At 43.1% G+C, this 144,179-nt stretch overlaps 2 protein-coding genes and 1 pseudogene across 2 annotated transcripts in view; 2 read left to right on the top strand and 1 right to left on the bottom strand.

The window, feature by feature from the left end:
- Window positions 1–10,192, top strand: part of C23H5orf47 (chromosome 23 C5orf47 homolog) — a 12,413-nt gene extending 2,221 nt beyond the window's left edge. The window contains exons 2-4 of the mRNA XM_008015327.3: window positions 7,127–7,212; window positions 8,678–8,777; window positions 10,173–10,192. Of these exons, the coding sequence (XP_008013518.1) occupies window positions 7,127–7,212; window positions 8,678–8,777; window positions 10,173–10,192 (206 nt within the window). The remainder of the gene's footprint in view (window positions 1–7,126; window positions 7,213–8,677; window positions 8,778–10,172) is intronic.
- A 24,156-nt stretch (window positions 10,193–34,348) lies between these two features.
- Window positions 34,349–35,150, bottom strand: LOC103244999 (mitochondrial transcription rescue factor 1 pseudogene; annotated as a pseudogene).
- Window positions 35,151–50,785: 15,635 nt separating this feature from the next.
- Window positions 50,786–113,523, top strand: NSG2 (neuronal vesicle trafficking associated 2). The gene is made up of 5 exons (XM_008015330.3): window positions 50,786–50,969; window positions 51,837–51,987; window positions 68,555–68,638; window positions 108,582–108,692; window positions 111,662–113,523. The coding sequence occupies exons 2-5, from the start codon at window positions 51,859–51,861 to the stop codon at window positions 111,851–111,853; spliced, it is 516 nt and encodes a 171-aa protein (XP_008013521.1). The 5' UTR covers window positions 50,786–50,969; window positions 51,837–51,858; the 3' UTR covers window positions 111,854–113,523.
- Window positions 113,524–144,179: the final 30,656 nt, after the last annotated feature.

Below are 144,179 nucleotides of genomic sequence, written 5' to 3'. Positions count from 1 at the left end.
TACCTCAAGGGCAATGTTGAATACTATTGGAGATAGCGGGCACCTTAGCCTTGTTCCTGACCATAGGGGAAATGCCTATAGTGTTTCCCCATTAAATAAGGTACTGGCTATCTGAGTCAAATATTACAAAGTATCCCTCAATACTTATTTTTTCAGGTTTTTTTTTTTATCATTAATGGGTGTTGATTTTTGTCAGAGGATTTCTCAGGTCTATGGAGATACTCTTTTTCTTCAGATTTATTTATTAATATGGAATGTAATATAAATGGATTTCTGATTATTGTACCAACCTTGCATTCCCGAAGTAAATTCTACTTGGTTTTGGTGTGTTATTTTCCTGATACAGTGTTGGACTCTGCTGATAATTTGTTTATAATTTTTGCATCAGTATTCAGGAGGGATAGTGATCTTTAGTTTTTCTTTGTACTCCTTTATCAGGTTTAGGTATCAGAGCTGTGTTTACTTCATAAAAGGAATCAGGAGTTTTTCCTTTTCTATGCTCTTGGATAATTTATAGAATGTTGGGATTATCTTGTCTTTGAAGCTTAGGTAGAATTCTTCTGTAACTATTAGGACCTAGTGCTTTTTGTGGGATAATTCCTTAATAACCTTCTCTATATTTTCTATGGAGATTGACTTTTGTAGGCTTCCTAAGTCTAATAGGTCAATTTTAGTAACCTGTATTTCCTTAAGGAATTATCTGTTTCATCTGGGTTTCCAAATTCATTTGCATAGATGTCTGCAAAGTAGTGTCTTATGATGTTTAAACATTTTCTTGCATTTTAATGGTTATTTCCCTCTTGTCATTTCTTTTCCTGAATATACATGCACTCTCCCTTTTTCATGATCAAATTAGCCAACATTTTGTCTGTTTTGTTAATTTTTTTTTTTAAACTAAGATTTTGGCCAGGTACAGTGCCTCACACCTCTAAGTTTACCACTTTGGGAGGCTGAGACGGGAGGATTGCTTAAGGCCAGCAGTTCAAGGCTTTAGTGAGCTATGATATGGCCTTCAGCCTGGAGAGACAGAGTGAGAACCTGTCTCTAAAAAGAAAAATCAAGGTTCTGATTTATTAATTAGATATTTTGTTCCTCTAGTCTCTTCCTCATTAATTTCTGCTTTTAATATTATTATTTCTTGTTCTTTCTTTGGGTTTACTTTGTTCTTCTTATACTTTTTTTGTGAGCAGGACATTTAATTCATTTATTTTTATTCTTGTTATTAAGTGTTTAGTGCAATGAATTTTCTTCTAACCACTACTTTAAATACATCCCATAGTTTCCAATATGTAGTGTTTTCATTGTCACTATTTTTAAAAGAAATTCTGTAATTTTTAACTCTTTTCCATAGAGTTACTTAATAGATTTAATTTTTTTAAGTTTTCAGAGAGTCTCAGAGTTTTATTTTTAATTTTTGCTAGTAAACGGTAGGTTTATTGTGATCAAGAGTATTGTTTGTGATGCCTTCATTTTATGGATGTTACTGGTGTTTTCTCTGTGACCTAACTTATCATCCTTTTTGTTCTTTTCACCTCAGAAACCATGCCATTGGAAGACTGCTCCTTTAAATCTTGCTTGCCCCTTTAAACTGAGTCTGTCTATTATATTGCATGCTTGGCATTCTGTGTTGTGTCTGTCTCTTTAAATTTCTTCCCTGTACTCTGTACTCTGATTTGCCTCGTTATTTTTTTTAGTATTTTCAGATTTAGAATGCATGTAATCTTAATATTGGTCACTTCAGCTCTTTTGAGGCATTTTTGTAGTGTTTCTAGTTTCTCTTCCCTGCTGGTCAGAGCCCCTTTAGGTCTAGGGCATATGGGATCATAGAGCAGCAATTTAATGTTTTTCTCTCATTTTACTTACAGTTATTTTGCAGCTTCAGCATCCTTTGTCTTAAAGTAATGCTGAGGGTGTGGTTTTTTGCTTACTGTTGTCTTCAGCTACCCAGAAGCCCTGCATTAAAAGATTGTGAATAAGAAAAGTGATAGGAGCCAGGCACAGTGGCTCACGCCTGTAATCCCAACACTTTGGGAGGCCAAGGCAGGCAGATCACGAGGTCAGGAGTTTGAGACCAGCCTGGCCAACATGGTGAAACCCCATCTCTATTAAAAATCAAAAATTAGCCAGGTGTGGTGGTACGCGCGTGTAATCCCAGCTACTGAGGAGGCTGAGGCAGGAGAATGGCTTGAACTCAGGAGGTGGAGGTTGCAGTGAGCCGAGATCGTGCCACTACACTCTAGCCTGAGTGACAAGCAAGACTTTGTCTCAAAAAAAAAAAAAAAAAAAAGAAAAGTGATAGGGTCAGAATTATTAGTCTGTGCTGTACAGGGGGGAGATTGACTTAGAGGCAGGTTAGACTGAAAAAAAATCTCAAGTTGAAAAAGATGTAAATATTTTGTTTGCTATTCTTTTTTTTTTTTTTTTTTGAGACGGAGTCTTGCTCTGTAGCCCGGGCTGGAGTGCAGTGGCCGGATCTCAGCTCACTGCAAGCTCCGCCTCCCGGGTTCACGCCATTCTCCTGCCTCAGCCTCCGGAGTAGCTGGGACTACAGGTGCCCGCCACCTCGCCCGGCTAGTTTTTCTTTTTGTATTTTTTTAGTAGAGACAGGGTTTCACCGTGTTAGCCAGGATGGTCTCGATCTCCTGACCTCGTGATCCGCCCGTCTCGGCCTCCCTAAGTGCTGGGATTACAGGCTTGAGCCACCGCGCCCGGCCTGCTATTCTTTCAGAACTAAATTTACCTTGATAGTTTATTAGGTTGGTGCAAAAGTAATTGTGGTTTTGGACCTTGACTTTTAAGTCATTGTATCTAGGTTCAAACACATCTTTATTAATCAAAATAGGAACCATTACAATCAACACATTTTTGCCAACAAGAAATAAGTGTTTATTCTTGTAGTATAAAAGTCCACACTTTGGGATTTGATGAACACTGGGGAAGCATTTTCTGTGTTCTGCTGGTTGTGGAAGCGTTTTCCCTGCAAAAAGTTGTCCAGATGCCTGAAGCAGTGGTAGTTGGTTGGCAAGAGATCAGGTGAATATGGTGAATGAGGCAAAACTTTGTGGCCCAATTTGTGCAACTTTTGAAGCGGTGGTTGTGCAGTGTATGGTCTGTTGTCGTTGTGGAGAATTGGGCCCTTACTGTTGACTAGTGCTGCCTCCAGGCATTGCAGTTTTTGGTGCATCTCGTCGATTTGCTGAGCGTGCTTCTCAGATGTAATGGTTTTGCCGGGATTCAGAAAGCTATAGTGGATCTGACTGGCAGCAGACCCCCAAACAGTAACCATGATCTTTTTTTGGTGCAAGTTTGGCTTTGGGAAGTATTTTGGAGCTGCTTCTCGGTCCAGCCACTCCCGCCTCCTAGTTCTCCTTCCTCTGGATCTGATCATATTACCCCTGCCACAAAGGAATTTGGGGGTGGGAGAGACTGGAGGCCAGAGAATGGTTACGAGGCAGTTACGGTAGCCCAGTGGAAAGAGTGAAGGCCTGAACTAAGGCATTGGCAGTGGAGGCAGAATGGACAGGATCGCATAGCTTACTGAAAGAGAGAAGGAAGAATTGTGGTCGAGTCTGAAGTCTCTGTGCTGGGCAACTGGATGGATAATGGAGCTACTAACGTCAGTGACCACCCTGCTGTGCTTGCAAAGCCAAGGATATAGTCAAGGGAAGGGGGTCCTGGGGTAGACTTATATCTAAACCAAGCCAGAAAGTGCTTAAGTGCTTAGATTTTACTCAGTCTTGGGTGTACTTAATGTTTGTTTTTGTTTTGAGACAGTGTCTCGCATTGTCTCCCAGGATGGAGTGCAGTGGTGTGATCTCAGCTCACTGCAACCTCTGCCTCCCAGGTTCAAGTGATTCTCCTGACTCAGCCTCCCAAGTAGCTGGGACCACAGACATGTGCCACCATGCCCGGCTAATTTTGTATTTTTAGTAGAGATGGGATTTCACCATGTTGGCCAGGCTGGTCTTGAACTCTTGACCTCAGGTGATCCACCAACTTTGGCCTCCCAAAGTGCTGGGATTGCAGGTGTGAACTACCACACCCAGCCCTTAATGTTAGTATTAAATAGACATTAATTAAATGTGTCACCCTCTATGGGGGAAAAATGAATTATTTTTTCAGTAACATTTACTTAAAACTTATCATGTTGTGGGCCCTAGGTCAGGTGTTAGTGACACAGATGTGTCAGACAAGTAGTCTGCTCTCAAGGGACTTATTAATGAATAATGGGAATATAAACTAGTAGATATGAGTGTTGTAAGAGTGAGCTGAGAATAGCTTTGATAGTCAAGTTCAAGGAAAGAAGAGGCATAGATGCAGAAAATCGGGGGACATGAATAGAGAAATCACTAGTGAGACAGTAGAGGTTATCAAGAGCATTGGCTTTGAAGTCAGAAAGACATAATCCTTGGTTCTGTCATTTATCAGCAGGATAATATTGGCCAAGTTAGTTAACCACTATTATTCTCAGTGTCCTTATCTATAAAATGGGGGTAATCGTTCTTACCTTAAAGGGTTGCTGTGAAGGTTAAATGAAGTAATACCTGCAGAGTGCCTAGCACAGTGTTTGGCACAGAATAAGTGCCCAGTAAATGCTGGCACATTGAACAGAGATGGCTTGAAGGGAAGATGGTGATTAGCATGTCTAGCACACAGTGGACATGTACTGTTTATTGAATGAATGAAAAGTAAGTTTTGGACCACATTATGGAATACCTTGAAGACTGTCATTTTATAGTCACTGAAGATTTTTGAATGGTGGGGTGGAATAAAGTTATCAGAGACAGCTACACTTCTGGAAGATAAACTGTAAGCTGTTTGGAAAATGTACTGAAGTTTAGAGATTCAGGAGTAGGCAAATCAACTCTTCTAACATTTCAAATAAGACTAATAAATCAGGCCAGTTCCCTGTCCTTACAGAACTTGAAAGCTACATTTATAATTTATACATAATGGGAGATGATGAATGCTATTGTGGAAGTACAAATGAATGCTTTGGAAGTGGTGAATAATTTGGGGAATGAGAGTATCAGGGAGGGCTTCATGGTGGTGGAAGCTCCATGAGATTTACACATGGGGCTGAGATAGGAGAATTAGGTGGGGAAAACATGTGAACAAAGCACTGAGTATGGATCAGTGATGGGCAGCAATTAGGAAGAATGACTGGGTCGGAGTGGGTGGAAAGAGGACTAGAGAAAGATTTGAAACATAAGTCAGGACGAAATCCATGAAATACACTGGAGCTAGTCTCAGTACAATACACAAAATGAGTGAAGAAATACGTCTTTTTTCTTTTTCATATCTTCTGTACTTGTTGTATTTTAGATCCCCAAGTAATTACTTGGGGGTAGACTCGATGACTCCTGTGCTTTCTCAAGGAGTATAGGTTTATGTTGGGTAAGACTTACAAACAAGAAGCATTTGGGAATGATGCAAATATAGTATTCCAAAGGTTGTAGGCATTTAGAGGGAATGATAGATATGGGTATGTGGAGAGCAGAGTTTCCCAAACTTATTTTCCTATGCCATACCTACATATCATCTGTACTATTATTTACTTAATGTATTTATTTAAATAGGTACATTTTCCCTTTTAATTAAATTTCTTTTTAGAACACTTTAAATCATTACTTCAGTGGAAAACCTGTACCATTTGCTATAAATAGAAATTAATTAGAAACAAATATAATAAAGGCAAAACAGTATTATTAAATTCTAGCTAAGTAGGTTGTCTGCTGAGAGTGTCTGTGGTCACAAAGGGAGACGAACAAGTCTTAGAGAAGTCTTAATGACATGCTGGCACCAAACTTAGACTTTCTCCCAAAGGTAATCAGAAGATTGAAAAAAACTGGAAAGGGAATGAGTTTCTCACCACATGAGTTAATATTCCTTAGTGCTATGTCTGTATGTCTGTGACCTGCTCCAAATCAGTGGCATGCTTCTCACAAATTGAGAAATGCCATTTTAGAGCATATTCTAGTTTATTCAGTAAATGGAATACTTATTGTATAGCCAATATCTATAGAATTGGATACTGGATCTCCAGTGAAGAATAACACACACTCCTCAAGTAAACGGAGTCATAAATCCTGTGATACCTGAGCAGAGGGTGCTTTGTCAGATCAGAGAAGGCTCCCTGGAAAGCTAAGTATTGAATGAGTAGAAGCAAGTGAGATATAGAGCAGTGGTAGGGCAGGAACAAGGTGGGGAAGGGTTGAGGTGAGGGAATATTCTAGACAAAATGAGAGCCAGTATAAAGGCTTTCGGGGAACACATGCTCATTATTTTATAATTTTGTCTTTGGAAAAACAAACCCTTGGGTTTTCTTCTAACAGTTAACATTTGGGAAGGCAGCATGGTTTAGTGAGTATTCAGGTAGCCCGTTCACTCTGGATAACCCTTATTATTCTACTGTGTGTGTGGTAGTATGAGTGGAAAGATGAGTAAGACACACATGACCACTGCCCTCCAGGAGGTCAGAGCCTAGTGGAGGAAACGCGTGATAAAAAGGTGGGCTGAGTGCTGTGAAGGTGTTCTGGGAGCCAGTGCTGGGTGTTGAACTGTGTGTGCTTGAGGGAAGGCTGTAGAGAAGAGGTACGTGTGAGCTGAGTCTTGAAGAACAGGTAGAAATTTGCCTGGGAGGTGTGTGGGTGTGTGTATGTGTGTGTATGTGTGTGTGTGTGTGCGCGCGCGCTGAAAGTCTTAGGAATTAGATACATTTGAGGAACCACAAGGTGTTGTGTAGTATTGTGTAGTTGGAAGTGTAGTGTCTGTCTGGAGTTGCACTGAGAAGAATGGAGACTGTAGAGATACACTGGGGCAAGATGTGTTATCTGGTATTTGTTCATTCTGTTGTTGGTCTTTTTGGGACTAGCCTTACAAACCAGAAAAGGAAGACTGAACTAGCTGGATGATTTTCTAGTTACTTGCCAGATTATGTCTAGTTTTCTTGGTTGTTTTCAACATGTTGTTAGTGAACTGGTAAACCAGTATTACCTGGTGATCAGAAATATACCAACAAGTATAAAAATCCTCAAAGAGACCCAGGGCACATTTATATGGTCTCTATTTTCAAATAGTAAATCCTTACATATGTTGACCTTTTCACTTTCTTCTTAACTATTAGGTTTAATCCAGAAGGATGCAGCTAAAAAGTTTGATTTTCCCATACCATTGAATGAAGCTTCCAAAATAATGAAGAAAAAGAAAAAGGTATATTGCTATGAAGGAGAATGAGCAATATTTGAATTTTAGATCATCCTCTCTAAATACAAATGTGTAAAGATATTCAAGACAGTGACAATAGTTCCGTCTTTTGAATAATTTAATTTTCTGAAATGAGAAACAGAAGAAATTCAGCAGAAATGGAACTGGGTTTGGAAATATTTATTAACCATAAAGAATTGTCCTTCCAGTGTTATACCAGTGAAGGTATAAAACACATTTTTAATCAAAATGTAACCCCATTGGAGGATTTTTCAAAGCATGATATATGTTCCATAGAAGATAATAAACTGTGACAGATAATGTAGTATAAGAAGAAAATCACAGATTTCATAGAAAAGAATAATGTATCTATAGTGGTCTTTTTAAAGACAAGGAATATGTAAGAGGTTTCTAGCAGGCAATCTGAGAAGGATGATCCACTGCTGCTGAACTGTTCTCACTGCTAGTTGTCCAAATGTCATGGTAACTTGAGTGTTTTGAACATATTCAAGATCAGATGCTCTGCAAATCTTTGATTGCCACTGTATGTTTATACTTCATAGCATCATTTATATTCAGTTTAAAGAAATTATTGGTTGATAGTGACACATAACATTGTGTTGTTTCTGAGCTTTGAGTTGTTTGATATCTGTGTATGGTATAAAATAGCATTAGAGGTTATTAACTCTTGTACCAAATATATTTTGAGTGAGCATCTAATTTTCCTACTGTACTAAGAGATGTTTCTTCTGAGAACCAGTTCCTTTTAGGTGAGGAGAAAAGAGCAATAACCAATACTTCCTTTTAATTAGTGTGTGCCAGATACTGGGGTAAGTGCTTTACATATGTATTAAATATTTTTTCCTTAATTCTTATAATCCAGTGTATGAAGTTATTCCTAGATGAGATTAAAATACTCTCCCATTGTCAGGCAACTGGAAAATGGCAAAGCCAGAATTTGAGCCTAGATGTATTTGTTTAATTCTATAATCCTTGTTCTTTCTCTGCCAGTATATTTACGTTCTCTAGTCCTATTGCTTTGGTGTGTCCTAGGAGAAATATTTAGTTCTTAACTGGAATAAAATACATTTAAAAATAAAATCATTGCCCAATGGTTTAATCATGGGAATATAAATTCACAATTTTTAAAAGTTGCCTTTCAGAATGGAATGTGTTAGAATCAATTAGGTTGGACTTTATAGTCATTGCCTTTGAAAGGCAACTTCATCCAGGACTGTTAATTTAAATACTACAGGGGGGAAATTCTAGGAATTTCAAAGAAGAGAACAGATATTTCAGTGATTGTGGGTAAACAATTACACTTAGGTTTTAGTTCTCTAAATGTTGATATAGCCTTATAATGATGATATCAATTGACATACAACACAATTGAGTCATTCCCGGTTGCCTCCATGAAAATATATTCCTACTTTTCTGCTCAGCATTCTTTTACTGTGCTTATCTTTTTAAGGTTTTAGTATGGAATAGAGTATACAAAGTCATTTCAAGAATGCTTGAAGAAAATGAAAAATATAGACACAGGCTGAAATGCCAAAGGTTATCTAGTGAAAGTAAGTTAACATAATTTTTATTGTGTTAAAAAGAGTGGCCTCTGTAACAGTTTAGTTATCCTGGGATCGCATGAGATCAGCAGTTTTCTTAATTGTCACATTCAATACACAGAACTATAGAAATGAAACTAGCATATTATCACTGTTCATCATAATTACAAGTACAGAGTACCTAGAAGCAGTGAGTGCAGAGAGCACAGGTATAGGAGTGAGTGGAGGAATGTAGAAGGAATGACTGGAATTTACTTAGCAAAGGGAACATACTTTTCTGTTAAATGTGAATCTTAATGGCAATTAAAAAATAGAAATTACAAAGCTCATCAGTATTGATGGAGAAAAACATTTTAACTGCAATATAAAATTATACATTGTGTCACTTGGTGAAGTCATTTCCTATCCATGGAAGCTACACTCCTGCTTAATGTATTTTACAAAATCTGCCCTTGAGTTATGGCCTTGATGTCATTATTTCATTCCTGGAAAACAACTCATGAATTAAACCGTGCTCTAAAGCTGCATCACTATTGAGTTGATATCGTGGTCAGAGCAAAATTAGATGTAGTCTGGTGTGTTTATTAAAATAATTTGTAGTTCTGGATTTTCAAAAAATTAAGTTGGATAAAATTTATGTAACTAATAATGCCATGTGAATTGATAAATCACAAGTTATTTTCTTTCCTTGACATACATTTCTTTCCTTTCTTTCCTGCACATGCTATCATGAATGTTTCTGTGAGTTCTTAGTACAGTCATTCTATGGCAACTTCTGTTTCATAGTCAGTAAAACTGCAATATTTAATTTCACGAAGAATATTTTCATAAGATAATCATGAAAACAGAATGCCATTTTGCAAGCAGTGGAAACTTACGGTTCATATAATATTGCATCAGTGGTAGCATGAATTGTTTGCAATAATGGCAGATTAGTGAAAATGTGTTTCACTTTTCTTATCCAGAAAGGAGGAGAATGAGGTGGGGGGTGGATAGGAAAAAGAAAAGTAGTCAGAAGTGTCTTAAACAAAAAGGATGTTTGAATCGGCAGAGCAGTGTGCACAAAACCTGGACATGCTTCTGAGTGCTAGTTCAGATCACTGCATAACTTTGAACTTGTTGGATTCTTTTCTGCCTCAGCAAGAGGCCTTCTCTTAAATGTAATCTTGTAAGGATTATTTAACAACTTAAAATGATATGCTGTGTTTTCCATAAATAGCCTCTTCTAAGCAAGTTCATTATTTTACATTACAGTGTTAAACTAGATTACAGAACTTCTTTATAAAACTCATAATTATGTTTAAAAATGTATTATAACTTGTATTCCATAATATGTATTTATTAATGGGAAAACCAGTGCTAGAGGCCATCTTAAATTTTCCTTATTTTTTATGTTGTTTGCAGGCTCAAATTATACAAGATGAATCTTCTTATCTTCTGGTGAGACTCTATTTAGGTAATAATTATAGAGTATAGATTTTTTTTCCCTTCCCTTCTATATTCTTCCTTCTCCAGACATTAGTGTATAACCAACTATTGCTAATTCCAGCCAATTTCCTTTCTTAAATCCAATGTTTGGCACATAGTAGGCGCTCGTTAAAATACTTACTGACCTTTAAAACTTCATTTGGGCCCCATGTCTGTCATGCTATTATGCTCCATGTTTTTCCTTCTTTCTTTTTTTCTGTTGTACCCTCTGAGGGCAGAATCTTCTTCTTTTTGTTTATACCTCTACTTAGTTCTCTTTTCCTTTGAATATATTGTCGTATTTCATGCTATCTTACTACTGCTCCTTTTTATTTCTTAGTGTCCTGCAGTGCAGGCTGTGTTATGGCCCTTGTCCTGCCTCACTTACAATATTTACCTTTGCTACCATCTAATAACAAATGCTGTCCTGGGAGTAATTGTTGTCCCCATTCTCTCTTTACATATTCACTCTGAGATAACTCACAGATTTTTATAGCTTCAACTACTCTTCCTGGGTATATTACCCTTAAATCTCCATCCTACCCTTGACCTCTGGTCATGTACCTCTGATTTTCTTTAGGCTGTCTACTACTACTTTCTTTTTTGTCACCTCTACTGATCTACTGAAATCTACATACAGTTATCCTTTTTTTAAAATTTTTTTATTTTAAAGAGACAGGGTTTCACTCTGTACCCAGCCTGGAATATAGTCACTCGATCATAGCTCACTACTGCCTCTAACTCCTGGGCTCAAGTGATCCTCCCACTTCAGCATTCCCTCCCGAGTAGATAGGACTACAAGTATGCACCACCATGCCTGGCTAGTTAAATTTTTATTTTGTATAGTTGGGGATCTAGCTATGTTGCCCAGGTTGGTCTAGAACTCCTAGCCTCAAGTAATCCTGCTGCCTCAGCTTTCCAAAGTGTTGGAATTGCAGACATGAGCCACTGTGTCCAGCTGAGAGTATATTTTAGACATGAACATGAGCAAATTCATGGAGTCAAGAAAACCTTTAGGGAATGTACGTGTAGGGAATGTACACTTTGATTAAAGATTGTTTGACACAGTAACCTAAGAAAGTTATAAAAGTATACTGAGATAGTATTTCTAAGAGTCTAACTTGAATTTTGGGCAGAGGATTTGTACTTCATTCAGTAGGGAATGAAGAAATGGACCATTTTCTTAATCTTTTATTCTAAATGATTTCAAATCTACAGAAAGATTATTAGGCTAATACAAAGCACTCCAATATACTCTTTACTAAGATATGCTGCTTTTTAACATCTTGCCACATTTGCTTGCTCATTCTTCTTCTGTCTCTGTGTATAAATACTTCAGTGTGTGTAACCTAAGAGCAGGGGTATCTTTTTGTGTAACCACACTACAGTTATCAAATTCAGGAAATTGAACATCAATATGAAACATAATTTATAACCTACATTTCACTTTTTTCCTATTGCCCCTATTAGTGTCTTTAGTAGGAATTTTTTTTTAAATTTTGCTGCTAGATATACAGTTCAGGATCATGTATTGTGTTTAGTTGTCGTGTCTCTTTGGTCTTCTGTAATCTGTAGCAGTTTTTCAGGCTTTCTTTGTCTTTTTTGATACTGATATTTTTGAAGAATACAGGCCAGTCATTTTTTCAGGCTATTTCTCAAGACTTGCTGATGCCTACTTATGATTTGATTCATGTTATGCATTTTTTGGCCGGAACGTTGTATATGTAATATAACTTTCCAAAGGATCGCATCTTGAGTTATGTGATCTTCACTGATCCCTTATTGATGATGTTAACTTTGAGCTCTTGGTTGTTATCCATTTATAGTTACTATTTTTCCTTTTGTAATTAATAAGTATTTTATAGGAAGATAATAAGGGTATGCAAATATCTTGTTTCTTTATGAATATAAAGAACATTTTAAAGCAGTGGAGCTATCAGATTTGCATTTTAGAAAGAATATGATGTCATTTGTGGAAATATTTGGAATGGAGGTGAAATAGGAGGTGAAAAAGAAAATCTGGGGATTGTAAAGCATCCAAGTGAAAAGTAAAATGCACTTAAATGAGGGTTGCAGAGGGTGCAGAGAGAAGACAAATGATCAGCTATGGGGATAAGATGATACTGAGTTTTGAGAGTGAATAAGAAATAAGGAAGTCAGGAGAAAGGACTCATTTCGTGAAGGTACTGAGTTTTACTTTTGGCATGTTGAATTTTAGGTAATAGTGAGGTACCCAGGCAAAAATGCTAAGCAAGTTATTGGAAGTGTTGTAAGGGAGGTAGTGTGATATCTGCAGTGCATAAAGGTCATATGTAGTTCTAACAGTAGATGTAGATGAAAACTTTAATGTGAAGATGAAGAGAGAGGAGGGGACTGAGTACAGAGTATCAGGCAATGCTGAGGATAAAGAGGAATTTCGGTTTTGGAGTCAGGGATTATAGGGATTACGGGGATTATTTGGAGTCAGGAGTAATGAGAAATTATTGTGGGGCTGAGGAGGGAGACAAATGAAACTTGCAGAAGATCACGGGATTGGGAGTTTGAAGGAGGGCAGAGACCTTCCTTAGTGAGAGTATAGGGGTCTAAAAAGTAGGAGCATACAAATATGTTATCTAGGAACATTTGAAAAGTTTCAGCACCTAGAGGTAAAGCACAGGTTCCAGTGATGACTGTCCAGGCAATGGCCTCGGTTGTGAGTAGGTGGCCTGGAGGCGGAGGCCTGTGATACAATGTTTCTGTGGCACGTTTCTTGTAAATGGGACTGTTGAAGTCACCAAAGGTATTGGCAGGAGTTGGAGTTGAAAAGAAAAATATGAGTTACACACTGAGTGTGTTGGAAACTTTTTATGTTCAACTAGAGAAAGTAAAAGTCATTAAAACAATTAAGTACAGGAAGTTTCTAACTGTTGCTTTATAGCCTTAGAAATGCTAAAAAATTTCAGTGACTACTGATGATGATATTTTATATTAACAAGAATTCAATTTTGTCATTTTTTAATTTAGATTAACCTATCTTTGGATGTTTCCCAAAGAAGATTATGAAGAACCTAAAGATGAAACATTAAATGAATCATAATTATTTAATTTATGCTGCATAAAGTTTTGTAGTGAATGTGAATGAGGATTTTAGGTTTGCTTCAATGTATGTTAATTTTTATGTTTTATTAGAATTGGGACTTTAGTAGTTGAATAGAAAAACTACCTTCTTTATAAATTAATAGTATTTCTTTGCTATTTAATAATACCTTTAGTTAAATATTGTTACCATATGCATGCAAGTGTTATTGTCAGAATTAATACTTATTCTACATACTTTTAAGTTAACTTTATACATAAAATTTAGATTAGCATATCAATGCAATTACATGAATTTTCTAATTACCAGCTTTTCCATTTTATTAATGAGTCTACAACTGCTGCTTTATACATCTCTTCTTTTAGATGTAACTTTTAAATTAAACTTGGATTCATTTAAATTATTTTTGGCTTCCTCTAAACTTCTTTATTATTTTATGGGAAAAAACCTTAGAATTTACATAGCAACCATTATTTTGGGTGTTAAAACTAAGCGAATGATTATTTAAGCCATCTTTTCATCCTAAGGAAAGTTAGTAAATATATGCATTTATAATATGGATATATTATAATGAACTATATTATAATATGGAGTATTTTAGGAAAATTTTTGGGCAAAGATCAGAGGAGATGCCCTTTACCTTGCCAGACCCCTAAGTAATAGATACATTATTTTTAAGTCAGTGAATGAGAGGATTAGAATTCTGAAAATTATTTAGAAGTATTGCTTAATAAGTCCTTATTTTCTGCTCAACGTTAAGTAGTGATCAAGTTTCACCTCCGCCAGTTTTTCTGCTTTTTTGCTGGTATGGTCTCTCTTTCTGAATTGAAACAAAGGCTTAGGTGGAACTGGAAACTTAGGAGGGAAAGACAAAATGAGGCTTGTTCATGATCAAATTCTGTGTACTCTAGTTGCTTCTTCCCCCTGGAGTGGCAGGTGCTTTTTTATCCAGGATGATTACAGTGATGACATCCATTCTTGTTGGGGGGCATGGAGAGGGTGGGCTTCCGAATTATTTACAAAGGTATTACGAAGTGTTAATATACAAAATTCTCAAGAAATAGTACAAGTTGTAAGGACTGTAAAGTAATTCATAGTTTTGTTTCTTCCTCTAATAGTTATAACTTAATTACTTCAGGAGGCTACAACAGTGTAGAATTTGTGGTAACATGATCTTCTAGTGACTATTTATCAAATCCCCCTGTTTCCAGATGGAAGGACACATTGCTTGGGGCAGTGGCCTAGGTGTTTTTGCCATGTGGGCGCTCAAGTTTCCCTGCATGGAGGGTAACACAACTTCTTTATATTATGCTGGGTAAATTTCAGGCTGCTAAATCCTTGGGTGAAGCTTCAAGTTTTAGCTTATGCAACTGAAGTCCATTGCAAAATGAGACATATTTACACTGTTTATACTGTAGTTTATGCTGCATAAAGTTTTGTAGTGAATGTGAATGAGGATTTTAGGTTTGCTTCAATGTATGTTTACATTTATGTAACTTATACAACTTGGCATAGTGGTCTGTTTTAATTTATTAGTTATATCACTATTTATTAGATTTAAAATAAGAGTCTAGCACTGGATACAAACTCAGTTTATTTTGCTATTCTAGAACCATGGAGGAATGAAGACTGTCACTGAAATGAATGTTCTAAATATTTGTTCTAAATCTTTTAATTTTTGTTTAAGAATTTCTAGTGAATATGTGTTCAATCTGTTATGTTAAATAGATAATAAACATAAGACTTTACTGATACATCACTGAACATTAGCTGCAATACTGTAACTTATTTCTGTTCTATAATTTCGGTAGGGGCTAATGACCCACCCCTACTACATTAAAGACTTCAGACTGCATTGTGGTCCTGCCTTCTCTTCATCTCCAGCCCATAGTGTCATTTGTCTAGTTTTCATGAGTTGAAACATTCACTCACCAAATCTATATCTGACTCCTTCCTCTGTGTAGATGAAAGGCATTTTATTTTAGCCCAGTAGTCTAATATTTGCAACTTATGTTTTGGGTTCTGCAGTGATTGTTTCATGCTTAGTTGTGCAGGGAGGGGAGGGAAGAGATCTTCTCGTGTTTTAAATGAAAAATTTTGGTGAGTGCAGAATAGAGAAGAAACGTCAATACTTCAAAATATCATTCAGCCATTTATTCCAGGTCACCTGAAAGATTTCAGGTGAACTTTCATGAGAAAACAGAACAAAACAAAACAAAAAACAGTGGAATCTTTAAGCATAGGAACTAATTAAATTCAGGGTATTTTTACATCTAGTATAAGCTGAGGAAATGTTAAAATTTGGGAAAAGTCTTGGGTAATCTAGGAATCTTATGGGAGTAAATTTATAAAATAGTGAAATAATGGTCTTGAGATGAGGAGTGGGTCTGTGCGAGTAGGGTGGCTGGACAGCCTGGGAGTAGAGGGGGAACAGCACTACTAGTGCAGCGTTTTATTTTAGGGAGAATGCCAGGTTAGGTGGTGGTATGCTGCTGCAGTCGTATTCCAGTTCCTGACTCATGGACTGTACCTATGGCAACCATGAAAATGTGCTTCTCAGATTTCCCACCACAGGGGCATAGTTGACTGATAGCCCAGCTGTGCTGTATTGTGAATTCTGCTACATTTGTATGAAGCCATTCTTCCCAACAAGTTGCTCCTAAGCCAGTGATTAAGCATGGTAAGGATTTTAAGGCAGGTATGTTTCTTCAAGACAGGCCTCAAAGGTTCTCCATTTGTCTTCCTGAAAATTTCTTAGAACTGCACCAGAGATAGCCTGAGACTTTTCTTACCCAACTCTCTTTCCTTCTCTTCCCTACTAAGCGTCTAGTTCTTCATCATGGTGTGATGACTCTCCCAGGCTCCCATGACTCCCTCTCAGTTTTCCTCACAGACATTTTCCCTGTAAATATGTTGTGCATCTAATTCTTTCTTGGTTTTGGCTTCTGGAGGACCCAAACTAATACAGGCAGTGTCAGGAATGGTCTGAGATAATGGGCAGTGAGATGGGACACTGACTTGGCATATTCACCATCCAGCTGTCAGAGACGCCTTCCTGTGTGGTATGGATAGTACCTGGCACATAGCGGTAGTCCTATTTTTAAAGGTTTCATCTGACATGATTTGGAAAAACTTCCCAGTTGAGGGCAGTGCTTTTGCAGGTGTGATTATGCAGGCATTTGAAAAATACAGGCGAATAATGCCTTCAAAGATAGTTCACTGCACTAGCTACTGCTAAGTTGTATTAACACGCTGCTGAGAGGATAGTAAAAAATATATATCCATTAGCAAGCAGTTACAGTGTAAGTGGGAGAACCACTCTGCTAGTGAAGCTGCAGTGGGAGATCAGACCTAAGGAGTGGCAAATAGAACATCTTACAGAGCTGCAGAGCTCCAGAGATGTATAAAAGGTCAGTCAAGGCACATCTGCTATGCCAAAATCAGGGCCCAGGTTAGGGAAATCTGAGACTGGAATGTGTAGTAAGTAACTTCTGCATGGATTCCCATGAGCTCTTCAAGTTCACAGAGTTGGCCCACTCTTCTCCTGTGTTGGAAGGTACTGCGGAAGCCCTCCCACCTTCAAGGCAACCGTTTCTCTCCTCAGTAGCTTTCCTCACCCCCTTTCCTGGCCAATAGGCATTCAACTAAGATTAAATCCCAGTGTAACCCAACTGGAAAAGTGCCTGGGTCAGATTAGGAAGGAGAGAGAGAATACACAGAAAGAGCTCTAAGAATTAGCATATATTGGCATAAGCAAGGGGGTTGGCCAGTCTGATCAGATATTGGATTTTGAGGTGAGGTACTTGATCAAAGGGGATACAATATAAGACTGTAGAGCATCAATGAATTCTAGACTTGGGGGCACTTTTCTGGGAAACTTGTGAAAATAGAACACTCAGGATTATTGGACATAGATTCTAAGTTCACATTGATACCTAGAGCACCAAAATATCTAATGGCACCCCTATTAGAGTGGAAGCTTCTAGGGACCAGGTAATAGATGGAATCCTGGTTAGAGTCTGGCTCACAATGGGCCCACCAGGTTTAGAAACCTACCCAATAGCCATCTCCCCAGGCCCTGGGTATATAATTGGAATCGATATACCTGGCAGTTGGAGTAACTCCTACACTGGATGCTTATCTGGTGGAGTAAGAGTTATCACAGTGAGGAAGGACAAGTAGAAATGCCTAAAACTGCCTCCTTTCTCCCAGCCAAGATGATAATAATAATAATAATAATAATAATAATAATAATAATAAAAACAAGACCATATTCTGTGGAATGGGAGGAGGGTGACAGATTATTGCTACCATTAAAGACCCAAAGGACTGTAGACTACTGCAGAGTTAATTGAATAGTAGCCCTGAACACAGCTGCTTTGCTAGACAGATGCCATTGTTAGAGCAGTAGCATGGTATATAGCAATTGATACTGCAAATGCATGCTTTTCCATTTCAATCAGAAAAGGTCAAACAGTTGTGTTCACATGGGGCAGACAATATTTACTTAAGGTTTTGCCTCAGGGCTATGTTAACTCTCCTACCTTTTTTTTTTTTTTTTTTTTTTTTTTGTTTGAGATGGAGTCTCGCTCTGTTGCTGAGGCTGGAGTGCAGTGATGTGATCTTGGCTCACTGGAACCTCTGCTCCCTGGGTTCAAGCAATTCTGCTGCCTCAGCCTCCTGAGTAGCTGGTACTACAGACATGTGCCACCATACTCGGCTAATTTTTTTGTATTTTTAGTAGAGACAGGGTTTCACTGTGTTAGCCAGGCTGGTCTCGAACTCTTGACCTCAGGTGATCCTCCTGTCTCAGCCTCCCCTAGTGCTGGGATTACAGGCGTGAGCCACCGCACCCAGCCCTCTTCTACCTTTCATAAGAATGTAGTCCAAAGAGAGCTGTACTGTTTTTTCATCCCACAGAATTTCATACTGATCATTACATTAGTAACTTTATGCTGATAGCAGAACAAGCAACAGGCGGCTCATATACTGGAGGCCTTGGTAAGAGACGTGTGTGCTCCCAAGGGTGGAAGATAAATGCTACAAAGATTCAGGGACCTGCCCGGATTTTCGGTGCAGATTTTAGGAGTCCAATGTAGACAGCTTGAGTGATATTTTTAGGGGTCCAATGGCCATGGGTATGCTAGGATATACCCTCCAGAGTAAAAATCATTGCTCACATCTTGAATCCCTCACCACCAAAACTGAAGCACATGCATGGTAGGCCTCTTTGTATTTCTAGATGTAATATATTGCTCATCTAGGAATATTGATCTGGCGCATATATTACACCTAATATATGACACAGAAGGTTGTTAACTTTGCGTGAGTGCGACACAGTGCAGGAAAGGGCTCTGCAGTAGGTTCAGGCTGTGTTGTAAGCAGTCCTGCTGCTGGAGTCATATGATCTGGAAGACCTTATGATGTTAGAGATGTCAGTAGTGATAAAAGATGTAGTATGTTGCTTATGGAAAGCCTAACACGGGCCCTGTAATGGGATTATGGATCAGGGTCATGCAGTCCATGGCATAGAATTAAATGCCTTTTGAAAAACAGCTTCTGGGCCAGGTGCGGTGGCTCAAGCCTGTAATCCCAGCACTTTGCGAGGCCAAGGTGGGCGGATCACGACGTCAGGAGATGGAGACCATCCTGGCTAACACAGTGAAACCCCATCTCTACTAAAAATACAAAAAATTAGCCGGGCGTAAGTCCCAGCTACTCAGGAGGCTGAGGCAGGAGAATGACGTGAACCTGGAGGTGGAGCTGGCAGTGAGCCGAGATCGTGCCACTGCACTCCAGCCTGGGTGACTCCATCTCAAAAAAAAAAAAGAAAACAAGAAAAAGAAAAACAGCTTCTGACATGATTCTGGGTTCTGGTAGAGACAGATTACTTGGTCTTGAGGCACCAAATGACTATGGATCTGAGACTTCACTTTATAAATAGGATTCTATCAGACTTATCAAGTAAAAAAATTGAAGTACTAGCAGTAGACTATCATAAAATGGAAATAGTGCATCTGGGATTGAAGACTGAGCAGGACCAGAGAGCACAAGCAAGTTACTTGAGCAGGTAGTCTAATCCCCATATCATCCACTTCGGTTGCACTAGCTAGAAATGCCCGGTAGAAAGCCTCCAGCGTCCTGGAGGTTGCAGTGAACCGAGATTGCACCACTGTACTCCAGCCTGAGTGGCAGAGCAAGACTCGAATGTCTTTAAAAAAAAAAAAAAAGAAATCCTCCAGTGTCCTGGAGAGACACTGGACAATTAAGAAGACAGAATGATGGCCAGATGATTTTGCCATCCTTCATTTACCCAGGAACTCTCGTTTTTCTGTTTTCAGTTTCTTTGATTTCTACTTACTATTTCCCTTCTTGTGTTTGCTTTGGTTTTATTTTGCTCTTCTTTTTTATATTCTTGAAAAGAAATGCCTAGATTATTTGAGACTTTTCATCTTTTCTACTATATGCATTTGGTGTTACAAGTTTTTCTATCAGCACTGCTTTAAGCTGTATCCCACAGATTTTGATACATTGTGTTTTCTTTTTTTTCTTCCTGATGGAATAGCTCAGATTCTAAGTGTTTCCATTTTGGTTTACTTAAATGTCTTTTTGGATTTTCCTTGAAATTTCCTCTTTGACTTGTAGATTATCTAGAAATACATTGTTTACTTTCTAATTGTTGAGATTTTCCTGTTATTCTTTATTGATATCTAGCATGATTCCATTGTGCTCATAGAACACACACTGTATGAATTCGGTTCCTTTACATTTGTTGAGGTTTGTTTGATGGCCAATGATATGGCCTATCTTGGTATAGGTTTCATGGGCATTTGAAAAGAATATATATTCTACTGTTGGTAAGTGTTCAACATGTTCAGCAAATGTCTATTAGATTCTCGTGGTTGATGCTGAGTTCTTCTGTATCCTTGGTGATTACCTGTCTAGTTATTCTAACAGTTGTTAAAAGAGGTGTGTTGATGTCTCCAGTTATATGTTTTTCTATTCTTTAGGTTCTCACAGTTTTTACATCACATATTTTGCAGCTTTATTATTTGGTGCATACATATTTAGGACTGCTAAATCTTCTTGGTAATTGATCCTTTATATAATGCCCTTTTTTGTCTGGTAATTTTCTTTGTTCTTAAGTCTGTTTTATCTGATAATAACATAAATATTCCTGCTTTCATTTTATTATATCTTTTTCCATTCTTTTACTTTCAACCTGCCTATATCATTATATTTGAAATGAGTTTTTTATAGATAACGTATAGCTGGGTCATGTTTGAATCTACTCTGCCAATGTCAGTCTTTTATTGGTATGCATATATTTAGATCATTTACATTTAATGTAGTTAATGTTAGTACTTAAGTTTTCCATTTTATTTTAGTTTTTTTTCTGTTTGTTATTTTTTGTCTGTGTTTTTCTGTTTTCTTTTTCCTGCCTTCTGGTTTCTCATGTGGTGTCTACTGACACTGGGTCAGTGGGGAGAGTAGGAGAATGAAGAGGAAAAAGAAGACTCATTACTGGTTAGTGGGGTAAACTTCTGGGCCCTCTAATTTGCCTTTTCTGGCTTCACCCCACTGTGGGTGTTGGGGCACATCGGCACAGCTTCATGAGTGCGAAAGCCTGGACTTCCTACTAAGCCCTTACTGCTGTTAAGGTGGTTGGGGCCCCAGTTTTTTCTGTGGCATTTGGCTAGTTGAGTGGTTATCATCGTAAAGTTTTCTGTCTTGCTCAGCTGTTCCTTTCCTGGTCCTTCACATAGAGAGAGCTGGTTTTTGTTGGGCCTTTTTAAATTGTCTATGCCTTTTGGCATTTCCAGGTTCCTGGCTTCTTAAGCTTCAAGTCTGGAATATATGAATGAAAAAGAAAGCCTAAGAACTCACTCCTGTGTTGTTCCCTGGGCTTTGAGGTTCTTAACTGGTCTGTTCTCTATAGCTTTCAGAGTGTTCTTATGTTTGTTTTATATGTAATGTTCTAAGTTTTAGTTTCTAATAGTTGGAGACAGGAATAGGGAAAAGTATGTCTACTCAATTTCCCTGGAAGCATAAGTCTCAGCTGATATTTTATAAAGGAAATGTGCAAATGCAATTCAGTAAAGAAAGGGTAGTCTTTTCAATACATGGTGTTGGAACAATTGGATATCCATGTGTGAAAAAGTAAACGTTTCCTAAACCTCACTTTTTTTTTTTTTTTTTTTTTTTTTTTTTTTTTTGAGACAGGGTCTCACTCTGGCCTAGCCTGGAGTGCAGTGGTGTGATCATGGCTCACCGCAGCCTTGACCTCCCAGGCTCAAGCGATCCTCTACTTCAGCCTGCCGAGTAACTGGGACTGCAGGCATGTGCCACAATGACCAGCCAATTTTTGTATTTTTTTTTTTTTTGTAGAGAGAAGGTTGCACCATACTGCCCAGGCTGGTCTTGAACTCCTGGGTTCAAGCAATTGCCTGGCTTGGCCTCCTAAAGGGCTGGAATTCAGGTGTTAGCCACTATGCCCAGCTTTCATATCTTATATAAAAGAAATATTCAAAATGGATCATAGATCTAAGGAGGAACAAATGCAAATTCCCTAATTTGCGTAGTTAGGGGAATGCAAATTAAAACCATGATGAAATAACACTACACACATATTAGAATGGATGAAATAAAAAAATACTGACTATCACAAAAGTTGGTGAGGATACAGAGCAGCTGGAGCTGTCATACATTGCTGGTGGGAACGTAAAATGCTGCAACCACTTTGAGAAATAGTTTGGCAATTTTTGAAAAAATGCAACATTTAACTACTGTACAACCCGATAATTGGGCATTTATTCCAGAGAAATGAATTTATGTTCACACAGAAATCTGTACACAAATATTTATAGTGGTGTTGTTTGTAGTAGACAAAAATGGAAAACAACTCAGATGTCCTTTAATGGATGAATGATGAAACAAACTCTGGTATCTCCATAGCATGGAATACCACTCATCAATACAAAGAAACAAACCATTGATACATCCAACACACTTTAATCTCCACAGAATTATGCAGAGTGAGAAGGCCAATCCAAAAAGGTTATATACTATATGATTCCATTTATGTAACATTCTTGAAATGGCAAAATTATAGAAATGTAAAACAGATGAGTGGTTGCCAGGGGTTAAGGAGAGGGTTGGGGATGGAGAGAAGTGCATGTGGCTATGTAAGTGCAACATGAGTGATCCCTGGTCTGTGTCTTGCACATATCAATCACAATATCCTGGATGTGATTTTTCACTGTAGTTTTGTAAGTGACATCTTGCAAAATCACATCTGGGATATTCACTGGGAGAAACTGAGTAAAGAGTACACATGATCTCTCTATTATTCCTTACAATTGCTTGTGAATCTACAGTTATCTCCAAAAAATTAACTGTATCCTAATTCTTAGGCTAAGTTATTACTTATTATAATAATATATAATAAAGATTCCTTTAAAATATCAATTGATCATATGTCTGTGGGTTTATTTCTGGATGCTCTAATACTGTTCCTTTGACCTAGGTATCTGTTCTTTCTCCAATACCACACTGTCTTGAGGCAATAGTAATTTTGGGGTAGTTTGGCCTATCACTGGCTCTAGTAATTTTAGAAGTTAAGTATCATGTCTTACAGCATAAGGTGTTTCCCCAAAATTGTTTTGGCTATTCTAGTTTTTTTTTTGCCTTTCTATATAAATTTCAGAATTAGCTTGTTGATTTCTGCAAGAAACACTCGGGATTTTTATTTAATTGCATTAAATCTATAGATCAGTTTGGGAAAAATTGTCATTGTAACAATGTTGAATCTTTTGATTCCTGAACATGGGATATATCTTCATTTATTTAGGTCTTTTTACATTTTTTTAGGTTTTGAATGTGTTGTGGTCTCACTCTACAGATCTTGCACATAGTTTGTAAGATGTATACCAAATATTTTGTGATTTTTGGTTCTATTCTGAATGGCACTTTTAACTTGAATTTTCCATTGTTAATTGCTGGTATACAGAATTTTTTGGGATTTCTACAATCATTTCATCTATAAATGAGACTTTTATTTCTTCCTTCCAACCTGTAAATACCTTTTACTTATTTTCTTTGCTTTACTACACTGGCTAAGATTTCCAGAATGTCAGGTGTCATGTTGGTCTTCCTCTGACTTTAATGTGTTCTTACTGGACCCCATTATTCTTGGAATCTGATGAAGTTCAGTGAATTTTTTTTTTAACAACTGGGAATAGCCTAGTTTGATTATGGGTGACTTCATTAGTCTCAGTATTTACTATATGCCATATTCTGAACATTTTCTCCCTCTCTCCCTCCTTCCCTCCATCTCTCTTTCCTCTCCTGTCCTCTTTCTTTCATTTCTCTCTTTCTCTTTTTTCTTTTTTCATTTTTCTTTCTTTTCTCTCGTTTTTTTTAATTTTCTCATCTTTCTTTTCTTTCTTTCTTTCAAGACAGGGTCTTGCTGTGTTGCCTAGGCTGGATGTGAATGAGATATTTCCTTTCTGAACCACTTGTCTCCATCCCCAACCTTCTCCTTAACCCCTGGCAACCACTCATCTGTTCTACATTTCTATAATTTTGCTATTTCAAGAATGCTATGTCAATGGAATCAAGCACTATATAACCTTTTTGGATTGGCTTTCTCACTCTGCATAATTCTCTGGAGATTAAAGTGTGTTGGATGTATCAATGGTTTGTTTCTTTGTATTGATGGGTAGTATTCCATGCTATGGAGATACCACAGTTTGTTTCATCAGTCATCCATTAAAGGACATCTGGGTTGTTTTCCATTGTTTTCTACTACAAATAACACTGCTATAAATATTCATGTACAGATTTTTGTGTGAACATTTTTCTTTTCTTTTAAAAAATTTCTATGAAATTGAATCTTCCAGAGATCAAGAGGCAGAGACCAATTTAAAACTGAAATTACCTCAACTCAACAAAAGGCAATGCCAAGTAGTTACAAACATGTACTACCCACTCCTGCCTGAAGGTGAGAGTCTTCGGTTCTGGTCTAGGGGCACAGCTTGTAGAGGAGGGGTGACCTCCATGCACAAGGCTCCTACTTATGTGAGGCAGGTTCAAGTGAGACACTTATCCATTCATTCCTTCATTCCTTCATTCGTGTAATATTTATCGAGTCTATATCCTGTACCAAATTCTTTTCTAGGTACCGGGGGAGCAAAAGTGAGCAAAACATACAAAAATCAATTTTTAAGGAAAGACAAGTGATAAACAAAATAACTAAAGTATACAGTATGTTTAAAAAAATAAGTACTATGGAGAACTAAAGCAATACATGAGAGAAGGAGATGAGGGTGTCAGGGGAGTCAATGTTAAGTAGAATGGCAAAGGGTAGAATGGCAAAGGAAGCCCTCACATAGAAAGTGATATTTACATAAAAACCAGAAGTAAGCAAACCAGACATGCAGATAGCTGGGGTCAAGGGCAGAGTCCTGAGGCTGAAGAACAGGAAAAAGAAGAAGGAGAAGGAAGGAAGAAGGAAGGAGGAAGGAAGGATGAAGGAAGAAGAAGGAAGGAGGAGGAGGTGGAAGAAGAAGAAGAAAAAGAAAGAAAAAGAAAGAAAAGAAAAGAAAGAAAAGCAACAGCAGCAGCAGTAGTCCAGTAGAAGGAGAGGGAAGACGTGAGCGTGAGTGACAGAAATTGGGTTATGTTGGGCTACTTAGAGAACTTTCCCTTTCTTCAGAGTTAGATGTAAAAACTATTGGAGAGTTTTAAGCAGTGAATTTACATGAACCAACTAACATGTAACTATTTTGGCGACTGTTTTGAGAATGGAGTGAAAGGAGGCAAGGGCCATCTTACCTTGTATGAGTCAGTGAGGGATTATTGTTTTCCCCTTATTCTTTAATATAAATATAAAAAATCAAGCATACCTTCTCTACAAAGAGAAACTTTTCATGAGGAATTTGCAAATACTACATGTTGTCTTTCTTTGGTGGAGATGTATGGTCCATCTTCTGGGAGGGGACACTCATGTTCCTGTTGCACCTGGTTTCAGAGCAATAGATATTTGCATTCTGCAAGTCCTCTCTGGTTTATCAGAGACTTTCAGGCCCATAAAAGGAATTTTCCGTGGGCTCTTTCATTACACCCAATAAACTTATACTCAAATATTTGGTTTTATCATGTTGGCTTCCTAGTATGCGATAAACGCACTGTTTTTTTTTAAAAATTATATTTTCTAGACCTCAGTGGATTTTTTTCTGGCAGAAAATTATTCATGGTTTTCCCATGTTTAAAAATAAGTAGTAGCTGGCATGGTGGCTCATGCCTGTAATCCCAGCGCTTTGGGAGGCCGAAGCGGGTGGATCACTTGAGGTCAGGAGCTTGAGACCAGCCTGGGCAACATGGTGAAACCCCGTGTCTACTAAAAATACCAAAATTAGGCGGGTGTGGCGGCACACACCTGTAGTCCCAGCTACTTGGGAGGTTGACGTGGAAGAATTGCTTGAACCCTGGAGGCAGAGGTTGCAGTGAGCCAAGGTCACACCACTGTACTCCAGCCTGGGTGACAGAGTGAGACTCTGTCTCAAAAAAAAAAAAAAGCATGTATTTGGGGACATGAACAAAAAGTATTTAAAAAATAATGGAAATCACCTATAACATCATTCAGAAAAAAAAATCCGATAAATGGTTTTTGTATTTTTTTAATTTTTATTTTCTCTGAAGGTTGAGATTATATAATGTTTATACAACTTTGATTCCTCTTTTTACTCAAAATTATGTCATAAACATTTCCCATGTTATTCCATATACTATGTCATCATTTTTAATGACTGCATAATATTTCATTGTATGCAATGAACCAAGGTTTACCCATCCACCCCTGCTTGCTGATATTTAGATTGCAAAAACTCAGTCCTCATTCTCATTAAGTCACAATTACACAACTAATTATATAGTTTTATGTATTATGGTATTTCAACAATGAACAGGGTGCTAAGGAATTGGATTGAGTCCAGGGCCTCAGGGGGCCTCTCTGAGGAAGTAATATTTAAATGGCTCTCAAGAATCACAAGGAATTAATTACAGGAGTGGGAAAAGTGCTCCCTGAAGAGGAAACATGAAAGGAAGCATCAGGGGAGAGTCTCTGGGGTGGGAGGGAGTGGGTGTTTGGGAGGCCAGGGAAGCTCATGGGGAAGAGAGGAGCAGGAAGAGAACAAGTCATAAAGCACCTTGCGGACTGAGTTTAGGTTTGAGACTGTGATCTTATAGACTGTGTGGGCTGTGGGATTGGTGGGGAGGAAAGCACGGCTGTTCGATCAGGCGACAGAGCAGAGCAGGGTGGAGTTGTGGAGACAGAGGGTGGACTCACTTAAATGACATCTGGGAGGGAGAGTTGCCAGGACTTGGTGATTGCATGTAGGAGGAAGAAGGAGTTGGCAGGAATTCTTCTCAGGTTTCTGGCCGGAACAGTGAATGGGTGGATGATGGGACAGATTCCTGAAGGAGGCATGGCAGGAGGAGCAGCAGGTTGGAGGGCAGAGGCTGCCTCAGTCTGTTCCAGTCACTTCCACAAAGCATCATAGATTGGGTGGCTGATAAACAGCATGAATGTATTTTTCACAGCTCTAGAGGTTAGAAGTCAGAGACCAGGGTGCCAGCATGGTCAGGTTCTGGTGCATTCCCTGTTGCAGGTTTTCCAGATGGCTGATTTCTCCTTGTCACTTGGGGGAAAAAAGAGGTAGACAGCTCTCTGGGTCCCTTTTATAAGGATACTAGTCCCATTCATGAGGGCCCCACCTCCTAATACCATCACTTTGGGGGTTAGATTTCAACATACTAATTTCAGGGAGACCCAAACATTTAGTTTGTAACAGAGACCATGAATTCAGTTTTGGACATGCTGAGATTCAGGTGTCTTTCAGTTTTGGACATGCTGAGATTCAGGTGTCTTGAAACATCAAGTGAAGATATCAAGGAAATAGTTGCATATATGGGTCTGGAGTCCTAAAGAAATCTCTGTGCTGAAGGTATACATTTAGGAGCCATCTGTATAGTGATGGTATTTGCAGTCGGGGGTGCGAGTGCTGAGTGAGATGGTGTGGCATGAGGACAGCCCGGACAGAGCCTGAGGTGGATGCTGAGCAGCCGGGACAGATCTCCCTTTGGGACTGAAAGACTTTTGTCCCTCGGCTGCTAGCTGACAACCCTTAGCTATTAGCCCTCTCTGGGAATCGGCCTTCGCTGAAGACAACCATATTGCCCAGGGTTATGCCTTCTTGGGGAAGAGGATCCACCTGCATCTCAACATGAGGCGGCTGTAAGAAGGGCCATCCCAGCTTCATAGCTACTTGTGGGGTCAGCTGAGGAGTTCACTGAGGCTGTATCACACCCCACCATCTTCCTCTGACCAGCCCTGCTTCCTTGTCTTCCCTTCCTCTTCCTGGAACTACACCCTAATAAACATCCTGTATTCAGAGCTTCCCAGAGCTCGCTTTTTGGGGAACCTGTCCTGTAACTGAAAACCTTCCATTCAACTGTGGTTTGTTTTACAGCACAAACTAGGAAGTGTTTTGTTGGAAGAGACAGATGAATGGATCATTTAACAGGAAAATAGTCTCTAAGAATGCTCTTTAAAGACATAACTTTCTAGGCAAAATTCAAAAACTTTTTCAAAAAGCCCTTATTTCTTTCTAAATGGATTCCTAGACCTCAGTTGGAAGGGTTATTTGTAAGTCATCCTGCCTGCATTAAGTTGATGTCAAAGTATCACCCCTAGGGCTTGTCTCCTTTATTTGGAGAATCTCCATCTTCATCTATTTCTAGCCAGCTGGAGGAGAAATTCTGACTGTCCTTTCTGCCGCTTCCTTTCTGCCTCTCTATTGTCCTTTTTCCCTTGAAATCAAAAGTAGGCAATGTCTCCTTTTCATAAGAAGAAAGAGAATCTCATGCTTTTCATAGCTTTCTGACTGCAGTTATTTGAAATTTAAATATAGAGCTCCTAGTAATAGTCTTGGTATAACTGTATTTTGTGCTTGGGTCTGCGAGATTCTTAGAACAGATTTCTAAAAACCTTATATTCTTATCAGACCATTATATTTTGAATAACATTCTTAAACTGACAACACGATTTATAAGGAGACATTTAAAGTGCTTTTATCACGTCTTTCATTGGCGGTATGCTTATACACGGAAAAAAACCACTAAACATAGGATGTAATGAAAACCTATCACATAACATCACAAATCCTTTGAATCCTATGTATGCAAAATAATTATTTTCAGATAAAGCATTGTTTGAGGCCTTCTGGAAAGAGAAACTCACATTATATCAACTTTTCTCCTACTTCCAGTTCTGACGAAAGTGTCTCGGGAAATGGAAATAAAACAGGGAAAAGTATCAGTGAAAATAAAGACTTGAGTTAATCTAAGGTTTGACTGATAAAGGTGGGAGAAAGGAGAAGCAGGAAAAGGAGAAGGCGAAGGAACATGTGTGCTGACGATCTTGTTTTACATGGAGGAAGAACTAACGTTCTACTCCCAAGGCTAAGAGATAAGTGTTGTTTCAAATGTTTTGGACTTATTAAGAAATAACTACAGATGCAATTTTAACAAATTATGTGCACCTTCCAAATTACTGGGAAAAAAGTTTGTGTAGAAAACAATGAAGGAAATGAAGAAAATAGCAAAGAAACAAAAAATTGCGACAAGTACATTACAATACATGTTGTCATAAGAATTACTTTTTTTACATGTATTTTTACAGTTGTGGTCTTGCTATTTTGCCCAGGCTGGATTGGAACTCCTGGGCTCAATCTGTCCTGCCTCAGCCTCCTAAGTAGCTGGGACTATAGCTAGTGCCACCATGCCTGGCTAAGAGTTAATTTTAAGGGGTTAAATCCTTATACTGAAAAGCTTACCTATAATGTACAATGACCTAGTGAAGAAACAAGTCCAACTACGAAAAGCTGGGAAGAGCAAATAGAAACCATAGAAAGAAGGGCTTGCAATTGTATTTTAGATAAAGAAGAATTCAAATAATGAAATGTTAAATAGGACTAATAGCTCATTTTACACTTATAAAAGTAAAATTCACAAGAAGATGTGACATCATGAAACAGTGTGCCAAATATCACAGCTTTAATGCAAGGAGAAATTTCTTAACAGTAATGTAAGATAGAAACACCCCTCTCTCATATCTTGACAAATCAGGCACGTAAAAAATAAATGAGGGCAGAGAAGATTTAAATGGCATAACTAATGGACATGATGTAACAGTTATGTATACACATCTGTATTTATAAATAACATGGCTTCTTTCTTTAAGTCCAGATAATTTGAACAGAAGTAGTTCATATGTTAGGCCATTGTGAAAATGTAGTACATTCCCCAAAGCAGAAAAGACCACGGTTTTGGACTACACATAATAAAACCAGAAACTATTCTCAAAAGATACACATTATAGCAACAACGAAAACCAAGCATTTGGAAATTAAAACAAACCAAAACCATCTTACTGAACAAGTCGTGAGTCAAAAAGAGAAGTAAATCTTCAGTGATACATGAAAAATTATAATGAAAAAACAACAATCATCAGAGATAAAGTAATGGCATTAACTTCTTTCATGATTAAATAGGAAGAAGGCAATTCAATAAATTAGATATTTGTCCCAGGAAGTTCAAAAGACAAGCTTAAGGAAATCAGACAGTATAAAATAATTTTTAAAAAGTATAAATTAATATATTAGAAAATGAAACCAATACCACCAATTAATGTAAGACTGGTTCTTTGAAAAGTTTATATAATAATAGAACAATAGCAGTAAGTATTTGTTTTGGACACACATTTATTGTTTTAAGCACTTTATATGTATGAACTCATCTCATCCTTATAATGACCCAGTATGGTAAGTATTAGTAGTATCTTTACTTTTCAGTGGGAAAATTGAGGCCCAGAGAAGTTAAATAACTGACTGAAGATCATAAATCTAGCAAGTGGCAGAGCTGGAATTTGACACCAACAGTCTGGTTCCAAAGACTGTGTCCTTAATTCCCAACTACACTCACAATTATTAAGGAAGATGCTTACAAACTCATGGAAACAATGTCAATTTAAAAATCGTAAGTGAAAACAATGTGTATGATACTATAGTAAAAACATGGATGATCTAAAATATTCTTCATAAGTTATTTATAGTGAAAGCCATCTGGCAATATCAGATAATGTTCAGATGAATAATTATTTCTGTGTTTCATCCATGTCAGTGCCAATGCATTGCCTTAAGGATGTATTATTAGGCTAAGGGTAAAGTGATAAAATTTTCACTTCTCGGCATGGTGCTATGACAGATACCTGTTGATTGTAGTTCTCAACACTCCTTTCTGCTTTTTAGAAATGCTTCCTTCCTTCCAATAAATGCTTTTGCCCAATTCAACCACGTAGTTTGCATTGAGGTTGTCATCGTATAAGTCTCATTTCCCTTATCAGATGTGAGTACTGGACTCTACTTGGGCCAATCAGAGCCTTTCCTTGGAAGTTTTGAACTTTGAATTGGAGAGAGCAAATCTCATGTTCTTCTTTGGTGTGGTGCAGAGGCTTATCTTAGTCATACTTCTGCTGAAAACAACTAAAATTATGGTCAAAACAAAAAACAGGTGTTTGAAACAATAAGCTACCACTATACACATATTAGAACGGCTAAAACCTAAAACACTGATTCTAATGTGGGGCAATAGAAACTCTCATTCATTGCTGGTGGGAATACAAAATGGTACGAACACTTTGGAAGACAGTTTGGCAGTCTCTTACAAAACTAAACATACTCTTACCATATAATCCGGCAGTTGTCCTCTCTGGTACTTACCCAAATGAGTTGAAAAATTATTTTCACCTACAAACCTGCACACAAAATATTTAAAGTAGCTTTATTCATAATTCCCCAAATTTGGAGGCAACCAAGATGTCTTCAAGAGGTGAACGGATAAACAAAATATGGGTATCCAGACAATGGAACAGTATTCAGTGATGAAAGTAAATGAGTTACCAAGTCATGAAAAGACCTGGAGAGACCGCAAAGGCGTACTACTAAATGAAATAACTGATCCGAAAAGGCAACATACTGTATGATTCCAATTAGCTGACATTCTTGAAAAAGAGACAGACAGGCAGATTAGTACAGTGGAAAATAAATTAAATAGAAAATACCTAGATTAAAGCATGGAGAGGGAAAACAATGGACAATGCAGAAAATGCCGTAAGACACACTGGGACAAGGCCTGATGTATATGTAATTGGCACCCCAGAAAAAGAGGCAAAAGAAAATGAGGCCAATAAACACCTGAGGAAAGAAAGTCAGCTAATTTGTCAAACCTGACAAAAGACATCAAACCACTGATCCAAGAAGTTCTATGAACCCGAATCAAGATGAATTCAGGTAAAACCACACTTTGGTACATAACAAAACTGCTGAAAATGAAAGCCAGAGAAAATAATAAAGGAGCCCAGAATAAAAACAAATAAACATTATCTTCAAAGGAGTAACAATAAGATGGACAGTTATTTTTTAAGAGAAATAAAAACTGAAATGGCATCTTTAAAGTGTTGAAAAAGAAGATAAACCATCAACCTAGGATTTTGTACCTAACAAAAATATCATTTAAAAATGAAGGACAATGCCAGAAAAAAGCGAGAATTTGTTGTGAATGAAGCCACAATAAAATAAATACTAAGAGCTATTCTTTTTCGTTTGTTTGTTTTTTGAGACAGTCTTGCTCTTTCACCCAGGTTGGAGTGCAGTGGTGCGATCTTGGCTCACTGCAACCTCCACCTCTCGGGTTCAAGCGATTCTCCTGCCTCAGCCTCCCGAGTAGCTGGGATTACAGGTGCGCATCACCATACTTGGCTAATTTTTGTACTTTTTGTAGAGATAGGGTTTCACCATGTTGGCCAGGCTGGTCTCGAACTCCCGGTCTCAAGTGATCTGCCTATCACGGCCTCCCAAAGTGCTGGGATTATAGGAGTGAGTCACTGTGCCTGGCTAAGAGCTATTCTTTAGGCAGAATAACATAATCCTAGATTGAAGCCTGGTAATGTACAGAGCAATACAGACTAATGCAAAGGATAAACATTTAGGTAAATGTACATTAATATTATTAAAACTTTATTATAATAAGATGTGGTGGGTTTTATTATATATATGTATAATTAAAATTTATGACAATAAGAGCACATAGGAGAGTGTGAATGTAGCTAAATTGTTCTAAGGCCTTGCCTTGTCTAAGAAGTAAAAATTAATTTACATTAGAATATAATAAACCAAAGATGTGCATTATAACCTCTAGAGTAATGGTTGAAGTAATAAAAAAGAAGTAAAAGCAAATGCGGTAAAAATGTAACAAAATATTTAAATAATCCAAAAGAAGGGAAAAAGGAAGAAAGAAAAAATACAGATGAAACAAGTAGAAAATAAGATGGTATATTAAACCCAAATATATTAATAATTATATAATGTAAATAGACCACATAATTCAATCAAACAATAAAGATTTTCAGGCTGGATAAAGTCCAATTTTATGCTGCTTGCAAGGAGAAGATCTCACACATAGAGATGCAGAGAGATAAAAGATGAAGTTAAAAGATGAAAAACTGTTTACCATACAAACATTAACCAAAAGAAAGCTAACACAGCTATACTAATACCACATAAAACAGACTTTAAGACAAAAAGCAGTTGTAGAGATAGAGGGACAGTTCATCATGTTAAAAAGGGTTTACCTACCAGAAATAATTCTACATTAGTACCTGCTTAATTATGTAGCTTCAAGTATGCAAAGCGAAAGTTAACATAAATAAAAGGATAAATTAGTTCACAGTTATAGTGGGAGATTTTAACACATTTACTGCAGTTACTGACAGAATAAATGGACAAAAAAATCCATGAGTGAGCAGAACATTTGAGCGGTATGATAAACAAATCTGATCACATTTGCCTTTATTCACCTCTGCATCCCCAGATAAAAGAATGTATATTCTTTTGAAGTCCACATGAAACATTTAGCAAAATTGGTCATATGCTGAACCATAAAGTCAGTCTTAAAAAATTTCAAAGGAATTATACCTTAAGTATAAACATATTCTCTGAACACAGTTCAATAAGTTATTGATTAACAAAAGAGGCATAGCTAGAAGAATCCCAAAATGTTTGGAAATTAAACATTATACTCCAGAGAAAAGAATCTCTGTGGCTACTATGAAAGGCAATCCTGAAGGCGATAATATTAGTGTTAATTTCTGTCTTGTGGAGGAAGGTGGTCTGAGAAAATAAAGCCCACACAGAAAAAACTAGGATAGAGAGGGAGACGAATCTAACTTCATGGTTCCCATAGTCGGGCTACTTGAACCAGTACGTTTCTGATTCTCTCTAGGGTAGCTCCACAGACTTGTTTCTTGAAACCACAAGAGTTCTGATGAATACAACACACAGCAAAACTTTTCCTAACCTGACCTCTGGTCTCCTGTCTTGATTTTTCCTCTTATACTCCAATCAGACCAAACTACTCAGAATTCTTGGGACCTGTCCAGGTCTTTGCACATGCCTTTACCTTCTTTGCCTTCTGACTCCTATTTGTTCTCAGGTCTCAGCTAAGACTTCCTTATAGGAAATGTTTTCTTGTCGCTAGGCTAGGACTAGGTAAAGCACTCTTCCTCTGCACTCCCACTGCAGCCTGTGCTTCACTTGATCATAGTGGTCATGGCAGTGTCAACATTCAGGAAAGTTTGATTTCCAATGTTGTGGCTTCCTAATTGTTTAACATTGGGAAGTCACTTCTCCAAGGCTTGATTTTCTCATCTGTGAGACAAGGATACTAGCAGTACCTATCTCACAAGGTAATCATGATAATTAAATGGCATTAGACATGACACATAGTTAGACTAGTGCTTGGCACATAGCAAGTACTCAGTAAATGCTGAGTATTATTATCATCACTTCAGAGGTTTGTTATGAAGATTATGGCACAATGTTTATGTGGTATCTTTATTTCTCACTATAAAGCAATTCATCTATTTAGACATACTCTTCTTAGGCAACTTTTAAGTTTTTTCACCATCGTGTAACACTGCTCTATATTTTTCACTTTCAGTCTTGTCTTCAAACATCTTTTTTTTTTTAAGGAGAATCTGTATCACTGTCTCTGTTCCTGCTTCTTTATGCTCTCCAGTGAGAAGATCCAATGTGTCTCCCACCTTGACCATTTTGCTTTGCTTCTGCAGATTTCCCCCATTCAGCCTGAGTTCATCTTTGTAGAATCCATCTTCCACATTGTTTCTCCCAACATCGAGGCCTCTGCTCAGGAAAACATTGTACTGAAAAGACTGCACTACTTTTTCCAGGTCTTTATAATCTTTGACCATAGTAGGCTCATCCTCAAGCTCCTCTTCCTGCTCACTCATCTCCTTAACAATCACCTTCTTCATCAGCGTCCTCTTCATCTTCCACTTTTTACAGAAACTTTTCAGTGAATTTGTTTTAGAGCTTATATTACTTTTGAGTCCTACAGAAAATGGAAAAATATGTTCTGGAGATATTACAAGTCCTGGGAGTCTCAGAAAATATTATGGAAAAGGGTTTTATAATTTGATGCATTTAACTTAGTACTAGAAAAAATATAAGTATTGAGTCCAGGAGTACAGAGTTTGTGTGAAAGTGTCCCTTGGAGCACACCCAAGAGTCCAAGCCAGGCATCTGACTTTCTTAAGACACTGGCAAGCAGTCTGACACTAGACATAGCCATGGCACAACCTGTAGATTAGGGCCTCTCGTCCCCTGTGGTTGTGCTGACTGCAGGCCACCCTCTACCTATTTACAAACTATCACAATGCCTGGCGCATAGGAAGGCCTATGTAATTATCAATCTGTTAGTGTGTCTGTCTTTTAGTGGACTGTGAGTTCTTCAAGACCTGGAACCATATTGGAGGTGGATTTAAAATCCCATGTCAACGCTATCATCCATGCTTTTCCTACTCTACATTATTGCCTCCTTTGAAGAAGTTGGGAAGCAGATGAGTTTTACTTTCAAAGTATTCCTTCCTTTCTTTTCTTTTAAGGTTAAAATATTTTAAAATTATTATTTTTGTTGGATTTTTGGGAACAGGTTGTGTTTGGTTACATGGATAAGTTCTTTAGTGGTAATTTCTGAGATTTAGAAATCACCCAAGTAAGGAGTTAATTATGGCAAAGTTAAATTAATGTTTTTTAAAAAATTTTACTTTAAGTTCCAGGATACATGTGCAAAACGTGCAGGTTTGTTACATAGGTAAACATATGCCATGGTAGTTTGCCGCACCTATCAGTTCATCACCTAGCTATTAAGCCCTGCATGCATTAAGTGTTTATCTTGTTGTTCTCCCTCCCACTGTTCCCCCAACAGGCCCTGGTGTGTGTTGTTCCCCTCCTTGTGTCCATGTGTTCTCATTGTTCAGCTCCCACTTGTGAGTGAGAATATGCATTGTTTGGTTTTCCGTTCCTGTTTTAGTTTGCTGAGGATGATGGCCTCTAGCTTCATCCATGTCCCTGCAAAGGACATGATCTCATTCCTTTTTATAGCTGCATAGTATTCCATGGTGTATATACACAACATTTTCTTAATCCAGTCTATCATTGATGGGCATTTGGGTTGATTTCATGTCTTTGCTATTGTGAATAGTGCTGCAATAAACATATGTGTGCATGTATCTTTATAATAGAATGATTTATATTCCTTTGGGTATATATCCAGTAATGGATTGCTGGGTCAAATGGTATTTCTGGTTCTAAATTCTTGAGGAATCACCACACCGTCTTCCACAATGGTTGAACTAATTTGCATTCCCACCAACAGTACAAAAGCATTCCATTTCTCCACAGCCTTGCCAGCATCTGTTGTTTCTTGACTTTTTAATAATTGCCATTCTGACTGGCGTGAGATGGTATCTTGTTGTGGTTTTCATTTGCATTTCTCTAATGATCAATGATGTTGAGCTTTTTTTCATGTTTGTTGGTGGCATAAATGTCTTCTTTTGAGAAATGTCTGTTCATGTCCTTTGCCTACTTTTTGATGGGGTTGTTTTTTTCTTGTAAATTTGTTTAAGTTCCTTATAAATTCTGGATATTAGACCTTTGTCAGATAGGTAGATTACAAAAATTTTCTCCCATTCTGTAAGTTGTCTCTTCACTCTGATGATAGTTTCTTTTGCTATGCAGAAGTTCTTTAGTTAGATTCCATTTGTCAGTTTTTGCTTTTGTTGCAATCGCTTTTGGTGATTTCATCATAAAATCTTTGCCCATCCCTATGTCCTGAATGGTATTGCCTAGATTTTCTGCTAGGATTTTTATGGTTTTGGGTTTTACGTTTAAGTCTTTAATCCATCTTGAGTCAATTTTCATATAAGGTGTAAGGAAGGGGTCCAGTTTTAGTTTTCTGCATATGGCCAGCCAGTTTCCCAGCAGCATTTATTAAAATAGGGAATCCGTTCTCCATTGCTTGTTTTTGTCAAGTTTGTCGAAGATCAGATGGTTGTAGATGTGTAGTCTTATTTCTGAGATCTCCGTTCTGTGCTATTGGTCCATATGTCTGTGTTGGTACCAGTACCATGATGTTTTGGTTACTGTAGCCTTGTAGTATAGTTTTAAGTCAGGTATCATGATGTCTCCAGCTTTGTTCTTTTTGGCTAGGATTGTCTTTCTATATGGGTTCTTTTCTGGTTCCACATAAATTTTAAAGTAGTTTTTTCTAATTCTGTGAAGTGTGTCAATGGTAGTTTGATGGGAATAGCATTGAATCTATAAATTACTTTGGGCAGTATGACCATTTTCATGATAATGATTCTTCCTAGCCAAGAGGATGCAATGTTTTTCCATTTGTTTGTGTCTTCTCTTATTTTCTTTAGCAGTGGTTTGTAGTTCTCCTTGAAGAGGTCTTTCACATCCCTTGTTAGCTGTATTCCTAGGTATTTTATTCTCTTTGTAGCAATTGTGAGCAGACATTTATTCATGATTTCACTCTCTGCTTGTCTGTTGTTGGTGTGTAGGAATGCTTGTGATTTTTGCACATTGGTTTTTGTATCCTGAGACTTTGCTGAAGTTGCTTATCAGCTTAAGGAGCTTTTGGGCTGAGACAACGGGGTTCTCTATATATAGGATCATGTCTTCTGCAAACAGAGACAATGTGACTTCCTCTCTTCCTATTTGAATACGCTTTTTTTCTTTCACTGGCCTGATTACCCTGGCCAGAACTTCCAATACTATGTTGAATAGGAGTGGTGAGAGAGGGTATCCTTCTCTTGTGCTGGTTTTCAAAGGGAATGCTTCCAGCCTTTGCCCATTCAGTATGATGTTGGCTATGGGTTTGTCATATTTACTCTTACTATTTTGGGATATGTTCCACCAATACCTAGTTTATTGAGGGTTTTTAACATGAAGGAATATTGAATTTTATTGTAGGCCTTTTCTGAATATAATGAGATAATCATTTTTTTGTCATTAGTTCTGTTTATGTGATGAATTATGTTTCTTGATTTGTGTGTGTTGAACCAGCCTTGCATCCCAGGGAGGTTGCCAGCTTAATCATGGTGGATAAACTTTTTGATGTGCTGCTGGATTCAGTTTGCTAGTATTTTATCTAGGATTTCTCATCGATGGTCATCAGAGATATTGGCCTAAAGTTTCTATTTTTTGTTATATCTCTGCCAGATTTTGGTATCAGGATGATTCTGGCCTCATAAAATGAGTTAGGGAGAAGTCTCTCCTTTTTGATTTTTTGAAATAGTTTCAGAAGGAATGGTACCGGCTCCTCTTTGTACCTCTGGTAGAATTCGGCTGTGAATCTGTCTGGTCCTAGGCTTTTTTTGGTTGATAAGCTATTTGTTACTGCCTCAATTTCAGAACTTGTTATTGGTCTATTCAAGGATTCAACTTCTTCCTGGTTTAGTCTTGGGAGGGTGTATGTGTCCAGGAGTTTTTCTGTTCCTTCTAGATGTTCTAGTTTATTTGCATAGAGGTATGCTATTGTATTCTCTGATGGTTTTTTGTATATCTGTGGGGTCAGTGGTGATATCCCCTTTATCATTTTTTGTTGTGTCTATTTGATTCTTTCTTATTAGTCTAGCTAGTGGTCTATTTTATTATTTTCTTCAAAACACAAGCTCCTAGATTCATTGATTTTTTGGAAGGATTTTTTTTGTGTGTGTCTATCTCAGTTCTGCTCAGATCATAGTTATTTCTTGTCTCCTGCTAGCTTTTGGATTTGTTTGCTCTTGCTTCTCTAGTTCTTTGAGTTGTGCTGTTAGGGTACCAATTTGGGATCTTTGTAACTTTCTGATGTGGGCATTTAGTGCTATAAATATCCCTCTTAACATTGCTTTAGCTGCATCCCAGAGATTTTGGTATGTTGTCTCTTTGTTCTCATTGATTTCAAAACACTTCCTGATTTCTGCTTTAATTTCATTATTTACCCAGGAGTCATTCAGGAGCAGATTGTTCAATATCCATATAGTTGTGTGGTTTTGAGTGAGTTTCTTAATCTGGAGTTCTAATTTGATTGCACTGTGGTCTGAGTGACTGCTTGTTGTGATTTCAGTTCTTTTACATTTGCTGAGGAGTGTTTTACTTCCAATTATGTGATCAATTATAGAGTAAGTGCCATGTGGCACTGAGAAGAATGTATACTCTGTTGTTTTGGGATGTAGTGTTCTGTAGATATCTCTTAGGTTTACTTGTCAAGAGCTGAGTTCAAGTTCTGAATATCCTTGTTAATTTTTTGTCTTGGTGATCTAATAGTGACAGTGGGATATTAAAGTCTCTCACTATTACCATGTGGGAGTCTAAGTCTCTGTAGATTTCTAAGAACTTGTTTTATGAATCTGGGTTCTCCTGCATTGGGTGCATATGTATTTAGGATAGTTAGCTCTTCTTGTTGAATTGATTTCTTTACCATTATGTAATGCCCTTCTTTGTCTTTTTTGATCTTTGTTGGTTTAAAGTCTGTTTTGTCAGAAACTAGGATTGCAACTTCTGCATTTTCCTGCTTTTCATTTGCTTGGTAAATTTCTCTCCATCCCTTTATTTTGAGCCTATGTATGTCTTTGTACATGAGATGGGTCTCTTGAATACAGCACACTGATGGGTCTTGACTCTTTATTCAGTTTGCCAGTCTGTCTTTTAATTGGGGCATTTATCCCATTTTTACTGAAGGTTAGTTAATGTTATGTGTGAATGTGATCCTATCATCATGATACTAGTAGTTATTTTGCACACTAGTTGATGCAGTTTCTTCACTGTGCCATTAGTCTTTGTATTTCAGTGTGTTTTTGCAGTGGCAGGTGCCAGTTTTTCCTTTTCATATTTAGTGCTTCCTTCAGGAGGTCTTGCAAAGCAGGCCTAGTGGTGACAAATTCACTCAGCATTTGCTTGTCTAAAAAGTATTTTATTTCTCCTTTGCTTATGAAGCTTAGTTTGGCTGGATATGAAATTCAGGGTTGAAATTTTTTTTCTTTAAGAATGTTGAATATCAGCCCTCACTCTCTTCTGGCTTGCAGGGTTTCTTCTGAGAGGTCTGCTGTTGTTAGTCTGATGGGCTTCCCTTTGTAGGTGACCTGGCCTTTCTCTTTTGCTGCCCTTAACATTTTTTCCTGCATTTCAACCTTGGAGAATCTGATAATTATGTATCTTGGGGTTGATCTTCTCATGGAGTATCCTACTGGGGTTCTCTGTATTTCCTGAATTTGAGTGTTCGCTTGTCTTGCTAGGTTGGGAAAGTTTTCCTGGATGATATCATGAAGTGTGTTTTCCAACTTGGTCCCATTCTCCCCATCTCTTTTAGGTACTCCAATCAGTCATAGATTTGGTCTTTTTACATAGTCCCATAGTTGTCAGAGGTTTTGTTCATTCCTTTTCATTCTTTTTTCTCTAATCTTGTCTGCCTGCCTTAATTCAGTAAAATAGTCTTCAATATCTGACATTCTTTCTTCCACTTGATTGATTCAGCTTTTGATACTTGTGTTTGCATCACAAAGTTCTCGTGCTGTGTTTTTCAGCTCCATCAGGTCATTTATGTTCCTCTCTGAACTGGCTATTCTAGTTGGCAGTTCCTATAACCTTTTATCATGGGTTTTTACCTTCTTTGCATTGGGTTAAAACATATTCCTTTACCTCAGCGAAGTTTGTTATTACCCACCTTCTGAAGTCTACTTCTGTCAATTCATCTATCTCATCCTCCATCCAGTTCTGTGCCCTTGCTGGAGAGATTTTGCAATCATTTGGAGGAGAATGATCTGGCCTTTTGAATTTTCATTGTTTTATCATTAGTTCTTTCTCATCTTCATGAGTTTGTCTAGTTTTGATCTTTGAGGCTGCTGACCTTTGGATGAGATTTTTGTGGGGATGATTTTTGTTGATGCTATTGTTGTTGCTTTCTGCTTGTTCATTTTTCTTTCAGTAGTCAGGTCCCTCTTCTGTAGGGTTGCTGCATTTTGCCAGGAGTTCATTTCAGGCCCTATTCATCTGGGTATCTCCCACACCTGGAGATGTCACCCAAGGAGGCTGGAGAACAGCAAAGATGGGTGCTTGCCTTTTCTCTGGGATCTCTGATCTTGAGAGGCACCAACCTGATGCCAGTAGGAATGCTCCTGTATAGGGTGTCTGGCAACCCCTCTTATGGGGTCTCACCCAGCTGGGGGTCATGGGAACCAGGACCTATTTAACAAAGCACTTTGGCTGTCCCTTGGTGGAGAGATAGTGCTGCATTAGGGGAGAAACTCACTTATCTGAGCTGCCTGGATTCCTCAGAACTAGCAGAAGGAAAGATTAAGTCTGCTGGTCCATAGAGACCATGGCCACCTCTCCTTCTAGAGGCTCAGGCCCAGGGAGATCAGAGCTCTGTCCCTAAGACCCTGGCTAGAGTTGCTGGAGTTCCTGGAGTTCCCGCAGGGAGGCCCTGCCCAGTGAGGAGGAATGTGCCAGGGTCCAGCCTGAGGAGGCAGTCTGGTCATGGTCTGCAACAGCCAGTGTGCTGTGCTGTGGAGAATACCTCTTGGGACCAAGCCATCCAGTCTCCTCACCTCCAGCAGGGAAAAATCGCTGGAGCTATAGTGATGGCTGCTGCCCTTCTCCCCAACCCTGGGAGTTCAGTGTCTTAGGCAGCTAGCTGCTGCAGCGATGGCTGCCAACCCTCCCCCAGGGAACTTGGTAGTCTTAGGTAGATTCCAGCTGAGTGGCTGTTGAGAACCTGTGCGGCTCTGTGATTGGGACCCAAGGCCCTGGTGGCATGGGCTCTCAAGTGGGATCTTCTGATTTGGGGTTGCACAGATCTGTGGAAAAAGCACAGTTTCCCAGGCTGGGTAGCATGCTCACTCACCACCTCCCTTGGCTGGGGGTGAGGACTCCCCTTTCCCTGTGTGGCTCTCAGGTGGGCCAACACACCACCTTGCTTTTCATTTTTCTCTGTGGGTCATGCCAACCACCTAGTCAGTCCTGATGATAGAATATGGATACCTCGCTTGCCAGTGCAGGATTCTCATGCTGTTTTGGTTCTTCTCAGTGGGAGCCTCTGACCACTGCTAGTCAGCCATCTTGGCCCTGCCCACCCTTCGTTGTTTTTTTTTTAATTTGTTTCTTCCATTTAATCATGCTACATTTCCTTCCCTGTGAAAATGAGCTCTTGGGAAGGAATCTAATAGATTCATTCACACAAAGGCTGATTAAATTAATTTTGTGATCTCCAGGACTGTAATGCTAATGATTTTGAACATCCTTTAATGTGCTTATTTGCTGTCTATTCATACTCTTCGATGAAGTATCCATCCAAGATTTTTGCCCACTTTTTAATAGTTTGTTTTTTTATTGTCAAATTATGAGGGTTCTTTACATATTCTGAATATAAGTCTGTTGTCAGGTACATTTGCAAATATTTTCTCCAAGTCTTTAGCTTGTCTTATTATTTTATCTTGACAGTGTCTTTGGCAAAACAAAAATCTTAAAGTTTGATGAACTCCAATTTATCAATCCTATCTTTTATAGATTTTGCATTTGGTGTCAAGTGTATGAACTATTTGCCTAACCCTAGGACATGAAATATTTTTTCCTATGATTTATTCCAAACATTTTAGTTTCATATTTCACTTTTAGATGTGTAGTCTATATTTATATAAGATATGAGGTTTAGGTTAAAGCTCATTATTCAACATCATTTTAAAAAGACCATCTTTTCTCCACTGAATTGCATTTGTGCTATTGTCAAAAATCCATTGGCCATTATTTGTGTGGGTCTATTTTTGTGCTCTCTCATCTCTCCCATTAATTTATATGTCTATCCCATTGCCATTACAGTGCTGTATAAAATACTATAGCTTTATAGTAAGTCTTAAAATTGAATAGTGTGATTCTTTCAATTTTATTTTCCTTTTAAAAATAATTGTTTTGGTTATTATAGTTATTTTTCCTCTCTCTATATATTTTGGAATAACCTTATCTACAAAAATTTCTGCCAGAGGTTAGAATTGAAAATTGACCCATTTTATGAAAATTGACCTATTTTTATGAAAATTGACCATAAAAATAGGTCAATTTTTATGGATTTGACATCATTACTATGTTGAATGTCCAATTAGTGAACTTGTTATTCTTCAGTTACTTAGGCCTTTAGGATATTTCATAAGCATTTTGTAATTTTCACTATACAGATCCTATATGTATTTTGCTAGATTTATAGCAAGGTTTTTTATTTTGGGGAACTGTTGTAAATGGTATTGTAAAAAACATTTTGATTTCTAATTATTCATTTCTGGTAAATAGAAATATGATTGGTTAAATTGTGCATATTCATATATTCATGAATGTTAAACCCACATGTTAAATTGGTTCAAGATATTTAAAAAATACTTTTTTTTAATGCAAGCAATTATGTTCTCTACAAATAAAGACAGTTTTATTTCTTCCTCTCCAATCTGTATGCCTCTTATTAATTTTTCCTGCTTCATTGCACTGGCTAGTACAGTTCTAAATAAGAGTGGTGAGAGTGTTCCTTTGTTTCAGATATTAGGAGGAAGGTGTTTTGTCTTTTACTATTAAGTATAACATAGTGTTAATTTAAAAATTGTTTGCAGAGATGGGGCTCTCACTATGTTGCTTAGGCTGGTTTCAAACTCCTGGCCTCAAGCGATCCTCCCACCTCTGCCTCCCAAAGTGCTGTGATTACAGGCATGAGCCATTATGCTTAGCCAAGTTTTATTTTATTTTTAAGATGTCCTTTATCAAGCTTAGTTTCCTTTTGTTCCAAGTTTGCTGAGAGTTTTTACTGTGAATGGACATAAATTTTATTAAATGTTTTTCTCTTCATCAATTTTGCTCCTAGGATAAAGCCTATGGTGTATTATTCTTTTTGTCTGTTGCTGGATTTGATTTTTTAATATTTTGTTGAAAAGTTTTGCACGTATGTTCATGAGGCATACTGGCCTGTATTTTTCTTGTCTTGGACTGTCTTTGGTTTTGGTATGAAAGTAATGCTGGCCTCATAGAATAAATTGGGAACTGTTTATCTCTTCTTCTGTTTTCTAGAAGAGATTGTATAGAATTTTTTTTTTTTAAACATGTGTTCCCATGGTGAAACTGTCTGGTTTGAAGATTCCTTTTTGGGGGAAGATTTTTACTACAAATTCAATTCCCTTAATAGTTAGGATTATCATTCGGATTACCATTTCGTCTTCAGTAAGTTTTGCTAGTCTATGGGAGAAATTGGCCCATTTAATCTACTTTATCAAATTTATGTACATAGCATTGTTTGTAGTAGTCTCTTAACCTTTTAATGTCTTCACGCTCTGTAGCATTAGCGCCTCTTTCATTCACGAGATTAGTAATTTGTGTGTTCTGTCTTTCCTCTTTGTCAGTCTTTCTAGAGGTGTATCAAAGTTACAAATTTTTAAATTTAAATTTAAATTTTTTTGAAATAGAGTTTTGCTCTGTCACCGAGGCTGGAGTGCAGTGACTCTATCATAGCTCACTGCAGCCTCGACTTCTCTGGCTTGAGTGATTCTTCCAAGTGGCTCATGCCTGTAATTGAGTGGCTCATGCCTGTAATTCCAGCCTCCTGAGTAGCTGGGACTACAGGTATGTGCCACTATGCCTGACTAATTTTTAAATTTTTTGTAGAGATGGGGTCTCCTATGGTGCCCAGGCTCATCTGGAACTCCTGGGCTCAAGTGATCCTCCTGCTTTGGCCTTCCGAGGTGCTGGGATTACAGGCATGAGCCACTCGGCCCGGCCAAATTTACTAATCTTTTTAAAGAACCAGCTTTTGCCTTTGTTGATTAGCTCCATTGTGTTTCTGTTTTCAGTTATATTGATTTCTGCTGTTTATTATCTCTTTCCTTCTGTTTGCTTTGGGTTTATTTTGCTTTTCTTATTTCTGGGTGAAAGGTTAGATGATTTATTTGAAAGCTTTCTTCTTTTATAATACACACATTTAATGCTGCAAATTTTTCTCTCATTACTACTGAAGGTGCACTCCTCAAATTTTGATATCTTGTATTTTCATTTTTGTTCCGTTCAACATGTTTTCTCATTTTTCTTGAGACTTTCTTTTTGATATATGAATTATTTCGAAGCATGTTGTTTAACTTCTGTTTGGAGACTTTCCTGTTACTATTCTGTCATTGATTTTTGGTCTAATTCCAGTATAGTCAGAGAACAGTTTTTTTGTATTATCTCAACTTTAATTTTTTTTCAGGTTTGTTTTATAACTCGGATGTGGTCTATCTTGGTATGTGTTCAATGTGCACTAAAAGAAATGTTTATTCTCCTGTTTTGGGTGAATTATTCCATAAATGTCAGTTAGATCCAGTTAATTGATGATGTTCTGTTCTTCTATAGCAGTGGTTCTCAACTGAGAATGATTTTCCCCCACTTCCCCCAGAGGACATTTGCCAGTATCTGGAGACCTTTTTGATAATCACAGCTTAGGAGGAGATGCTGGTGGCATCTAGTAGTTAGAAACAGAGATGCTGCTAAGTATCCTGCAATACACAGAAGAGCCTTACCCCACAGCTCTCACCATAATTATCCAGTCCAAAATGGTAATATTCCTGAATTTTCTGTTTGCCCTATCAGTCAATTAAAGAGAGAGAAGTATTGAAGATTCCAACTATAATTGCAGTTTTGTCTATTTCTCTTTTTAGTTCTGTCAGGTTTTGGTCCACGCATTTTGAAGCTTTGTTACTAGGTTCATACGCATTTAGGATTGTTATGTCTTCTTAGTGAATTGACCTTTTATCATGTGTAATGTCCCTCTTTATCTCTCTCTTCTTTGCTCTGAATGGTTTGTTTGATATTAATATAGCTACTCCAGCTTTCTTTTGGTCAATGTTACATTGGTGTATCTTGTTTCATCCCTTTACTGTTTTTTTTTTTTTTTTTTTTTTTTTTGGTTGTCAAATGATCCTTCATTTAAATATTTTCCTTGGTAGTTGTTAACTAGCTGGACATTCCACTATGCCATTGTCGATGTCATCTATGATGCCACAAGGGTGGTAGCCATCAATAGTGCAGTCCACCAGTTGGTGGACAGTCTCCAGGAGCTCTTTAAGGGTTCCAGAGAGTTCTCTAGCTAAATGTCAGTGCTGCATTGGGAAATGCTGACAATTGCAACAAAAATGATATTTCCACTGTGCTTACTTTTATTTATTCATTTTATTTTATTTTATTATTTTTTGCTGCTTTCTGTCTCAGAGTGATTCTTGGAGAACTTTGATGTTAGTGCAGAGGCAGAATGTACCACCTCCATCTGAGCCTGCGTGTTCTGAATGGTTCATTTCACTGTAATCCTTAGGGTCTTCCAGTCACTAGCTTTCTTGGCAATGTCATCACCAACATTTATTTGGAGACAGATCCATGGAGTTGATCTCAGGGGTCAGGGCAGGCATGACACTGACTTCCCCACCAGTGTACCTCAGGTATACAACTTTGATCTTGGTGTGCTTGAACCTGAACGGCATGGAAGAGGCGGCTGGTGTTAGATGAAATCAGATGCTGCATGACGGAAGAAGGTTGCACTTTGACTTCCTCTGAGCTGAAAGCCCAGAGTCCATACTTTTACTTTGAATCTACTTATATTTTTACATTTGAAGTGAATTTCTTGTTGACAGCATATATTTGGTTTGTGTTTTTTCTCCATTTTGACAAACTTTTTAATTAGTTTGTTTAGCCCACTTACATTTAATGTAATTACTGATATGTTTGAAGTCTACTATTTCATTATTTGTTTTCTTGTCCCCTAATTTTTTGTTGTTCCTCTCCTTCTCCTTTTCTGCCTTCTTTTGAAACTTTTTTTTGTACCCCATTTGATCTATTGCATTTTGACTACATCTCTTTGTATATTTTTGGTTGCCCTAGAGATTACAACAGAAAAATTTAACTTTGCATAGTTTAGTTAGAATAAATACTTTTGCCGCTTCAAGTAGAATATAGAAACATTCCCACCATATTGGTCCCTTTAGCCTCAATTCTTGGTATTGCAGTTGTCTTATAAATTGCTCTACATACATTGAATACCTCATCAGAAGATGTTGTAACTACTTCTTTTCAACTACAAACATATTTTTGTTTTCAACTACAAACATATTTTAAAGAACTCCAGGCCAGGCGTAGGTGGCTCATGCCTATAATCCCAGTGCTTTGGGAGGCCAAGGCAGTGGGATCACTTGAGGCCAAGAGTTTGAAGTTGCAGTGATCTATAATAGGATTGTGCCACTGCACTCCAGTGGGGGTGACAGAGCGAGACCCTGCCTCTTAAAAAAAAGACCGTTACATAGCAGGAAAATAGTCTGTTATACTATAGTAGTCTATTGTATTAAGAACTTCTCACAGTAATGTACCTATAATTTATAAAAATCTATTGTATATTTCAAAATAGCTGGAAGAAGAAAAAATAGGACCTCGCCAACCAGGAGAAAATTTCCCATATCACTTCAGCCCTCTGTTTCTTCCTGCAGATTCTCTCCTGGCCTCACATATCAGGAGGCCTGAATTTCCCACTGCCTTGAGACAGGCTTGGACCTTACTAAATTCAATACCGCTGGCTTCAAATTATTTTTTTAAACTTTGCTTTTAATTAACATAATAATTGTACATATGTATGGAGGATGGTGTGATGTTTTGATGCATGTATACATTCTTTTTTTTTTTTTTTTTTTTTTTTGAGATGGAGTCTTACTCTGTTACCCAGGCTAGAGTGCAGTAGTAGCATGATCTCTGCTCCCTGCAATCTCCACTTCCCAGGTCCAGGTGATTCTCCTGCCTCAGCCTCCCGAGTAGCTGGGATTACAGGCACCTGCCACCAAGTCTGGCTAATTTTTGTATTTTTAGTAGAAACAGGGTTTCACCATATTGACCAGGCTGGTCTTGAATTCCTGACCTCAGGTGATCTGCCTGCCTCAGCTCCCCAAAGTGCTGGGATTACAGGTGTAAGCCACCATGCCCGGCTGATAGATGTGTACATTCTATGGTGACAAAATCAGGCTATTTTGCATGTCCATCTCATTTATTTACCATCTCTTTGTATGAGAACATTCAAAATTGTTTTAGCTCTTTTAAAAATATGCAATACAATATTGTTAACCATAGTTACCCTACTGTGCAATGTAACAGCATAATTTATTCCTCCTATCTAACTGTAACTTTGTACCCCTGGACCAATCTCTAACCCTTCTTGCCTGCTCCCTACTATCTCCAGCCACTGGTAAGCACTATTCTACTCTTTACTACTATGAGATTAACTTTTTTTTTTTTTTTTTTTTTTTTTTTAAGATTTCACATTAGTGAGATCATGCAGTATTTGTCCTTCTGTACCTGGCTTATTTCATTTTACAGAATGTCCAGGTTCATCCATGTAACCACAAATGACATAATTTATTTTTTTGTGGCTGCATAGTATTCCACTGTATATGTGTGTGTGTGTGTGTGTGTGTGTATGTGCATCTATATATATATATATGGAGAAAGAGAGAGAGATCAGCTTTTTAAAATCCATTTATTTGTTGGATGCACACTTGGGTTGAATATTGAATATTGAATAATTGGCTATTGTGAATAGTGCTGTCATAAACATGAGAGTACAAATATCTCTTTGACACACTGGCTTCCTTTCCTTTAAATGAACATCCAGTAGTGGAATTGCTGTATCATATGGTAGTTCTATTTTTAATTTTTTTGAGGAACCTCCACACCGTTCTTCATAATGGCTGTACTAATTTACATTCGCACTAACAGTGTATAATAGTTCCTCTTTCTCCACGTTCATGACAGCATTTGTTATTTTTGTCTTTTAATGATAGCCATTGTAATTGGGGTGAGGTGATATCTCATTGTAGTTTTGATTTGCATTTCCCTGATGATTAGGGACATTGAGCACTTTTTCATATACATGTTAGCCATTTGTATGTCTTCTTTAGAGAAATGTCTATTCAGGTATTTTGCCATTTTTTGTTGTTGTTGAGACAGTCTCACTCTGTCACCCAGGCTGGAGTGCAGTGGCGTGTTCTCAGCTCACTGCAACCTCTGCCTCACAGGTTCAAGTGATTCTCCTGCCTCAGCCTCCTGAGTAGCCGGGATTACAGGCATCCGCCACCAGGCCTGGCTAATTTTTGTGTTTTTAGTTGAGACGAGGTTTCACCATGTTGGTCAGGCTGGTCTCAAACTCCTGACCTTGTGATCCACTGACCTCGGCCTTCCAAAGTGCTGGGATTACAGGCGTGAGCCACCGTGCCTGGCCACCAATTTTTAAATCAGATTTTTTTGTTTTGGCTGTTGAGTTGTTTGAGTTTCTTATATATTCTGGGTATTAACCACTGGTCAGATGCATAGTTTGCAGATATTTTCTTCCATTTTGTAGGTTGTCTCTTTAGTCTGTTAATTATTTCCTTTGCTGTGCAGAAGCTTGGCTTGGAACTATTAAAAGTGTGATTTCTACGTATGAATCAATCACAAGACATGTCAAAGGGAATTTCTTTTTCCTCTGGAGGCAGCAATAACAGGATTAACCACAAGTGTTCACAATTGACTCCACGTGGTTGTCCACATTGTACTGTCACAATGATTGCACCTGAAAAATCATCTAGGTCTTCGGAAAGAAGAGAGTGGAGGACTAACATTTATTGGGACACTCCCATATCATATATATGCATACTTCTACTAATATAGCCCTGTGCAGCTCAGATGTGCTAGCCCTTGTTGTCTCAGAAAATCTCTCCCTCTCTCTCTCAACCCCCCCCACACGCCCCTCTCCACATGTTTCATTACTGAACAGTATATATAATACCTAAGTTTTCTCCTGACCTTTTAGCTAGTAGAGTGTGTGCTCAGCACATGAGCACTAACTAGGGTGACCTAACAATTTATCACATAAACTAGAATACTTTTGAAAGCAAAAGGGGACCCTATTACAAATGCCAAGACAGCTGCGCCTCATGAAGTGCATCATAAACAGCACTGCAGCTGGGAATGAACAACCATCAGTGGCTTGAACCACAGCTTAGTGAAGACAGTGGCAACAGCCTTGACCTCAGAGGATTTGAAGAGAATCTATGCGTAATCCCCAGGGATGAAATAATTCAGCCATTCAGAACCTAGTCCCTAAGTAATAAAGGGTTTCTTTGAGCACAATCTCTTCTCATATTTACAATCACTCTGCAAGAGAGATATTATTATTCTTACACCAGAGATAAGGAAAGGGAGGTTTAAAGAATGAATGCAAAATGTCCAAAATCCTTACAGCCAGAATTTGGTAGAGAAGACACTAGGACTTGGCCCTCTCTGATTCCAGACACCAACTTGGAAGCCATATAATGTCCTGGGCTGGATACAAATTTTGGTGGCCACCGATCAGCTTTCAAATTCCAGCTCTAGTTACCTTGGCTGACCTGTATGATCAGAGTACAATGTTGAATGTAGTAGCAAATGTGAATACAGTGCTTGCCATAGTCGCTGCTCTGTGCTAAATGCATTCCCTATGCTATCCCATTTCATGCTTTGTATTGACCCCATCATGTATGTACTATTAGAAACCCCATTTTGCAAATGAGGGAAACAGTCTGAAAGAGGCTGGAAAAGTGCCCACTTCATGAAAGATACACAATAAATATATTTCCCTTCTGTCCTGACCACAGGGTCAGAGCACAGTAGAGGTCTTGAACCATTCTGTGTTTTATGATATTGTTCTTGAAGGTCTTAGGAGGCGATCTCTTCCCTAATGAATGTGCCTGCTTTTCCAGTTTTTCCAAAGGTTCAAGAATTACTTACTATATGGTGCATATTATTATTATTTTTTTTGATTTGGCCAAAATCCCTCCCACTTTCTTGAAACCATTTTGCCCCATGCAGTGGTTGTGGTCATGCATAGGAAACAGCAGGTGGTGCCAGATGACAGATGGTGTGGGAGCGCGTTCCCCGGTAGGAGGGGGCGCGAGCGAGCAAGCAGGCAGGCAGCTGCCAGGAGCTCTTCCCCGCTCGCTCACGCCTGCTCTCAGAAGCTCCGATCCAGACACACGCGAGGCGCTGTCCTTTCAGCACCACAAGCTCGGGCTGAGGAGGGAGGACTCCCGGCCGTCCTCCTCCTCTTCAAATTGGCTTGAATCTACTCTGACCCCACAAGAGTGCAGCACAGTAAGTAGGCATTTGTTTTTGCTATAACCACTCCCCAATATCTTCCAAACCCTTTCACCCCCACAACAACCCTGTTTTGTCTAAACGTTCCATCAGCAGGATTGAGAGAAGAAATTCAGTTGTGTTGAGCTTCTGGGGGTGGGAGGGGAGCACCATTAGACTTCTAAGGGATCTGGAGATGAATAAATGTGATTTGTTTATTTAGTTGGCAATCCTGCAATATGGGAGCTGCTAACTTTCCGTGGAACCAAAAAAAATGGCCCTTCGCTATTGAGGAAATGGAGTCATTCCATGGCTGAATAACAGGATCAGGTTCAAGCTAGCCTTTTTTTTGCTTTTATTTTAGGAAATTGCACCTCATGTACAATCCACATATGATGTAACAGGGTACACACTGAGACATTGAATGTATTTATTGTGTTTTAGGGTATTACTGATTGAAAAACCAACATAATAGAATAGCAACCAGAGTGGTGAGGTGAAATTTATCATGCTGCAGGGGGGATGGTATAATAGGACTTCATTTTGCACTAAGTATAATCTTTTTACTGGCATTGTGTGAACACTTTAGCTCTAAAAGTGTATTTGTTTTACATTTATATTTTTTTGTGTGTAGGTTTAGGATTTTCCTTGAATTCCTTAAATTTGAGTGCTGTTGAACCCCATGGGAAGGTGGCATGTTTTGATGATTGAAGTTTTATTGGACAGTGGGAATCATGTCAGGAAATCTAGTGGAAGATCAATGACTGATCGCAGATTGAAAGCCCCTTGAGTGGAGCTGTTGAGGACAGTGCTGTTTTCTCTGTCATCAGCCCTCTCTTTCTGCCTCACCTCCTGCTGTAACCAGAATCCCACTGCTTGCCTTAGGTCTGGGAAGAAAGGCGTAAGGATGGTGAAGCTGAACGGTAACCCCAGCGAGAAGGGAACCAAGCCGCCTTCAGTTGAGGATGGCTTCCAGACCGTCCCTCTCATCACTCCCTTGGAGGTTAATCACTTACAGCTGCCTGCTCCAGAAAAGGTAAAGCAGGTGCTTTTGCTCTCATTAGCCCCCAGGCTCCCCCATCTCAGGAAATAAAGCAGCAAAAAATTCCACCCCCCAAACCCTTTCATCCCCTTATCTGCCAATTGTACTCCCTTTCTTGTAAAATGTAGTTATTCCTTCCAGAGCCGAGACATCTCTTGTATTATTTCAGATTTATGGTAAGTGTTTATTCATTTTTTGTTCATATCTGCATAAATGGGCAAGCAAATTGATCTTTCCCTGTTAAAGTTTTCTTACAGCTGGTGAATACTAATAAGCTTCTAGATGGTGACAGAAAATCCATCTTGATGATTTTGGGAAGGTCTTTCAAAAATTGACAGGTGTAGATTTGAGGACAGAGGATTGGATTCACTCCAGCAAGCATTCAGTTTGCACCTGCTAAGACCCTGTCCCTATACTAGGAGTTGGTTAGAAAAAGACAAAATTACAAAATCCTTTTCTAGTATGACAGTTTAATCTACTTCATCCTGGTAAATGTTACACCTGAGCATTACAAAGATCGTGAGGGTGCACAGGTGGAAACAACCAAATTCTGTCGGGGTGGAGAGGGTTTGGGAATGGGGCTGAGAGGACAGGTTAGGCAGGCTGCAGAGGAGAGCATTTGAATTGGGCTTGTAAAGGTGAGTAAAAAATCTTCCTGGCAGACCATGGATTGGGCAAAGGAAGGCATTTTTAAGGCAAGGCATGGAGAGCTTTGGGGGAGCAGCATGACTGCAGGAGAGTGTCTTTTGGGGAGGCGTGGCTGGAAATGAGTGACTGGCTGATGGCACATCTCCTGACATGGGAGTAGTCCATGAAGAATGGAGGTGGCCATTCACACAAAGGTGGGGTGGGGGTTACGGACACAGAAGGGAGAAACAGTATCGTTTAAGGTCCACCTGGGACAACCTGGGGTTTTATTATGTGAGCTTTTGTACACGGTAAGGGAGAGACTTGGAGGCCAGTGATGGAGTTCCCTGACTGAAGAGCGAACAATGGATCATTCCATCTGTTTGGTTTCCCATTGGCATCTGCAGGAGGGCATTGTGTGTCTTAACCAATTGGCTTCAACCAATCAATAGAAGAGAAGCCAAAGCTAGATAAAGGGGCTGCTGATTGGCCAGGGGTTGAATCGTTTGTTTTGAAAGTGCAGAGATTGTCAATAGGAGAACGTGCAAGGGGTGGGGTGGCTGACAGAGAGAATTCCTAAGAGCCGTCCTAAGGAACTGATAAAGCCTTTAAAGATAAATTCTGAACAGGTAACTAACACTAAAGAGATGAGAAGGGGCAGTATTAATAGAGTACCTGCTACATGTATATCAGAGCTTCTTGGTTGTGAACTGCATATTAGAATCACCTGGGGAGATTTTGGAACTCCTGCTTTCTAGGCCACGCCTCAGAACAACTGTATCAGAGTCTCTGAGAGTGAGACCCGGGCATTAATATGAATGAAATCTCCCGGGTGGCTCCTGCATGCAGCCAAAGTTGAGGACCATTGTTTTAGATGCTCATTAACCCTGGGAGTCAGGGATTATTCATTCATATTTATAGATGAAAATTTGGCAAGTTATCTAAGCTCACAGAAGGAGTAAGTAGAAATGTTGGAGTTCGAACTCAGATATAAGTAGAAGTTAGTAGGAGAAGGGAGGGATATTCTCTTGGGGCTTTGTGAGGCCAACAGCTATAGCCTTGCAGATCTGCATGTCTCTAAGAGGTGTGCAAAGAAAAGGGATTGTGGTGAGGTCATCTCTCCCCTAGCCTTCTACATGCCTGCAGGTCATCTAGAGATTATCATGGTCTCTGATCCCCCGCCCCTCCAACACTTAGGCTCCCACCCACCTCCCAGGGCTTTATTCTTTCAATGAGAGAGGATAACCACTGAGTATCCAGTCCAGGTGTACCAGAAACTGTCCCAAAACCTGAAGGATAATGCATTGTCTCTCATGGTGGGCCTGCAAGCATGCAAGGGGAAGTCAATTATCCTGAAAGATCCAGGGGACCCAGTTTGACACTCTGATTGTCACCACACAGTCTTTCACCAGGGCAGCCTCAGTTTCCTGTTTTGTGATATGGGGAGGATCACACCTACCTCACAATGGTCAGAACAAAGTTAGATGTGGCCTCATATATAAAGTGCCTGGTAAAAAAACTATAAGAGTATAATGTCACCGTTTTTCAGGTGCTTCCTAAATTCTTGATGCTAAGCTATATGCGTGCGTGTGTGCACACACACACACTCCACACACTCATACATGTGCGCAATTTTCTTTCTTCTTAGGAGTTAATAAGCCCTAGTGAGGGAGTACCTACTTTGGTCTGAATTTTACAGAAACTCAGACACAGAGGGGTAAAGTAACTCCCCACAGCAAACAGCTGGGAAAGCATCCTGGATGTAGAGCCCAGGCAGTGCTGTTCCAGAACCTTCCACCTCAGCAGGATGAGAAGTGAGCCAGCCTGGGAGTCCCCACGTGTGGTCTGTGGCTCAAGCTCAGCCACTGACTCACAGTGCAATCCATTCCCCTCTCTTAAGTCTGTCTTCTCTGAGTGGGGAATTGTATTATCAGTTTTCTGTGCTAATATTTAGATTTTAGAATCTTTACAAGAGTAATTACATTTTTTCCCCAATATGAGAATAGTAAATGTTAAAAGTAAATGTTGCTGAAGAAGCCAAAGGTCCTCTAAATGCTTAGAATAGTGTCCAGATGACCAGCAAGGACTCTGAAGCCACCTCTTTTGGTGGGTTCAAATCCCACTCCAACTCTTACCAGCCTGCTTTGGCTAAGAACTTGGAGGGTAGTTTCTTAAGTTGCCTCAGCCTCAGTCTTCTAGTGCATAGAATGGGGATGCTAATTTTGGGACTCAACTCACAGTACTTTTGTAGAGGAGGCAGAGTGAGCCCTGACACAGCTGTCAGCCCTTTGGTTAGGCTCTGGTCAGATGGTGAGTATTTGAAGCTAAGATGGTTATCAGAAAGAAGGATATTTGACCCCAATGTCAGATCATGGCTTTTCTTTTTGAAAATGTAAAATACAGAGTGTGCTTGTAATACTGAAAGTCAGTATTCTAAGTACCCGTTAGTAGAATGAAATCTGAATTTCGAGAGAACAGCGTCTGGAGGCTAGCTGGAGTCCTCTCGTGGAACATGTCTGAAGACTTGCTCTGGGCTAAGGAGGGGACTATGCAGGGCATTCAGATTATTTCAGTTAATCTTCCCAGCAGCCTTGTAAGGTGGGTGTCAGTGCCCCCATTTCACTGATGAGGAAACTGAGGTTCAGGACAATATAATGGCCTGCCTAAGCTTTACAGATGGAGAGTGGAAGGACTGGGGTTGGAAGTGTACTTGAAAAAAGTGTACAGAAACAAAGTCCAGCTTTTTTTCTGCATTGCACTGCCTTCAGTAAGAAGTCTCTCATTCTGGGAGAGTGCTTCCTCAAACTCTAGGCTCCCTCATCCGTGGCTGCACCTGCCTCTGAAGCCCTCCCCCTGGCAGGCTCCTGGACCTGGAAGGGACCTGGACTGGTCCCCCAGACAGAACACCAGAGGCTCCAGTGCTCGCTCCCTGCCTGGTGCTGGAGAGACTGGTGTCAGCCTTGGGGAGGAGTCAGCCTCCTGCTTATCTCTTTCATGGAACTCAGTCCTCCACATTGCCTCCAAGCCTCCCCAGGGCTGTACCTGGGTCCCTCTCCCATGGAAACCTTCCTCATCTCCTCACCCCACAAGATCCCCTCCCTGAATCCTGACCTTGCCACTCCAGCTCCTTCACCACCTGGTCTGCTGGCCTCCATTCTTTTCACTCCCATGTTGTGCCTCGAATGTCAGCATGCCAGACCTACCTGGAGCAGCGGTACTCTAGGGAGGTGGTTCTGTCTCCCTCCGGGACAGTTAGCAATGTCTGGAGACATTTTTCGTTGTCATAACTAGAGGGAGGATTCTACTGGCATTTTATGGGTGGATGCCGTGCTGCTAAATATCCTACAGTATACAGGATACACCAGTCCTGCCCCTAGGAAGAATTATCTTGCCCCAAATGTCAACAGCGTCAAGGCTGGGGAACCCTGCCCTAGACTCTCACATACTCCCCAGGATGTTCCATGCCTTCTCCTTCATGAACATGCCATTCCTTCTGCCCAGAATGCCCTTATGGCTCCTTTGCTTGTATGATGTCAGTATTCATCTTTCTATACCCAGTTCGGAAAGCGACTCTCCTGAACACCTTCCTCGACCACCGATAAGTAGAGCTATAGTTGTACTTATCACCCTGGGAGGTATTCATTTATTCATCGTCCACCTATCCATCCATCCACCAATCCATCCATCCATCTCCCCATCCATTCATCATCCACCCATCCATCCACCCATCTCCCCATCCGTTCGTCATCCACCCATCTATCCATCCATCTCCCCATCCGTTCATCATCCACCAGTCCATCCATCCATCTCCACCCTAGGGACAAGGGACAAGGGACACGCTCAGTCTCATGCCTGGTCTTTTGACCTCCTCTACCTCTTTCTGTTCAATCAGTCCTCCACACAGCACCAGATTAGTGTCCCCCAAAACAGGGGTGACTGAGTTGTCTGAAGCACCCTCAATACGGGAGTAGAAGAAATGAGTGGGGAGAGTCTGACACCAGCTAAAAGGCCACTGCTACATTCAGGGAGGGGAGGATAGTGGGGCAGTGGCAGTGGGGTGGGAAGGCTGGTGGTATTTAGACATGGTGTCAGGTTGGTTGGGAGGAGAATTTGCTTTCTCTGCTCCATTTGCCCACTTGACCTGAGGCCCCAGCTAGACCTGAGGCTGTGTCATCCTGGTAGCCTTAGGCCTGGCATGCAGTGGGCAGTGGAAATTACTGGCTGATCCCCCTCTTGCCGAGCTTAAAACTGGACTCAATTTCTCTACTTGGTAGCTGAGGGAATAGACTCAAATCTAGGTGACTTTCTCCAGGCCATGGGAGCAAGCTCCTGAGAAGCTGGAACATTAGTCTGCAGACATCAAATTTCAGGACATGCCTTTGGTGCTTTGCTGCCTTTGGTTCATCTAAGGAGCCACAACAAGCCAGGTGTCCCCACAACCCCTGTGAGGTTGCTACCATGATCCCCATTTTGCAGGTGCAGAAACAGGCTCAGACAGGTGGAAGGCCGTCCTAGGGTGCACCAAAGGAAAACAGCATAGCCAAGATCTGCATGCAGGTGTGCTGGGAAGGGTGGCAGGTCTGCAGAAAGCAAGCCACAGACAGGCACAACCCACCTTGGCAGAGCCCCGGGTGAACCATAATCGGCAGGTCTGCTGCTGCGTTCTGGGCAAACACTTCTTTTCTTTCTATTGATTATTAAGTCTATGCATCTTGGAGGAGGTCGCTTACCTGCTTGTGGGAGGAGAGGAACACAGGTATTTAGAAACTAATGACTAATGTACGGCGTGTTTTAAATTTTGCATGGTAGGCCATATGCACTTTATAGTCCTAGAGACCTTGGTTCAAATCTCAGCTAAGCTATTTACTTACTGTGTAGCTTTAGGCACATTGCTTAGCATCTCTGGGCTTTGAGTTTGTTCAGCCCTAAAACAGGTAATAATATCTACCTAAGAGGGTGCCGGTGAGGGAAACAGTGTGACAGTTGTCTGATGGGCCCAGCTCAGTGCAAGGCATACTGAGGGAGCACACAGATAGTTTCCTTTCTTTCACTGGGCATCTAGAATATGTCTCTTGAAGATGATAGCTCTAGAAGGAGAGTGCAGAGGTGGAGCATGCTGAGAAGGATGAGGTTTCACAAGTGGGTGTGGGGCGGTGTGGGGACTGATGATGCTCTGCAGGGGAGGCCTGAAAGGGGACCTAAGGCCTGTGTGCCTTCTGGGCCTCTCCCTGGGCTTTCTGCAGGGTTTGTTTTTCTCCCCGAGACACAAGATACAAGAAAACGTAGCCTTTCCCCAGGGAACAGCAGAAATGCACATCCCTGTAGACTCCAGGCCCTAGAGCCCCCTGGTTCTTCAGAGAATCTCAAGAGATGAATCTCAAATTGGGACAATGTCTCTGTCTAGGCAGATCCTGCAAATAGGTAACGACAATAAACATAACAAAAATGTCATATAATTTAAAAACACAATTTTAAACAAAATATACTTTTTTCACCTACCAGATTGGCGCAAAAAAAATGGATATTTCCTCATGTTGACAACACTGGGGCAAACTTGTCCTCAATTCGCTCTTGTTGGTTATGTAATGTGATGCAGTGTTTTTCAGAGGGTATTTTGACATTGTCTGTAAAATGTAAACTGTGGATAGCATTGGACTGGTATGCTTTTCACTGGTAGGAAGTTACCCTATGGGTATATATTTCAAGTATGCAAAGGCCACTATATATTGAAAAGAACTGGGAACAACTTGGACTGTTCCCTGCGAAGGGCCTGGTTAACTGAGCTCTGGCGCACGCACGCGGAAGCCTAAGCAGAGGTTTTGAGAGTGAGGCTGATCTGCACGCGCCAGCATGGAAAGATGTAACAGACACGCTGCTTCGTCCAAACAGCTTTAAAGAGAATGGTGTGGAGTGATCCCATTTGGGGAAACACACACGGTGTGAGCATGTTTTATTCTTGTAATTCGTAAGACAGTTTTGGAAGGACACACAGAAAACTGTTAAATGTTTGGGAAATGGGGATTGGAGTAGGTGCGTTCCATTTGAAGAATTTGATTCTATACTTTTCATCTTTTTTTTTTTTTTTTTTAACCATAAGAATGCATCACATTTTATTCATTGATTTTTAGAGACAGGGTCTCTCTCTGTCATCCTGAAGCTGGAGTGTAGCAGTGATGTGATCATACATAGCTCCCTGCAGTCTCGAACTCCTGGGCTCAAGCAATCCTCCTGCCTCAGTCCCCTAAGTAGCTGGGACTACAGGCACATGCTACCACACCCAGGCTGATTTTTAAATACTTTTTATAGCTGGAGCCTTGTTGCCCAGGCTAGTCTCAAACTCCTGGCCTCAACTGATCCTCCTGCCTTGGCCTCCCAAAGTGCTGGGATTACAGACAGAAGCCACTGCACCTGGCCTTAGATTTTCTATAAAAAGAATTCACCCTGGTTTCACAGATGGCAAATGGTCTCAGGGAGTGGATGTAACTTGTTCACTTTCACACGCAGGGAGATCACGGTGAAGCCAGTGCCTCTGTCTGTACAGGGAGGTGTCAGAACAGCACAGTTTGAATTCAAATCCTACCTCCACCTACTTGCACTGTGACGCTGGGCAAGTTTATTCACTACTGTGACCCTCTGTTTCCTCATGACACTAACGTCTTCCTCTGAGGTTTGTTGTAAGATAAAATAAGGAAAATACATAGCAAACGTTTATCATAGCGCCTAGCACATAGTAGATGCTTAATGCAATGATGTAATTATTATTGTTGTTGTTCTTAACATTATCTCTTTAGTCCCAGAATCAGGTTCCCTGTTTCTGGAGGTCACAGGGCTACCCCAGGCAGCAAGGAGAGGTGAGCAGTGACATGGCCCGGGCCTCGGGACTGTGGAAGACCCAGGTGGCAGCGCTCTGGGCTCCACTGTAATGATTCCAGCCCAGGCAGCCTGCCTCTGTTCAGAGCAGAAGGAGCTGGAAGTCCCCCGTAGAGGATCCCATGGAGAGTAGCTCGTCTCGCCCCGTGCTATGCATTGCCATAGAAGTGGGGAGTTACAGACTTACTGAGGCAGATAGTTCGTTTGAGACCAGCTTTTATACAGCCTCTGAGAAAGCAAAGGCCCAGCAAGAAAAACAAAGTTTATTCCATGGAAAGAGCTCTGGACTGAGAGTTGGCGTTCATACTAGAGACCTGCTTCCGACCCAGTCTTACTGTGTGACCTGTGGCACATCCCTTTCCCGCTCTGTGCCTCAGTCTCCCCATTTGTGAATTGATGGGATTGGACAACACTGCCACTTAAGTCTTTTGAACACTGACATTTTACCTTGTGTTCGGGGCCCAAAACCAACCTTCAAGGGCCCAGGAGAAAACACGAATCCAAAGAGGGAGTGTGGAGTAAGGAGCGATAGGTGCAAATGGGGGAAGCTCCCAACTAAGGATGCAGGCCCCATCTGGGCAACTTCGCCTTCTCTCTTTAGAAATAGAAGTTATTTGTTCACTCATTCATTCCACAGTTTTTATGACCTCCCTGTTATGTCCTGGTTCCCCAGGATCAGAGCTCAAGTGTTAGGTGGCACTTGGATCTGAGCTTGGGTTCAAGTCTGGGCTGTGCCTTCTAGTGGCCATGTGAGGTTATGAAGTCACTTCTGCTCTCTGGGACTCAGGCTCCTTATCTGTAAAATGGGAATGATTACCTTTACCTCATAGAATGATGGAGAAGATTTGCTGAGATATAGGATGTAAAGTGTTTGGCACAGTGCCAGGCATGTAGTGGGTACCTTTACAAAAAACCCCAAACCATAATCAGTAGGAAAGAGTATGATATTCTTGAGTTTGAATCTAGCTCAACCCGAGGCCAGTCATTTGATCACAGGCAAGCGACTGAACTCTTGGAGCCTAAATTTCCTCATCTGAAAAATGGGAATAATAATAATGATTTTGAAGGAGAGAACTGAGGCGTGGAGAGAATGTTGTCAGGAGAATGATGAGAATTGAATGAGTCCACATCAGCAGGGCACCTGGCACCATGTCTGGCTCATAGTAGGGACTCAGTGCCAGCCATTCATTGTCCTGGCTCTGAACCTGTCTCGCTGCTCCAGGGATGATGGGTACAGCTTAGATCTATTTTTGGACTGTGCAAGTCCAGCTCATAAAAATACAATCTTGCTCCTTGTCAGCACTTCTGCACTTTTATTTATTGTTCCTGCCAATCCTCGGACCTCTCCATGTGGGAACCTCTTCATTATTGATAATCCTGGGAAGTAGTATTTTAAATTTTTATGATCTGTACTTTGCACCATCTGAACCACCATGCATTATCTGGCCTTGCCAGTGAAATGGGAATTATATCCAGACGAGGGGTCCTTTAGGGATGAATAATTTATCCCATTTTCACAATGCCAATTATGTTAAATTATGTTCTTCATATTAGCAGCTGACAGGACAATGGGGATCCAACATGTAAATATGGAAAGAATACAAAGTTATTGCTTTGCCCAAATCCACAATCGTATTTGAAAACCTGGAGTTTCATTTTTCCAAATATCTATAAAACCCCACTTTAAAGAATACAAAGAGTAGGAGGAATTTTGCCTCTCCCCTCTCCTCTTTTCTTCTCTCGTTTCTGCTGATAGACAAGGCACTCAGGGCTCTGTTTTGCTCCATTTCTTTTAACTGTGGGAAAAAGAAGAATGTCTAGAAGAGAGGCTGTCTTTGCAAATTTATTTTTCTCCTTTCTTGTTCTCTTTGCCTATGCAAGCTGATAACTCCAAGGTACAATTAATAACGATTGGCTAACATTTCTTATGCTTTCCCTTTCAGAGTACTAAAAAGATGTAACTGTGACTCTATCGTTTATAGAAGGAAAATGTTTCTGGCTGTACTCCATAGGAACAAAACACCAAGCTTTATGCAAGTCCTCTAGCTGGCTGGTTGCAGTGATGCAGTGACTTTGTGGGGCTGTATTTTCCCTGCTCTCTCCCGGTCCCCACGCAGTGTACCTTCACTGTGGCCAGAGGCCTCTCTTGTGCCTGAAATGCATACCTGCAAAGCCATTTTCTCATTTATAATCATTCCTCAGCTCTTCACTGCCCTCACATTAATCTTCAAGGTGCCTAGTATAGCATTCAGAGCCTCTATGTGCCTCTCTAGCTTCCTCCCTGTCACCTACTCACCTCAGCCATCCTGTTCCCTGGCCACTTAAAACTGCTTCTCTGTAGTTGCCTCAGGTGTTGGCCTCCTGGATGTCTTCTGAAGGTTTACTGGTATTGTCTCTCCCTCAGTATAGAGGGATCTTTCCCCTGGGTTTGGAAACAAAAAAGCCGTCCAGGGCAAAGATCCAAAGAGAGATGACGATGTCCTGTACTGGGGTAGAGGTCGTGCAACTGGATGAATGGGTTGATTTAAGGGAAATTTTTGAGGAAGCTGGAGCTGGAATGGGTGGAATAATGGAATGAATTTTGAGAAACTAAAGAGAAGGGAGGAATCATGAGAGGTATCTGTGTTTGATTTGACACAAACAGTGGTTTGGATAATGCTGCTGTTATCTTCTAAGTAGGGGATTACAGGGCATGAAGATGTTGAGAGTGAGGTGGCTGGGGCAGGAGGGTCAAGGGTGAATGTCCAGTAGGGTCATCTGAGTGTTGAGTGACATGTGAGTGGAAGTATAAATTTGGGAATCATGAGGATAAACAATGAACTTGATTAGCCAGGTGTGGTGGCACATGCCTGTAGTCCAAGCTACTCGGGAGACTGAGACAGGAGAATTGCTTGAACCCAAAATGTAGAGGTTGCAGTGAGCTGAGATCATGCCACTGCACTCCAGCCTGGGCAACAGAGTGAGACTCTGTCTCAACCACCACCACCACAACAACAACAACAAAACCAACCAACCAAACAAAAAAAACAAAGAACTTGGAAGTGATGGGAGTAAGAACATGCAGAGGGGTCTTGTAGATGGAAAGAAGAGCAGTCATGAGCTGGCTTTGAGAAATCCCAACACTGAGAGGTCAACAGAAAGAGGAGGAGCCTGGAGTGGAGACTGAGGAGGTCTGATGGGTGAGCCAGCACGAGAACCGAGAGAGAGGCTGCCATGGGCCCAAGGGAGGAGAACCTTTCAAGGAGGAGAGAGAGAACAAGCTTGTCAAAAACAACTGAGAGGTCGAAGAAGATGAAGGCAGAGCACTGTCCATTTGTTCCAGGCAAATAGGCCAAGACCTTTTGAAATGGAGATGGAGTTCCAAAGAGCTAACACTTCCTCGGGATGAAGATAAAATATTGTGTAGCAGCCTGAGTTGCTTTTGGAGAAAATGTGGCTTAGCTAAAGAAAAGAGTAGATGACTGAGGACTCACATGGTGTCAGGCATCCGCCTGTCTCTTGGCCTGTATTTGAGTTTTGTGGTTTGAGGAGTGAGGACCTGCAACTAAAGGGACTGTTTTCATTAGAAAGTCACTCAGAGCCTAAGTAGAATTTCATAGGGATTCACGGCAAAGCAGGACATGGATTTGAAGAGGGGGTTATGGCCCCAACTCTGCCTAACTTCAGTACCCTGTAAACCTATGACTGGGCAAATGGTGACTGGGCAAATGGTGAGTGGTATATTTTTATGATAAATATATTATAAATTATTATACATATACTTGAAGTTGATGTAAATGAAATCACACAGTATATAAAAACCTCTTGGTGTCTAATTTCTTTTGTTCAATGTAATGTCTATGAAATTCATCACCAGCACTTTGGGAGGCCGAGACGGGTGGATCACGAGGTCAGGAGATCAAGACCATCCTGGCTAACATGGTGAAACCCCGTCTCTACTAAAAAAAATACAAAAATCTAGTGAGGTGGCGGGCGCCTGTAGTCCCAGCTACTCGGGAGGCTGAGGCAGGAGAATGGCGGGAACCCGGGAGGCGGAGCTTGCAGTGAGCTGAGATCCGGCCACTGCACTCCAGCCTGGGCGACAGAGCGAGACTCTGCCTCAAAAAAAAAAAAAAAAAAAAAGAAATTCATCAATGTATATGTAATATAGCTTTGAGATATTCCATTTTCTGAGTAAACCACAATTTATCCATTCTGCTGTTAGTGCATATTTGAGATGTGCACATTTGAGATGTTCCCAGTTTGGGGGTATCAGGAACAAAGCTGCTATGAATGTTCTTGTATCTTTTGGTGGACCCATTATGTTTTTGAGCTGACTTTTTGCTGACACCTAGGAAATCTATTGATTTTGGTTTACTTATTTAGTTTTGGCTACATTACTAAATTCTAATCGCTTTTCAGTTCATTTTCTTGGGTTTTCTTGGAAGACATGTGTATCAGATAGAAAGCTTTTAGTTTCAAGTAACAGAAAACCCAGCCAAAATTGGATTAAGGCCCAAAGAGTAGATATTTGCCCCATAACTGTGGATCCCAGAGTAGGTCTAACTTCAGGTATGGTGTAATCCCAGGGTAGGATGTCATCTGGATCCAGCTCCATTTCTCTGGGTTCTTCTTGGCTCTGCCCTTCTTTGTGTGCTGCCTTCGTTCTTCTCCTGGTTCCCATCAAGGTAGCAACAATTCCAGGACTCAAGACTTCACCACACCATCCAGAGGAAGAGTCACTCATGGAGACCTGCCAGGCTTCTTTCATCAAGACACTAGTCAATACTACCTCATAGCTCATTGGTCCACATTGGGTAACATGCCCATGTCTGAGTCAATCAAATTGTGTGATCAACAGGATGGTAGGCCCTGACTGGCTCAATTTCACTAAGGACCATCACTGTCACTGAGGAAGGGGTCAATCCCACTGAACCACATGGCTGCCACACAGTGAGGCAGGGGTGGATTCCTGAAAGTAATATCATAGAGCTTTTGGTTGAAGAAAGAGATGGATGCTAGAGAAGCAACCTCAAACTATTTATTATTATGAGAATGAGAATGATATTGCCTGTAACAGTTATTCATGGTCTTGTTCTGACAGTAATGTTTTTCAGTTCTGTCTCCTGCCTCAATGTGTTAGTTAGAATGTGGAGTCTTTTAAGTTCGCACAGAATGGAAACAGTTTTGAGCTTTTTCAAAAGCTCTGGGAAGGATGTTTATAAGAATAGAGAGGGAGAGAGAAAGACTAAGAAGCAAGTACTTCTTAATATTTTTTTAAAAATTTTACTGGTCTCTGAATTTGCATACAACATTTGATGTGAAGATGCTCAAGACCAGTCGGAGGACTGTGGATCTAGAAAGGAAGGGATCAAGCCAAGAGATGATTGAGATAGACTTGGCAATGTGGGAAGGTGGACTAGTATTCTATCACTGTGTGACAAATTACCAAAAATTAAGTGGCTTAAAAACCACAAACTTATTATCTCACAGTTTTCATAGGTCAGAAGTCTAGCCATAGGCTAGCTGGATTCTCTGCACAGGGTCTCATGAGCCTGAAATCAAGGTGTTGGCCAGACTGCATTCCCACTGACACTTGGGATCCTCTTTCAAGCTCATTGAGGCTGTTGGCAGATTTCAGTTCCTTGTGGTTGGAGGACTGAGGTCCTGGTTTTCTTATTGGCTCCCGGTTGAGGGTTGCCCTCAGGTATTAGCTGCATGGCTCTCTTTCAGCATGTCGGTTTAATTCTTCAAGGTCAGTGGAGAATCTCTTTCCAGTCTGTTATGCTGGAGTTTTACATAGCACAGTGTAATCATGGGAGGGACTAGCCCATCATAACCACAGGTCCAGCCCACATTCTAAAGGGAGGAAATTATACAGAACATGAACACCATGGGGCAGGAATCTTTGGAGCCAAATTAGAATGCTGCCTGCCACAAAAAGCAATTATTACCCCAAGGGTTGTGGCTCATGCTGACCGGGAAACACATGTATTATATATATGTTAATAGATGTGTTATACATATATCACACACACATATGTGTATATACACACATACATGGGGAGATAAAATTAAAATTATAAATCCAAGTTTGTGAATATTTCTAAAACTGTAGATTAAGAGAAATAATCAAACATCTAAATTTTCTTTACCACTTCATAATCTGACAGTTGATCTAGTGATATACAAAATATTTCTAATAACTGGAATTTGTAGAATATCCTTTCAGTTCACAAAGCACCTGCATGTATGTTCTTTCACCTGGTCCATCCCAGGTTGCTGTGAACTAGCCTAGGAGCTTTACCATTTGCTCTTTTGTTTACATTAGCTTCCAGCTCTCGCATTCGAATTGCCGTTCACATGCCAGCAAAGTGGGTCCTTGTAGATCTCATGCTATTTCACCCCTTTGTTTCTTTGGCTCTGTGGTTCACTTTGCAGAGACTGTCTTCCCTTGTCTTGTCCTCCCAGGAAACTTCTATTCCTCTTCCAAAACTCTTTTTTTTTTTCTTTTTTTGAGGCAGAGTGTTGCTCTGTCTCCAGACTGCAGTGGCACGATCTCGGCTCACTGCAACCTCCGCCTCCCAGGTTCCAGCGATTCTCCTGCCTCAGCCTCCTGAGTAGCTGGGATTATAGGTGTGCGCCACCACGCCCAGCTCTTTTTTTTTTTTTTTAAATTTTTAGTAGAGATGGGGTTTCACTATGTTGGCCAGGATGGTCTCAATCTCTTGACTCTGTGATCCGCCCACCTCAGCCTTCCAAAGTGCTGGGATTGCAGGCGTGAGCCACTGCGCCTGGCCCTCAAACTCTTTTTTTTTTAGTCAGGTCAGTTAGGGGCATTCTTGGATGGCCTTGTTCTTGAGAAGTCCTTGTGTTGCTCTTGATAGGCTAGGTAGCGTGACCCTGCAGCCTGACAGGTGCAAGGCTCCACTCTACAGCTGCCTCAGACATCTATGGAAGAAAATGTGATAGCACCCAGATGTTACTGGATTAATGTTCTAAATGTCTAACTTGTATCAACTCATTTATGCCTCCCAGCAATCCGACGAGGTGGTCATGGTGATTTCCCCATTTTATAGTTAAGAAAATCAAGACACAGAAGGCTTCATCAACTCACCCAAGGTCACCAGCTAGTAAGGGCCGGAGCCAGGATTTGAACTCAACCCACACTTGTACACTCCCCTACAATATTGACAATATCGGCATCTGCTTTATAGTGTAGAATTAAGTAAGATAAGGCATGTCAAATGCTCACTGCCTGCTATATAGTAAATGCACAAAGTATGATAATTATTTTTCTTAACTGTGGTACAAGAGCTTCTGTTTTCCTATTCTTTGGCCTAGAGGGTAGGAAGAAAATAAAAATCACAGAGCATCTTTCTGCCCCACCCCTGTAAGCGCTCATCCATGTTTGGCTGCACTGCTTCCCTGTTTCAGGAAGCCAGGGGCTCTCTTTTTGTTGTTTGGAGGAACAGACTGCAAAGAGGGTGGGATACAACAGCAGAATTTCCATCTGGAAATGGGTTCTAGAGGTAAGAGAGGGTGGGGTGCTGATGGGCTGGGGCCCAGGGCCTCCTTAACCCCCGTAAGTCCAGCCATGGGTTAGCTGGGTTTAGGTACCACCTGGTAGATGTTTCATGTGTGGTAGTGCTGTCCCTGTCCCTTCCTTTTTCAGCTACGTTGAGTCCATGGCATGCCTCACAGGTGTTGAAGGACCTTCTTCATAGAAGAATTCTTGCTCTAGTTAATATGCTTGACTGTTGTCTCCAGGGAAAGTTGGTGGGCGTTTTCAGTGAAAATTCTGTTAATTTAAGTCATACTGGGAAGTAGGAGTGATCATGGTTAGAAGATTACTTCATTTTAGCTGTGTGACTGTGGACAAGTGACTTAGCATCTCTGAACTTGAGTTTCCTTGGTAGGAGAGTGGAAATAGTAGAGATAGGTAGGTAAGGCATATGAAGTGCTTGATCTAGTTCCAGCACATAATAAATGGTTCAAAAATATTGCTTATTATCATCTCACTTAACTCTCAAAGCAACCTTACAAAATAGGGATATGATTAGAATTATTCTATTTCACAGGTGAGACCCTGAGGCTGAGACAGCTTCTGTGTTTCTCATGGTACTGCAGCACTTGGCAATAGTTATTGATTATCTGTCAGGTTTCTTTTTCTTTCACTTTGCTTGCACAGTGGGATGGAGTTACATAAATGTCTTGTCAGGTTGACAGCATATCTTGATAGGATGTTAACCACCTCTGCAAAAATATTCAGACTTTAGAAAAATAAGATGATACAACAGATTCAACAGAACTTTTTATTTTTCTTCTTACAAGTCCCCAGATCAAATTGGAATTAAGTGTGTGTACAAAGGTTTGGAAACAGAATCTTCGTCATAGCTTTCTATTTTATTTTATTTATTGTCATATTTATTTATTTAATTTTTGTGGGTACATAGTAGGTATATATATTTTCGGGGTACAGGAGATATTTTGATAGAGGCATGCAATGTGAAGCACATCATGGAGATTGGGTGTTTATCCCCTCCATCCCCTCCATTTATCCTTTGAGTTACAAACAATCCCATAACTTGTTTATATAACCAAAACTGTGGAGGCAACCTAAATGTATAACAATTAAAGTTTCATTAGATCAGTTGCAGTACACACATGCAGTGAAATGTTATACTATACCAAAAGGCAAAATAAAATCATGTATTTGTTTACATTGGAAAATTGAAGAAAAATATAGCATTGTGTGATAAAAGCAGGTTATAAACTATAAAGTATGAATTCATCTCATAAAATACATGTTTTCATAAATAGTAAATATATAACAATATGTACATATATAAGTCTATACAAATATCTAACAAGGTGTAATCAAAATTGTTACCTAGGGTTGTCTCTGTTGGAATGGGGAAGTATTATGAGTAATTTGAATTTTCTCTTATGTGTGTTTGAAGGGAGGGGTTCTTTATTTTTTTGATCTTTATGTCATGTGTAATAAATTCTGGTTACTAAAAAAAAGAGGAAGGAAAATGTTTCAAGTCTGCATGAATGCTAACACACTGATTGAATCTTTCAGGTGATTGTGAAGACAAGAACGGAATATCAGCCGGAACAGAAGAACAAAGGGAAGTTCCGGGTGCCGAAAATTGCTGAATTTACGGTCAGTTTCTTGATGGCGTAATAGAAAGAGTAAAGGTGAGGCTGGCTCCGGCCAGCTCAGCACACCTCGTGCTTGGAGCAGGTACTGCTGTCGGTGGGGAAATGACGCAGGCTATTTCTAAAGGATTTCTTGAAGCCGTACGGTCTGGTCACTGAGTTTAATCAAATAATAACTCTGCCTCTGAGGTCTGTCATATTCTTGTGTACTCTGGAATGTTCTGATAAATCTCATAATTGATAAATGCCTCTTTTATTCCTTCTCCTTTCTCCTGTTCCCTTCCTCCTGCTTTTTCGTCACAATCTCCAGGAAATGTGATGGAAATGCAGTAAGTAACTCACATTTTAGTCCTTGGTTGCAACAAATATGAGAAAAAAAAATGGTGGGGAAAGAAAAGCTGGCTTCTTGGTGGTGAAACCCTAATGGTTGATTTCCTGTTTCTTGATGGAGGGGCCGTGAGCAGCACTGGGGAATATGTTGCTAGCTGTGACGAATTGCATGAAGGAGCCACAAAGCATTCTCTGTGAGGGTGAAAGAGGAACCCCAGGGAATGCCCTGAGGAAGTCACTTAGGAGCTGAGGTGGGTGGGGAAGTGGGTATGAAGTAGGTACAAGGTGCTGGCAGCTGAGGAAGGTGCAGCTTGTGCAAAGGCCCTGAGGCGGGAAGGAGGCTAGCCCCAACCCTGAATAGAAACAGAAATAGAAACCCTGAATAGAAATAAGGACAGTGAGGCTGAGCTCTAGGAGGGTGCGGGGAGCAGACACAGATGAGGCAGAAGTGGGCGGAGGACAGACAGTTCCAAGCATTGAAGGCTATATGAAGGCATTTAGGGTTTAATACTAAAAGCAACAGGAAGCCTTTGAAGGACTTCAGGAAGAGAAGGGACATGATTAAATTTGTGTTTTAGAAAAAGTATGCTGGCTTTTACATGGCTAATGGAGTGTAGTGGATGAAAGGGGATATGGGGGCACTATTAGGCTACTGCAGTCATTCAAGTGAAAAAACACAAAAAACAGTGGCAGATCAGATAAGGCTGGTGAGTGGGTGGAGAGATGCAGGCAGATCTGAAATACTTAGGAGGCAAACAATCAACCCTGGAGGCAGTAGAACAAGGGGTCCTGTGGATGGACGATGCAGCAGCCTGGCTGGGCTTGAGCCTTGGGTCTACCTTGTCCTAGCTGTGTAGCCACAAGTGAGTCACCAAGCCTCACTTATCAAATGGAGATAATAGTAGGGTTGCTATGAAGATGAAGTACAAAATACATGCAGAGAACTTGGATCTGTACAGGATAAGTGCACAATTAATAGTAGCCTTTTTATGTCAACTGTGACCAGGAGCTTTGAAAGTGAGCATGACTGGTGGTTGGTTATCTGGGAATGGAAGTGTATGCGGGGAGAAACATGTGGGTTTGTTTGTCTTTGACTATTTTTCTCCCCACTAAATGAATACTGAAGCAGCTGAGTATGTGGCCCAGGGGAGGAGTGTGGTCCCTCTGTGTGCCTCCCCTGGAATGTGGAACTTCCCTGGATGCCACCCTCCTCTTGGAGAGCAGCGGCTGGTCTGACTTTTTTATTGTACTTTAAGTGTCTGCCACACAGCACAGGCCCAGCGAAAGTGGACCAAGAGCCAGCTGCATACAAGTACTTGCAGGAATAAGCAGGTACCTGCGTGAATGAGCACAGAGCTTGCAGGAGAGGCCTGGGGTATCTTGATGCCCCAGGCCACGGGGTCAAGTTGACCTGTCTTCCTGGCAAGAGATCACAAGAAATATTCCCAGGTGCACATGTAGGAATGTTTACTGCAGTACTAGCTATAAAATTAAAGTATTGGAAACTAGACTTTCAACAACTTTCTTGTGATTTCATAAATGAGAACACATCCACATGATGAACTACTTTACAGTTTCTTAAGAATTACCTTTTTTTTCCCTCAGAGAGTGGTTTTCTCTAAATTATATGTTTATGAGATACTTTCATCTAATTTTTACTTTTCTGTGCTTTCCAAATTTTATGCAATGTGCACTTAATTATTTCAATAATCAGGCAAAAATGAGAATTATTTTTTAAGTGTGCTTTTTTTTAAAAAAACAGAGTGTTAAGAGTTTTTAATGAAATCCCTTATCCAGCAGTCATTTGAAATGATGGCTATGAAGTGCAATAATTTGGGCAAATACTTAAAGGGAGAATGTTGAGTGAGTAAAGCAGAGATTAAAATTGTATGCTTTCTAGGATTGGAGCTATGAAAAATGACAAATACAGAGGAACAACAATGTGGAAATAAATGTATTAATATTAAAATGCTGTCCATGGCTGTGTTATTAGCAGTGATGTAGGGCTATGGTTATTTTTTTGTCTTATTTGACAACTTTTGGTGATGTGGCTATTTTTTCATATCTCCGTGAGAGACTGATATAATCCCCTATGGCTCTGAGAGGTGACACAACATGCTTACCCACCAGCAAGTGGCAGAGCCAGTGTGCAGAGCCAGGGTCTGGCGGCCTCTCTGCTCAGCCGTGATGCCTGCAGTAGGTAACTGCTGGGTGGAACGGAAATGAGTCAACTAAGAGAAAAAGGGGTGCTGGGTCAGGGACCAGGGCCTGTAGAAGTTCTCCACCCCCATGCAGTTTGACTCAATTAGTCCTGGGGGTCAGGAAAGAATGGCTTTGTGGTTCAGGGGCAGCCCTCTGTCAGCCCTGACTGTCAGGCATGGGCAGAGGGGGACCTGTACTTGAAACAAAATGGGAGGAATGGAGCAGATTCTCTTGTGCTTATGTAAAGCTGCAAGCATTAATTAGCCTGGTTTTTCGCTTTCTTAAAGAGAGCTCCCTCTGAGCCCCGTGAAGGATGCACCTGCAGGTGCAGAGGTGGATGCAGGGAAGCTAGGGAGGAGGCGTGGAGGTAATTAAGAAGAGTCTGAGGGTCTGAGCTGAGTCAGCAAGCTGGGGCTCAGGATCCAGGGAGGGGCTGCTGTGGAGGTGGAATTTACAGCACTTGCTCCTGGTTGGAGGAAGGGCATCGAGGGACTCGTTGGTGTTTGGCTTGTCTACCTGCCGCTGAGGTAGGGAGCTGGGGAGATGCTCTGAGTGTGAGGTGCCCGGAGTCCATGGGTGGGGAGGGGGAAAGCAGGTGGTCTGACCACCCTTGGAACTAACAGGCTGAGAGCTCAGGATGGAGATATCCACCAGAGAACCAGGGCTGGAGTCAGGGAATTTACAGTTAGAGAGCTTGGTGCCGTTACACAGTCACTGGGTCACCCCGCAGATACATTGCCCAGGGCTGAGGGAACCCTGGGAACAGCAAAGGTGCACCCCTTCTCATTCCAATCCCTTCGTGGATCGGGGACAGCCTGTGATTTGAATTTCAAAATTAACCTGGAGAAAGCAGTTCATGGCAATTATACTGTGAGAGAGAAAAGAAGGGAGCAGGGTGGGGAGAGATGAATAAAGAAAGATTCACTGAAAGAATTGCCTGGAATTTTTGTCATTTCTGAAACTGAGGAGGCCCTGCAGTCATTGTAAAGGGCCACAGACTTGAAATATCATCAGGGTTATGTGAGAAAATGGGAACATGCAGACAAAAAACCCTTCCTTCTTTCTTAATCTGAGAGCGAGGGGTTCTCTAAAACTGATTTTGCTATGAAAGGTGCTGCGCTGTGGAGGGTGTTTGTGTCATGGGATCCTGATGCTGTGGAAGGTGCTGGTGCCATGTTGGGGGTGCTGGTGTCATGGTGATCCTGGTGCTGTGGAAGATGCTGGTGCTGTGGAAGGTGCTGGTGTCGTGGGAATCTTGGTGCTATGGAAGATGCTGGTGCTATATAGGGTTCTGGTGTCATGGTGATCCTGGTGCTGTGGAAGGTGCTGGTGCCATGTTGGGGGTGCTGGTGTTATGGTGATCCCGGTGCTGTGGAAGGTGCTGGGTGCTGGTGCTGTAGAAGGTGCTGGTGCTATATAGGGTTCTGGTGTCATGGTGATCCTGGTGCTATGAAAGGTACTGGTGCTATGGAGGGTGCTGGTGTCACGGTGATCCTGGTGCTATGGAAGGTGCTGGTGCTGTGGAAGGTGCTGGTGTCATGGGGATCCTAGTGCTGTGGAAGGTGCTAGTACTATGGAGGGTGCTGCTGTCTTGGTGATCCTGGTGCTATGGAGAGTACTGTTGTCATGGTGATCCTGGAGCTGTGGAGAGTGCTGGTGTCATGGTGATCCTGGTGCTGTTTAAGGTGCTGGTGTCGTGGTGATTCTGGTGCTATGGAGGGTGCTGGTGCTGTGGAAGGTGTTGGTGCTATGGAGGTGATCCTGGTGCTGTGGAGGGTGCTTGTGTAATGGTGATCCTGGTGCTGTGGAGGGTGCTGGTGTCATGGTGATCCTGGTGCTGTGGAGGGTGCTGATGTCATGGTGACCCTGGTGCTGTGGAGGGTGCTGATGTCATGGTGATCCTGGTGCTGTGGAGGGTGCTGGTGTCATGGTGACCCTGGTGCTGTGGAGGGTGCTGGTGTCACGGTGACTCTGGTACTGTGGAGGGTGCTGGTGTCACGGTGACCCTGGTGCTGTGGAGGGTGCTGGTGTCATGGTGACCCTGGTGCTGTGGAGGGTGCTGGTGTCATGGTGATCCTGGTGCTGTGGAGGGTGCTTGTGTAATGGTGATCCTGGTGCTATGGAGGGAGCTGGTGCCAAGGAGAGTGCTGGTGCTCTAAAGGTTACTGGTGCTCTGAAGGTTGCTGGTGCTATGGAAGGTGCTGGTGCTGAGGAGGGTACTGAGGCTATGGCAGGTGCTTATGTACCTAGCCATGCTGCCAGGCCCAGTTGTTTCCAGGCTAGTCTGTGAGTTGGAGCTGAGTTTGGATTTGGAAGTCATTGGTGCTAAGTTGTGGAGAGGCACAGCTGTCCTCCAGGGGGACACCTAGGCTTGAGGCCAGGCTCGCCTGGGCATCTTAGGTCTTGGCTTTGCCGTGTCTTAGCTTCATGACCTTGGGAAAAATCTTTTCAGTCCCAAGCTCCCAATTTTTCATTAATAAAACCAGACAATATTAATGAATAGTCTGTCTTTGGTGCACTCTAGGGGCTTAATAAATGACCATTTTCTTTCCTTCCTATTTATATCTTTTTTCTTCCTCTTGTATTTTTAGCTTCCTGTCTAATTAGCTGGATTTTGTTTGTTGGTTGGGCTCTGGGCCTCTCTTTGCAGGCTTTTCTCCCTGGGAACGTGACAGGGAGAACCTGGAGGAAGATTTCAAGGGGTAGCCAGTTTATTGTTCATTGAGTTCATTGTCAGGATTCATGGGTGGTCTCTGCTTTCCCACAGTGATTCCTGGAGGCAGGTGTTTGCTTGTTTGCTTGTTGGTAAGGGTAGGTGTTTTGTTTTGTTTTGTTTTGGTTTGGTTTTGAGACAGGGTCTTACTTTGTCACCAAGGCTGGAGTGCACTGGCATGATCATGGCTCACGGCAGCCTTGACCTCCCAGGCTCAAGTGATCCTCCCACCTTAGCCTCCTGAACAACTGCGACTACAGGCACATGCCACCATGCTCGGCTAATTTAAAAAGGTTTGTCTTTTTTTTGGTAGAGATAGGGTCTCACTTTGTTGCCCAGGCTGGTCTTGAACTCCTGGTCTCAAGGGATCCTCCCACCTCGGCCTCCTAAAGTGCTGGGATTACAGGTGTGAGCCACCACGCCCAATCTGTTCATTTTTTTTGTAGGCTATTTTTTAGTACTTCAGTTATAAGATGAATAATAATAATGTCTTACATATGCTTTTACATCTGCTTTTCAGCCTAACAACAATCTTGGGGAGTAGGTACTTTTATTATCCCCATTTTACAGATGAGGAAACTGATGCTCAGAGAAGTGGGTGATTTTCCCAAGGTCGCTTAGCCATGAAATGTGAGAACAAAGCAAGAACCCTGCTCCATGGCTCCATATCCCGTTCTCTCTGCCACAACTTGATGTCACCCTGCCATTGTCCTGGCCAAGCTGTGGCCTTCTTTCCTTCCTTCTTGGTCTCCCTCCCTTTTCTTCTTTGTCGTTATTAATATTGGTTCTGGCCTGGGCTCAATGCTTGTTGGTGGGAGATACAAAGATGGATAAAACAAAACCCCTGCCCTGAAGGAGATAACAAATGTGTGGATTAGACAAGAAACATTTTGTGCAGCTTCTCAGCTGTTCTCTTCCTGGAGTCAGCACCTCTGGGACCCCTTCCTGATCCTCTAGCTGGATGTGGGGCCTCCTCTGGGCTCTGTAGGGTCATGAGGCCTCCTTTCCCATTGTCCTCTGCCTGGCCTGTCCCGCACCTGCAGCCCCCTCTAGCTTCTGATCCCTGGAGGGCAGGGAGGTGTCTGGTGCATCTCTGTGTTCCCAGTTCCCAGCACTGGCCTTGCATGGGGCGGGCTTTGGGTGTGTTGCATTGTGGGCCCTGTCTCTTGGGATGGTCTCAGGAGCATCCCTGACCCCACACCCTGATCCAGCATTCAGAGAATCTGCCTCATTAAGCTCTGGCCAGGGCCAGCTCAGACTGGAGGGTGTGCAGTTACTTGGGAAGGATCCTGGGAATGCCTGAGGTCCAGACCTAGAGCACATCCAGTGGGGCTGCAGTGGGAGGGGCACCTTAGTCCAAAGGGGACCAGAGCTCATCTTTCTCTCATTAAAATGAGGTGGGGCCAAGAACTGGAAATGAGAGGGCCAGTCCTTTTTAAAGAACCAGTGGCTCATGCCTGTTATCCTAGCACTTTGGGAAGCCGAAGTGGGTGGATCACGAGGTCAGGAGATGGAGACCATCCTGGCCAACATGGTAAAACACCATCTCTACTAAAATACAAAAAATTAGCCTGGCATGGTGGTGCGTACCTGTAGGTCCCAGCTACTTGGGAGGCTGAGGCAGGGGAATTGCTTGAACCCGGGAGGCAGAGGCTGCAGTGAGCCAAGATTGAGCCACTGCACTCCAGCTTGGTGACAGAGAAAGACTCAGTCACAACAAAAAGAACAACAATAACAACAACAACAAAAAAGAACCAGTGTCAGTGGGCTATTATTAAAACAAACAGCAGCAAGTAAAACAAAAATAAAACCCCAGTTGAAGTTTCAGGCTAACATTAGAAGGTGTGGATTTTTTGCTGTTTCATCCATTCACCGATCCATTCCACTCTTTGGGCTCCTGCCTGTGACTAGCACTTTATGTGCACTACCCCACTGAATGGTCCCAGCACGCCAGGCTGGCGAGATTATTACGCCACGTGCACATGAGGAACACAGGCTCAGAGAGGTGGAGTGAGCTGTTTCAGGTCCACACCCTGGAGGCTGTGCAGCTGGGCCACCTGCCCGGCTAGACAGGGACAGGGCAGGTTGCTCAACGGAGGCTGCAGCTGAGTGGAAGGGAATCCCCGGCTACCCAGGAATGGCTCCCCAAGGATGCTGCTGAGCTCACCTACCTGCCAGTGGCTCCTTCTCCTTTCCTTTTATAATCTAGGGCCAAGAAATGGGGGCCTTGGCTCCCTGTCTCAAGCCTCAACCCTGCTCACGTTCCCTCCAGCACTAACAGGGGAAGAAGCAGGGAGAAACACAGAAACCAGCCTCCTCATTGTTGGCCACCGCATCTAGCAGTCATAGAGCCAGGCCCCTCTCCCTCTGGAAGTCTCTAGTGACTGTCCTTTCTTCTCTGTTCTCACTCCAGCACTCTGGTTCAACCCACATCACCGCCTGTCCTAGTCTTCTCCCTGGTCCCTGGCCCCTTTCCTCAGCAGCCCCAGTCCTTTCTCCTCCCCTTCTAGAGCACATCCCCCACAGTGGCATTGCTGTGCCTCCATTGCTCGCCTGCCTCTCCCATAGGTGCATCCACCTTCCAGGAAGCACTGGCCGTTCCCTCAGGATCCTGTCCATTTGATGCCTCCCTGCCTTTGTCTGTGTCGTCCCTTCTAGCTGGATTCTTTCCTGCCTGCCATGGGGCCATCTCCCTATTCATCCCTCAACACCAAATGCACATGGCCTGGGCCTGTGCAGTCTTGCTTGCACTGACATGCATAGCTTGTCCTTTCTCCTTTGGGTTCCTGCACGTCCTATAGGACCCTCCATTCTAGTACCAACTGAACAGAGTTGGCATCAGTGAGTTACCTACTAGGTCTCCTGCTGATTGGATCAGGAGCTCTTTGAGGCAGGAATGGTATCTTTTTTGTGTCTGTACCCTAAGAAGCTAGCTGGCACCTGGCCGGGTGAAGCACTAAAAAATGCCCTTAATAAATGAATAACACTGGGTGTGGTGGCTCACACCTGTAATCCTAGCACTTTGGGAGGCCGAGGTGGGGGAATTGCTTGAGCCCAGGAATTTGAGACCAGCCTGGGCAACATGGCAAAACCCCATCTCTACAAAAAAATGCAAAAAATTAGCTGGATGTAGTGATGCATGCCTGTGATCCCAGCTGCTCAGGAGGCTGAGGCAGGAGGATCATCTGAGCCTGGGAGGTTGAGGCTGCAGTGAGCCGCATTGTGCCACTGTACTCCAACCTGGGTAACAGAGTGAGACCGTCTCCAATGAATAAATGAATGAATGAGGAGGTGAATGAGCAAACAAAACAATCCTTATGGCTGACCAAGAAACTTCACCTCGATCACATCAACAGCTCTGGTTGCCTCATTTCCAGTATCTTTATTTAAAATCAGGGCCCTATCTTCTCTTCTGAACTCTTGCTGATAACACATCCTCGTAACTCTCTTTCTGATGCCACATTCCTAAGGAGGTGAGACAACATTTCTAACTTCACCATTTGCTTCTACCAATTTTTCATCAAAACTCCAGGGCCTTCATTTCATGGGATTCTAATATTTGCTGACAGCAGCAAATGGAGATAAGCGATTTTACTTTATTATCTGTTGTCTTTGTTTTTATTGCTCTCTCTTTCTTTTTAATTTTGAGGAACATTTTTAGGCAAGTTATTAAAAACACTGCCTGCTGGGTTTGGAGCAGAGTCATTATTTGGCATGGAAAGAATTTGCACATGAGGACTTGGTGGAGAAAGGCTGCCAGAGTGTTTCATGTTTATTATTTCACTTCTGGCCCGGGTTTTATTGAAAATCAGACTGAAGATGCTGACCTATGCTTTTGTTCGGGTGCTTTCTCCTGGCTTTGTGAGTGTACTATTAGAGTGACCTTCAAAAATATATGCCGTTATTAATTGATAGTTGCAAAGCAATTGTGGCTTAATTTTTTAACAAAGCATTCTACTGGGAGAGAAAATACACATAGCACTGCCTTAGGAGGAATGTGCGTAGGGTTTGATGAGCGACAGGGTGATTCAGTGACCACCCCATAGCAAAAGGATGGGCTTTTGTTACCGGCTTTACATTCTCATTGATCCAAACAAACATTGGTAAGTAAATGCTGTAAGAAAGCAAGTCACTTTTTAATAAACATAGTGTAGGAGAAGACTTCTAGGGTATAGGGAGCACTCTTGTTTCCTATGGGACTCCTGCAAGGGTGGGCTGGAGTAACTCACACCCACTCCTGAGAGCCGATTCTCCCAAGTTTGCAAGCCAGTTGTGAAGCTGTTGGAAGCTTGAAATCAATCATGGTGGGAGTATTTACACCATGGAAATCAGCAAAGGCTACAGATCTCCTCCTTTCCCCCCAAGAGCTGGTTTCTCAGCACACCACTGTGGAAAGGCAATATGGAAGAAATACACAGGTTAGGGGTTTGATCCCATGGGTTTGTGAACTAGAACATGTCATTTCAGTTCTCTGAACCTGTGTTTCCCAGTCTGCAAAATGGGTGGCTGATGGCTGCATCATAGACCTAGTGGGAGGCCTAAGTGAGGCAATGTAAGCTAACACAGTTGTTCCACAGTGGCTCGATAAATGTGAGCTTCCTCTTGTAGCTGCATGGTAGTTTCATTTCTGGAGAGGGGGGTCTCTTGCTAGATGGATGCTGCCGCCTAGCTTGGGTCTCCAGTGGGAAGCTACGCCTGGTACCTGTGGGCCTCCATCCCAGGGGACGCTGCCCTAGCTCAGTTGGTCCTCTTGGCTTACCCTTTCCACTGTGCCAGCTCAGAGCTCTCCATCTGTGTCCCACCCCTTCATGAACTATGAGCAAAACCAGGTTAGTTCATCAGATGACTCTCCTGCTTGAGAAATCTGCAATGTCTTCCTGCTTCCTAGGAGCTGCGGTGTGATGTTCTTAGCACGGCACTGCAGGCTCTTCCAAAGGTGGGCTTTGCTGCTGGTTCCTGTCCCTCTGCCACTGCCTTCCTGCACTCCCAGTGTTCTGGGGCTCTCGTAGCACTGCAAAACTGCCATGCCTTTTCACACTTCCAGCATTGCCAACGCAGTGTCCTCCGCCTCCATTGCTGTCCATGTTTTCTGCTTAGAGACCCCGCTTAGATTTCATCTCCCCTGGAACTGGTCCTTGACTCCCCACTTTCACACCTGGAAGTCCTAGGGTCCCAGCATTATAACTTTTCCTTCTCTTCCTACTCCTCACTGCCAAGATGGCACATCAGCTTTCCTAGAGTTCTGCTCCCTGGCTGGATTGCCGAAGGTGCCACTGAAGAGAGGGCTTCCTAAAGGTTTTTCAAATCCTTGGTTGGAGTAATAAAAGGAAGATACTCACACAAAGTAAAACAACATTTTAAAAATAATTATTTGCAGTAATAAATAATAACAACTTTATTTTATTAAACTTCTATCATGTGCCAGATAGTCCATGAGTCATTTCTCATTTTATCTTTATTGTAACTCATGAAACAGGCATATTTTTAATATACGGATGAGAAAGTTGGGGATCAGTATGATTAGTTAAGCCACTCGGGGTCACACAGCCAATAAGGGGGCAGAGTCAGACTTTTCTGACCCAGAGGGGTATGTGCACTGACGTGTGGTTTTGTGTGTGTGTGTGTGTGCATACATGTGTATTATTTTATCTATACCATCTTCCAAATTGGGAAACCCTGCACATTTGGGGAGTTGGCTAAATTAAGCTAAACTGAAATGTGGTTGCAAGAATACTAAAATTTTGCTGCAGATCCCTGTTATTTGCTGAGTGTTAGGTTAATTTTGCGTTGGCTCTCTCGTACTCTTTTTTCTCTTTGAATGCACTGTTTGGCCGAGTCCTGAAATGCATTGAGCCAAAAGGGAAAAAGAAAAGTGACAATTTCCCAAGAAAGAGATGCCATTTTCCCCAGGGTCTGTCATGCCACCTGCTCCACACTCCCAGTCACAAGGCGGGAGGGTTCATCTCCTGGCTTCCTCATTCTCTGGGCCTCTGCTTCTGCAACGCATGATTCTATTAAATGTGATTCTTAAAACATTGATGACGTTTAAGCTCCTAGAACTGTCAGAAGAAGGCCATAATAAGATGACTGGATGTGCAGCTTTTCATGTTGCCACCAGGTTCTATAATTATAAGAAAACGAGTTGTTATAGCAACTGCCATGTAGGCCTTGCTTCCTCCTGGGGATGCTGAGTGCTCAGCTCTGTGATCCAAGTAACTGGGAGGGCATTTGGTTCTTTAAGGGGTTTCAACTCTCGCTTGGGTGATCATCGTTAATTCATTCTAATTCTCAACAACCTGGACCCAGTTTTACTTTGCAATCTGACAGACCTGGTTTGATTGTTAGTTCTGTAATGCACTGGACTGTGTGACCTTGGGCAAGTCACCTCACCTCCATCAGCCTCAGTTTTTACTTCTGTAAAATGGGAATGGCGGTGCCCACCACTTGAGAGAACCATTGTGATGATAGTGCTTGTGATGTGGCTGGGACAATGCCTGGCGTGCAGTAGCCGCTAATCCAGATGGGACACATTCCTCTTAACTTGTTTCACTGGGAGCAAATGAAAAATGAAAATGCTACAAGTAGAGAGGGTAGGTGTTCTCATAGTCTTTAAAAAAGTATTTTCGTCAATTTGGGTAGCACCTGTGGCTTGAAAACCAGGCTACTAAACAGAAATTCAAGGCTGAATCATATATAAGATATGAGACAGGGAAAAAAAGAGAGATGAAGAGAGAGAGAGAGAGAAGCTAAATATGAATGAATATTTAGCTAATGAAACTGACTTGAATCAAAACTCCTCCAACTTTATTTTGTATTGCATTTCTCTGAGGCTAAGAAAAAAAATTTCTAATTTCTGAAAGAATCTCCAAACTGAGTCAGGAAACCTGGTTTCTGGTCTCAGTCTTTGGGCCTCAGTTTTCCCATCTGTAAAATGAGGAAGTTGGGTGAGTTCATCCACAGGGGCCCTGGCACAATGGTTCTCAGTCACAGGTAATTTTGTTTCTCAGGGGACACTTGGCAATACCTGGAGACAGTTTTGGTTGTCACAACTGGGGGTGGGGATGCTGTTGGCCTCTAGTGGGTAGAGACCAGGGACGCAGCTAACCATCCTATGCTGCATAGGACAACTCCTTACAACAAAGCAATGTCCAGCCCCAAATGCTGAGAAGCCTTACTCTAGGATTTACCAGCATGTTCGCTGGATCTAAAACCAGAAATCACACCATAGTCACGCCACCAAGGAAAAGTCAGATTTGTTTGGTATTTCAGTGTCTTATCCTAGCAATCTCCCAGAGATCTGAAGCCTTGGAAAAATTAGAAGAGGTAAAGACAAAAAGACTTCTCAAGGTTGTAGGAAGCTTAATAAAAAATGAGATAGCCGCAGGAAGTGCAATACTGCACAACTCTAAACAGACCCAATATGATTGTTTCGTGCACAAAGCAAAATGTACTCAATGCAAGTTTAGGTCTATAAATAGCTTGATTACTTTTTTGTATAGAGGAGGATAAAAATAAATCTTGCAGATATTTCAACTGCCCTTCTCATTTCCAGCTCCTGTCTTCGGTTTTGACATGTCAAGCCGTAGTCAGAGTGTGTCTCTTCTGAAACTCACAGGCGATCACTTCCTTCCCCTGCTTCAAACCATTCTGGGGCTGCTCTTGGTCATTAGGGAAAAATCTGAACTCCTTCGTCTGCTATACTTGGTCTCTCGAGCCCGTCTCTTGCTCATCTCTTCAATCTCCTCCCAACAAGCTAAATTACCCATGGAATTCTCAACACACTGGACCCCGTTTCATCTTTATGCCTCCGCTTAGCGGTTCTTTCTACTCCGAATGCCTTCTCTCCCCACAGTCTGGTGGCTACCTATTCATCTCGTAAAACTGGCTGGACCATCACCTCCTTTCCTAGTAGCCCTACCTCTCTTCCCCATTTTCAGAAAGGACTGACCATTTCCTTTGCTGGGACCTTACTCACTGGGCAGAATTCGTCATTTTTCCCTCCTTCATGTAGTTATTTCCTTACCTGCGCTTTTCTGGTCCTGTGAAAGCCTGGGCTCTTGAGGACAGAAACTGCCCTGACTCAGTGTATAGCCCCTTATGCCTATACATTCTGGGGCCTCGAATACAGTAGGTGGTCAGTAATCTTTGTTTTAAAATAAGAATAACATGCAAACGCACAACATTCCAACAGTACAGAAAAGCATTCACTGAGAAATTAAAGTCTCCCTTTCCCTCCTCCATAGTTCTCACAAAAAATATCTGTTGTCTACATCTGTGCTGTCCAAATTGGAAGCCCCTAGCCCCATGTAGCTACATACATTTAAATTGGTCAAAACAAAATACAGTTTAAAGTTTAATTTCTGTCACACTAGCCACATTTCAAGTACTTAGTAGCCACATGAGCTTAGTGACTACCATATTGGACAGCTCACATTTAGAGAACATTTCCATCATTGCAGAAAGTTCTGTTAGTCCAGGAGCAGCTTCCTATGTTCCTATGATCTCATCCAGGACATTTCCTGAAGGTCTTATATGTACAGTACACACACACGCGCGCGCACACACACACACACACGCGCACACACACACACACACACACTTAAACAAACTTGACTTCCTCGTTCATCTTCTCAAATGTAACCATTTTCTACACATCCTCTTGTACCTTGCTTTTTTCTCTTAATAATATATCTCAGAGTTCTTTCCACATCAGCACACTGAGATCCTTTTTATTCTTGTTAATGGCTGTAGACAGAGGATGTTTCATCATCTTTCTCAATTAGTCCACGATTGTTCTAGCTTCCAGCCTTCTGCTGCTGAAATCAAGCTGCAGTGAACTTCCTTCCAGTGAACTACACACACACACCTACAGTTTGAATGTTTGTGTTTTCCCCCAAATGCCTGTGTTGAAATGCTAACCCGCAAGTTGATATTAGGTATTAGGAGGTGGGGCCTTTGGGAAGTGATTAGCTCACGGGGGGTGGAGCTCTCATGAATGGGCTTTGTGCCCTTATAACAGAGGCCCCAGGAAGCTTGATCTACCCTTCTACCCTGTGAGGACACAGATAGAAGGCACCGTCTATGAACCAGAAAGTGGGCCCGTCCCAGATGCCAAATCTCCTGGTGCCTTCATCTTAGGTCTCTCAACTTTCAGAACTGTGAGAAATAAATGTCTGTTGTTTCTAAACTATCCAGTCTATGGTATTTTGTTATAGCAGCCCAAATGGACTAAGACGCATACACACATGCGCACACACACCCCTTTCATATGTTCTGCAAATGTACGTGGAGGGCATGAGAGTCTTCACTCTTAAAAACCTTGCCGGAGGGTATATACACCTTCCATTTTAATTAATAAATTTTGCCAAATTACCTTCCAAATATGTTCCGCCAGTCTCTACTTCCCCACAGTGCCTAAGCGTGAGCTGCTCCTCCCCGTGTGCTGGCACCAGGTTTTAACCAACTCGAAGTCCTACCCATCTGATAGGTAGCAGATGGCCCCTCCTCTTGAAGTCTGCATGTCTTTCTCTCTCTCTCTTTTTTTTTTTGAGATGGAGTCTCGCTCTGTTGCCCAGGCTGGAGTGCAGTGGTGCAATCTCAGCTCACTGCAATCTCCGCCTCCTGGGCTCAAGCAATTCCTGCCTCAGCTTCCTGAGTAGCTGGGATTACAGACGCCCGCCACCATGCCCAGCTAGTTTTTGTATTTTTAGTAGAGACGGGGTTTCACCATGTTGGCCAGGCTGATCTCGAACTCCTGACCTCGTGATCAGCCCGCCTCAGCCTCCCAAAGTGCTGGGATTACAGGCGTGAGCCACCGCGCCCGGCTGTGCACATCTTTCATTATCAGTGAGCTTGAGCTTCTTTTTGGGTTCTTATTGCCTGTTTGATCATTGGTTCTTTTCGGGAAAAATTCTTATCTGGCTGGATCATTTGTTCCTTCCTCCTAATTTGTGTGGCTATCTCCCAAAACCACAGACTTAGTTTTTCTCCCTTGTTGGGTATTTCCTCAGTCATCCTTTGCCTTTTGGTTTTGTTTATGGTGTAACTGCTTTTTTTCATTCTACAATATTTCTAACTTTTGCTTTAACTCAGATTAATCAGGGACTCCAGAAGGCATGAGGGAAAATATTGATACATTTGACTCTAAAAATTAAGGCCATCTCCCACCCTAAATTTACGTTTTCTTCTGGTGCTTTTATGATTGTGTTTTATATGTTACAATTTTGATACATCTGGAATTTGTCTGTGTGAAGAGTGAGCTGGGAATCCAAGTTTATCTCTTTTTGAATGGTAGTTTGTCAGGTGTTCTAAGATCATTTATTAATCCTCTCCCTCTCTGACTTGACATACAACCTTTTAAAAAAGATACTGCATTTCCATATGGGTTTCAGTCTGCTTCTGTTCTCTCTTTTCTTCTATTGATCTGACAGTGTTTTGTTATTGTATACCAAATTCTTTCAATTACAGCTTTGTTATACATCTTTATATCTGTGTAAATTATTCTGTCATTCCTTTTACTCCTTAGAAACTCCTTACCCATTCTTGCATTTTGCTTTTGCAGGTAAATATATATATATTTATATATGTTATATATATATAACATTATATATAACCCTATGTATAATTTAACCTTATATATAACTATATATGTGGATATTTTGCTACTGTTACTGTTTACTTGGATTACATAAATTTATGGATTTCAATTTGAGGAGATGCTACATCTTTAAAAAATGGAGATTTTCTTTCTCTTTCCCTTCCTTCCTTCCTTCCTTCCTTCCTTCCTTCCTTCCTTCCTTCCTTCCTTCCTTCCTTCCTTCCTTTCCTTCCTTCCTTTCCTTCCTTCCTTCCTTCCTTCCTTCCTTCCTTCCTTCCTTCCTTCCTTCCTTCCTTCCTTCCTTCCTTCCTTCCTTCCTTCCTTCCTTCCTTCTGTCTTTCTTGTCTTTCTTTCTTGTCTTTCTATCTTTCTTTTTTCAGTCTTGTTCTGTCATCCAGGCTGGAATGCAGTCGTGTGATCTCGGCTCACTGCAACCTCTGCCTCGCAGGTTCAAGAGATTGTTGTGTCTCAGTCTCCTCAGTAGCTGGGATTACATGCACGCACCACCACACCCGGCTAATTTTTGTATTTTTTAGTAAAGATGGAGTTTTGCCATATTGGCCAGGCTGGTTTTAAATTCCTGACCTCAGGTGATCTGCCCGCCTCAGCCTCCCAAAGTGCTAGGATTACAGATGTGAGCCACCACACCTGGCCTAAAATAATGAGATTTTCTGTCCAGAAACAAAATTGCATCTGTTGAAGACTTTCATCACTTTCAGTTGAGCTTTAAGATCATTTTTGCAGTTGTTGTTAAGTTTATTCCAAAGTATTTTACTTGTTTTTTTTTGTTGTTGTTGTTATTGGTATTGTAAAATAAATCTTTTCTTTCGTTATTTTTTCTAACTGGATATTATTTATACTTAATAAAAATGCTTTTGAATTTTGTATATTTATTTGCCACCAGTTACCAACTTTTCTTATTATTTCTAATAATTTGTTTAAAATTTTGATTCTTTGTATTTACAAAGAATATACAATTGTTCTATCTGCCTGTAATTCTAATATTGCTTCTCTTTTTCTGTTATTTAGTTTCTTATGTTATTTCCTCTTTGCAATTTCTGGACTCCTGATGTCATTTTCCTGTCTAATTGCAGTGGTCAGTACTTTCAGATTTGCTATTTCTAGTGTTTTAGCATTTACTTTTTGATGTTCCCCCCGCCGCCCGCAAATGCCCTTTCTGCATTTATGAACATGGTGATATGGTTTGTCCTCTTTGACTCGGCATTATGGTAAATTATACTAATATATTTTCAGATATTAAGCCATTCTTACATGTCCTCATTTGGTCATGGTGTGCCATGGAGTTCTGTTTGCTAATACATTACTGTATTTAAAATTTTTGCTTTATTAATATTGTGAGGTTGTGTTGAGTTTTACTTTTTGTGCTATCTTCATCAGGTCTTGTATTAATGTCATTCTGCCTCTGGAAAAAAAAATGTACAAGCATTTTTTTTTTTTTAAGTGTGCGGACAGATCACAAGGTCAGGAGATTGAGACCATTCTGGCTAACATGGTGAAACCCTGACTCTACTAAAAATAAAAAAAATTAGCCAGTTGTGGTTGCGGGCACCTGTCGTCCCAGCCACTTGGGAGGCCAAGGCAGGAGAATGGCGTGAACCCAGGAGACAGAGCTTGCAGTGAGCCAAGATGGCGCCACTGCACTCCAGCTTGAGTGACAGTGAGACTCCGACTCAAAAAAAAAAAAAGAAAATGTACATACATTTTTTCTTTCTCCATGTCCTGGAAAATTGGACAGTAGAGAAATAATCTGTTTCTTAATATATATATATTTTTAAAAACAGAATTAACCCACAAAATCATCTTAGCATTTGGAAGGATGTGGGTAGTTTTCAGTAAATATGTGAAGAATTAATATACAAATAAATTTCATTCGTGCCCGGCCACCGGTCTGAAGCTTTGAAAGATTACATTTGGAAATGCACCCATTGCCATTCTCTTAATTATAACTCCCTTCAGCAATTTTTCTCAGAGTGGCCGCATTCAGTCGGTAAGTGTTTACAGAGTAGCTTCCCTGTCCCCAGCCTTGGGGTAGATGGTGTGGGTGATTCCTAGAAGTACAAGACGTGGCCTACAATTTAATGTTCCCAGGGTGCTGACGTACAGCCGACGCTTCCGTTTATGTGAATTTGATTCTAAAGCAATTATCATTTATCATTGAATATTAATGGAGCAGTATTTGCAGATTACCCTTTAGGCTTACATTAGTCATCTTTGGATTTAGAGTTCGGTAGCTCACTCCAGGCTGCACACACTGAGCCAACACATTGTCTTCCCTTCCTACATCTGAGTCTGGCTTCCCCTCTGCTGCCGGTCTGCGGAGTAGAGCACATGGATTGCCCTGTGGGGTGTGGCTCTGCCACTGGCTTCCTGTGTGACTCACTTCTCTTCCGTGAGTTTGGGTCTTTTACCTGTGAGATGGAGACACTGATCTGATTTTGTCATACTTAGATAATATATGTAAAGCATCAAAACACAGTTGGCACCCAGAAAATCTGCGTTTACTTCCTTGTTTTGGTATCTCCCAAAATACCTAGCTGAGTACTGGGCTATGAAGTACTATGGGGTACGGGACACTTGTTCAAGTCTAGATTATTTTTAGAACCCTTAACCGGTCTTCCTAATTCCAAAATCTACTCCTTCCAATCAATTTCCATCCAAGCTGCCAAAGTGATTTTAAAAACTCCAATGGAACCATGTCCATGAATGCTGGATATTAAAGACCCACTAGCTCTCTAGTGCCCCCAGTAAACTCTTCAGTCTGAACCTTGTGCTGCTTCCTCAGGCTGCCTCTGCTTACCATCCAAGACTTGTCTTTCACCGTCATGGGCCACCCCAACATCCACACCTTGGGGCAGGCTGTTCTCTCCACCTGGATCCCCCTTTACTCTCTCCTTCCAGGATGGCCCAGAAGCCCCACTCCCCCGTGCCATCTCCATCACATCACTTCTCACCTTGCCTTCTATGAGTCTCTCCTGAGAGCAGACACCATGTATATGTCATCCCTGCATCCCATGTGCCAGGCCCAGGGCCAGCGAAGGCCTAGGCATTCAGCTTGTATCTATTGTCCAGTGAACAATTAGGCTTTGGCTTACATGGTAAAATATGAATGAGATTTTCTCCATTTTAGTTCTCTGGGGATCCCTGGGGGAAATTGTTCTTTATGACAGAAATGAGGCCAGGAAAATCAATTGCGTTTCTCGGCTGCAGGAGATGATGGAACAGCGTGACTTTCCTGAATATCCCAGGGCACAGCACTGTAACAGAGTGACAAGAGGTGGACTGTGCTGGAGGCCCCTTTCATTCTTACGTGCATTTCAAGCTTCTCGCCATTCAGCTGCCCACTGCTCATGAAATTCAGGAGCTGGCGTGCTTGCAAAGCTTCCTTGCAAAGCTCCTTTCTTCTTTTTAGGTAATAATGAGCTGGTTGGGCAGCTGCTTGGTTGCCAATGACTTTGTAGTTAAACACCCACACTCCAAGATGCTGCCTTCAATAAGTGGAGGGAGAACAAAGGGCCACAAAAAAGACAGGAGAACGAACATTGATACAGCATCTTCTGGGTTCTAGGCACAGTCTACTTCCTTGACCTGCATAACTGCCCTGTGATGGGGACATTATTGTAATCACTCCCTTTGTACAGAAGATGGAGAATGAGAGAGAAGTGACTCGTCCAAGGCCACTTGCGTTAGATAAGGGCCATTTTTGCATCTTCTGAGCAATCAGTTTGTTTTTATCTTCTGGACTCTCTGAATATTATCACCGACCCATTTCCTATCATTGGTCAGGTTTCTGGAAAACCTTGAGCCATATGTCTTGCCCACCTGCTGCAAGGAGGGACACTGTTACCATACCTGCCTCCAACTTATGGCCATCCTTTTTCCTTACATTTCCTCCATTACTATTTTCCTCACCTATAAAATAGGACTAACAATAATTATACCTATCACAATATTGTTGTAGAGAAACCAAGCAAAGTGCTCAGGGTAGAATTGAGCAGGGTGCGAGCACTCAACCTGGAGCCATTTCTGGAAAAAGACGGAAGTGTAATAAAGATAAGATGAGTGAAACAAGTTAGTTGGCATTTTTTACTTAGCATAGGTTTATCCAGCACCTACTGCAGCCAAGCCCTGGCCAGATGCAAGGGCTACCGAGATGAGTCCTCAGGGCCTCGGGCCTCAAGGAGCACGCAGTTCAGTCAAAATCCAGGTCTGCCACAGGTGAATGTCAAACTGGCTTTCTCAGCTGGTTTGATGTGAGTTCCCTCCTTGGAAGAGCATTCCACGCAATCCGCATCTCCTGTCCTGCTTTATTTTCTGTGTCCAGGAAGGAGCGCAGATCTGAAACTCACCTCCAGCCATGTGGTTTATCCATAGCCCCTCAAGGAAGAGCTTTGCATAAAGGAAGACCCTCCCAGGCTGACGCCCCACCCTGGGTTGTGAGGCCCCACTCAGCCCGCCAGGGCTGCGGGGTCATGGTTGAATAAGCACACAAACAGGGGACTCAAATTGCAGCTGTGGCAGGCAGCTTGGCTGAGGGAAGATAATTTCATTAGGTTCTAGGCTCTTGCTCTAATGCTCTGTGGCGACGTCTCTGTGGCCTTGCAGGCTGGCTGTGCGTGCACTCCTGTGTCTACTGGATAATTTTCTTGTCTTTGTACAGTCAGAATGGTGGATAAGGCTGCGCATGTCTGTCTTTATTGGAGCCAGGAAGAGTGGGTGAAATGCAAGAGTCTGATTTCTGCCCTGATCAAACCATGGGAAAGTTAATTAAGGCTGTGACTCACCAGACCATCTTGATGAAATTAAGCAGTCCAGCCAGGCATCCGCCTATTTTAGTGGCAGGAAGTCAAATGGTTGGCTCTATTGGGGACTCCATAGGCGTGTATTTAAGTAATAATGACAGTAATAATATCCAGCATTTATGGGAGCTTTACATCCAGCATCTTTGGAAGTCCACCCAATGAGATGCAGATAAGGAGACTGAGGCTCAGAGAGGTGGCATCGTGTACTGAAGGTAACACAGCCAGGAAATCGTGGAGCAGAGATTAAATCCTAGTCTGATGGTAAAGCCTGTTCTCCTTCTCCCACCTCAGACTGGTTCCCTTTTAGGCACCTGCATCCCAGGCTCTGAACAGCCAAAACTAAACTGCTACGTCATCTGTACCCTAAACCCTTGCTAGCCCTTCATTTTCTTAATAACAAATTAAACTTTTCATCATGGCAGCAGTAAATAAGCTTCATGACCTCACTGCTCCAAACCCGTTTGCCTACATTTTGGGACATATTTGTAGCTACAATCATTGCCTGTGGAAACAGCAGGGCTGTGCAACAACATCTTAATTTCCTGAGTTTCACTTCGTACAAAATGACCCTGGTGAGTCTTGTGAGGGTTTTCTTGTTTGGATCGTTTTTCCCAAGCGCTGGCGATTGACAAGTTCACGGATGAAAGCTCCACATCCCAGGCCAGAGGAAGGCCTAGGTGTATTGAGCAAATGTCAGAAAGAAGAGGCTCGATCTGGTCTGGCTGTGTGAGGCTAGGAAGTCCTTTCACCTTGCCACAGTCAGATGGGGATTAATGACATCTTCGTCAAACCACTGTTGTTATTTTGGACTTAAACGAAACCAATGCACGCAAAGCCCAGCTCCTGGCTTGTAGGGATACTCAATGAATATTAGTTCCTTCTCCTCTATATTCTCAAATCCCTCCATTGTGGTAGGTGGTGGCCTGTACTTATTTGGAGATTTTTTTTAACCCCCTGCCCTGCCCTGTAAAGTGGCCACAGGAGCCCATGGTGCCAGCTGGGAGCCAGCTCCCGGCTCAGCCCCAACAAGTCACACTCCTGGCCTCACCCTGGGCCTTGTTGAACAGACTGGGGTGATTGCTGGCTCACTGACCCCGGGCCAGTCACTTTCTGGAAACTTATTTCCTCTAAAATAGGGATGAAAAGCCCAACCGGACAGCGTTGTTGAAAGGCTTAATGCAAGTAACAAAAGCACCATCCCCAATTTAAAAACTGGGAAATTCCGTGTAATTTCATGATCTCTACCTTTCTTGAAAAATCAGATCGGCCATGTTAGAATCTCGTTCCCGTCCTTGACAGTGATTGTCTGGAGCTGTGCAGCTGCTGTCCGCTGTCAATAGGGCAGCTTCCCTCTAGGTCCTGCGCATGCCACACCAGCCTCTTCACTCGGTGGTGGTGTGTGCCTGCTCCCTGCTTGCACAGAGAAGGTCACCAGGCCAGGCTGGCTCCTTTCCTCTCAACAGGTCGGTGAGATCCAGGTAAACGGGTTTCCATCTATGACGCACTTGCTTTTGCTTTGTTGCCTTATAAAGGCACAACCTTGTGAGTTAAGGCCTCAGCTTCTCCATCCTGTAAGAGGTTCACTGTCAAAGGTCTTAATATTCTCTGGCCCATGTTGAATGATGGCTTGAACTTTTAAAATGAAAAACATTTCGGGAGCCCAGAGATTTATCTCCTACATCGGCAGGGCCCTCGGACCCTCGCTCTTCTTCCTAACGATTACACCGCAGCACATTAATTTGGGAAATGAATTACTGCTTTGGAATATTCCAGTTTGAACTGTGCTTCTTCTCTTTCAAGGATTCCACAAGTATTAATGAGTTTCTGGCTCTACACCCAGGAATCACAGTTCTACACCCCTCCTTCTTCCCATGGGGAGCTTTCCTCTCTGGGTTCTGAAAGAGACTCCTGAATTATTGCTCATATACAGTTTGAGGCCACAGATGTTTCATTTTCCTTTTACTTTCAAAAGGCAATTTACTTAGATTCATTGAGGCCCTAGAGAATGGGCTTCTTTAATGGGTTTTTGGGGGGCTTCCTTGGGGAGCTGACCAAACATTATGATAATGCAATCTTTTTGGTTTGAGGATGCAGAGAACCCGTGTATTCCACGCTGCAACAATCATACAGCCACTCCAGAGGCTGTGGAATAAGTAGAAGGTACACATGGCCTTTGGGGTCACACCTGAATTCAAATCTTGGCTACTCCATTCACTAACTGAGTTTCCTTATAGGCAGGTGACTTAACTACTCTGGGTTTCATTCTTCATGTATAAAACAGGAAAAATGACAGGATCTACCTTATAGAGTTGGTTTTAAAAATTACTAGAAAGAAATGAGGCTGAGCATGGTGGCTCATGCTTATAATACCAGCACTTTGGGAGACTGAGGTAGGAGGGTACTTGAAGCCAAGGCTTGAGAACAACCTGGGAAACATAGTGAGACTCCATCTCTACAAAAAATAATAAAAAAATTAGCTGGGCATAGTGGTACATGCCTGTGGTCCAAGCTACTTGGGAGGCTGAGGTGGGAGGATCGCTTGAGCCTGGGAGGTTGAGGCTGCAGTGAGCCAAGATCGCACCACTGCACTCCAGACTAGGTAACAGAGGGAGACCCTGTCTCAAAAAAAAAAAAAAAAGTGTTAATAAGAAATGAAGTTAAAATACCTACATCATGTTTAGTAAATTCTAGTATGCATCTTAAGCCTTTCCAATGAAATCATCTTGGATATGAGAGCACAGCCCACAGACAAAGCCAACTCCTTCTTTAGGGACTGACCCTCATTGAGGGATTAGACAGAACAATGGACAGTAAACAGGCCTTCCGCAGATGTTACCTCCCAAACCTGTCTTGCCATTTTAGGATTGTCGTTTCTATCCAAGAGAGGATCTTTACAGGAATTGTTCTGATATATTGACTTAGATGCCATTTACCCAACACGCACTGTTTCAGACTGAAGCCAGACAGGTGAGCTCCATGATCTTGTTCCACCTTTCGGTGTTTTGGGGTGTGAGAGAGTATTCTAATTCCCATTTCGTGAGTGAAGAAACTGAGGCTTAGCGATGTCACAAATCTTGCTCAAAGTCACACAGGTGTCACGTAGTGGGAGAAGCTGCAGACGGAGAGTCGGTCTGCCCCCAGAAGCTACACTGGCTCCAGACCAGCTCTGGCCAGTAGCAAAGGCTGTCTTCAGTGTCATTCCAGTACTCCACAACACCCGAAGGAAATGATTTCTTTTCTTCTGATTAGGCCAAATAGACCAACAGAAACCTCGTGGTCACCCCGGTTATCTCCTATTCTCAGATATGTGCATGAGTCTGATAAATCCAAAACAGAAGAATGAATTCATTCATATTGAATAAATGCAGTCTGTTTGGCATGGAAAAAACTCATTTGAAACATGGGAACTACGGGACAGGGAGAGGGAACAAGACTTTAGGTCCTAAGGCATGTTCCTTCTCCCAGATCCTTGGTCTCTGAGCACCTGCTCTATGCCAGGCGCTGGGCTTGGCATTTCCACACAAAGATTTCATTTCCTCCTTACATCGGTGCTTCAAGGTGGCTATTAGGATTCTCATTTCCAGATGAGACAGCTGAGCCCAGGAAATGTAATAAGAGACCCAGAAAGTGAGGGGTGGGAATCTAAGCTTGGGTGTTTCTGGCTTCAGGCCAAAGCTGAGGTCAAGACCTGTTTTTCTCTTTATCAGGACAGAACAGATGGATGCAAAGGTGAAGTCACAGTGAAACATACTTCCTGACCTGGGAACATGGGAGCTTCTAGGTATTATTTAAAGGTGAAATTGGCGAGCCCCTTGAAGGGGCCGAGTGGACGTGGGGTCAGTCATGACCCCCATCTGCAGACTGATACTGACAGGGATCAGAAAAGGGCTTTGAGTGCTGGAATCCCACCACTCTTGCCTTCTAAGGCTCACTGACGAGGAGGTCTATCTATAAGGACAAGCCCCAAATGACAAAGAACTGCTGTGTTCACCTGGCAAGCATCCCTAACCCTAAGGGGCAGCACCTCCGATAAGCAAAGCTGGGGCTGGGGCTCAGGAAGGGGCCCTCAATGAATTTGCAGATTCCTGTCCTATTGTGCCCACCCTCACCCCAAAGAGGGGTCTCATCCTGCAGTGCAAGGAGGCAGTCCAAAGTGTACGCCACCACCAGAGGGAAACCCATGAGGTAGAAGGTAGGAGAGAGTGTATTTTTTTTCCCGTGTTTAGTGTCAGGCTCATTGAAAGATAGCTGGGGTCAGGATGCCACAGGAAGGACAGGAAGAGGGTCTTATTCTGCCTGCACAGAGGAGCCTGGCCCAAAAAAAGATACCCCAGGCTTCTCTGTGCAGGAAGAGTAAGACTCTTACCCTCATCCTGACCCATGAGGGAAGAAGGAAAGGAAGAGATTTTGGGGATTTTGTTGTTAGCATGTTTGAGACAGTTCTTGGTTGATTTCTTGCCCAGGCTGGAGTGAACGACTCACTGTAGCCTAAAACTCCCTGGGCTTCAGTGATCCTCCCAGCTCAGCCTCCTGAGTAGCTGGGACTACGGGCGTGCACCAGCACCCCCAGCTAATTTTTACTTTTTCCTTTTTTGTAGAAATGGGATTTTGCTATGTTGCCCAGGCTGGTCTTGAACTCCTGGCCCCAAGTAATACTCCTGCCTCGACCTCCCAAAGTGCTGGGATTATAGGCATGAACCGCCACACCCAGCCAGGAAGAGATGTCAGTGGGGCCTGGGCTCTGGGAGGCAGGAAGAGAAAGGCTAAGGGCTGGAACCTGGTGCCTGCCTTTTAAGGCACAGGTCCCTGGTAAAGCATAGCTAGTTGTGAGTTCAACTCTGAAAAGTAAGATACGGAATGCCTTCACGCTGAGCACAGGGGCATCTCCCAAGACCATCCCCATGTCCAATGATTCCCCAGGAGGACTCACAGCGCTCAGCATACGGCTGTATGCATCTCCTACAGCAAAGGGATACACAGCAAAATCAGCACAAGAAAAGAAAAAAAGAGCATGAGGCAGCATTGAGGGGAAACCAGGCACCTTCCAAGCATCCTCTCCCAGTGGAATCGTGGAGAATGTGCTTCACTCCCGCAGCAGTTTCAGAGGCGCGTGGGAAATGTCCGCCAGGAAAGCTGGTTAGAGACTCTCTCCAGGGTTTTCACCGGGGGCTGGTCACATGGGCACTCTTTGCTCAACAGCCACCCAAGTTTCAGACTCCAGGTGTTCCACATAAGCCATGTTGTAAGTACAGGTGAGGCAGGGTGAGCCCCTCCTATCAGTTCTGGGGGTGGTGGGAACACTCTTAAAATCCAGCTTCCCAGACACCAGCCAAGGGTCAGTCTTGCCTGCAGACTTTTCCAAGGATACCAATCTCAGGCTGACTACGTGAACTAAAAACGCCCTCCAAGACTCCTCTTAGGTAGAGTGTGTCTGTGTGTATTTGTTTAGGGCAGCAGGGTGGGGAGGTAGAAGACAAGGTAGAGATTCCTTCCTCCTCATGGACAAAGTGGCAAATTGAGCACAGGGGCAGAAATGCCGTCTTCCCCAACGTGGCTGACTCATGTCCAGAGGAGATGCTGGCTATGCTGGACTCTGGCATTAGCAGGCATTATTCTTATCCTTGCAAGAATTACAGGGAGACATGGAATAGTTTATCTGGCAGGGAAGCCCCCACTGGCATGCCTAGCAGTGCCGCACATTGAGATTTGGGGATGATTTTTAATTTTCCAAACCAACTTTGCTGATCTGATTCTTTCTTTTCTTCTTCCTTTCCCTTCTTTTTTTTTTTTTTTTTTTTTTTTTTTCTTTTCATCAACTTTTCTGCCAAGAAAGGGGATTGAGGAATGGAAGTAGCTTAATGGAACAAGCTATTTGGGCTGCCGGGCTCATGTCTCCATGGAGATGGTAATGCAGGCTGTGTCTAGACAGAGGGTTGGCGGGGATGCAGCGAGACAGTTGTGCGCCTCTGACTGGAGCCGGGATCTGCACGGATGGCCCTCTGGGCTGAGGGGGAGGGTCTGGCTCTGCTCTGGGGCCTGTCTCTTGGAGTTGGCTGGAGCAAATAGATGTGAGTTCTTCCGAGTTCACCTGTGTGCCCTTTGTGCAGGCCCAGGCCAAGAGCTGGGTAGGCGGCCACTGAGGCATAGGCCCTACTCTTGAGGAGCTCATGGACTGCCGGGGCAAGCTGACGTGTCACATGGCCGTGATAGCACATGTGATGTGTGGCTGCAACTGGAGCTGATGGCCTTGGGAACCTGGGGGGACCTTGCTCATGGGGGAAGTCTGGGAAGGCTTCCTGGTGTGTGTGTGGAGCACCGTCTAAGTGGGAGGCCGTGGAAGGCATGCCAGTAGCAGACAGCCTAGAACTTTCAGGAACTAGGACTGTTTTGTGTGTGTGTGTGTGTGTGTGTGTGTGTGTGTGTGTGTGTCTGCAGCAGGAACAACTGGTGAAGTGGGACCGGAAAGCAGGGGCCAGATGATGGAAATGGCACAGTGCCAAGGAAATAATACGTGTTTTGAATCCAGGCAAACCTGGCTTCTAGGTCTTGCTTCACTACTAATGGGCTGGATAATCCATTATTTAATCCACAATTTACCCAACATCTCTAGTCAGTTTTGCCATCTGAAAACCAGGAATATCAACAGTCCTTACTTTATGGAATCCTGGGTAGGACTTAGTGAGATGATACTTGTCAAGTGCTGAGTAGCTGACAATTTAAGGATGTGAGTTTTTTGCCCTCCTTTATTCAGAAGCCAGACAAAGGATTTTGAACATTGTCTTACTCCAATGACAATCTCCAGGCTACTTGCATTCAAACCTCCTGTATTTGTGTGGAAAATGCTGATTTCTGGGTATTATGGCAGAACAAGGAGATCAGAATCCATGTGTACTCGGGACTCTGCATCTTACCAGTCTCCTTAGATGGTTCTGATGCTTAGTCAAGTCATAGACCTGCTGTGCCAGGAGATGGGAAGTCAGGGGAGGGCTTTCAGCCCCAGCATGCAGTGTTCAGAAGAGTAGTTGAAGAAGATAGCTTTGGTGGCCTACAGGGAGAATGGTGAGGGTTGGGGAGACAGGAAGGGTCAGAGAGGAAATGATCCATGTGAAAGGTACTTTTCTGCCCCGTTAACATGAATCATCAGCAAAACCCTTAAAGGGTGAGGCCCTCGGGCCCTGGGGAAGCTCAAACACAGAGGGTATGGCCCTGCCCTTGAGGGGCTGTCAGTTGGGGAGGACAGATCACAGATGTAATACAGTGTAATACCCAGACCACACAGGGTAATGCCCAATGGCTTCGTGCTGGGGAGATAGCTGAACCAAATTCATAAATGATGCATAATGATAAAAATAAAAACAATGACAACAAGAAGCATTAATTTGTCACTTTAGCATTTACGTGGCACTCTTTCCTTTTGCATTAGTCATCTTGATTATTCCTCATGACATTTTTTTGTACATTAGCGTACTGATTTAGAGCCATCGTATAGGTGGTGAGGTCAAGGCCTGTCTTGATTCTGAGGTGGCCCAGACTCGGCACGTGAGGATGCTGTATGTGATTGTACAAAGTTGGAGGGGCCACAGTGTGTAAAATGGAGCAGAACAGAAGGAATCAAGATTTAAGCTGGGATCCATGTAGATGGGAACAGGAAGCAAGCCTGTAAAAGCATGTGGGGGATTGATGGCAGGATTATGATAGGTGTTTTTTCTTTTGGATTTTCAATATTGTTCTTATAATAATGGTGCATTTATTAAAATATATATTTTTAATAAGATGAACGGTAATGTTATTGTAGGTTTATAGGCAGTCTAACATAGGGTTAGCCAGCTGGGCTTCTGAGTGAGACAGGTCTGAGTTCTAATCCTCACCCTGCCCCTCACATGTGTAAAGTCTTCCCATCTATGTCTGATACAACATTGTACAGTGGGCGCATGGATAGCACCTACTCCATGGAGTTGCAACGGCATGAAGTATTGTAATGCATGTGTGCATTCCATGTATGCTAATTAACTAAAGGCATTCCCGGAGAAAGGCTGAGCGTCTATTAGGATGGGCTAGGCCTATCCTGAGGGCTTTTACGCACCACCACACCCTGCCATCCAACAGCTATTGTGAGGCAGCCATCAGTGTCACCTACCTTTCAGGGAAGTAAGCTGAGGATTCCAAAGGGTAAGCAACTTTCCCAGGTTCATTGGTGAGCAGGTGGCGAGCTGGGCTTTCAGTCTAGACCTTCTGGCTTTGAAGGCTCTGCCTCATTCACTACTTGGTACTAGGGGAAGGGCTAGGAAAACCCAGGTGTCATCTGGGCAGAATTTACTGAGGTTGCAACCCCTGTGAACTTTCTGCTCAGGCCCCATTGTCAGGATCTTTGGGGCTCAGCCAGGAACAAGGTGCCAGGAGGCCTAATTCTGTCTCTGGAGGTTCCAGCTGCCACATACAGAAGGCAAATGTCTGTTTGGCCGCTCTGTTTTTATTTCCCCACAAAGTTTAATTTCCCTGATGTGAGTGGTTCTATTACTTTGAGGTTTCCAGGGTTTGCATTCTTCGTAAAAAAGACTGGTTTATTGTGCACTGTGATGCCAAGATGTAGCAGTACCTGAGTGTTAATGAAGTTCATGTTTCCTGACATGATGAGGGTCCTAGATCAGCATCCTGACCTGACAGTGGAAGGGTTTTTGGTTTTCTCCACTGTCTTCCTAATTCCCGAGGTTTCTATCTGGGTGGTGACATATCTTCCTAGAATAAGTTTACAGTACGCATTGCGCATGGTTTCTTGCTTCATTGCACTGTTACAAGCAAATGTAGCCGCAGGACGGGAAAATATGTATCACAATGCCAATTAAGGTATGGTTAGGGTTGAGGGCTTTAGAATGAGGTACTCCAGAGGTCTAAGCAGACTATTCTCCTTCAGTAACCATGTGGCCTCAGACAAGTTACTAAACTTCCCTGTGCTTCAGTTTCTACAGCTGTAAAATGCAGGTAATAATTCAGCTTCCAGGGCTATCATGAGTTTAAAGGAGATCATACATAAAAATCACTTGCCAAATGCCTTGCTCATTATTGAATAGCCAATACGTGATTGATTGTTATTATCAGGTAAGCCCATAGGCTGGGTCAATAATGCCAGGCAATTTATACGCACATCTCATTTAATCTTCACAGCAATCCTATGGGGTGGGATTGATTTTTTTGGTTCCCATTTAACAGATGAAGAAAAAGGGGCTCAGCGAGATGAAGCATCTTACCCAAGGTCACACAGCTCATCAGAAGCAGAAGCGAGATTGACCCCTGTCACGATGTGGCCATAGTTACTGCAGAGAACTGCCTAAATATTTTCCAGAATTCAGGGTCCAACTCTCCCAGCTGTCAGAGAGAAGCTTCTCATCTTTGAGGGGCACAGTAGGAAGACAAAGAGGCCACTTCAGGATCAACTAAGAATTCTTCCAGTATCAGACAAACTATACTTCCGATGACCGTATGCAGTGATTTCATCCAACTGGGTTCTTCTCTTCCCTTCAGTCACCCTGCCAAGCTATAGAACAACTAAGACGGGTCCTGAAAACTCACTGTAGCCAGTGCTTTGTACCAAAAATGAGGATAAGGTATGGGCTAGGGAATGAATTACCCTCTCCCCTATCCCATGCCCGGTCATGAGTTGGAAGTTGGGAATAAGGTTTGGTCCCTGTCCACATGATACACACAATGAACAATTGTGATCCAGTGGGCTGAGTGCTAAGTGGTAGATGGATGCAGAAAGTGTAGTGAGAGCACAAATAGGCAAAGGAAGGCTTATCGGAGGAGGTGACGTGGTGAATTGGGTTTTGAAGCATGACTAGGAGTTCACCAAGGGGAGAGTGGCTGAAAAGATATGCAAGAGCAGTTCATATGGCAGTCTTCCTGAGTGGCTGGAGCTTTTGAAGTCCATGCTGAGGAGCATGGCAGACAATATGGGGGAACAGAGGAGCCCACATTTGTAGCACATATACCAGGCACTGTGGAGGGGCGGGGAGCACTGTATTCATTTCCTGGAGCTGCCGAAACAAATGACCATAAACTGTGTGACTGAATGCAACAGAAACTTGTTCTCTCACAGCTCAGGATGTCAGACGTCCACAGCTGAGGTGTTGGCAGGGCCACATTTCCTCCTAAGTCTCCAGGAAAGAATCTCTCCTTGCCTCTTCTGGCTTGTAGTGAGCGCAGGTGTTCCCAGGCTTGTGGATGCATCACTCAAATCCCACCTCCTGTTTCATGTGGCTTCTCTTCTCTCTGTGGGTCTGTCTCCCTCTGCATGTCTCTAATAAGGGCACTGCTGGAATTCAGGGCCTACCTGCATAATCCAGGATGATTTCATCTCAATATTCTTAACTTAATTACATCTGCAAAGACCCCTTTTCCAAATAAGATCACGTTGACAGGTTCTGGAGATTCGGACGTGGGCATATATTTCGGGGGCCACCACTCAACCCTCTGTCAGGTCCCATGTGCATTATCCCATGTAACCCTCAGTACTCCGAGAGTCTGATGTTATGATTCTCCTTTGACAGAAAAGGAAACTCACTCAAAAGATTAAAGGTAGACTTTATGCAAGCAGGGACTCCCCTGTCCTCTTTGTATGCCCAATGTGTGCAATTATCTCTGACACACTGTTGGTGCCCAGTTAATAATTAGTGAATAAAATATCTCAGCCCAAGCTCTATGAGGAGCATGGCATAGGCTAAGAGCCCAGGCCATGCTACATAGAATTAGATGCCTGGCTGGATTACTTAATGAGCTGTGTGACCTTGAGAAAATTATGCAACCTCTCTGTGCCTTAGTCTTGTCATCTGAAAAATGAAGATACAATAGCACCTGCCTCATAGGGCTGTCATAAGGCTTGCAAGAGCAAATCCATGTACAGTGCCAAGAACAGTGCCTGGCACAATCGGTGCCTAGTAAATGGAAGTGGGAAGTATTGCCCCAGACTGTGTCCCGAGAGGGGCAGCAGACAGGTGAGGTTAATTACAGTGTCCTAGGAGAAGTGTCTTGAAGAGCTGTGATCAGACAGGGTAGGCTCAACATTGCCTGAGGACTTTTGGGGAAGGCTTTGGGGAGGAGGAGAGAGTTGAGCTGCGTCGAGGGTGAGCAGGGACTTGACAGGTTAGGGAGTGGGAACTGGCATTCTAGGCAGAGACCAGCAGCTGCAAGATGATGGGGGTGGGGAACACTGGGGTGCCTGGAGCTTGGAGGGCCAGGGTTGGGGCTGAAAGGGGAGTGGAGGTTAAATTCAGAAGGGCCTTTTCTGCTCTGCCAAGGGATGAACCCTCATCTTGTAGGTGTGGCAACTCATTCATCAGGGAGGCAATGTGACCAAGTTGGCTTGTTGGAGAGTCTAGGGTGGACTGGAATCCTAGAGACCGGAGGCCAAGGAACAGCATGGAGGCTGCTGCACCCAGGGGAGAGGTGACAGTGGTCTGGCCAGGGGGCTTATGATGAATACGGGGGCAGGGGAGATAAATAAGCTATGTCAGAGGCAGAAGCTGGCAGAGCTGGTGTCTGACTGGGCATGGCTCTGGGGGAGAGGTGGAGGCAGGGGTCACTGCAGAGTCAGGCCCCAGATGCGGTGGGCAGCGCTGCCTCCTGCCACAACTGAGGCTGGTCATGGGCATGGTGAAGTCAAGGTGCCCATGAGACACCTTGGTGCCTTTTCTGGACTTACCTCTTACCAACTGGGGAGCCTTGGGCAAGCCACTTCACCTCTCAGAGCCTCACTTTCTCCATCAGCAAAATGGGGATAAGAATTCTACTTCATATGATTGTGATGGTAGCATACACTGTGTCCCCAATAACTCTTAGCCTCTGTTGTTATGATTACAACTCCTGCCACTGGGATTCCATGGAGGGAGGGTCATGGGGCAGCGGTCGCTGTGACTGTAGTCTTTGCCGGAGTCGCCAACTCCGTGCTCTACTTTGAGTTCTTCCTCTCTTCTCTCTTGGATCTCGCAAGCCTGAAGAGGAATCGTGGGTGCGTCTTCGTGGGTGCCAACCCAAACCCTGATTCCCCTCAAGGTTAAGGTGCTTTTGTTGGGCACGTGTGTCAGGTGGCGGGTTGAGGAGAGAGAAGAGAACAGGAGACACACAGGTGCTTCCGTGCACCGCTCCGTCTGCACACGGCGTGGTTTGGGCCAGGTTGCATGGCTGTCTGCTCATGGATGTCTGGGGGGAGGCTGTGTGTGTGTATGTGTGTATGTCTGTGTGTGTGTGTCTTTCTCAGTGTGTGTGTCTCTGTATGTGTATAACTATGTGTGGTGTCTCTGTGTCTCTGTGTGTGTAAGTGTGTGTGTGTGTCTCTGTGTGTAACTGTGTGTGTGTCTCTGTGTTTGTCTGTGTGTGTGTCTCTGTGTGTTTCTCTCTCAGTGTGTGTGTGTGTCTGTGTGTCTCTCTGTGTGTAACTGTGTCTCTTTGTGTGTGTGTGTCTCTGTGTCTGTGTCTGTTTCTGTGTGTGCGTCTGTGTATCTGTGTGTGTACCTTTCTCTCTCAGTGTGTGTGTCTCTGTGTGTGTCTGTGTGTGTATGTCTGTGTGTGTGTGTGTGTGTGTATGTCTGTGTGTGTGTGTCTCTCTCTGTCTCTCTGGTCTTAATTCAACTCAACTCTGCAGGTCAGGAAATGTGTCTGATCCCCACTTTGTATGAGTCACTGTGCTGGGCACAGAGAAAAGGGTGTGACTCGCTTGCTGCCCGAGGCCTTCCCAGTAGAAGGTGGCTGGGAGGCGTGAGGGGTGATGGGGATGCAGCGTGCTCCTGTGGAGGAGCAGCTGAAGCAGGCCCCAGCTACAGAGCAGGGACGGACTGGGGTTCAGGGCTGGAGCTGAATGCTGAGGAGATGTTCTCCTTGCTGAGGAAGGGCACATGGGAGCTCCAGGCCTGGCCCAAGGCCCATAGAAGCAACTGCAGGAACTCACAGGGTGCCGGGGCTGGAGGCGACAGAGTGAACCAGTGGGGAGAGGTACATGAGACCGGAGGGTGGCTGAGGGGGTGCAGGCTGAGCGGAGGTGTTACCCCGACAGCACCAGGGCTGCCTCTGTGGGGAGCTACTGTCTTGGGCAGGACAAAGGTGATGTTGGCCTCCAAAGCCCTACAGGGCTGACCCCTGCCTTCCTTCCAGCCTCACCTCAGTGCTCTCTCCTCCTTGTCCCCTCTGTCACAACCAGACTGCTCCTTCCAGGCCCTCTGGAACCTCGAGCTCCTGTTCCTTGTAGGATCTCTGGACAGCCTGGAATGCTCTGGCCTGGGGTTGCCTGGAGCCCAGTCCCCTCTCACCTCCAGGACCACCCCATCAAAGAGCAACCTTCGTGTGCTCTGTTCAGACCACATTCAGTGCTTGGTTTGTGGTTATTTCTTTGGTGATTTGCTCATTGAATGACTGACTCTCCCGCCTGTGAACCCCTTGAGGCCATGACTGTGCACAGCATCCGGCTCACAGTAGGCCCTTTAATAGACTCGCACTGAGCGGACGACGAGTGGCTGAGTGAGTGGATGAGGGCGGATGACGAGTGGCTGAGTGAGTGGATGAGGGGAGATGGGTGCAGAGAGAGTGTGTTCTGTGGTGAGGATTGTGCCTCTAATGAAACCCTCCAATCTAGCGCAGGAGAACTAGCAAGCTGTTTATTGCGAGGCTCAGGTTGTTACATTCAAGAGCTGAAACGTCTCTGTTTCAGGCTTTAGTTTCTGTTTCTGTTTCTGGCTTTAGAACGTCTCTGAGGATGGAGGTTATAGAAACCGAGTCAATAAATATTGATGTGGAGTCCGGCTTTTGTGTTGAGGTGCTTTGTGGGGAAGTGGGAGTTTCCCTCCCCAGCCCGCTTCTGCTCGCCCGGCATGGCAGGAGCTTTGTTGCAGGGATCAGGCACGTGGGGCCCCTGAATTTCACAAATCCACCAGAAAGGGAGGCCGGGGGCAGTAGGTTGCCTCGCAGAACTGAAACTTGCCTGTAGGAAATCTCGCCCTGGAACCAAATGAGGACTCCCCAGCTCCTGCCCCACCCCAGCAATCATTGGCAACTCCGTCATCCAGAATCCAGAAAGCTCACCTGTGAAACTCGCCGGCCTGAGCCGACCCTTCCTCCTCTTGTCTCGCAGTGCTGTGCTCACCTCCTATGACATCTTAGGCCATTGACTCCACCTCACTGCCCTGTCTGGCCTCAGCACCTGAGACACGCCCTACTACATCAGCCTTCCCACTGGCCTCCTTGCCTTCAGCCATCCCCCTGCAAACAGGCCTTCTGTTGCCCCAGAGACATTACTCCAAAACAATTCTGACCCTGTCACTTCCCTGCTTAGAACCGTCACTGGCTCTCTGTTGTCCTTAAGATCAAGCCCAAGTGTAATCTGTTCTTTGCCCTCTGCCCAGGCCCCCAGGCTTCCCCATCACTCACACCCTTGGGCCAGTCATGCCAAGGCCTATGATGCTTCCAGAACAGCGCATGTGCTTTCCATGTTCTGTCCATGGCTGATGCCATTTCCTCTGCTCAGAGCCTTCTTCCCCCCGATCCTAATGTTCTTCCATGAAGTCACTTCTGATGTCACATCCCCCAGGAGGACGTCCCTGATGCCCCCACCCCCAGGTTGGTTAGGTCCAGCAGCCCCCTGTGCGGATGGCCTGTCATGGTGTCACCTCGGTGTTGGAAGGGTCTGCGCCCATCAGTCTATCTGTCCCTCCCCCCGTAGACTGTGAGGCCTCGAGAGAGAGCCTGTGCCTCATTCACCACAGCATGCTGTGTGACCTCACCAGACTCTTAGGGAATGATTGGCCTTCAGTTGCAGAAGTTACCAAAATTCAGGACAGGGAGGCAAACTCTCCTTCAGCTAAACCAGCCTCCATTCAGCCTAATTCTGGGGTCGTGGAACATGTGGTGCGGGCTGGCGGAAGTTAGCCCTGCTTGGGCAGAATCCCACGGGCTGGGCTGTACCCGCGGCAACCAGTCAGCATTAGGCCCTTGACTCTGATAGTCACGGAGGACACCCGGCAAGTGTCAGCACACAGGACTGCTTGCATGTGGGGACCACCTGGGGGCCTCAAAACATGCCAAGGCCTGGACTGCACCCCCAGAGATTCTGGCGTAATTGGTTTGAGGTGGGGCTAGAGCACCAGGATCATTTGAAATGTTTGAATCCCAGGGGAGTCTGACATGTGCAGCTGCTTGAGAGCCACTCACAGATAGTCCTGCTGGAGCAGCTCTTCCCGGTTACACATGGTAATTACCTGGAGAGCCTTGTCCTGGACCCATGGAATCAGAACCCATGGGGGTGGTGACAACCTAGGCATCAGCATTTCTGAGCGCCTCAGCTGCTTGTAATGTGAAGCAGGGTTTGAAACCACTACCTCACAGGGACCTCCCTCCCTCCCTTGTCTTTTTCCAGAAGCATTTGCTGGAGGCCTGCTCTGTGCTCGGGCTCTCTAGCCCTGGTGGCGCTTTGGTGAATCAGCCCCTGTAGTTCCTATTTGGGATTTCTTAACTCAGGGGGCGTTAGCAGTGGAGCAGCCCACCCTGTAAAGGGAACCTGTCCCACAGGCGGGCTTGCTGGGTCCTGCACCAGCTCCTAGTGCCCCTTTACTAACCCGCTGCTGACCAGGGGCCGCATCCAGCCCTGGCTGGGCATGTCCATACCCGTGTTGGGAGGTCTTGCCTGGCTCCTGAGTCTCCCAAGAGGCCTGAGACTCTGCCTAGGCAAGATTTGGGGTTCCACGTGGTCATTGGGATGGGAACCTTTCCAGCAGCTCCCTCAGGCCCTGCATCGTCAGGCTGGAGGCAATGGCAGGCTGGGGCTGAGGCTCTGAACTCCCTCCCGCGCACACACGAGCTCTGCAGCTGCACTGTAGTCCGTGGATGAGCCTGTGGCTATAGGCAACTCTCTTGGCTGGGCCCAGGTGTGTTCTCTTTGAGGGGATGGGATGCCAGCAGGATTTTAATGTCCCTTTAACAGAAAGGGTCACCACTTAGGAAATTGGCTCCCTGTCCCCAGGGCAGAGCTGCAGGTGCCAGGCTGCTGCCTGAACTCTGGGCATTTATCTTAAAAAACTAAGAGAAAACTCATGTAACATAAACATAACGACTTTAAAGTGAGCAGTGCAGTGGCATTTAGTGCATTCATAATGTTGTGCAACCATCACCTCTGTCTAGTTTCAAAACGTTTTCATTACCCCAAAAGGAAAACCTATACCCCTTATCAGTCATTTCCCACCCCCTGGACCCCCTAGTCCTAGCAGGCTGCAGTCTGCACCTGCTTCTGTGCATTTCCCCGTTCTGGGTAGCTCATCAGATGGAATCACATGACATGTGGCCATTGGCATCTGGGTTCTTTGGCTCAGCATCACGTTTGGAAGGGCCGTCTGCATCTGCAGCTGGTCCTTCCTTCCCTTTCATGGCTGAATAACATTCCGCTGCATGGATAGACCACAATTTGTTTATTCATTCATCAGCGGATGGAAATTTGGGCTGTTTCTACCTTTTGGCTATTGGGAAATCTGGGCATTTAAAATTTTTTTATATCTCTACTCCATGTAGAGTTGATCATGTGTTCCTGGGTCCTCAGCGTTTGTGGGTCATGGTCTTGGGTGACCCCCTTTCCTGTACTATTCAAATAGGAGGTTCCTAGGGTGCGTGTGTGTCTTCAGGGTATCTCTTGCTTTAAGTCCAACTTCTCTTGATTTCTCCATCTCGGCTCCACCTCTTGCCTGTGTGATAACTGGACTGATCTCTGCACCATCTCACCCCATACTGTTATCACTGCAATCCAAGGCAGGAGGCTGATAAGCATGCAATGGGCTTCAACTGCTGGCTTGGGGTAATGGAGAGAATGGACAGCACATTGTGTCAACAGTAGCTTAAAAACAGTACTGTCCTAAAACTTCGTACACACACTCATTAGGAATTGCTCATGGACAGTGTCTGCCCACGCGATTTGGACAGAATCCTCCCCACATCCATCTTCCTCTTTTCCTTTTCAAATTCCTCCTGTCCAGTATTTAAAACTGCCAACAAACAACTTCATATTTTTGGAGCAAGGTAGACTCCTGTCTCCTTCTTTCCTTATAAACATGCCCTGGGGTGGAAAAGCGATGGCATGGACACTCCCAAAGTTACTTTTATTCTTTTTCTGAACCAAAAAGAACCTTTCCTCTGTGAGAAGAATCCTGCCATGTTTCTGGGCCAACTGACTGAAAGGGACACCGGCTCTAAAAAATAACACACATAGGCCGGGCGCGGTGGCTCAAGCCTGTAATCCCAGCACTTTGGGAGGCCAAGACGGGCGGATCACGAGGTCAGGAGATTGAGACCATCCTGGCTAACACAGTGAAACCCCGTCTCTACTAAAAAAAAAAAACACAAAAAACTAGCCGGGCGAGGTGGCGGGCGCCTGTAGTCCCCGCTACTCGGGAGGCTGAGGCAGGAGAATGGCGTAAACCCGGGAGGCGGAGCTTGCAGTGAGCTGAGATCCGGCCACTGCACTCCAGCCCGGGCGACAGAGCAAGACTCCGTCTCAAAAAAAAAAAAAAAAAAAAAAAAAAGAAAAATAACACACACACAAATTCTGCTTGTAATATTAGATGCCGCAGCGTTGTGGGGGCATGCCTGCCCCCGTGTACATAGGTGGTGGGATGGGGTCAGTGCAAGCCTAGAGATGCCTCTGACGTTAACCAATGACTGGTTTCAGATGAATCCTGATGGTGCCCCCACTTAGTTTGGTGTTGTATTGTTTTTTTAAAGGTTGCTTTCAGATAGTGGGTAGGGACTGGGTTTATGCTCTGAATGAGCTGGAGACCACTGCATGCTTTCTTTTATTTATTTATTTATTTATTTATTTATTTATTTATTTAGATGGAGTCTCACTCTGTCGCCCAGGCTGGAGTGCAGTGGTGCCATCTCAGCTCACTACAGCCTCCACCTTCCAGGTTCAAGCAGTTCTCCTGCCTCAACCTCCCCAGTAGCTGGGATCACAGGTGCCTGCCACCAACCCTGGCTTTTTTTTTTTTTTTTTTTTTTTGTATTATTAGTAGGGATGGGGTTTCGCCGTGTTGGGCAAGCTGGTCACGAACTCCTGATCTCAAGTGATCTTCCCACCTCAGCCTCCCAAAGTGCTGAGATTACAGGTGTGAGCCACTGCACCTGGCCCCTGCTTTGTTTTAGATTTTGTAAGTCTCTCTCTGGTTGCTGTGTGCTGAATACACCCTAAAGGACAGGGAAGTCATCGCTAGTTAGAAGGCTGTTAGATGCCGCAGATGAGATGATGATCGCTTCCACCCGGTTGGACATGATTGAGGTGGTAAGAAGTGGTCAGGTTATGGGTGTCTTTGAAGGCAGAAATGATAGTTTCTTCTGGTAGATTGGATGTGGTGTGTGAGAAAAAGGGAGTCAAGGATGACTTCAGGATATTTGGCCTGAGTGGCTGCAAATGTGAAATTGACATATTCTGAGATGAAGAAGAATACAGGCGGAGCAGGTTTGGGTTGGGAGGAGAGCGGGAATTTGGTTTGGGAATGTGTTGAAAGTGTGTTAGATGTCCAAGTAAAGGTGAAAGAAGCAGTTGATGTCCAAGGTTGGAATGCACCAGTGGTGGCGTGGGGTAGGGATGGAAAGCAGGAAGCACTGAAAGTGACGGCTTATTGATCAACCACCCTACATCCCACATAGTTATCAGGAAAAGTAAAATGAGGGGGAAATCACATGTTAAATCAGAAAGGAGCGGTCAGGCGCAGTGGCTCATGCCTGTAATCCCAGCACTTTGAGAGGCCAAGGCAGGCAGACCACCTGAGATCAGGAGTTCAAGACCAGCCTGGCCAACATGGTGAAACCCCGACTCTACTAAAAAATACAAAAATTAGCTGGGTGTGTTGGTGGGTGCCTGTAATCCCAGTTACTTGGAAGCCTGAGGCAGGGAGAGGCGCTTGAACCCGGGAGGCGAAGGTTGCAGTGAGCTGAGATGGCGCCATTGCACTCCAGCTCTCCAGTCTGGGTGACAGAGTGAGACTTCATCTCACAACAACAAACAAACAAACAAAACAAAGCAAAACAAAACAAAACCGGAGCTTCAGAGATTACCCTGAAGAAGGGGTAAACAGGCCCAAAGAGCACAGGTGATTTGCCTAACACTGCAAGTTAGTAACAAAGCCAAGACAGAGCGAGTTCCTTGGACCTGTCCCCCTTTCTAGCATACCACGCTGCCTGCCAGTCCTAGGCTCTGAAGGCTGCATGCAGATACTGAAGGTGGGCAGACTGAGGCTGGATGACTCTCAATTTTGTGTTGCTCCAGGTCACCATCCTTGTCAGCCTGGCCCTAGCTTTCCTTGCGTGCATCGTGTTCCTGGTGGTTTACAAAGCCTTCACCTATGACCACAGCTGCCCAGAGGGATTCGTCTATAAGGTAAGAGGTGGTTGGGTAACCCCAGGTCACTTTCAAGTTCAGTAAGAGAGTTAATCAATGTCTTCTCTTCACTGGTGTCCAAATTCTGAGTATGACAACCTCCCTACCGACTGTTTAAAATGGAATATGTGTTTGGCAAGGAGTTTCCAAGTTTTCCTCAGGGACTCAGTCTCCAGTAGGCAGTAGAGTTCCTCCCCCAAGATGGTGCTCTCCAGGGTCAGGAGGTGGTCCAGCTTCTACGGTACATCAGCAATGAGGGAAGCAGCTCACTACCTCTTGATGTGGACTGTTCCATTTTGGAAAAGCTCAGCTTGGTGTGGGCCTTCCTGGCTCAATGGCTGTTTGCTTACCCTTGCAGTGGCCCTCCAGAGGCGTGAAGGCAGGGCTGGTGCCTCTGAGGTTCTTTGAAGCTCTGTCTACAAGTCTCCCCTTGACCCACTCTCTGATTAAACTCCTCTGAGAGAATGGAACCTGCTGCATGACCTCCGGGAGTCCCCTTGCCCCTCTGAACCTCATTTTCTCCCCTGAAAAATGGGGGCTGATAATGCCTGCTCCCAGGATTTTTGGGAGGCCTTAAGGAAAGAATTTAAGTAAAATCAGTTAACAAAGGGCCTATTAGATAATGCACTCTCAACAAATGTTAGTTGCAATAAAGACAGAGTCTGTTTCAGAGCGAACACAGCTGATGCTATTAATATTTATAATTACTGTTTGCTGAGTATCTCTAATACATCAGAACCTTTGCTGGATGTTTCCTTAAACATTATCTCAATTGGGCTGTACAACCATTCTGAGAAATACGGTTTCTTTGGCTCCCATTTCACACATGAGGAATTAAATGTAGAGAGTGTTTAGTTAAGAGGGTTTTCCAAGACATCACAATAATTATGTTTTGATGTGGGGAGATCAGATAGGAAGTGTGCCAGCCTAAAAATGTGTATCCTTCGGTTCTGCACCGCCTGGATTACACTCCAATCTGAACGCCTCTAGCTGGTTGACTCACCTATTGCCTGGTTGCCTCTCTGGGCCATTGCTCACAGCCAGTGACTGTTTATTTCCTCCATTATATACTTACATCTCTTTTCTCTTATATCAAAAGTCTTGGCTCCTAACAACGTTCATGAAATGACGTATTTGCCTTATCCTACAATAAATATAGAACAGTCACAAAATAGCACCAATGTTACTACTAAGAGGTAATGAACCGGGAGACTACTGAACGAACTTGGAGGTTTCTCTGCAGCTCCACGTGTCCTTAGAATACACTCCACCAAGGGTGTAATCTGACCTCCTCAACTTCCATGGAGGGGGTTCACATCTGGCTTCCTAGACTACACTTCAAGTGGTCAGAAACTGAGGTTCTGAGAGCGTCCTGACCAACATGGAGAAACCCCATCTCTACTAAAAATACAAAATTAGCCAGGTGTGGTGGCGCATACCTGTAATCCCAGCTACTTGGGAGGCTGAGGTAGGAGAATCGCTTTAACCCGAGAGGTAGAGGTTGCGGTAAGCCGAGGTCACGCCATTGCACTCCAGCCTGGGGGACAGAGCAAGACTCCGTCTCAAAAAAAAAGAAGCTGAGGTTCGGGAAGACTCAAAACAATGGGAACAGTAGGGGACAGTTGAGTAAACTGTGACACATCCACACAGCGAACGTCACTACAACTGGGAAAATAAGGAAGGAAGGCCTACACACATGGACAGAGAACGCTCTTTAAGACAGTAAGGATGAATGATGGAAGGAAGGTCCTGCCTGTGTGTGGGCAAAGGGGAGGTGAGCGCTACTTGCTTATTGTTTTGGAAAGAAATTCAGGAAGGATACGTTTTAAAAATTAATAAAAATGGTTCATCAGGAGGAAGGGATGGACACAAGGCTTCTTCGGATCTATCTTCTTAAATATTTGTCCTTGAACTATGTAAATGTTTGACATATCTAAAAATAAATAAATGAGAAAAAGCAAGAGGTTCGTTGTTTAAAGAACCTAGCTCTATATCAAGTTAAGGACATAAACATGCCAAGAAAATAAATATTTCAACCGGTTATGATGACAGCATGTTCACCTCCACCCTTGGTGGAGTGTATTCTGAGGACACATGGAGCTGCAGAGAGACCTCCAAGTTTGTCCAGTAGTCCCCAGGTTCATTATCTCATAGTAGTAATATTAGTGCTGTTTTGTGACTGTTCTATATATATTGTAGGATAATGCAAATACATCATTACATAAATGTTGTTAGGAACCAAGACTTTTTTTTATTTTTATTTTTATTTTTATTTTTTTTGAAATGGAATTTCGCTTCATCACCCAGGCTGGAGTGCAGTGGCACCATCTCAGCTCACTGCAACCTCTGCCCCCTGGGTTCAAGTGATTCTCCTGCCTCAGCCTCCTGAGTAGCTGGGATTGTAGGCATGCGCCACCATGCCCAGCTAATTTTTGTATTTTTAGTAGTGATGGGGTTTCACTCTGTTGGTCAGGCTGGTCTTGAACTCCTGACCTCGTGATGTACCCACCTCGGCCTCCCAGAACAGGCGTGAGCCACCGCACCCGGCAAGACTTTTGATATAAGAGAAAGGAGATGCAAGTGTAAAATGGAGGAAATAAATAGTCATTGGCCATGAACAACAGCCCAGAGAGGCAACCGGAGGACAGGTGAATCAGCCAGCTAGAGGGAGTCTGTGGGGTTCCCTAGAGCATCCACTAGAGCCGGACAGTCAGTGCACAGAGAAGGCTGGCCTTGAATCAGTGTCAGTATCAGGTTCAGGTCGTCTGGCTTCTTCTAAGTGGAGCTTTGGTGTTTGTGCTGGTGCTGGTGTTGGGAAGGCTGCTGCATGCCAGGCCAGGTCGGGAGCTGTCACCTGCCCTCTGGCCGACAGCCCAGTGCAGCTGTGCCCTAGTCAGGGTGGCTGTGTTGCTAGGCAGGCTGGAAGCAGTTTGCTGAATGACCCCTGACTCTGTCTCTTTCTTCCCCAGCACAAACGCTGTATCCCAGCCTCCCTGGATGCGTACTACTCCTCCCAGGACCCCAATTCCAGAAGCCGCTTCTACACAGTCATCAGCCACTACAGTGTGGCCAAGCAGAGCACTGCCCGGGCCATCGGGCCGTGGCTGTCGGCAGCCGCTGTCATCCATGAGCCCAAGCCGCCCAAGACCCAGGGCCACTAGAGGCCTGCCCCAGCCAGAATGGGGGGCGGGGTGGAGAGGAGGACCCCCATTGGCTAAGCCAAGCTCCAGTTACAAGACAACACTGTACACCTGGGATATGGGGGCGGGGGCGGGGCAGGGCAGGGTGGGGGGAGGAGCGCACCGAAAACATGGTGTGTGCTGGAGTTGTCTGAACCGATATTTCTTTTCGTTCCTTGGTATTGTTGATTCGTCCCCGAGTCAGGCTCATGTACAAAGGCATGTTTCGTGTTGATTGTTCCCATGTAAGATATTTTTAAAGCCACTGCTTATTCTTTGTTAGGAAAATGTAACAGCAGAAAAGGAAAGAAACAAAGAACATGAACAAAAAGCATTAAACTGGCTCCATCTGAAGACGTCGAAGGGCAGTGAAGAGCACAGACTCTGTGGGCTTCTTAGATAAGAAAATGTAGCTTCAGTGGGGGGGTTCAGGGGTGCAGAATATGTGAGTGACACAGACTGGGACTATTCGGTTAGCCTGTGTGCAGGGTAGGAACGCAGGAAATGAGGAATGGCCAAGCTGGAGAGAACTCATTTTGGCGTTACTAAGCCCAGAATGCACATAACCCATAGTGAAACGTACTGTCCTCTGGTGCATTTTGCAAGATGAGCACAAACTTTCTGGCCTCCATACTAGGACCTGGGCAGACCCACATGACCTGGGCTCTGAATGTTCACCCTGCGACAGTGGGTTCTGCATCAGCAAATGCTGAGGAGTGGGCAGAGTTTCTTCGTCTTTTGCTTGCATTTTCTAGATCCACACCTGGATACTGCCCATGTTGATGAGACAGCAGCGGGGAGAGAGGGAGGGAAGGAAGGTGCGGCTGCAAGAAGGAGGGCACGGGACAGGCATGTGACACTAGGGCCACCAGCGATGAGCACAGGCACCGACTTTTCAGTTCTTGTTTGTTTGTTGTTTCCCAAAGTGCTGCTAAAAATAGCAACAACAATAGGATTCCAACCAGGAGCCTCAGGTAACAGCCAGGAAGAGATCTGAAGATCAGGGCCGCCACAATGCCAAACCATTTCTAAAGGAAACTGAAAAACGGGACTGTCTTTTGCCCACTTCGTTGTGTTAAAAGGGGACATTTGTCCAAACTCCCCAACTGAGTTCTAGAAGCTCCTGACAAGGAGGCAGCATCCAGCCTTGACCAGGCCTCCCAGTTCCCTGGAACCGTATGAGGCATTCCCCTGCCTCTCATAAACGTTTCAGGGAGGCCAGTTCTGCAGGGTGTCAGCTCCAGGACCCACAGGGCCAGAACCGGCTGGGAGAGTTGGTTATTTGAGATGTGGTACTGCTTCCTCACGAGTCTCCGACAGGTCATGTAAAGGGTATTTTTTTGTGGCTTGCTGTGTTGCTGAAATCATCATATGCAACAGCTGGGTACTAGGACTAGCATAGCTCAAACTATCCTGCCAAACGCTCTCATCTGAGTTTTCCTCCCTTCTCCCCCAACCTCCCATCACCCTGAGTCACCTGTAAATTCATTTGTCATCCAAAGCGGAATAACAAATTGTCCCTAGCAAAACCGCTGAACGCTTTATAATTTTGTGGTGTATTTTTGTCAGTAGGCAGCAGAGGCTGAAGTATTTTTTGGTGTAATTCTTGAAATTTTCTGACAGGAAACAAATAAAGATAGATGTGTCTGAGAGTCTTGACCTTCCTTTGCAACGTTCTTTTATCTGCTGCTCAGTGAGCCTGATGGGGAAGATGCTGGGGGTGGGGGTCCCAGAGGGCAGGGTGAGCCCCACAGTGTCCTCTTGGGCTGGGGGTAGAATTGGACTGTAGGGCAATGTCCATCCTCAGGTAACTGGGGCCTAAGATGGTGTTGTGGTCCTAAGGAAGGACCGAGAGGTGTACCAGCTGCTTATCTGCCAGCTCAATGTCCTTCATGCAGTGGATGCCTCTGGGCAGCTTCTAGGCCCAGGCTGTGCTGGGCATGGGGAATGGGAATACAGCAACGGATGACACAGAATCACTGCCCTGAAGTCTGGCGATGGAGTCAGATAGGAAACTAAAGGTGTGGTGATGCCCTTGACTCAATGCAACTGGTGGTTAGCCACAACTGAGGAGGAAGATGTTGAGGATCCCTTTTTAAATTGCTCATTTCAGGCTTAGCGTGACCTTGGCAGGTAGGGGACATTGACCCCATTAGACAGATGAAGACATGGAGGCTCAGAGGGGAAAAAGAGACTGTACGAGGGCTGTAGCAGAGCAGTGGGGGTCCAAACCCGGGCTTGCGGGACTGCTTTGCACCCCCACACTACTTCTGTTCCATGTTAGACCCTGAGCAACACTGTCTAGCGCTTTTCCAGAAAGTCAAGTTGCAGCTCTAAGAGTGAATGAGCTGATTCTCAGCCGGAACTCGGTATCAATGGTGACTGTGAAGAAAAGCCAACACCGAAATGCCCTGTGCTCCATACCAAGTACTAAATGCCTTATGTGTCTTAGTTCCTACCCTCCTACCAGTTCTGTGAAGTAGGTGCTCCCACCTTCAACACCACTGCCATCCGCTTCGTCATCATCATCCCTGTTTGGGGACGAAGAACTGGAGGAACTGAGCAGCGAAGCAGCTTGCTCCAGGTCACGCAGTCAGTGAGCAGCAGAGCTGTGATTGAAGCCCACACCTTTTTGGTGCCAGGGTCTTAAGCACTGTGCCATGCTGCAGTGACCATGCATCTTTGCATCTTGCTTTATAGGTTATAGTTTGTGCTCACACATCTCCTCTAACGTGGATGGCAGGCCATCTGAAGAAGAGACCAGGATTGACTTTAGGCAGAGTTGGAAGCTGAGGCTCCAAGCGGGTTGCTGTGCTAGGGGTTGGGGCTGAACATGCACAGTGTTTGGGAGAGAGAAGGGAGACGACACAGCACCTCCCGGCTGGGGCTGCACAGGCTGCTGAGCACAGGGCCTCAGACAACCCTGGCCACTCCCATACAGCCTCTGGTTTCCAGCCCGGCTTTGGGAGATGGTGAGTGGGAGAATGCAGGGATCGGCGCTGGCGTCCCACCCACAAAGCCTGGCTGAGCCACGTAGCCAGCACAGAAACACCCAACAGTCCTTTCAATTACACAGAATCAGTGAAAGGCTTAATGAACACATGTACAAACACTCTGTCATAAGTGGATTTGCCACTCCAGTGCCTCAAAAAGTAAGAAAGCTGTCACTTCTCTGGAATGAACAGGCTATGGGTGAATGAGTAGAAACGAGGGAGAAAGAGAGGGCCAGGAGATGGATGCAGATATTTCTGTTTTAGGAGTGACTCTGGGGCCAAGTGCTATCCTTATCGGAATATAGTGCTATCCTCTATCGGAATAGACGACGATGCCTAACTCTTCCCATGAATGTATCCAAGGAGTGTGGCATCAGTTAGAAGAGTTTAACCCAAATGGGTTTGGTTAGGGACATCTCTGAATTTTGCAGGATGGGGTGTTACAGAGCCCTGCTGGTCAGGGGAGCCAGGCAATGATCCTAAAAACAGCACCTTGGTTTGTAGATCAAGCTCTGTTTGTGTATTTTGCATGCTTTTTAATCTATTCACCAACATTGGAACCTCCCCAGATAGTCCCCCAGATGAGACAGGATGAAGGCTGTGCAGAGAGGGTGACTGGGCTGGGCCTGCATGTGGCAAGAAATTCTGAGGCAGGAGGGCATGTCTGTGTGGGTGTCAGCCTGGGTTCTGGGAGAACCTGGCCTTGGAACTGGGCCTTGAAGGACAGGTTGCACTATGACAGGAAGAATTTGAGAGGGTGGAGGAGAGACAGGAGAATTCGGGAGGGAAAGTCCAGGGCTTCTGCTCATAAGGCTGCTGGGGTGCCTCCTCCAAGCCAGTGCCAGAGGCAAAGATTCAAGTCCGGGCCCCGGGCTCACAGTCCAGGCTGGGGGAGAGGAGGGGCGAGATGAAAGAGCAGCCAATAGCAGCATACTGGGGAGAAGCAGTGATGGCGCCCGGAGTCATCCCAGCGGTCGATCGGATCAGAAGGTATTTAGGGGGATACACATTTTTTCTGGAAAATTGAAAGGCCACCTGTCAGAACTGCTGTTGGTCAATTTATCTTCCCTCAACTCCTGCAATGTGCTCTAACCCAAATGGGGAGTCATGTGGAAGAAGAAGAAATTGATCCCCAATAATTTTTCCAAGCAGCACACAATACCATCTCTTTAAAAAATAGCACTGCTGAACAGTGGAGAGAAAAGGACTGGTTTCCACGGCAACGGCAACGCCGTTTCCCATTGCTCACTCAGTCTAGCAGAGCAGGCTGTTTATCTGAGTCTGTCCTTTTGTCAGAAATGACCTGTTTCTGGAAACACAGATCTAGAGTTCATTTAGTCAAAGTTGCCCCCAAAGATGGTTGCGCCTCTCTCTCTGGACACTCCCCAGTCCTCTCTCTCCTCACTATCTCTTCTCTTTCTCTTTTTCTGTCTCTGCCTCACTCTCTCCTTCCGAGGGAATGTTGTCTAGAGGCTGTGGACTGAGCTTACATAATTTATTTTTCAGTTCCAGGCCCTTGGTGAGAGCCTTGCTGGGTTTGGGCCCAGGTGTTGGGGGTGTGGCCGGTGGCACAAGGAGAGGTCGGACCCTGGAGGAGAGTAGGCGACCCTGGGACCCAGTGCGACTCCTGCACCTGCCTCTGCTAGTTCCCTTCCTCTCTTCACGCTGCAGTTCCTCATCTTTAAAATGGGAATAAGAATTGTTCCTACCTCGTTTTGTGAGAACTCCATGACGTAGTGTTTAAAGATTTACCTAGAGCAGGAACTCGACAAATTGTAGCTACTGTGCCTCAGTTTCCTTACCTGTAAATTGGAATTACTTGTAAATACCACCCCTCCCCCGCCCTCCACCAGTAGGGTTGCTGTGGGTTAAAATAAGGTACCGGCCTTGAAATGACTACAACAGAGAAATGGATTATCTCCTGCCCACCTTCAGGAAGTTCCCAGGCCCTGTCCCTTTCCTCCCAGGGCGGCCTCATGTCATCTACCACATGTGCCCCAACACAAAGCCACAGGCTGCCCCATTTTCTTCATGTCGACTCACAGTTTTCAGTTGCCCCATTTAGTCACACAAATACATCATCTTAAAAAAAATTCATTGAAAAGTTCCGGGATCCAGGTACAGGATGTCCTGGTTTGTTACATAGGTAAACGTGTCGTGGTGATTTGCTGCACCTGTCGACCCATCATTTAGGTGTTAAGTCCAGCACACATTAGCTGTTTATCCTGATGCTCTCCCTCCCCGCACCCTATCCCCTGACAGGCCCCAGTGTGTGTTGTTCCCCTCCCTGTGTCCATGTGGTTCTCTTTGTGCAGCTCCCACTTATAAGTAGGAACATGCCATGTTTGGTTTTCTGTTCCTGTGTTAGTTTGCTGAGAATGATGGCTTCCAGTTCCATCCATGTCCCTGCAAAGACGTGATCTCATTCCTTTTTATGGCTGCATAGTATTCCTTGGTATATATATGTCACATTTTCTGTACCCAGTCTATCATTGATGGGCACAAATACATCATTTTTGAAGATTACAAATAAAGTGTTGCTTTGAGGTCTCTGTCACATTTTCCAAAACCATTTTGATTAAATTATTTACATGAACTCAAAATAAGCAATAAATAAATAAATAATAAAATAAAATAAAAAAACAAGACTACAGACTTTATACAAATCTCACCAGTCTTTCCACTAAAATCCTTTCTCTGTTTCAGGATCTGATCCAAGCCCCTGGATTGCATTTAGTTGTCTCCTCAGTCCTTTCAGATTTGTGACAATTCCTGCCTTACCTAGTCTCTCACAACCTCCACACTTTGGATGTGCTGATCAGGTACTTTGTAGCCTGTCTCTCAATTTTGTCTGACGTTTTTCCATGATCACACTGAAGATACGGATTTTGGAGGAAGAATTGCACAGAGGTGCCCTTCTTAGAGCGTCATATCACGAGTACAAGATATTGACATGTCTTATTACTGGCAAAGTTAACCGTGATCCCTTGGTTTAGGTGGTATTTGCCAGGTTTCTCTATTACAAGTTACATTTTTTTCTTTGTAATTAGTAAAAATTTGAGGGAAGTTCCTTTGAGGACAATGCAAAATATTCTGTTTCTTCTTTCACTCATGAATGTTAGTGTTTATCAAGGGGTCTTACCTGCAGCAGTTACTGTTACAGTGTTCTAATAGTACTTTTCTCTCTCTCCCATTTCTTGTACATTTATTGACTGGAATTCCCCTCTGAGGAAGAGTTGTCCCATCTCCACATTTATTTATTCAATCATTTATTTATATTAGTGTAGACTCATAAATATTTCTTTATTCTTTGGATTAAAATCCAATACGATTTTTATTTTGTTGCTCAAATTGTTTCTAATTTTGTCATTGAGGGCTCTTTCAGCTTAGCTCATGTGTCTTCTTGACACATCCCGTTTTTTTTTTTTTTAATAGTTCCTAATTTTCTGGCACCACAAGATACTCCAGGCTTATCTTATATTTTCCCCCTTTCAGTCCTGGGATCGATTGTGTCTCCAGGGATCCCTGGTTCCTTTGATGAGGGAATGACATTTAGAAACCCAGTTCTGGATGTTAGCTGTGCTCACTGCTGCAGGGGTGCCATTGCTTCCATGCTTTCTTGGTATACAGAGCTAGGAAGTTATGGATGTATACTAGCCTGTGTATACATCTGTCTATTTTTCTGTCTGCTATCTATCTATCTGTTCTCTCTCTCTCTCTCTCTCTCTCTCTATGTTACACAAACATGAGTATTCTAATCCCTCTTACTCCAATGCAAAACCATAGGGTTTTTTTCTAGGATTCCCTCTTCACTTGCTTGTAATTTTTTTCTCTGACAGTGGGAAATATGTCTCTATTATTTACAATATATTTACTTATTCATTCATCTCTAGTGTACATGTGAAGTCACTTCAGATACATTTTTTTTGGCATTTGGAATTTCTGACATTGTTAGAGAAGCTTTCTGAGTCACTAACATTGTGTTTGAGAGTACAGCATCTTCGTGTTTCATTGTAAGGATTCATATATAAAGTCACTTCATGTTTTCTGAAGGCTAACATTTTTGGAGGGCGCAATGTGTTGTATTATATTTAAGCGGAGTTTCCCAAGGCCTCACCACTTAGAGTAACAATGAGGTCTTATTAACAATAATCTCTGATGGCCAGTGATGATGAGCATTTTTTCATGTGTCTGTTGGCTGTATGAATGTCTTCTTTTGAGAAATGTCTGTTCATATCCTTTGCCCACTTTTTGATGGGGTTGTTTGTTTTTTTCTTGTAAATTTGTTTGAGTTCTTTGTAGGTTCTGGATATTAGCCCTTTGTCAGATGAGTAGATTGCAAAAATTTTCTCCCATTCTGTAGGTTGCCTGTTCACTCTGATGGTAGTTTCTTTTGCCGTGCAGAAGCTCTTTAGTTTAATGAGATCCCATTTGTCAATTTTGGCTTTTGCTGCCGTTGCTTTTGGTGTTTTAGACATGAAGTCTTTGCCCATGCCTATGTCCTGAATGGTACTACATAGGTTTTCCTCTAGGATTTTTATGGTATTAGGTCTAACATTTAAGTCTCTAATCCATCTTGAATTAATTTTCGTATAAGGAGTAAGGAAAGGATCCAGTTTCAGCTTTCTACTTATGGCTAGCCAATTTTCCCAATCAAAACCACAATGAGATACCATCTCACACCAGTTAGAATGGCGATCATTCAAAAGTCAGGAAACAACAGGTGCTGGAGAGGATGTGGAGAAATAGGAACACTTTTACACTGTTGGTGGGAGTGTAAACTAGTTCAACCATTATGGAAAACAGTATGGCGATTCCTCAAGGATCTAGAACTAGATGTACCATATGACCCAGCCATCCCATTACTGGGTATATACCCAAAGGATTATAAATTATGCTGCTATAAAGACACATGCACACGTATGTTTATTGCAGCACTATTCACAATAGCAAAGACTTGGAATCAACCCAAATGTCCATCAGTGACAGATTGGATTAAGAAAATGTGGCACATATACACCATGGAATACTATGCAGCCATAAAAAAGGATGAGTTTGTGTCCTTTGTAGGGACATGGATGCAGCTGGAAACCATCATTCTCAGCAAACTATCACAAGAACAGAAAACCAAACACCGCATGTTCTCACTCATAGGCGGGAACTGAACAATGAGATCACTTGGACTCGGGAAGGGGAACATCACACACCGGGGCCTATCATGGGGAGGGGGGAGGGGGGAGGGATTGCATTGGGAGTTATACCTGATGTAAATGACGAGTTGATGGGTGCAGCACACCAACATGGCACAAGTATACATATGTAGCAAACCTGCACGTTGTGCACATGTACCCTACAACTTGAAGTTTAATAATAATAAATAAATTAAAAAAAAATAATCTCTTAAACATCATAGATACTTACTCCCATCTGCTCATGCAGGATCCTGTCCACCTTGTAAAGATCTCACTCATCAGCCCACTACAGATATTTCTGGGAGCTCCCAGGTGGACTCTCACATGTGCCCAAGAACAGGTGTGTACCTGCTGGACTTGGCTGCTCCTCTGAGCTCCATGGATGCCCCAGATGTTCTCAGGCTCTGTTGGACAGCTCCTCAGATGCCCTGGAGTTCCTGCAGTTTCCTGTTGCCTCAGGATCCAGTGGAGTAAGTGAAGATGACATTCTTATTTTATTTATTCTGTTTTATTTAATTTATTATTTTTTTAGAGACAGGCTCTGTCACCCAGGCTGGAATGCAGTGGCGTGATTTTAGCTCATTGCAACCTTGAACTCTGGGCTCAAGAGATCCTTCCACCTCAGCCAGAGGTACTCTTTTTCTTTTGAACTTCATTCCATTATCAGGGGCCCACTGCGGGACTGCTTTTGCTTCCAGTATCCAACAGAGTTTTAATCAAAATGGTTCTTTGTTCTTTCTGTTTTATCCACAGCATCCCTACCTTTGCCCTACTCCACGTGGGACCCATGCATGACTCCACGGGGGCTGCACTGAAGGCAAATCTGAGTAACAGCTGTCACACTTGACACACACTATACCTGTTCCTACCTCCACCCATGGCAGGCTCTGCAAACCAGCCACATCACCCTTTCCCACTGAGCCCTGCGCAGCCAAGTAATCTTTCCTGCACAGCTCTCTGTGCTCCCTCCGCTACTCAATTTGATGCTGATAGTGACAGAGATTTCTGGCTCTTTAGAGTGTTTCATGACCCCTGTTCACAGCATGGACTTGTTTCCGGGAAGGCCATGACTGGTGGGGGATTTTCTTTCTCAGCCCCTCTTGCTTCAAGCTTGATGACGTACTAGGAATCACCACTCAAGTGTGAGTGGAAGTGATGTATGTCAATTCTAGGATGTCATTTTTAAGCAACTGGTAGGTGCTTGTTTATTCTCTCTTCTACACCAACCCTCCCTATCCTGTAATATCTGGAAGCTGAGGCTTCTCAGGCCTTAGGGGATGATGGAGCTATAGGCTAGAAGGAGCCTGGATCCCTGAATCTCTGGGTGGACGAGAGCCACACAAAGCTGCACACGTTGGGCTGTTGCCTGAGTAAAATATAACTTTTACAGTATTATTAGTGGAATTTTGAGTTTTATTTTTTACAGTGGAATTGCCCTGACCAATACACAAAGGAAACCCATTTTCCCTCTGGACACCATACCTGGTTTAAGATTGGCTATAACTATGGCTGGGCTCATGATGCTCAACCTGGTTCTCCTGTAGGTGAGTTCTCTCCAGAAAGTGCCTTGGCCTCTAAGCTTTCTCATCTATCAAACACATTCCAGTTCACACTTCAGGACTCAGTTCAAGCATCACTTTTTCCAGGAAGTCTTCCCTGATCTTCCCAAACTAGGTAGCATCCTCCATTGTAGTTTCCTCGAATCCTGTATATCCCTCTTTCACAGAATTACCACAACCTATTTTTATCTTCCAATTACTTGTCTGTGAATTGCTGGATGGATGTTTGAATCAATAGATGAAAAAATAATCTCTATGCCAAAAAGTCCAAAATGTCTGTCTCCAGCTCTGATCTTTCTGTTGAGATTCATACCCATAGACACTTCTTCCTGCTGGCTATTCTAATTATCCTTTCAGGCACATCCAACTCAACATGTCCCCCCAAACTTTCATCATATCTCCCCCTAATATAGTCCATTTCCTGTGTTCCTTAAATTGGATGATAACTTCACCAACCACTTGGGTTTCCAGACAGGAAACCTAAGTGTCATGATTATTTCATTGAATAGATGAGGAAATGGATGCTCAAAGAGGTTACCTGTGGAGAGTGGTGAACCTGATTTGCAGCCCAGTGCCGGGCACATGCCCCTGCACCTTGGCATGGGGCCCCTTTGTGTCCCTCTTGCCCTCCTCCAACCTCCTTGCAGCCCTCTCCCAGCCTCAGTCTTCTCCAGGACTATAGCATCACCGATATCTCCACCGGCTGGCTTTCCCCCCTGCCACTTTAAATAAACACATCTGATTAGGAGGATGTGCCTTCCAATGTTGATAATTTATTCCCTTCTATGCAAATTGTTCAACTAATTAAAAAGGATAAAAAACAACACAATTTAGACCAGTGAGCTCTTGAGAGAGAAAATGAAGATGCTATCAGCAAATTGGTAGCATGTTGAGAATCGCGGGTCTCGAGTCAGACAGATACTGAGTCTGAATCCCAGCTCCACTGCTTTCTGGCTGTGAGACCATGGTCATGTCATATCACCCTTCTAGCTTCACTTTCTTCATCCGCAAAATGAGGATAAGAATCCCAAGATGCTTCCTTGCAACCCTCTGAAAGGACCAACTCTGTGGATACCTTGATCTTCACAGGGTAGTTGTGAAGATCATTTGAGAAAGGATCTAGGTGTCTTTGAAAGTCTAAGATGCAGTAGAAGTAGAGGAAGAATATTCCTTTACATTTGATTACACAAAAACAAACAAGTGGCCCAGGTATCTTCCTGAGGACACAAGAGTACGTGGTCACCCTGCTAGAAACTCACAGAATCATGATGTGACTCAGGGGTGTCTAAATCTCTTATGGATTGATTGTGTCCCCCACAAAAGATATACTCCAGCCTTCACCCCTCAGTTCCTCAAAGTGTGACTTTATTTGGAGGTAGGGTCTTGACATACGTACTCAAGTTCAAATGAGGCCACTGGGGAGGGCTCTGATCCACTCTGACGGGTGTTCTTATGAAATGGGGAAATTGGATGCAGAGACAAAAGCACAGGGTAGATGCCCCATGAAGACAGAGGAGTGGGGTGATGCATCTACAAGCCAGGGCCCCAAAGATTGCCAGGAAACCACCAGAAGCTGGCAGGGCGGGAGAGGCGAGGCATGGAACAGATTCTTCCTTGCAGTCCTCAGGAAGAACCAACCCTACTGACACCTTCATTTCATACTTCTAGCCTCCAAACTGCGAGACAATTAGTTTCTGGGTGAAATACATTTTAAGCTACCATTTGTGGTACTTTTTGTACAAACTGCAAATGCTGTACCCTTCCTCCCTTCCTTCCTTCTTTCCTTCCTTCCTCCTTCCTTCCTTCCTTCCTTCCTTCCTTCCTTCCTTCCTTCCTTCCTTCCTTCCTTCATCCCTCCCTCCCTCCCTCCTTCCCTCCCTTCCTCCCTCCCTCTCTCCCTCCCTCCTTCCTTCCTTCTCTCTCTTTCTTTCTTCTTTCTTTTTTTTTAGAGTCTTACTCTGTCATCCAGGCTGGAGTGCAGTGGTGCCATCTCAGCTCACTGCAGCCTCTGACCCCCAGGTTCCAGCGATTCTCCTGCCTCAGCCTCCTGCGTACCTGGAATTAAAGATGCACACCACCACGCCCGGCTAATTTTTGCATTTTTAGTAGAGATGGAACTTCACCATGTTGGCCAGGCTGATCTCGAACTCCTGACCTCAGATGATCCTCCCACCTCAGACTCCCAAAGTGCTGGGATTACAGGTGTAAGCCACCATGCCCGGGCTGTGCCCTTTCTCTAAACTGCACATGATGACTTTAAATAAATCATTACAATAAAATAAATACAAAGTTGAGCAAATCTATTCAATTCAGCATCCACTGACCTCCAACCAAATGCAGGGCCTCTAGGAATAGAGAAGCCAGCCATGACCAAAATGCAGACCCCCACCTTCAAGACAATAGTGACAGATGCCAAACAGTTCAAAAATGGTGTCCTTTCATTCTTATAAATGTCCCACAGTCATTTAGGCAGTGCCCATACTGCTTGGATCAGCTGGTGGGGACATAAAAGATGGGAGGGCCTGGCCCTGCCCTTAGGAAGCTCCCAAGTGAACACTGGTGCGGCTGGACATAGGGTTACAAAAAGCTTGGAGAGGACCATGTTAAGGAAGTAAACCACAGCCTCTAATGCTGGGGGTTTTGCAGTGTGGTGACAGAGGGGACAGTCCACAGACAATAATAACATCATCATGCTGACAGTCACATCCACAACAGCAGCCCAAACATTAGCCAGCCAGGAGCAAAACAAGAGGAGAGAAACTTCGTTTGGACTCGATGAGCTGGAAAACAACATCTCTTTCTTACATATTTGTTGGTAGCTCTCAAACTCCTCTTTTGTAATCATGAGAGTGAGATAAAATAGCATCAGCAATTTGAGCTGGAAATCAGCAAAGGTAGTTGACACTTAATTGCATTTGGAACAAAAAACAGAGGAACGTCTTTTAAAGTCATTATTGTATTTTTTCCAGCGTGAGAAGTGGTGCTTTTAATTAGTTGTTCTTTGACCCATTTCTCAGTAACCCGGATGAAAGCTGGTCAAGCTGGGCTCAAGCCAACCCGAAATTCATTTGCATCCTCTGCCACATTCCTTAAGTAAGCGGAGAGGGCGACTGCTGGTGTAGACAGACGCCTTCTCATTGGAGAGAGCACTGCCCCCCAAGTGAAGAAGGCAAAGGGGCTTCAGATGCTGCATCGTTGAAAAGCAACAAGCAGTACTTTCTGCTTGGGTTTTGACCTGCAGTGCCTTCCTGCAGCTGTGGGAAGAAAGCTGCTTTCAGCTGAGGCCTGGAAAATACGTACAGCTGAGAAGCACACCATGTGATTCTGTGGTGCCCTGAAATGCCTATCTTTCATCCGGGCCCAGCAGACAGCTTTATTGTGGCTGATCGAACTCTTTGCAAATGAATTTCCTTTCCTGAAAGCAAAGGGACAGCTTCATGACACACCCCTCCTCCCACTCAAAGGGATGGGGAGAATTCATTTTGCCAGATTTCCTCCTGAGAAGAGCACTGTATTTACTTGGAAGAAATGCTTTGAGAAGCCAGTTGGATGAAGGGGGATAAGCTCGGGCAGTGTTCTTAAAACAATTTTATTCAATGTCCCCTAAAACAACAATAATTTTAAAAACTATGTTTTCCCTTAACACGTTTTTAGGATGATATGTAAAGTTTTTAAATCACACATTTAAACACTTGTAAACGATATAACTTATGATTTTTTGCATTTAAGTGTGGGCTTTAAATATAGTTTCTTTGAAACCTTGAAGCAGCACATTTAACTCTTTCAGTTTCAAAAAGTGTCTGCCACGTAGCGCAAATGGCAAGGCTGTCTATTTAAACCATCAGCTAGATCAAACCGTCTGCTGGAAAACACCTGACCTCATTGCCGAGTTCAAACACATTCGACCTTGAGACAAGTATCCCATTTCCAAATTCTAAGTTAGACAAACAGACGGACAGACAGAGATAGATGGATGGTTGAATAAAGTCGGCCAGGAGCCCCGCAAACAGTTTGCTTCAGTATTCCTCACTCACTGTTTTTGCTTTGTGGTGGAGCTGTCCATTCTCAAATCTTTCCCCCTTTTTCGGCCTGGAGAACTTGCCCCTTGTACCAAAGCACTGTCGTAATAATGAGAAGCAGTTCTCACTTTTGCTAAGTGGGTGACTTAAGAAGGGTGACTGGGAAGCAGGGGCAGGGTGAGAAAGAAGTGCAGGCAGGCCTTGGAAATGGCCAGAGGCCCTATTGGAAGCCAGGCTTTTGGAAGCTGAAGATCGGAAAACTGATTCCCTACAACAAACCTAAGTCTTTGTGTGCCATCCTCGGGTCTGCTCCACCTAGCTGAGGATTCTCAGGTACACAAGCGGAAAGGCGAATGAGGACAGCTTGCCAAAAGGTTCACAGATTCACTGAGAGGGCTGGAACCCACCCGCAGGCTCAGCTTCCTGAGCCTAAATCCGTGCTGCAGAGGGGCCTGCTAAGGAGGCCAGTGTTCCCTGCAACAGCTGCCGGGTGAAAGAACAGAGAAACAGCACTGAAATAGTCTCATCTCCCAGCCCAGATGGTTCCCCTCTGGTATAAATAGGTCAAGCCTTTTTAGAGTTAATAAAATAATACAGTGATGTGGATATTAAAATATTCTACATTTATAGGTCTTTTTTTGTCCCAATAAATTATCGTCTAAATTAAGAATGGTCTTTTCTCTCTAAACTCTGTCTGGTGTCTTGGTAGTCGTTTGGGATTATTTGGAGCACACAGAGAAAAAATATCATGCTGTGTTATCAACTTTTTAAAAAGAAGAGTGATGTCTTTGTGACTTCGGAGGTACCTGACAAGCTTCTGTCATCCTTCTCCAGAATATTGCAAAAGCTTCCCAGCCAGTCACCCACCTGGCTGAGCACCTTTTTTCAAGTCTGTCTTCCTTAGAGGGCACCAGAGTGATCTTCCTTTTTAAAAACCTTAGAAAATTGTTGGTGGGAGTGTAGAATGATACAACTATTTTGGAAAACGTTTCTGGAAGTTTGTACCTATATATATGAACCAAACATATACTTACCCTATGACCAAGCATTTGCACTCCCAAGAAATAGGAAAGCATGGCCGGGCACGGTGGCTCACGCCTGTCATCCCAGCACTTTGGGAGGCTGAGACAGGCGGATCAGGAGGAGTCAGGAGATCGAGACCATCCTGGCTAACACGGTGAAACCCTGTCTCTACTAAAAATATTAAAAAAATTAGCCAGGCATGGTGGTGGGCGCCTGTAATCCCAGCTATTTGGGAGGCTGAGGCAGGAGAATGGCGTGAACCCAGGAGGTGGAGATTGCAGTGAGCAGAGATCGCATCACTGCACTCCAGCCTGGGCGACAGAGCAAGACTCTGTCTCAAAAAAAGAAAAAAAAAAAAGAAAGAAATAGGAAAGCACATGTCTGCACAAAGACTTGTATAAGAATATCCATAGCAGTGTTTCCACACTAGCCAAAACAGTGGAAGCAGCCCAGGCCTCCATCAGTGGGAGGATGGGTAAAGGAAGTGTGCTACATCCGTATAATGGAATAGTACTCAGCAGCAGAAGGAACGAGCCCTTGATTACATAATAACCATGGATGATTCACAAACACATTCTGCTGAGTGAAAGAATCCTTACTCCAAAGAATACATACTGTCTCATTCCATTTACACGAAGTTTTGTAAGAGCCAAACTGGAATGATAGGAACTAGGACAATGGCTGCCTCTGAGGGCAGATGGGTGAGAAGAATTAACTGGGCAGGTTCCAGGATGATGGAAATGTTCTGTATCTTGAGAGGTGTTTGTGTTTTTTACAGGGATATCATTTGTCAAAGACTTGTGCATTTCACTGTATTAAATTTCACCCCAAACTACAAAAGGAACTGTAAACAAATATTGAACACTGGTTAATGAGATGCATGCTGAAATGTTTAAAAGGAAGTGCGTCAATGCCTGCAACTTAATTTGAAATGCATAAAAATGACAAGAGAGAAATGGATGGAGGGGATGGATAGATGGAAAGATATGTGATAAAGGAAATGCAGCCAAATCTTAATGATATGTTGGTGGTAGGTGCATGGCTGTTCACAGCACTACTCTTTTAAAGTAAGCCTGTCTTATTTAAAAAATTGTTTTGAAAAAATTTCAATAGCTTTTAGAGTACCAGCGGTTTTTGATTACCTGGATGAGCTGTGTAGTGGTTTAAGTCTGATGTGTATATATATATATATTTTTTTTTTGAGACAGAGTTTTACTCTTGTTGCCCAGGCTGGAGTGCAGTGGCGGGATCTCGGCTCACCGCAACCTCCACCTCCCTAGTTCAAGCAATTCTCCTGCCTCAGCCTCACAGGTAGCTGCTATTACAGGCATATGCCACCACGCCTGGCCAATTTTGTATTTTTAGTAGAGACAGGGTTTCTCCATGTTGGTTCAGGCTGGTCTTGAACTCCTGACTGCAGGTGATCTGCCTGTCTTGGCCTCCCAAAGTGCTGGAATTACAGGCGTGAGCCACCAGGCCCAGCCAAGACTGAGATTTTAGTGCACCCATCACCCAAGTAGTTTACATGGTACCCAATATGTAGTTTTCATCCCTCACCTTTCTTTCATCTTTCCTCCTCTTGAGTCTCCAAAGTCCATTATACCAGTCTGCATGTTTCTGCGTACCCACGGCTTAGCTTCCATTTATAAGTAAGAACATACCATATGTAGTTTTTCATTCCTGAGTTACTTCACTTAGAATAATGGCCTCCAGCTCATCTAAGTTGCTGCAAAAGACATTATTTTGTTTTTACGGATGAGAGTGTCCTGTGGTGTATACATCTCATATTTTCTTTATCCCCTTATTAGTTGATGGGCACTGAGGTTGGTTCCATGTCTTTGCAATTGTGAATTGTGCTGCAATAAACATATGTGTGCAGGTGTCTTTTTGATATAATGACTTACTTTTCTTTGGATAGATACCCAGTAGTGGTATTACTGCAGGGAATGGTAGATCTACTTTTAGTTCTTTAAGAGATCTCCATACTGTTTCCGTAGAGGTTTTACTAATTTACATTCCCACCTGCAGTGTATAAGCATTCCATTTTCACTACATCCATACCAACATCTATTGTTTTTTGACTTTTTAATAATGACTATTCTTGCTGAGTAAGGTGGTATCTCACTGTGGCTTTGATATGAATTTCCTTAATCATTAGTGATGCTGAGCATTTTCTCATACGTTTGTTGGTCATTTGTATATCTTCTTTTGAGAAATGTCTACTCATGTCATTTGCCCACTTCTTGATGGGATTATTGTTTTTTATTGCTGATTTATTTGAGTTCCTTGTAGATTCTGGATGTTAGTCCTTCATCAGATGCACAGTTTGCCAATATTTTCTTCCATTCTGTAGACTGTTTCTTTAGTCTGATGATATTTTTTTGCTGTACAGAAGTATTTTAGTTTAATTAGGCCCCCTTTATTTATTTTTGTTTTTGGGGTCTTAGTCATAAGTTCTTTGCCTAGGCTAATGTCCAGAAGAGATTTTCCTTGTTCACCCTCTAGAATTTTTACAATTTCAGCTCTTAGATTTAAGCCTTTGATCTATCTTGAGTTGATTTTTATATAAGGTGAGAGATGGGGATCCAGCTTTATTCTTCTACATGGGGCTATCTAGTTTTCCCAGAACCATTTATTAAATAGAGTGCCTTTTCCCCAATTTATGTTTTTGTTTGCTTTGATAAAGATCAGTTGGCTGTAAGTATTTGGCTTTATTTCTGGGTTGTCTATTCTGTTCCATTGGTCTATGTGTTGACTTTTATAGAAGTACCATGCTGTTTTGGTAATTATAGCCTTGTGGTATAATTTGAAGTTGTGTAATGTGATGCCTCCAGATTTGTTCTTTTTTCTTAGGGTTGCTCTGGCTATTTGGCCCTTTTTTTTGGGGTCCATATGAATTTTAGGATTGTTCTTCCTAATTAGGTGAAAAATGATGATGGTATTTTGAAAGGAATTGCATTGAATCTGTAGATTGCTTTGGGTAGTATGGTCATTTTCATGACACTGGTTCTTTAGTCCAAGAGCCTGGGGCATGTTTCTATTTGTGTCATCTACGGTTTCTTTCAGCAGTGTTTTGTAGTTCTCCTTATAGAGATCTTTCACCTCCTTGGTTAAGCGTATTCCAAAGTAGTTTATTTTTTTTGCAGCTGTCGAAAGGGGATTAAGTTCTTGATTTGATCCTCAGCTTGGTTGTTGTTGGTGTATAGAAGGGTTTCTAATTCATGAACATTGATTTTGTAACTTAAGACTTTACTGAATGTATTTATCAAATCTAAGAGTCTTTACAGGTACTCTTAAGGGTTTTCTAGGCATAAGATCATATCATTGGTGAACAGCAATAGTTTGGCTTCCTCTTTTCCAATTTGGATGCCTTTTATTTCCTTCTCTTGCCTAATTGTGCTGGGTAGGACTTCCAGTACTATGTTGAATAGACGTGGCCAAAGTGGGGATCTTTGTTTTGCTCCAGTTCCCAGGGAGAATACTTTCAACTCTTCTCCATTCAGTATGATGTTGGCTGTGGGTTTGCCACATATGGCTTTTATTATTTTGAGGTATATTCCTTCCATGCCTAGTTTGTTTGGTCTGTCTTAAACACCACTTGATAGCACTATGAATTTAGCATTTTGCCTGCTGTGAGCTACTTATCAGGTATTTTTCTCACTGGGTTTTCATACTGATCTTATGAGGCATGCATCATCCTGGGTTACAGATGAGAAAACACTGGTTCAGAGAGGCTCAAATAACATGTGCAAGTTCACATCATTGTTCAGACTTAAGTATGGATTAGAATCCAGGAATTCCACCTCTGACACACAACTTTGATAATCTCACCAAGATCAAAGGCTGCCCTTTTAGAGGTCAGTAGTTATTTAAAATCTTGAGAAGTAAGGTTGAACAAACCATCAAGTGTCAGCTAGTCTCTAGTGATAGACGTGACAGAGGCTGGTTGACTTTGGCGCTGTACATTTGACTCTCTTACATGGCCCCAACTGTTTTTCCTTTGAGCATTTTGATTTTTGAGACGAAGACTGTTACGGGTTGAATCCTCCCCAAATTCATATGGTCAAGGCCTAACCCCCAGTACCTTTGAATGTGACCTTATTTGGAGATAGGAACTGTAAAAATGATGAAGTTAAGTGTGGGCCCTAATCCAATGTGACTGACGCTCTTCTAAAAGGAGGAGATTTGAACATGGAGATAGACACGCACATAGGGAGAATACCACAGAGAAGTGAGGACAGAGATGGGATGATGTATCTACAAGTCAAGAAATTTGGAAGATTGATGGCAAACCAGCAGAAGCTAGAGGAGACGCATGGAGCAGATTCTTTCTCAGCCAGCAGAAGAAGCCAATCCCATTAACATCTTGATCATGAACTTCTAGGCTCCAGAATGTCTGACAATCCATTTCTATTGTATAAGCCATCCAGTGTGTAGCACTTTGTTAAGGCAGCCTTAGGAAATCATGCAACACCAATGTAATTCTTAGTCTTAGGACATTTTATGCTGCGATTTGTTTAGACACCCATCTCCCATACACACACACACACACACACACACACACACACACACACACACTTAAGCATGTTTAGCTAATTTCTTCAATATGACTTGCCTTGGAAATATGTCCCCAGAGAAATGTGACTTTGATAACATAATGAAGGCCAGAAGAAGACAGGACTTAATTTATACAAATCTATTTTCCAGGTGACCTTTCAGGAATTATCTATATGTCATGTACTGCCATAGAGATGCTGGGAGTGAAAGTGAGACTGTTCAGGAAAACCATTAAGTTTTCACTGAGTTATGCTAACCTCACTACATCTACGGAAAAAGTAGCTCACGCTCATTTAAAAAGAGTGAAGACTCAAGGTGAATAGGATTTTTCCCACTTAAATGGAAAGAATAGGGCACCTTCTCTTCCTGTCTCTCTTCCTTCCTTTTCTCCCTCATGTGAGCTCCTATAACACGCCCTATAGCATGTGTGCTAGCTGCTAGTGACAATGTGCAGCAGACACGGTTCACAAAAGATTCATGCATGTCTTCCATGGGGTAGAATTGTTGCAGAAAGCAGTGGTTGAGCTTTGGACTACATTTCCCACCTCTTCCTAGATGGGCTCATATGACTGAATTCTGGCCAATGGAGTATGGGAGGGAATGTAGGCCATTTTCCCAGCAGCCTGATTCTTCGTGATAAATCAGAAAACTTGGTCGCTTTAACTGCAGATACCTCACTTTGTTGTGACGTGTTTTTGGTTGTGGTGACCAGAAACCTTTTAGTAGGTGAAAGAGAAGGGAAATAAAAAGGCTGTCGGGGAAGAAATGAGGGAACTTGTTAGAACACTAGCTTTTAAAGGCACCCCTGAGATAGGGAGATGCTCTTAGGAGGTTGGGGAAAAAGCTTTAAGTAATATTGAGTCACACAAAGAAAAGGATATACTTCTTCCAAATCTTTACACATTTTGATACATTAAAGAGACGGTCTCAATTTAGATCTACTTTATATTAGTACATTTCTCTGTGTCTCCTTCTTTAATGTGTAATGGTACCTAGCTAATATTTATATTGTTTTAGTTATATTTACTTTTGTCATTACCTGTGGGTATAGCAGATGCTGCTAATTTTCTGTTTACAGCCTTGATATGCAGTTTCTTCTTTAAATAAAAAGTTTTAAGCAGACATCTGTTCAATTTAAAGAAGAGTATTAAGTAAGTGGTTGGTGCGATGTGAGGATAGGGCTAAGATAGGGGTGGTATTCAAATGCCCAAATATTACCTTTTGGAAAGGTGGTTGAGAAATACAGGCCAGGAAGACGCTGCACTGTTTCTAGGAGCAGGGCCTTAGGGACCAGAGAATGGAAAGAGGGTTCAGGAAACCCTCCACTTCTGTTCTATCTCCGTTTCTCTTCACACGCCTACTGTATTTTGGTGTTTTCTCTGCAGACCAGCTTTATCACACTAGAAAATGGTCATTAATAGCTCCCAAATTCTATAGCCACTTGGGGCATGATTGACTTGCTCTGATTCTCAATTTCACATTCCATAGAAATAGGGTCCTTGTCCCAGTGGGGTCAGGGGCCCATCTGTGCTCAATCACTTGTATCCATGAAGGCAAGATGACATTGGAGGCAGATGACTGTCTGTGCTACAGTCTTGTATTTAGGACCAGGAGTAAGTTTGGAGAGAAACAGAGATCCTGACAAGCCAGAGAGAAAAAAATAGATGATTTTCACATTAAAACAGAAGACTCTCAATAAAAAACCCATCATGTTAATTGATAAAAGGTATTTGCAATATCTCATATCAACAAATTACTGATATTTCTGATATATATATAAAACCCTTACAAATCAATTAGAAAAGAAAAGAACTCAAGAAGACATTAGGCAAAGAAGATGGACTATTCCTTCACAGAAAGGAAAATCCAGTTGGCTAAACAATATGTGAGGAGAGGCCCATAATGAGAGAAACAAAAATGCAAACAGCAATGAGATAATCCATTTATATCTATGAGTTTGACAAACATTAGTAGGTGAATAATGCCAAGTGCTGGTGGGGATGTGGGGACACGAGAGCTCTCCTGCTCTGAAGCTGGAATATAATTTGGTAGAGTCCTTCTAGAAGGTGACCTGTAACAGTTAGCAAAATTAAGCACACCTGTGCCCTATGTCCCAGTTAGCACATTCCTAGGCATACAGTCCAGATCAATTATTTCCAATGTCTGCAAAGGAAGATGTACTAGGGTAGTTGTTGCTAGGCTCTGTGTGGAAGTGGAGGAGAGCATTGAAGGCAACCTGGGTGTCTGTCATTAGGGGCAAGAACAAGTACAATGTGGTGGATACACACTGTGTGGGATACCATGCAAGAGCCAGAAACCACAAATCAGGTGTACACACAGTTGCGTGGAAAGGTCTCCATGCAACACAACTGGGAAGCAAGTAGGAAACCCAATGAAATTAACCCCATGGCACAATGTATCTAAATTAAATGCATCACACACAAAGCAATATTACCTATTTCATTAGAATCAATGCATATTTAAAGTTGTGTATGAGACATAGTAGGCTGGGTACTAAGAGAGTTTAGTCTAATAAAGAATCAGGGAAGAACGGGTGTGGTGGCTCACGCCTGTAATCCCAGCACTTTGGGAGGCCAATGTGGGCAGATCACCTGAGGTCAGGAGTTTGAGACCAGCCTGGTCAACATATTGAAACCCCGTCTTTACTAAAAATACAAAAATTAGCCAGATGTGGTGGCAGGCGCCTGTAGCCCCAACTACTTTGGAGGCTGAGGCAGAAGAGTTGCTTAAACCCAGGAGGTGGAGGTTGCAGTGAGCTGAGATTATAATACTGTACTCCAGCATGGTCAACAGAGGAAGATTCCAACTCAAAAAAAAAAAAAAAAAAAAAAAAAAAAAAAAAAAAAAAAAGAAAGAAAGAAAAGGGGGGATCAGGGAGGAAGGAGAAAAATAAAGAAACAGGGTGTCTAGGCAGCCACTTGGAAGATATCTGATCACAAGTCTAGGCAGTAGAGACAGGAGTAGACTGGGACAGAGAACCCAGTTAGGGGCCACTAGAAAAGTCTGGGTGAAAAACAGATAAGAGGCTCACGTCTATAATCCCAGCACTTTGGGAGGCTGAGGTGGGCAGATCGCTTGCACTCAGGAATTTGAGACCAGCCTGGGCAACATGATGAGATCCTGTACCTACAAAAAATACACAAAAAATTAGGCAAACATGGTGGTGTATGCCTGTAGTCATTGCTACTCAGGAGGCTGAGGTGGGAGGAGAGGATCGCATGAGCCTGGGAGGCAGAGGTTGCAGTGAGCCGAGATCACACCACTGCACTCCAGCCTGGGTGACAGAGTGAGACCTGTCTCAAAACAAACAAACAAAAAAAGAAAAAAGATAAGACTTGAACTAAGTCTGGAAATAACGTGATTCCCACAGATTTAAGGGACACATGGGAGGAGGCAGAAATGATGGGACGAGTGGGGGATTGAATGTGGAGGGTGAAGGAGAGGGATGCATCTAGAATACTTCTTGTGTTTCTGCACACCTAAGTGGACTGTGCAGGTATTGCCAGGACGGGGAAGCCACGAACGAGGAGCACCAGATTTGGCGTGAAAATAATGAGTTTCCTTTTGATTGTCCATACAGAATAAAATTATTGGCGTGTCCGTGATGACGTATGTGAATGTTTTACTGCACATAAACATTTGGTCAACACATTTGAGCAGGTTCCCTAGTATTTCACAAGCTGCCATGCTAAATTAGCCTTTACAGAATGGCTAGGACGACTTAATGAAATGAATTTCTGGACCCAAGAAGAAAGTAAATAATATTTACATTTCAGTGAAGGTCAGAATTCGGGCCACCCCAGACTGAATAGAAGGTTTTCATTTGAAGTTTGAACCGAAATACGGCAGTTTATTTTTAAATCTCTAAGTTATAAACCGGGATTTGTGCAAACAATTTGATTCCCTGTGGACTCCAAATCATGATGAATATCAATACTTTAGGGCTTTCATAACGCAATGCCAGAGTTTATGGAAGAAAATAAATACTCACGACAGCAACAAAGATTTCCTCTCCCAGACTCTCAATTCACGTAGCAGTCGGCCACTGCAAGGACTGAGGGCTGGGAAAGTATCTATTTGCCCTACACGAAGGCTCAGAGAGGAGTAAGACTCATCTTTAGATGTTATACTGAACTCCACAAGGTCTCACTAGAGGTTTGAGCAGAAGAGACTGAAAATGAGATGAAAGGTGGAGCAGGGCACTGAACTCACCCCCAAAAAGCCTGGGTTCCAGTTCTGCCACAGTCTCACTGGGGGACCTTGGGGGAGTCACCTCTGGGTACCTCCCTTGGGTTCTTCTGTTGCTTCATTGATAAAATAAGCCTGTCCAATGATAAGACCTCTGAGGTTTTTCCCTATTTGATTCCAATACTCTGCTCTGTCCCAACCTCTGTTTTCTGCAACCATGTTCTAAATCAGACAGGCTCACCCATGTGCCATTCTTCACCAAAGACGTTCCCACTCCCGATCGCTATGGACCCCTCATCATTATGTCCTTCATCTTTTCCTCTTTAAATAAAATAAAACTTTTTATTTAAAAAGTTTTAAGTAAATCTCTCTGGTCCATTGTTAAAAAGTGTGAGGTAAACGGTAGTTGATGTGCTCAATGATACGGCTGAGATAACAGTAGCGTTCGAAGGCACTGATATTACCTTTCGGTCCGGTAGTTGGGAAACAGATCAGGAAGATGCCGGGCTGTCCCAAGGAGCCTTACTTGCACTCTGCAGGCAGCGCGTACAGGGCTGGGCCTCGCTTTCTAAGTGAAGGAAGCGGCGCTCAGAAAGAAAGCAACTCCCAAGACTGCACAGGTAAAACTTAGTGTGACCAGCTGTCTCAGCTTGCCTGGGACTGTCCCAGTGTGAACACTGGAAATACCACGTCCCATGAAACCCCTCCCTCAGTTTGGGACCTTTGGGCATCGTAGGAAAGTGCAGTCTCAGGGATTTTACAGTCCTTGAGTAAAGATCATTGATTCATAAGAATCAGCAGGAAGGTGGCAGCTGTTTGGATTCAGGCAACAAACCCCACCAGGTACTGTTTTGAGAAGGCCTTAAAGGCGAATGCTTGTGCTTAGAATATGTCAAAAGCAACTCTCATAGGTCTTTAACTTTTCTTCCCGGCCGGCAGCAAGGCTGTATCTTTTGGCCTACAGATTTCTGCTAATTTGGGTCAAAAGCAACTCTGATATTAGACACACGTGTCACAGGTTGAATTGTGTCCCCCCGCCATCCCCGGCGAAAAAGATTTGCTGAGGTCCTAATCCCGGGCACCTGTGAATATCATCTTATTTGGCAAGAGGGTCTTTACGCATGATCAAGTTAAAATGAAGTCATTAAGATGGCCCTAATCCAAAAGGGCTAGTGTCCTTCTGAGAAGGGGAAAATGCCACAGGAAGCCACAGACCCAGGAGCGGAGAACTCCATGTGAGAATGGGGGCGAGGACTGAAGTGTGGCAGCTGCAAGCCACTGAACCACAAAGATTGTTAGCAAGTAGCCAGGAGCTGGAAGAGCCCAGGAAGAAACTTTCTCTGCAGGTTTCAGAGGGATTTCCTGCAGCCCTGCAGGCACCTTGATTTCCGACTTCTAGCCTCTAGTGCTGTGAGGCAATCCGTTCTTGTTGTTTTAAGCCACTCTGTCACAGCAGCCTTAGAAACCCATGCAGTACTCAACTGAACAGCTGCATGGGACGGTGGTCTTTCTAACACACCACGTCTGACTACGTCACTCCCCAAAGCAGAATGTCTTGTGGCTCCTACTACATTTGGGATAAAACTCAAATATCTTTTCTCTCCACCATTCTCTCCTGCCTTGTTTTCTATGTGAACTGTGCTCCAGCCACACTTATCTTCTTTCTCCTCTTTGATCTTGCCAAGTAGGTTCCCATCTTAGGGAGGGTCTTGGAAGATTTCCTTGTGGGAAGCCTTGAGCTGAGTTTTTATGCACTGCCCAGGGGTCACTGCGCCTGCCATTGACAACTTTCAAAACTTTCTGTCCCCGGCTGGCTTCTCCTCACCCTCAAGGAGTTAGTTCAGATGTCACCTCTAAAGGGCCTTTGCTGTGTACACCATCCAGGCCACTCTTCCTGGATCACTCACCGCCCTGCCACCCTGTTTCATTTCTATCATGGCACTTATTGCTAGCACATATCATCTGTCACGTTCATTTGTCTATGTGCCTATTGCTTGTCTTCCCTCACTAGGGCATAAGGTGAGTAAAGGCAAGAATCTTGTCTGTTTGAGTTATTACAATGTCTCCAGTGATAAGAACTGGGTCTGGCAGCCAGGAGAGCCTAATGCAGGTACGCCAAATAAATGGAGAATCACATGTAGCAGGTAGAGCATTGTGCTAGGCCTGGTTTAAGTGCTTTAAATATGCTAAAGTTTTTCTAAATCTTGTTTGCAATTGCATGAGAAACACAGAGAGGTTTAGTGACTTGGCCAAGGTCACACAGCTGCTAAGCGGCAGAATTAAGATTTGAATTGAGAGCCAGCACTGCTAACTGCCATGCCACCATGCCATGCTACCTCTCGGTGGAAGGAAAGAAAGCTGTCACAGTCATTGTGTCCTTTCAGAATTCTTGCCAACTCTTCTCACATGCTTACCCAGGGTTTCCTCCAGCTGCTGGGTGTACCTAAGCCACAGCCTCCTCCCACTGCCTCCCAGGTATTATTATTGCTTATCTAGGTTTCCATCTCTCTTACTACACTGTATGTTCCTTTGCACCTGCTGCTGTCTGCTTTTCCTGTACTCCATGGGGTGTGTCTGCAAAGTCCTATCAATGATCACTTCCCAACTTGCCTGTGTATTTCTCATCCTCCCAGGTCCTGGATGTGCCAAGTTCTCTCTTGCCTCTGGACTGTTACACATGCCTTGCCTTTGCCTGGAATGCTTTTCCCCTCTCCTCTTCCTGGTTCAGCCCCCTTGCCATTTGAGTTACATCACCTCCTCCAGGAACGGTCTCTGGATTGCCTGGTTGAGTTGAGTGCCTTTGCCGTGGCTACTCACACCCTGTTAATAGTTCTCCCATCATGGCAGCCATGTGAGTAGGGGCCACTGTATGTTTACCCAGCTGCCTCCCTCACTATGCTGCAGCCATAAGGAGGCTGCAATCACATCTTGGTTATCTATCTCCCACATTCAGGACCTAGAAGAGAGTGGATGCTAAGTAAGGGTTAGGTATATAATACCATATCTTTTTATTTTTATTTTTTAGACAGAGTCTCACTCTGTCTCCAGGCTGGAGTGCAGTGGCACGATCTCGGCTCACTGCAACCTTCACCTCCCAGGTTCAAGTGATTCTCCTGCCTCAGGCTCCCGAGTAGCTGGGACTACAGGTGTGTGCCACCACACCCAGCTAATTTTTGTATTTTTTAGTAGAGACGAGATCTCACCATGTTGGCCAGGATGGTCTCAATCTCTTGACTTTGTGATCCACCCACCTCAGCCTCCCAAAGTGCTGGGATTACAGGTGTGAGCCACCGCGCCAGGCCAATGGCACATCTTTTCATTTTTACTCTTGGCCAACATCTATTGGGTATCTATAATGTGCCAGGTATCATTCTCATGCTTTCTATGTGTGAACTCACTAATCCGTAAAACAACCCAATAAGGCAGGTGCCATTATTATTCTCAATTTACAGATTCAGAAACCAAGGCATGATGTGGGGGTCGTGCCACTTGCTCAAGGACACTCCATAAGAAGCAGAGTTGACTTTCAAACCCTAACAGTTGGGCTCCAGAGCCCACTCTCTCAGCTACTAAACTGTATCTGCAAAGGTATAACAAGCTCTCTGAGGGCCAGCCTCAAGTCCCCTGCCCCTGTGGGGCAGAGACAGCCCTCTGGCTGTTTTGGCTATTTCCACTTTGGGGTGAGGACAGGACAGGGGGATGGAGATCATCACACCCACATCCTTGGCCTGTGCGCTCCAAACTCCTGCTCTAGTTATGCCAAGAGGGTAGGTGTGAGGGTAAGGCTCCTTCTCAGCTCACATCTACGCTTTTAAAAAGCACCAGCTCTCAGGATGCTTGGGGAGGAGGATGTGCACCCTGTCTTGCATCTAGCTGTCCTAAATTTGCTAAATCCCAAGATCTCATCAAAAATAACTATTCATTTATTATTTACCCATCCATCCATATTCCATTCATCAATTCATTCATCATATATCCATCCATCCACCCATTATCCATCCATTCACCCATCATCCATCCATCCATTCATCCATTTTCCATCCATCCATCAATCATCCATTCACCCATCATTCACTCATCCACCCATCCACGCATCCATCCATCCATCATCCATCCATCCATCCATCATCCATCCATCCATCCATCCATCCATCCATCATCCATCCATCCATTATCCATCCATCCATTAATCATCCATCAATCTATCATCCATCCATCCATCCATTAATCATCTATCAAGTCATCATCCATCCATCCATTAATCATCTATCAAGCCATCATCCATCCATCCATTCATCATCCATTTTCCATCCATCAATCCATCCATTCATCATCCATCCATCCATCTATTCATCTCTTATTTATTAAGCCCTCATTCTGTACCAACCATTATTCAGAGAACTTCACAGACCTCATCTCACCTGATCCTCACAGCAACCAGTTAGGTATTGTTAACTCCATTTGCAGGTACAGAAACAGGGGTTTAGGGGCTGAGCACCTTGCCCATGGTAGGTAGCAGGGCTGGGATTCCAAACCAGGTCTGCCTGGCATTAGAACCTCAAGTGAACAGGCTACTGAGAAAAACAATGAACTAACCAGTTACTGAGACTGGTTGTTGAGAAAGGAATGCCTGGAGAGGCAGCACCAGCCTATGCAGCTACTCATTTGCTCAGCTAGGATGATTCCCAGTCATTCATTCATTCATCACACATCAAGGAGAATCTAGAGTGTTTTAAGAACTCTGCTAAGATGTGTTTGCCAGGAAGGTAATGAGACACTGACCACGAGGTTCCCCGAATGGAGTGATGCAGAGGATACCTCTGAAAGGCCTTATGCCCCCTCTGCAGAGTTCTGGCAAACTCTCTCCAGCTTTGCCTAAGCATTCTCTTCTATCTGGAATGTTCTCCTCTTCCCTCTCTGCCTTCCCCCAGCCTACTGAGCCTTTTATAATTTCAGTTACTTAATTTGCTCACACGCTTATGCAGGCCTTTGTTCAATATATGTTTACTGAGCACCTATGTTGTATCAATCACTCAATCAGGTTTGGAGGATACAGTGATGAATAAGGCAGGCAGGGTCTCTGCCCCAGGGAGCTCACATTCTAGTGAAGGAGATCCACATGAACAAGATCAGGAAACAGACCAACTACCGTCCTAGGAAGTAATGGAGATGGGGAGAAGGGGCTTTACTTTTGGTGGAGATGTGAGAGGGTGATTGGAGATGAAAGGGAGTTGGCCATTTGAAAAACCAAGGGCAGAGTATCTTCAAGACAGGGAACAGCAGGCTCAGAGGCCCTTAAAAGCAAGGAGCTGGGAGAGCTGTAGTAGCTGCAGGATGTAGAATTGTTGACCCCCACCCTAAAGAGAATTAATCAGCTTTCTATCTGTGTTCCTGCAGCATTGTGCTTCCTTCTGCTTGAGCTCCCATCATATGGTTATTATGGATTCATGTCTTTGTCTCCCCCGTGGAACTTGGAATGCTTCTAGGTCAGGGACCATCTGTAATGTGTGGCTAATAACGGTGAAAGCCTTACAAACCTTACAAGGTCGTTGGGAAGATTAAAGGTGATAATCTAGGAAAGGTTTTTAGTACAATTTCTGAAACTGTAAATGCTCCATAAAGTCTAATAATTATTATTGAGAGTAACCTAGTGCCCTCCCAGCCCGGAGGCCAACACATAGCAATGATTGAGTCCTGTTTCCAGTGTGCGGGAAGGAGGGAAACAGGTGAGCTCGTCCAGGAGCAAGGCCATCAGGACTGTCGATGGGTCACCATCAACTGGCTGGGAGTTGTGCTTCCAGGAAAGCGCGCCTGCTATGGCTCCCAGCCCACAGACAGCACAAGAAACACGGCCTCATTTTCTATAACTTACATAACTTCTACTTCTAGTCTCCATGTTAGGGTGGTGGACACAATCAAATGTTCCTCTACTTTCTCCTAGGTTGACATCTAAGATCTAGAGGTCTCAAATACTACACACACCTTGAGCATCTGGCTTCTCTGGTTTTTGGTAACATCCACTCAAGGCTTGGGATCCCAGTCCACTGGCCCTTGATTATCTGTCAACATGGGCTATTTGTGCATTCAATAAAAACTCAATGATCACATCTGAAGCGTCAAGTGCTGTCCTAGGTGTTCGAGATTCAGACGTGAAAGAAACAGACAAAATCATGCTCTTGGAGCTACATTCTGATAGGGGTGAAGGTGGAGGATAGAAAATAATCCAGTAAACATCTGTCAGGTGACAAGAGTTACGGAGATCTGAGTGTGGAGAGTGAATGAGTGGGGGTGATATTGGACAGGATTCAAAGGTGGTATTTAAGCCAAGACCTGAAAGAATTGAAGGAGTGAGTCCTGGGTCTGCCTAGGAGCACTCCAGGGCATGTGCAAAGGCCCCAGTGTGAGCTCCATATGTTGGAGGGACAGCCTGGAGGGCGGGGTGGCTGGAACTGAGTGAGCAAGGGGGACATCACTGGAAAACAAGGCCCAAGGGGTGGGCAGGTAGGGCCTTGTAGGTCATAGAAAGGCTTGGCCTTTTGGGCTCAGTGAGACCAGGGAGATGCTGGGGGATTCTGAGCAGAGGAGGAGTGACATGACCTAACCTATGTTTTGAAAGGATCACTCTGGCTGCTATGGGAAGAAACAGCTGTAACAGGGCGAGGGTGGGAGTAAGTTAGGAGGCTGCTGTGGCAATTCAGGGGAGAGGTGGTGGCTAGGTCCAGGGTATAAGGATGGCGAGAAACATAAAAGTAGAAAGAGCAACACTAGTGGGGCATCTCCCTTGTACTTAGGTTTTGAAGGACCAGCCCAGTATCTGCTGATTCTTCAGAGAGAATGGGTCAAGGCTGCCCTCTGAGATGTGCGGGCTCTGCTGGGTGCTGGCTGGGTGCTTGGATGTCGTTTCATTGCTTCTGCAGCCCCTGGCCATCAGCACATCTGTGTGAGCCTGTCTGGGGCCTTGTTTCCAAGACATACCATGCATTTTGGCTTTTGTGGTTTCTTTCAGCCTCCTTGTACTCCTGTGAGGTCTCTGCCCTGGGATCCCACAAACCTCTTGAAGATATTTATCTCTTCCTGGGACTCTCTGGAGCAGAGATCAAAGCACTTTCTCTAAGACTCCCCTGAAGTGTCTTGATTCTCCTCTGATACCTTCTTGCTCCAAGTCTGGAGAAATCTGCTGGGACTTGAGGGGTGGCAAGCTATAAAGGAGGGGAAGGTCTCGCTTGTAGAGCCTCATGTTTTCTCCTAAATGTTTTGTATGCTGTAAGGGGTTTCCCTCCACTAAGAATTTAGGTTTTTCTATTTTCTCTGCTTTAAGCTCCGGAACAGTCCTGAGGGGAAGGGGTAAGGGAGGACAGAGAGCAGGGAAAGTAACATGGGTGTAGAACACCAGTTGTAATTTGCAAAGATTATTCTACCCCCAAAGCAAAAGGAGCAGTTTGTTTTGGATCCAAAACACAAAATATGCATTTCAAAAACAGCTTTATTGGGGTGCTCTTCATAAAGAATTGCACATAGTTAATGTGTATGATTTCATGAGTTTGGACATCTTCGAACACCTGTGATATCATCCCCACAGTCAAGGTGACTGACACAGTCAGCCCCGCCCAAAGTTTTCACATGTAGCTTTGTTTTTGTTTGCTTTTCTTGTTTTGTGGTAAGAACACTTCACATGAGATCTACCCTCTTAACAAAATCAGAAGGGCCCAATACCGTATTGCTAACTAGAGGCACGACGTTGCACAGCAGAACTCTAGAACTTGTTCAGCTTGCGTAACTGAACCTTTTTACCCATTGAACAACTCTCCATTTTCCACTCTCCCCACCCCCTGACAACCACTATGATATTCTCTACTTCTATGAGTTTGTCTATTTTAGATATAGATATAAGTGGAATTATAAAGTATTCCATTACATGGAATTATAAAGTATTTAGATAGAGATATAAGTGGAATTATAAATTATAAAGTCTTTCTGTGTCTGGCTTATTTCACTTAACATCATGTCCTCCAGATTCATCCATGTTGTTGCAAATGGCAGGATTTCCTTCCTTTTTATGGCTGCATAATATTTCATGATGTGTTTTTACCACATCCTTCTTATCATTCCTCAAATGCTCACCCTGCTCATTTCTGCCTCAAGGGCTTTGTCCTTGTCGTTCCCTTTACCAGGCATGTGGCCCCAGCTGGGTGCAAATGGAGTCTTCCTATGTGCCTAGCTGGGGAGAGAGATGGCTTTGGTGAGCAAGCAGCTTGTCTTCTCCACCGTGGCTCTGTGCCAGCCCACCTTCATGACATCCACCCTTTGTCAGTTGAGGTCTGCGGGGTTGGAATGGCCCTGTTTTGTGGGCGTAATGTTGGGATACAGTATGAAACTGTTCCACCTTTCTGCACCAGTTACAACATGATTTATTAGTCTTCTCAACAAACTTTGATGAAATAACCATTAGGTATAATGTGCTATACTTGGAAACAAAGATACAAATAAAAAGTTGTCATTAGAGTGAAAAAGATTACATTCATCCATCGACTGCATTTTGCAAACATTTATTGAGTCCCCATATTGTGCTCAACTGTCATAGCCCCTGCCACATGAAAAGCCCATGTGGGCCGTATTTCATGATGGATGTGAGTCTTCACTTACTAGTGTGATCCTGTGTGAATAGTGTCACCTCTGACTCTCAGTTTTTTCATCTGTGAAATGGGAATGGTGATAAATTATGATTCAACAATCTTGCACAGAAGGTGCCTGGAGGA

The sequence above is a fragment of the Chlorocebus sabaeus genome, chromosome 23, assembly GCF_047675955.1.
Source record: "Chlorocebus sabaeus isolate Y175 chromosome 23, mChlSab1.0.hap1, whole genome shotgun sequence".
Taxonomy (NCBI): Eukaryota; Metazoa; Chordata; class Mammalia; order Primates; family Cercopithecidae; genus Chlorocebus; species Chlorocebus sabaeus.
Note: the sequence above shows the minus strand (reverse complement) of the source record. Positions and strands in the feature narration are given on the sequence as shown.

Bases quoted from the DNA above. Each gene is read 5' to 3' on its own strand.
- NSG2 (XM_008015330.3), top strand. From the start codon at position 51,859: ATGGTGAAGCTGAACGGTAACCCCAGCGAGAAGGGAACCAAGCCGCCT. The intron at 68,639-108,581 runs GTCAGTTTCTTG...GTGTTGCTCCAG, and splicing joins CGAAAATTGCTGAATTTACG to GTCACCATCCTTGTCAGCCT. The intron at 108,693-111,661 runs GTAAGAGGTGGT...TTTCTTCCCCAG, and splicing joins CAGAGGGATTCGTCTATAAG to CACAAACGCTGTATCCCAGC.